Here is a 144,179-nt window from a genome sequence, read left to right as displayed (position 1 = left end):
ATATAAACAGTGAGCCACATCAAAAGGAAGGTTTTCTAGTACTGAGTTAATCTGTATGCATAAAGCAAAGCAATGTTCCTATGCCTCAATGAATCCTCCATCACTATATGACAATTTACAGTTGGATGGAAAGTTCATATTTTGACCTTGCTAATATTCCTACAGTAGGTTAGAAAAATAAAAGAACACATTGTTTAGTGCCCTTCAGTTTTACTTTTTTGTCATTTTTTTCAAATACACTGAATTGAAGCCAACAGAAACTGTAATCTTTTCTCAGTGCCAAATATGAGATTCTATAGTTTCAACCTAGAAAACAGGATTTAGAATGTTAGTGCAAATGGTTAGATCTTTGCCTTTTTCATCAGCAGAAGTCATTAGATATGTTTATCATTATAAATGAATAGAAAACCAAAAATGTGTCAGGTTGTTAAAAAGGAGGCGTATTTCTAAGCTTAGAGGCCTATTTATCAAAATTCATTATCAAAAGGTTGGAGGTTTTTTCTATGCAGACGCTAAAATGCATTATAAAAAAACCTGTGAGTACCTCGAATTGGAATTTTACATAATTGAAATAGCACAAATAGCTCCTACCCAAAATATAAAAAAAAAAAATCAAAAACCTTGCAGTGAAAGGAACACAAAAAAATTGCCTAGGGCAGCTCCCACTGACTTCTACATATGAGCTCCACAACCTTTCAATGTTGTATATTTACATTCTTGTTTTTTGTGGTTTTGGCAGCTTTTTTTTTTTTTTTAGATACAGAGAGGTGTATAAAGCAAGCAAAAAAGCAATCCTACAGGCTAAAATAAAGGGTATTAACTAGAGGGCATTATATGAAGGGTAAAAACATAATTTTGGTTGTGGAATACCCTTCCTAGTGATGTCGCAATGGCAGATTCTGTTAATGCCTTTAAGAGGGGCCTGGATGATTTATTGAACAAGAATAGTATCCAAGGCTATTGTGATACTAAAATCTAAAATTAGTATAGATATTTTTATATACTGTATAGTTTATATATGTAAATTTATAGATAGGTCGGTATAAGTATTTGTATATATGTGTACTGGGGTTCATTTGTAGTGATAGACTTTTGTCTTTTTTCATTTTGATTATTTATTTACTGGTATTTTTATAACACTGACTCATTTATGCAGCTTTTACAGATTATACATCATTCACATCTGTCCCTGCCCCAGCTGGGGTTACAATATATGGACCCTCACATTCACGCACAGTAGTGTCAGTTTTATCAGGAGCCAATTAACCTGTCTGTATGTTTTTGGAGTGTAGGAGGAAACTCACAAAGGCACCAAGAGAACATACAAACTCCTTGCAGAAAGTGCCAAAGCTGGAATTGAACTGAGGACCCCCAGTACTGCAAGACAGAAGTGCTACCCACTCAGTTGTTTTGTTTTTTTAACCCAAATTAACTATGTAAAAATCCTAAAACGTAATTAAACCTTTCTACTTACTTTTACATACTTCTTTTCATCCCATGAAAATGATGATATCATATATGAAGTTCCATAGAAAACCTGGAAAGCTCAGGAGCTGTAAAACCCCTTTGGAAACCTGCAGGCCTCATCTGTGATATACCGCATAAAAATGGTATTATCTTCCTATAACTAAATGCAAGTTTTTGTAAGAACAGATATAAATGGAATGCATGATTTTTATAAAAGCCATGATCAGGTTAAATCAAAGATATACACTTCAAAAATAATACTGTAGGGGCGTGGCTTGAACGCTGTCTAAGATGGACGCCTAAGTGCATAGCTCCTCCGCTCAAACCTTGTTGACTGTTTTACCTTCTTTCTTCTTCTGTTAAAGAGAAAAATCAATAAAAACTTTCAAATTTTAAAAAATAATACTGTATCTCTTTTATAGGGAGAGTCAAGCAAGGAGAAAACATATAAAGATAGAAATATTGGGCATATTAAATGATCATACCATGGCTCACTAAGAATGAGATGACCTGGAATATATACATAATATATATATATATATATATATACACACAAACACAGACACAAATGTGTATATAAAAAACTTTAAACCAATAAATGACCCCCAGCTGCACCCAAACTATTACAAGGTGCAGCTCCATATATATGGTTCAATAAATATTAAAAACAGAGTGCCATAATTATTAACAGGTTGTCAACATCCAAATCATTTAGAACGGAAATTTGTGCTGGACCATGATTCCTTAACCAGGTCAATGAATCGTACAGTCTTACAAGCTACATTTTCTAAAATGCACATTAACATTTTCTAAGACATTAAGTCAAACCATTCCTTTGATTACTAGATGTAATCAAAACCAGACCCGCTGTTATGGACAGGAATTTTCCAGTTTTAGTAAGAACTGATACTGCTCATGCATGCTTGTCCTGGTTTCCGCAAGAAGTTAAAAAAAAAAATCCCAAATAATGTTAAAAATGGATATATTCCATTACTTGGTATTTTTTTCAGGTAATCTGTGATACTTTTGTGATATAAATACACCCCAGGAAAATGCCATCAAATCTATGTTAATCTAATTGTCTTGCACAGGAATGTTGTAAGCAGGATACCTACATGGATGATCACACTCGCAATAGTGTTAACAACACTGGAAAATTCCTTAAACGTTGCACTTTCACAATAAATTCCAAGGTTATATATTTATATACTGTGATAAAATGATGATGTCTCATTTCCCCTTTCCCTTTTCTTCCTGCTTAGATTTTGAATATGTACTGTAAAAATGTAGCCATATGGTTTTAGTGCAATTATTATACATTTTATAAGTGTAGTGGGCATGTGGTGGTATTTAAACTAATGACGCTAATCTCATTACAAAAATGTTGACCAGTTGTTGTATCAGTCAGTGCTGCTAAATGTCCCTAAAGGTCTTTATTTGCAAGTGAAACCCCTGCTCAATAAAAAATGTAATTTCATTTTAAAACAATAGTTTTGTTAAAGAGTAACATAGCTCCTATTAATCAGGCAATGTTGAGTTTATTTCCATTATATCAACTACATGAAAAGAGTCACGCTTTGTGGCAGAGATTTCAGACTGACTGATCAAGTGATTTTCTGTCTGGAAAACCCATTTTGTTGTTCAAAAAGGTTTGCAAGTAGAGAAAGAGGAGAGATAATAAGGATTAACTAAAACCTAGCTGCCAAATCCAATTGAATAGAGTACACAATTGTCAGCCAAATACAATGCAATACTCCAGTTAGGCAAATAACCCCACACATGTACTAGCAGGGGCACTAGTCAACTTTGTATTACCAGAATCAAATGACCAGATTGTTTACAGCATGTAATGCTAGTTATGTAAAGTTTTGAGATCACAGCTCTCTATTTTTAAAAGAGAATAAATGCATTTTAATACAAAAATAAATGAGACTGAGATTATGTAATTAAAAATTTAGGAGCAGATTTACTAAAACTCTAACATTTCTCATTTTCTTTATTTTAAAATTTAAATTCCACGAACATCTGGCATTTACTAAAAAATCTGAAATGAAAAAGCGCATATGGTAAAAGTTGCAAAAATTCAGAATTTTTTGACCTGTTGCATAAAAATTGTGACTTTTTCGAGTTGTCGCAGAAAAAACGTGCTATCCTAAATGCTTGGGATCTGGGATTTTCTGGATAAGGGATAACTCTGCAATTTGGATCACCATACTTTGTTAACTAAACACTAAGGTTTTCCAGATAAGGGATCTTTTTGTAATTTGGATCACCATACATTGTCTACTAACAATCATTACACTTGAAATAAACCCATTAGGATTGTTTTGCCACCAATAAGAATTCATGCAGTTTAGTTTGAATTAAGTACAAGCCGCTATTTTATTATTATAGAGATAAAGGAAATAGTTTTTGGAAATGTGAATTATTTGCTTAAAATGGAGTCTATAGACATTCTGAAATTCAGAGTTTTTTGGATAATTGGTTTCCAGATAACAGACCTCAAATCTGTACAGTGTATGTTTCCTTACAGGTGTCCAAAAGCATGAAAAAAAAAAACAAAACTTTTTTTAATTCATAAGACACTGGTGTAGAAGTTGTGACTTTGACCCCTTATCCGGAAACCCGTTATCCAGAAAGCTCCAAATTATGGAAAGCCCGTCTCCCATAGACTCCATTTTAATCAAGTAATTCAGAATTTTAAAACTGATTTCCTTTTTCTCTGTAGAAATAAAACAGTACCTTGTAACTGATCCCAACTAAGATATAAATAATTCTTATTGGATGCAAAACAATCCTGTTGGGTTTAATTAATGTTTTATTGATATTTTAGTAGACTTAAGGTATGGAGTTCCAAATTACGGAAAGACCCCTTATCCGGAATACCCTTGGTCCCGAGCATTCTGGTTAATGGGTCCTATACCTGTATATATACACACTAATAAAGCTCAAAATCCAGGGACTTTCTTAATATTTCAGCAACTTTATCAAGACTGTCATAATATGAAGACTTTTTTGATTTTGTACTTGATGAGTGTAAATATGCAGTTGTTCAGCTAAATACCTGGGCAGTGATAAATATCTGAGACGTTAAGCAAGTTTATTTTAAAGAATATATATTTGTATAGTCCGTGTGCAGAACTCCAGCCTGATTCGGTATAAAAATACCCAAATATTATGGCTATACACTAGATCAAGTACATTTTTATTATGCTTTAATTACATTTTCAATATTTATGAATGATTGAATATAGATATATTTGTGTGCATATAGTTATATAGTTTACACACTATGGGGCTGATTTACTAACCCACGAATCCGACCCGAATTGGAAAAGTTCCGACTTGAAAACGAACATTTTGCGACTTTTTCGTATGTTTTGCGATTTTTTCGGATTCTGTACGAATTTTTCGGATCCAATACGATTTTTGCGTAAAAACGCAAGTTTTTCGTATCCATTACGAAAGTTGCGTAAAAAGTTGCGCATTTTTCGTAGCGTTAAAACTTACGCGAAAAGTTGCGCATTTTTCGTAGCGTTAAAACTTAACGCTACGAAAAATGCGCAACTTTTCGCGTAAGTTTTAACGCTACGCAAAATGCGCAACTTTTTACGCAACTTTCGTAATGGATAGGAAAACTCGCGTTTTTACGCAAAAATCGTATTGGATCCGAAAAATTCGTACAGAATCCGAAAAAATCGCAAAACATACGAAAAAATCGCAAAGTACCGATCATTACGAAAAAAACGCACTCGGACTCCATTCGACCCGTTCGTGGGTAAGTAAATCAGCCCCTATGTATTGAATAATTTTGCAGCATTTTGTAATTTTAAAAATGTACACTTTACTGTCATTACTGCCAATTTGGTAAGAGATTATTAGCATCATCAGAACTACTTGCCAGGATAATAAGAGTATAGCATCACTTCCTCTGAAACAATCCTGCAATGATTCAAAGACTGGGTTTTTTTTGTTGTTGTATGGAACTTCCTATTGCTCAAGTTTCTGGTTTCCTCTTCTAACATCTGCTTACCTTGAAATTTAAGAGGATGCCTCAAGGCCTTGCTGTTCCATATTAGAAGTTTCTTTTCCTTTCTGAAACTTAAAGCAATTTGGTGGCATTGTACACCACTGTAAACCATAAGGTAGCAATGAAAAAGATATATATGTATGTATATATATATTTATTTATTTATTTATTTTTTCTTCTATCAATATTATTTTAGCTTATGTATTTGTAGACCATTGTGTATAATTTCAAGAAAGAAAATTAAATGTGCAACAATCCCTGTTTTGTTTAAAGGGGAAGACATGTTTTAGTAGCTTTATGCACAGAATGCCTTAACGTCCTATATATATGAAAAATGGCTAAGCACAGAAAACCTCTTGTCTTTTTGTCACAGCCTCGTTGACCCCTGCCTAATGGTTTAAAATTGTTAAGTGGTGAGCACAACTTCTCTTTTTTGTTATAGTTTAAGCAAATTTACAGTGTTCTTAGATGTATTTGCTATTATAGAAGGAAATAGATGAAAAAAAGAAGTAACTATGACTTGAGAAAGCTGGCCCTAGGTCAGGTACTCTACATGCAAATACTAATAATGGCTTTCCTCTTGAATTAAAGCATTGTATATACAGTAACTAGTATTTATGATAATGTTACATTTAGGGATGTGAAAATATTGTATTGTGCAAGTTTATTTTCATCAGGTAAATGATCTGTTCATATTGTCATAGCAGCTGCATGGGTCAGGAATTACATCTACAAGTACTGACACATACTGACAGGCTTGAAGAATTTCTAATTCTCATTTTACATGCTTTCCCTTGATCCACCATTTAGTAATGGGCTGTGTGCTCCCTCAGAGATCACATGACCAGAAATAATGGAGCGTTAACTGTAACAGGAAGTAGTGTGGAAGCAAAAGGCAGAACTCTGTCCATTAATTGGCTGATGGGGCCTAGCAAGTATGTGTGCCTTGGCTTGTTTGTGCTCACTGTGAATTCTATGATACCAGGGGGCGGCCCTTAATTCTTAAAATGGCAATTTACTATTTAGGATTACCCAATACCACATACTACTAAAAAAGTATATTTTTATGAAAATGGTTTATTTAGATGAAGCAGGGGTTTACATATGAGCTTGTTTATGCAATATATTTTTTATAGAGACCTACATTGTTATTCTTGATAATACCCAAGAATACCCCAACATAAAGGATTCTTGCCTGAGAACAATAAAAACTATTTTTTACAATTCTGATATACATTAGATGTCTGCAACAGAAGTCATGAGAACTGTATAGTATATAATGAGACTAGGGGGCACATTTATTAATGTACGAATGCTCCGAATGCGACTTTTTCGTACTGAGCGTATTTTCTGCGACTTTTTCATACCTTTGCGAGACTTTTTCGTACTTTGTGACAAAATTTGTGCTACAAAATCGTATTGTTGCGCCGAGTACAAAAGTTTTGGATTCATTCAAGCTTCAGTATTGTGACTTTCCTTGGGCCAGGTTGGAGCTGCAGAGTGCCATTGATTCCTATGGGAGGCTTCCAAAATCATACACAGAAGGTTTTCCTGCCGTTTACGATCGTTCAGATACGAAAATTTTGTGACTTTCGGATTGCCAATATGATATTATCGTGACTGTTCCGATTTTTTTCGTAAGCATTTTCGTGATATTTGAGATCATCAGAAATTATTGTATCCAATCCGAATATTTCCCATTTCGGAATTCAAACTTGTACTTTGATGAATGTGCCCCTAAGCATCTCATAAATATGAATCTCTCTTTACTTTATTGCACCCTTTATTCTTATTAAATAGTCTAGGTAACAATTATCTTTCTATCTTATATAGAAAATATATTTTACTGCAATTATGCTTAGTTTATGATTGGGAGAATGTACCTAACAGAGGTCTGTAACCTCAAAGCTGCAGTTTAACTGTTACTGTAGCTTTGAATGTATTTGTAAAGAAGTCAGATTATTTCTATGTAAAATGAAAAAAAAAATGAAACATTAATTAAACACAATACATATCATACATACATAATGTGGAACTCCTGCTTCCGAACCAAAATTTGTTAAAGACGGGGGCGGCCAAGCCGACCGGGCGCCCTAGGCAACACGGTCGGCCACCTCGCCCCTGCACCTGCGCATCACTTCGTATCGCACCACCGCCTACGATATTCTTTTTCTTATTGACGTGTGCAAAACCATATTATTGCATTAAAAATCATGAAAAGGCTGCATATTATTTAATTGATATATAATGCAAAGTTGCTTAAAATTATGTTTACTTTTCAAAAAGCATAAGTTGGGTTTGGGTGGCATTCCCCTTTAAATGAGAGCCATATTTTTCCTGTTTTCATAATGGGATTCTGATTTATTTTTGCACAATATAACAAATATCAAACTTCCAAGATCATTTCCTTATAAGTGTAAGGAAAATAAAACCTATATACATCACAACCTTTGAATAATATCTTTTTGCAATCTCAATACTACCTTGGACAGAAAACATGGGAAGTCAGTTACAAGTCATGCATGCATATAATCTAATAAACATGAGCTGGTTTGGATGAGGTCCAGACCCCTCTCGTTAGCTCAGCAGGTGAAACTGCTTTTTCTTCCTACGGAAACAAAGTCAGCATGTGTTCTTTTCTCTATTCTGCCTACATCTGTCAGCACAATTGTTATAGCTACGATGGCAGATTATACTAAGGTTTGCACTCAAACACTCCACACACCCAATAATGGGCTCACTGATATCTTTGTAAGGTCAGTTTTTTGCACAGGTTTAAGCTGATGGTGGATGCAACTGCTAACCCTAGAATCACTCAGCTTTCAGCATGACAGGATGAAAGGCAGGGAGCTATTGATGGATAAGTCATGCAGAGCAATGTAGCACACATACAAAACAGCTGCACTGCATTGGTGGTAGGCCCCACAGAATAAAAGGCATGCAGAATACATAGAAAGTCATTTAAAAGGAAAGCATTCCTTTTTTGTTTACAATATTTGATTAAGCAGCCTAGTTCTTTCTGTATTACTGTAGCAAGGGGTAGTTAAAATGCATGCTTTCTATCCTGCAGATTGTATTTATTCTGTAATGTATTCACTAATATTTTTATTAAGACAATTATTTACAATTGTTTGAAAAGGTGGTGAAGGTAAAAAAATGTGTGTATTTCTAGACAAGTATAGAAGTGGCACTAGACCTGTTACCAGAAGCTGTTGTCCATATTACAAAACATCTCTGCAACAGTTAAAAGGGTTGATTCACTTAAGTGTGATAAGCGTTATCACATGCTTTTTTGCGTTAAAATTGACGCAAAAAAAAACATGTGATTCGCTAAAGTATTATCGCATGCGCTAAGACGCATATTGCATGAGCTAAATAACGCATGATCGCAAGGCATTAATTTTAACACATTGCGTTAATTCTCGCATAGAAATAATACTAACGCATGATTCACAAACACATAAGAAGCGTTAGATGCGCTAAATATCGCATTAGTCTGTGCGAAAATTAACACCTACTTGGGGCAGGTGGTAATTATAGAAAATTACAGTTCATGAGCTTTTGGCAACACAATATGGACTTAGCAGTGGGATTTTTTCAAGTATGTGTTGGCCCTAGAGTGATGCAGCCTCCAGTTTTCAGGGAAATGGTCATTTGCAGAAAAGTAGTTTTACGAATGTAATGGTTACGTGCGTTAAATTGTGTGGTAATATAGCAAGCGGCGAAATATATCGGGTGCAGCGGGAATTAACGCACACGCGGAAAATAATGAAAGAAAAATGCTCATCGCGACTTAAATAACGCAAGCAACATCACGTCATAATTAGCACAAGTATCCTATAGTGAATCGTGCGTTAAGTTGCAAAAAATAAGAAGCGATACAATTTTTAACGCATGCTATAAATAACGCTCGTTTTAACGCACTTTAGGGAATCAACCCTATAATATTAAATGTCCTGACTCTGGACCTTGTGCCCTTGAAGGTTGGGATACATATATTTTGGTTATGGGCTAGCCTAGTTTACTAGACAGGTCCACAGTAACCCAAATACACAGTCCTAGACTGATGTACTTCCATGAACCACTGAAGATGAATATGGAGGGTAAGACCATAGGTGGAGTAGTTTTTAAAGAGGTAAATAACAAGAAGAAGAATAGAGTTACATGACAGGCAGAGATACTGTATATGACAAAACATTTCCAAACCACTATCCTAAAGAAGTAAAAAGTGCTTTTAACCTAAAAACAATACTTCCTCAGTGAAGACAGTATTACAGATGAAAGAATACGGAGGAGATGAAAATTAATTGTATATTATATTATTATACATTTGTGGCTATCTGGGGAGTGATGTGGATCCATTGTTAATAAGTGTATTTTAAACCTTTGGCCAGCTAGAGAATAAATGGAAGCTACTGTACTTGGGTAAAATTATTTTACACCAAGTGATTCATCTCGTGTGACAAATCCATTAGTCATAACTAAAGCAAAAAAAAAAAAAAAAGGTCACTTGTGTTCTTTCCTATATCATGAGCTTTCCATTTTTCCTACTAGGTATAATGGGAAATGTGTTAGGGGGTCTGGCTTTTTCTTATTGTTGAAACTTATGAGCCCCATTCCACACAGTTACATATGCTACTTCCTACAATTCTAATGTCAAACAGTTGGGTTTACAGCCATAGTTAAATAGGGCATGCCTGAGTTTCTCAATCAGATTTATGTCAGGAAAAGGGACCTTGAGTTAACTGCATAAAGTACGTTTTATTGTCTAGTAAAAATAAATACATAAATGGCATTTTTATATCTTATATGTATAGTGGCACAATGCCGAGGATACCCGCATAACAGAAACTAGTATATCAGAATAGAGATATTAAGCAAACATGATTGCATAACACAATGAAGGAAGCTACATACTTATCAGGCATCATACAGGAAATGTATGTTTGCATTTGTATGTATGCATTTCTGAGAATTCTAAGAAAATCAATCACTAAAGGTGAACTGCAAAGTGCAAAAAATTGCTTCAGGTAAAGTGTCTTAGGTTTTTAAGTACAGATTACACAAGCGAATGAGTACACAATGAGCTGCATCTTGCACTCAATGCACTAACAAATGTACAAGCGGCAGCGAGATTCTGTACCACAGCACAGGAGTAAGTGCTTTAGTGAATGGTGCAGTAATAGTCCAGAATTATCATTACAGCATAACCAGCAGGAAGGGGCAAATGCACTGAATGTCACTTAAACTTAAATGAAGTTGGAGAAGTATAACTGAAACAATAATTCAAACTGCTATATTGTAACAAGTTATGGTAGCCACACATAGGCCGATAAAAGCTGCTGAGTCGGCAGCTTATTGGCCAGTTTTTGGGGGCCCTGAGACAGCCTGCCTAACATCTGGGTGAAAATAGGCAGAAGAAGCACCTCCCTTGGATGCAACAATGCGGGCACTAGAAAGGTGCTTTTTCGGCCTACCCCTAGTCAGGTTCTCTTGCCACCCTCCTACTAGTTTTTTTGTGCTAACCCCCCCTATCATGTCGCTGTGCATGCGTGCACTCATTAGCATTTGTGCACATGTGCTGGGGGGGAAGGGAGTAAGGTGGCCAACTGGGATGCCTAGAGCATCTGCCTCTGTGCATCCCTTCAATGTGATCCAATAATTTGGCCTGAGGGCCTAATGATTGGATCAATCTGATATTGCCCACGTCTTGGGGAAAGATCCGCTTGTTTAACCAAAGGCAGCTTCTATCTTAATGCTTACTTGCTTATTTGAGCAAGATTATCTTCAAGTGAAAGAGAAAGCCCCACCTCAAAAAATAGAGAAGATTGCATATTATATTCAATGTATTTTAATTGTTCATTATACTGTATATATAACTACAATGCATATATATATATTGTATGAGAGGTGGTATGTATTTTTGATTTACATGGATACAGGGATGGATAACCTGCAGTCATCCTGCTGTTGTCAAACTCTCTACTGCAACAAAAGTTAGAAGAGCGCAGGTAAAATATGTCTGAATCTGCTTTGGAACCTTCTAAGTAGGCTTCTGAGCATATGTACAAACTTGCCTGCCTTTCTTTTGCAGTTCTTTGATCTGTCAGTTAGTATATATCTGGACGCTGTCTAGTCATCTGACTTAAAGCAGAGCCTTAAATACTTACTGTAAATGCATTCCTATGACATTTTTCAGAAATTAATGAAAAAATTCCAGTATACAAATAGATGAACCATGAGAAATGGTGGAATGCTTGACTTGTGTTTGATTTTAAAAAGTGATATAATATGGATACTTTGTAGCTGGCCGCCATGTGCACACCCTGGTTTAAATATACTTTCATCAATTCCAGAGCAAACTCTTAATTGTCTATGCATGTGGGTCCCTTAAGATGACCAGTTTGGCCAATCACACATCAAATCTGATTTACTAAAAATGAAAAAAAAATTCTTCATATGTGTTATTTACACAGCTGATGTTTGTTAGAAACTGCATTTAAACTTGGGGGCAGATTTATTAAAATGTGAGTTTAGAGCTGAATAGAAAACTTACCCAGGCTCTAGTCGTTCCTATGTGATTTTTAGAAGCATATTTATTAAATGGTGAGCTCTAACTTTTATCCATTAATAAGTATGCTTCTAAAAATTCCATAGGAATGAATAGAACATAGATGAGTTTTTATGTATTAAGCTCTAAACTCACATTTTGATAAATCTGCCCCTCTCTGACATGGTACATGACCAGTATAAGAGAATATATAAATAGAACAGTTTTGGACAAATTGCCCACCACACTTTTTCTTTGCTAAAAATGCAGCATTAATACTACTGAAAATGCAGCAGCTTCATGCCATATCTCTACTACTGGGATGCATGTGTGAATTGTTGCTATTAAAATGTAAAACCCAAAGGTCCAGGGCCTTACTGTATTGTCTTGATGCTGTTAATAAATAAATAAATAAATAAAATGTATTAATAATACAAAGGTTTTGGATTCCGGTTCCGGTTTTACATTTGAGTGCATTATAGACAGAGAGAGAGGGATCTTTTTCTTATAGAAAAGAAAAAGGAACAAGAGGCCACCAAGTTAGAATCAGGGAGCAGTGGTTCTTCACAGTGAGGTTCAACATGCAATGGATTACAAATCTTAACTAAAGTGCCCTCCCTGTACCGGCCCTTATAAAAAGGGGCATAACTACAAAGGAAGTAGTGTAGGGGGCCCAGAAGGTTCCTAAATAAATGAGCAATTTCAATATATCTTGGTAGAACAGGTCAATTTACTAATGTTTACTAATGTATCGGGGGCCCTTAATTGAAGTTGCTGTGGGGCCCATTAACAACTAGTTACGCCACTCATAAATACAGCAATGTCAAGTGCAGACAGTGCTGTGTGGAGTAGTAGGGATGGCTCCCTTTGCTTCCCTGAGATTAGCTGCAACATACTGTACCCTTCTCAAGAGATGTCTGTAATATTTAAGAATACATAAAACAGTCTGTGGCAAACTGAAGTTTTTTAATCTTTGTAGTTTGCCATTAGTCAATCCAACCAATAAAGGATGTGTTGTTGATAACTGATGTGTTGCTTATTTTCTTCCAGATCAGTGAATGAAAATGTGTCTGTGTACCAAGTACCAACAGGTGGAGAGCTGTCAGCAACTGTCATTGGATTTCTATTGCTGCAGCTATCAATCAGCTGAAGATGTGCCTTTACAGCCTCACTGGGATCTGACCTGTGTCTACTTTATCCTACATGTGAGAACAACAACTGAATCTCACATTAAGTGCGTTTAACAAAGGTGGGGTTAGCCTATGGCAAATAGATTTGCAGAAAAAAGTGCACCCAATACACTCATCAATCAGACACAAGGTTAAATGTGATCTTTCATGAGTTTGAGCATAAAAAATCTGAACGTGTTCTAACCAAGAAAAAATAAATGATTAGCATGTCAATTTTTCCCTCGTTAATAATATACAGTTGTCCCATATTGCAAACATGTGAATTTTTAAGGTATGCCCTTGTAGACTCTTAGGGGCTCATTCATTAAAGCACAAATTTTCGCTGGAAAAAATTCAGAGTAACCACAATAATTTCGAAAATTGCACAGAAATTCTTTTCTTTGTCGCACAAAAATATCATGGTTGCGATCCGAAAGTCATGAAATTTTCGGATCAGAATGATTGTAAATGGAGCGAAAACCTTTCTGGCTTTGAAAATTCAATGCATGATTTTGGAAGCCTCCCATAGGACTCAATGGCACTCTACAGCTCCAACCTGGCCAAAAGATAGTCACGATACCAAAGCTTGAATGAATTCTGAAATGGTCGTAGTCTTTTTCACAAAAAACTTCTGCAATTTTAACAATATTATTGTGGTCATTACGAAAAGTTAAAAAAAATAGAAAAATATGATTTTTTTCTGAAAAAATTAAATCGTGGCCCCTTAGATCCTGACCCTGTTGTTTCAGAGCAAAGCAACCTGTTTTAGTAAATTAGTTCTTCTGTTTCCAAAGAAGACATTTTAATTGCATAAAGGAGTAGAAGTCACATAGTTGAAGAACAGCGTAGATAGGATGCAAAATATTAACTTCCTGGAAAATAATACAGAAGTGTGGAGCATTTTTCCAACTTTAAATGCAATTCATTTTTTTTATTCCCATCCTGTACAGTTCTTAGTTCTGTGCAAGGTAGAGCAAGCTCCTGGGTCCCACATTTACAAGGATACCTCAGAAATAAACTCAAACACTACCTGTTGGGGCACTTCCATAACACCTGAACAGGGAACTGGCACTTACTGTATATTGCAGTGTCAACAACTGTAACCAACAGCGCGTATACATCTCATGTCTATAGGTTACCCTTACTTTTAGACTGTAAGCTGTACTGGGCAGGAAACTTCATCCTTTTGCTTTTTTGACACTTAGTTCTTAATCTTTAATGCAGTACAGTGCTGTGTACATAAGTACATAAATAAAAATATTATACTTTATTTGTACTCAATATAATATTCATATTCTTATATGTCTCAATGTAGCCCTTCCGCCCTATATAAGCTTATTGTTTTGTTTTGTGAATTAAAGAAACAGTAACACCAAGAATGAAATCAAAGTAATAAAATGATTATCTACTGTTGGCCTTCAGTGGTAAAACTGGTGTGTTTGCTTCAGAAACTCTATTATAGTTTATATAAATAAGCTGCTGTGAAGCCATTGGGGCCACCACTTAAGCTGGAAAAAAGGAGAAAAAGCACAGGTTGCATAGTGGTTAACAGATAAAACACCATTGTATTTTACAGAGCTTATCTGTTATCTGCTATGTAACCTGTGTCTTTTCTCCTTTTTTCCAGCTTGAATGGCTACCCCCATGGCTACACAGCAGCTTACTTATATAAACTATAGTAGAATTTCTAAAGCAAACTCACCAGTGTCACCAGTGCAGGGAAACAGTACATTATATTTTAATTACTTTAAATCACTTTCATTTATTTGGTGTTAATGTTCCTTTAACTTTTACTGACCCCAGAAGGTTATGATCTGTGGAGGAAGTGGGAGACAAGGAATCTTCTAGAGAGGTGGAGACAACAATAGCCTGGAAGAAAGTGAATGTGGGTGCTTATATAGAAACAGTGGGTGTGGGTGCTTAAATGGAGACAACAGAGCCCCCCTTGCAGTTTTAGAAGCACACTGAAATCTAGCCAGAGGCATTCTAAGCCACCAGCTGGGCAGTAAAGGTTTGAGAGTGAGAGCTGCAACCCCCAAGCAAGGTATCAGACTTTCCTGCATATAAAGCAGCGATCCCCAACCAGTGTCTGTCTATTGACATATTTTTTATTTGTGGCATTTTTTGAACCAACCTTTTCTGTGCAGAATGCATGGGTTTTGTCTTTGTGTTTTTTTGTTTTTATGGGGAAAATTTTCCATCAAATTTTTGAGGGAATTTCACAAAATAAACCACCATGGCAAAATGCAGAATTTGGCCACGAGTCCATAGCTGGTGAAAAATATTTATCATCAATAACTATTTCTCTGTGTACAGAGAACAAAATAGATATATGAATGTACTACTTTTAATTGCAATAACTTTTACAAATAACTTACAAACCACTGAACATTTGACTGGAATATTGTATATTCAAAAGTTGTGGAAAAAGTTGCAGTAGAATTATATTTTTTTCTTTCTGCAAAAACTTTTTGGGGTAGGGCTTCCCTTTAACACTGCACACATCCTTCTTCATTTCTTAATTTCCCTTTGCCATCTATGACTGCCCTCATTATTTCACTATGCAGTATAATCTGCATATTAATGTAGGTTTCTAATGGATTTAGAAAAATCACATCAAATATGTCCTAAAAAGCATAACTATACCTAAGAAGAATCCATTTCCCATTAATATGGGAACCAAATGTTGAATATCCGAGTGCCTAATGTAATAAACTCTTTCTTTGATAAGCGTTTGATAAGTGAATAATGGCTGAATATGGATCCTGTACAACTTATGGAGGATTGTTATGAGCAAGCCAGTTTCATCTGGCACAGATAAACAGTGAGATGGTTGCGTGTACTGGCCATAACAGAGCAAATTCAATTAAGATTTATTTATTTAAAGGTATCGAGCATAAAAGTAAAATTCCACAAAGTTCATAGAACACATAATCCACGTAACTGCATCTGGCATCCAAGCAAGAAGACTTTATATTCAAGGAACAACACATTAAATCCATTAGTACAATGAGTCCAGGTTGGTGGAAGTTTTACCTTGAAGAGCAGCAAAAACATAAAACAGGAGCATATATACAGTGGAGGAAATAATTATTTGACCCCTCACTGATTTTGTAAGTTTGTCCAATGACAAAGAAATGAAAAGTCTCAGAACAGTATCATTTCAATGGTAGGTTTATTTTAACAGTGGCAGATAGCACATCAAAAGGAAAATCGAAAAAATAACTTTAAATAAAAGATAGCAACTGATTTGCATTTCATTGAGTGAAATAAGTTTTTGAACCCCTACCAACCATTAAGAGTTCTGGCTCCCACAGAGTGGTTAGACACTTCTACTCAATTAGTCAACCTCATTAAGGACACCTGTCTTAACTAGTCACCTGTATAAAAGACACCTGTCCACAGAATCAATCAATCAAGCAGACTCCAAACTCTCCAACATGGGAAAGACCAAAGAGCTGTCCAAGGATGTCAGAGACAAAATTGTAGACCTGCACAAGGCTGGAATGGGCTACAAAACCATTAGCAAGAAGCTGGGAGAGAAGGTGACAACTGTTGGTGCGATTGTTCGAAAATGGAAGGAGCACAAAATGACCATCAATCGACCTCGCTCTGGGGCTCCACGCAAGATCTCACCTCGTGGGGTGTCAATAATTCTGAGAAAGGTGAAAAAGCATCCTAGAACTACACGGGAGGAGTTAGTTAATGACCTCAAATTAGCAGGGACCACAGTCACCAAGAAAACCATTGGAAACACATTACACCGCAATGGATTAAAATCCTGCAGGGCTCGCAAGGTCCCCCTGCTCAAGAAGGCACATGTGCAGGCCCGTCTGAAGTTTGCCAATGAACACCTGAATGATTCTGTGAGTGACTGGGAGAAGGTGCTGTGGTCTGATGAGACCAAAATAGAGCTCTTTGGCATTAACTCAACTCGCTGTGTTTGGAGGAAGAAAAATGCTGCCTATGACCCCCAAAACACCGTCCCCACCGTCAAGCATGGGGGTGGAAACATTTTGCTTTGGGGGTGTTTTTCTGCTAAGGGCACAGGACAACTTATTCGCATTAACGGGAAAATGGACGGAGCCATGTATCGTGAAATCCTGAACGACAACCTCCTTCCCTCTGCCAGGAAACTGAAAATGGGTCGTGGATGGGTGTTCCAGCACGACAATGACCCAAAACATACAGCAAAGGCAACAAAGGAGTGCCTCAAGAAGAAGCACATTAAGGTCATGGAGTGGCCTAGTCAGTCTCCGGACCTTAATCCAATAGAAAACCTATGGAGGGAGCTCAAGCTCAGAGTTGCACAGAGACAGCCTCGAAACCTTAGGGATTTAGAGATGATCTGCAAAGAGGAGTGGACCAACATTCCTCCTAAAATGTGCGCAAACTTGGTCATCAATTACAAGAAACGTTTGACCTCTGTGCTTGCAAACAAGGGTTTTTCCACTAAGTATTAAGTCTTTTTTTGTTAGAGGGTTCAAAAACTTATTTCACTCAATGAAATGCAAATCAGTTGCTATCTTTTATTTAAAGTTATTTTTTCGATTTTCCTTTTGATGTGCTATCTGCCACTGTTAAAATAAACCTACCATTGAAATGTTACTGTTCTGAGACTTTTCATTTCTTTGTCATTGGACAAACTTACAAAATCAGTGAGGGGTCAAATAATTATTTCCTCCACTGTACCTCCCTACTGCAGTAAACATAAGGTTAAGGTACTCCCATCTCCCATCTCTTCCACACAATAAATGATGAATACAGTTTCTAGTTCTACCTTTTTATAGGGTCTCATAAAAGGGCTGTATTTATTTATGCTACCAAATTTGCTGGGGTAGTCTGCAATAACAACAGCTTCCATGCTAGATAAATGAGACGTTAATAAAGAAAAGAGAGTTTAAGAGCATTGTGGTCTTTGTTCAGACTTGACTTGGAAAAAGCAATTAAGACATGGCAATTTTAAACTCCGGAACATCTGCACATTCCTTGGGAGTAATGGTTTAGTGGACTTGATTTCCCTGTAATAATTTTTAACATTGCAATGTATATACTCATTTACAGAACACTTGCAACCTGCCCATCACTGCATGACGCAGTGCATGAGATTTTCTCCATAATCACCATATCCCGGTGCTGCCCCGTCGGCTGGATACCAACAAACACAACAGTGCACAGTGATGCAGCCCTCCAGCTATTGCTTGCAACTCACAGCATCCCATGGCAGACAGGTGACTAATGGTAGAAAACACAGTTTGCTTACTCTCGAAACATCCAGAGAATCATTTTCATTCCCATGGCTGTCTTTTTCATTTAGGTCTTTGCTCAGAGCCAAAAACTGACTCTCTAACATTATATTAATCTTAAAATGATCCTTTCTGTCATCTACTAAATCTGCTCTTTGCCCTACAATTAACACCCCTCTCCCAAATTTCCCCTGCCAAACAGTTGACTATCAACACATATGGGACTGCCCTCTAGGGGGCACATTTACTAACCCACGAACGGGCCGAATGCGTCCGATTGCGTTTTTTTCGTAATGATCGGTAATTTTGCGATTTTTTTCGGCGTCTTTACGATTTTTGCGTAAAAACGTGAGTTTTTCGGCGTCTTTACGATTTTTGCGTAAAAACGCGAGTTTTTCGGTGTCTTTACGAAAGTTGGGCAAAGTCGCAATTTTTTCGTAGCGTTAAAACTTGCGCGAAACGTCGCGCCTTTTACGTTTTAACGCTACGAAAAAGGCGCGACTTTGCACGCAAGTGTTAACGCTACGAAAAAATCGCGACTTTGCGCAACTTTCGTAAAGACGCCGAAAAACTCGCGTTTTTACGCAAAAATCGTAAAGACGCCGAAAAAACTCGCGTTTTTACGCAAAAATCGTAAAGACGCCGAAAAAATCACAAAAAATACGAAAAAGTCGCAAAATGTTCGTTTCCAATCGGAATTTTTCCAATTCGGATTCGAAATCGTGTCTTAGTAAATCAGCCCCTAGGTGTTGGCTTAGCCTGAAGGACAGTTAGGAGCAGATTTACTAAACTCTAGAATTTGACTAAACTCATTTCCATGAATGTCTGACATCCGTACTGAAAAAGTCAGCATGGGAAAAGGTAGCAGAAACTATGACTTTTTCGAATAATGGTTCCGAAAACACAAATTTTTCGAACAGTCACACAAAAATCAGTGTCAAAAATCTGAAACCTCTAAAGTTTCAAGGCAAAAGACGGATCTTTTAGAAAGGGAAGGGACATCTGCCATTGACTTCTACATCAACAAGGCAAGTTTTATCTGGTGAATTGTCGAATTAGGATTTTTAGGCATTTGGACACAAAGTAAATCTTGAAAATTGTGTGACCTTTTTTCCCTGTGACTTTTAGCACTAAAAATCCAAATCAGAAAAAAAAAATCAGACAGTTAGTAAATGGCCCCCTTAGAGTAAGATTAGAGGATCATGTCAATTTGATCTCCGATACCCCAGAAAGCCCAGCTAGAATGTCACTTAGGGGCACATTTACAAAGCAATTTTAAGAAAACTGCAATTTTTTTTTTACTTTTAGATATTTTCATGAATTACGAATGGGGTTTGTCAGTACTCAATTTTTCTGATATTGTTTCTTGAAAAATTTAAGTTTTCAAAAATAACTCCCAAAATTCATGATTTATTAATGATCAGTTAACTTTTTTCTGTCAAAAAAAAAAGTTTGGCAGGTTTAATCTGTCGAGTACCGTTGTATCCTATGAAGTAGAGTGACAGAATAGAATAGTAGAGGAGTAGAATAGTCAGTGACAGCCTGTCCTTGACACATTTTTAAGGAGAAGTTAATCCCCTTATTGTTTTCTGTTTTACCCAGTTTAAAGGGGAAGTTAATTCCCTTGCTGTTTTCTATTTCACACATTTTCAAGGGGAAGTTATCCCCATCATTGTTTTCTATTTCACTCAGTTTCAAGGGGTGCACCAATGCTCCTAAAATGGCTGCTGAAGCAATTCCTTTTTGGGAAATATTAAGACGATTCATTGAAACGAACGTCTGTGTAAACTTGAAATTTCGAGTTCAAGGCCAGGAAAAAACGAAGTTTAGTAAATCAGCCTCTTAGTGTCAAAAGCAAATATTTACTATTACATTATAGATATCGAGAACGCTAACAAAATATATGGAATGCACATTTAAAAGATGGTTTTTGTACTATATTATAAGGCATCATGGAGCCAGATCTTATTGAGCACTATTGTTCCAAGAAAGTACCCTGATGCTGGACTGCTGCTGCCAGTATGCTGCAATCTTCATAATATGTCAAAATATATAGGGATTTGTAGTTCAGTGACATTTGTGGTTGAGCAAAGAGTGTTCCCCTATAATACAAATTTCCCCCAAAACCTTGCTAGCACCATACAGCTACACTTACTAGATGCTTTTGCATCACAAAGTTGGAAGAAAATGATATTTAGCTATCGTTAATATTATTATTAACAAATACATTTTCAACGTAACATATCTTCTAAGTTTATATTTCTTAGCTTTAAATATTTATACTCAAACGTGATACTGCACAACCTTCTTAGCTTTGAATAACAAATGCTTTTGCTATAATTAAATCTTTATGAGTGTGAATTGCAAAATGCATCCATTATTAGTAATGTCTTATGTGATAATTAGATGTTTTATTCCAATATAAGGAGGTTTTGCAGGTTTGCTGTGTATTGGAAGTAACCTTTTTGTATCGCTGCTTTGTTTTTGTGGAACTAGCAAATTACTATTTGGTTGACTCCAAAGTTGGCCAGATTTATGACTGCTCAGGCCTTTAGGCTTTAGCAACAGGATCAAACTGGGGGGGTGCAGGGCCCACCGGGGCTGCCTCTCCCAAGGGGCCCACACCCCCCAAGTTGCCTCCTCCGGCCGCATCCCCCACCATGCACACCTAAGCAGGGGCCCCTGTCCGACATCGGAGGCCAGAGGAAGCAGCAATAGGGTCGGGTCTGGGCCGCTGAGGCCCACCAGGGCTGGGTATTTTCCCGGTGGCCCAGTCCGACCCTGTTTAGCAATCATAAAAGAAATCCTGCATTTTGTTTATGCCAAAGTTTTTCTTAGTTAAAAAAGCCTATTCAGGGTTATTTATAAAAAATGCCAAGTTTTTTTCCAATTGAAACCCAACGTGAGTTAGCAAACAAACGTGGCGTTTCCTTTATGATAACTGTGATGTGAGGTTACTGGCAAGGCATGAGTTATTTGGCTTGCATGCACGACAGAGGTTAACAAGCATGGGGGGGGAGTAGCCTATCAGCAGCAAACACAGGTTTTTTAAGCTCTGGGAATGCACATCATCCTTTCCAGTTCAATTTGGCTTTAGTGTGATCAAGCGAAGAGCTCTATGAGTGTTTTTGAATGCTAGTTAGAGTAAATCCCTGCAACCTAATCTTGTGTGTTCTGCTTAGGGTTGCCTCTGAAATCACACTCAATCCCACATAGACTGAATCTCTCACCCTGAATATAGCCACTGCTTGTCCCCCTGTTGGTGCATCTCTGAACTGCAGCGCTTGCAGATCCTTGCATGGATTGGGGCTCCTGGTGTTCCGCTCCAAGCGAACTGGTAGGGCTGAGTGATTCGCCTTGAGATAGTTGCTACAATAACTACTTACAACCCCTAAGGTTGGCAACACTGTTAGTTTGCTACAATAGCTGCCTTCAGACACTGGGATCTGTAACTTAATATCAAGCTGCTGCACAAGTTGTAACAGCCAGTGGGTTGGAGGAGGAATCCCAGGTGATTAATAGGATGTTGCAGCCTTATTATTAACTTTTGAACAACAGGAGTGGCAGGTATGTAAGTGATTTAAAGAGGTTGTTCACTGATTATTTTTTTGTGGGTAGTTTGCATGTCATTTCCACTTTAAATATTTTTCCACTCTAACGAGTAGTTATTATTTCATGTTCAATTTTGAACAAAATAGGAAAAATGTACCTTAACCATTCCATAATAATGTAAAGAATCATTTACACAGCACACCTTCTGTGATATTCATCACAGAAAATGTCTGGAAATACGGTGTCTTCATTTACTGAGTCTCCTCCTGACACTAGCAAAACCAACACAGGACTTGCCGCCTTTCCCACCTAGAAACTAGCACTGATGTAGCTATCCTACATCAAATGGGACAACATTGGGAAACCTAGTTACCCATGGGGTCTCAGCATAAGAGTAGCATTCGATATAGGGCTCTATTATGATCCATGATAAGTAAATAACTTATGATATTTGTCTGATGCAATAAAGAGAACAAAACAGGAAATGGTATAACTAAATCTAAAATTTGTTGTAAGATCTTAGCCACCATTAAATAATATCTGGAGGATTCAACCTGATCAGGTCTGACTAAATGACATTTAACTAATGTCCAAAAACAAGTAGATTTAAGTAAAGTGAATATATTGCATTGTGATATTGTTGTTGTGTATCTGTGTTCAGTTTTGAAATACTTTTTGGAAGAGAAAGCAGAGAACAGTGAAATATTTTACAATCCTAGGGTACAATGTACAATATAAAAGCATATTCTGTTTATTGTATTTTTTGTTATCTTTCAGGATTGCCAGTGAAAACAGGCAATACACCAAGAAAAAACTCTTAATTTTAGTTATGTATATTGTGCTTAGTGCTTCATATAAAAGCAAAAATAAACAAGCAGATTCCAGCTCAAGCATTACATAAAGCAGAAATGGCACATAGCTTGATATATGCTTTCAACACAGGTAATGCAAGAGGCAGTACTACCACTATGAGGAAGTAGCCCCTTTATAAAGAAAGAAAAAAAATAAATTAGCATGCTGACAGATAGCAGGAAATCTTTCACATTTGTCATCATCTGAACTAGGAAGAGAATGAGTATTCATTTTAGTTTTGATATATCCTTATTATAAAAAGAGTACTAAAAAACATAAAATGAAAAAAAAATGTCAGTTATGAGTAACATTTGTTAATCAGTATTACAGGGTTTGCAAGGTTATAATTTGGCTTAATATACCTAATCATATAAAAAGTATTCTATACTACCTAAGATAAACCAACAATGCTTGGCACATTTGATTTAAAATGTTAAACCTAGCAAAACATTTGTTACTGGAAAGTAGTTTGATAAACAACAATTTTTTTGAATTATATTCTATATTTATTTTAAGCATAAATGTGGTGCAGAAAAGGGAAGGGTAGGGAAAATATTATAATGTTATAGAAATGAATATACAAGTGAAAAACAAGTCTTGGCAACAACAGTTAGAGTTGTTGTTACAGTATAGCCATATAATTACATTGTAGTCCTAAACACAATTACATTCTCCAGTCTAAAATGGTTTACCAGAGCATTATGTCAATGGGGGTGGGGGATGTTCATTATTGATATTTTTTTCTCATTTTCAAACTTCCTCAACCAGGTGTACCCATTCTAGGTATGTGGATGGTTGAGTGGACTTAGATGGTCTTGGGAAAAGAGTTCTGGCTGCATTCAAAAGATGTAGGGTAAGTATGATAAACAACAATTTTAGTTTTTAAAAAAGAGCAGGTTAGTCAAGACACTGACTTTTTAGATGGACACAGGCAAGAAAATTGTGAACAATTCAATTGAAAAGACATCTCCATAGGACTCATGGGTATCTGCAGTATGAATACATCTTCTTTTTTGGCATAGCCTTGCAATCTTCCAATGAGGTGCATGTTCATTGATAATGGCACAGACCACAAATAGGAAAATCCCAGGCCAACGTTGACCGTTAAACGTTAAAAGAAGCAACTTGACTATCTGTTATTTCTAAAAATTGCAATTATTGTTTAATGAGTGTATTTAATCACAAGATATTTAGTCATACAAATAGTTGTTGTACTTTCACTCTTTTTGTGAAATATCTATGGTCATGAAATGTTTACAGGATCTTTAAATAATATTTTACATACATATTAAGTAATAACTACTGGTTATTATAAAAACAATATGATTTTTAAGGTATGAATAAACCTTGCCTGAATTAAAAAGCAAAAACAAAGTAGAACTTAAGATTGAATTGGAAGTCCTAAGGTTGACTCATTTCTGCAATTAACTCAAGAAGTGATGGGAAGATAAAAGTGACAGTGTCAGTTCCCATATACTACTTATCTGTCTCCTGTTCTTTATCTGCCAGATTAATGTTTGTAAAATGTTCCTGCTGAGCTTGTTTCACAGCCACCTGTGGTAACGTGAGATCCACTTTTATTTATTATACTCTTCTTAACATTTTTAAAGAACAAAGTAAGTCAGTTTGGAATGCTCCCATGACTCACCAAACCTGTTTCTACTGTAAATGATAGGTATTACCAAAGTGTTGCAAAAGAACACTCCTTGCATGTGCAAATTTCCACTTCAACTTTGATTTATTTTCATGAATATTTTATCCTAATTTACTGGTTATGTATCTTCCAAGGATGTATTGCACCATCAGTGTAATGTTTACTTAAGGGGGTGATAAGTTCCTGTCCACAATTTCCAAATATCTGGTGAAAAGGTGAAGCAAGGGCAGGGGGGTGCCAAAACAAATATGCATTATTTACAGTGAGTGCCCTGCACAACTCCTCTATTGCTGCAATTATAGGGCAAGATAGTAGGAGAGTGCTGGGGACTCATTTTTAGGGAATCATACTCCTGGGTTCCACAAATAAATTGAATAATATTAAAATTGTCCCGGTAATATATGATGATAATTGTTTTCTAGTCTAGTGCAAATATTTATATTTGTGAATATAAACCAGTGTGGTTACCCATAGCAACCTATTCGATCTTTGCTTTCAAGATAAAAACATATATTTGCTAACTGTTTTTTTATTTAGGATAAGTGCATAAGGCCTCATCCCATGGTGAGTTTTTATTGTTGCAGGATTTACACACCAAATCCATACCTGGTGAAAACTTTTGATTGTTTCAATTCCTTTTTCAAAAAAATGCTTTATATCCAATAATGCTCCCTATTTCCATCCATAGACATGTTGTCCCTCTTACAGGAAAACACTAGGGTTTGTAGCCTAGTAGGTCTAGTTATAAGCGAATCTGTCCCGTTTCGCTTCATCGTAAAACTTGTGAATCTTTCAAAAGATTCATGAAACAGCGAAAAATTCGCGAAATGGTGAAAATGGTGAAATTGTCGCCCTGTGACAATTCTTGTGACGTGGGCGACAATTGTTTTGGCACGCAACAATTGTTTTGACGCGCGACTATTGTTTTGACACGCAACTATTCTTTTGACGCGGACGACAATTTTTGGACAAACAGCAAAATTTTCAGCACAAACTTTTTAATCCATTTCGTGAAAAAATCCACCAATGGTGAAACTCGCCCGTCACTATTCAGGTCTCACCGCCAACACAGAACCTGCTTGCACATGCGAGGTTTAAGCTGATTTCCTGCTACCACCAACTGCGCATGCACAAGGAGGGTTTGTATCAGCATAGACTGTCAGTCTAACCCTTCTCCCTGTGCTTGACAAAATGCTGCAAATTTAACATAACATTATGTTATTTGTATACTCTATTTAGCCTTGGAGTGCTCCCACAACCCCTTTTTGTGTATCTATGTATTTTAGCAGAGTTATTCTGCAGGAAGAATGGCCAAACTTCCATGTGGGTTAGCACCCCCACACCCGTCCCTTTAATGGTGGTCTTATGCTTTTAAAAAAATTGGTTTGGTTAATGGTCAGTCTTCTCCTTTACAAGCCGCAAGCGGGGGAGGATTAAGCCTGTAGAACCAAGCTGTGGTCCTGGCAATCTCTCTCTATAAAAGCTGAAGGCATGGGGGTGGACTAAGCCCTCTGACTCAAACCAGCCCCCAGGTCAAGAATGGCAACATTGCATGGGAGTGCCAGCCTTTGAAAAATATGACCAGAGGTAAATAGATAGGACCACCATACGGGGTTTACCTTGACGTGGTATGGTGGCTTACCAATCTTATGATCATAATTTTGTAACTAAAAACCCCTGTTTTTTGTCAATACATGCACTAGCATAGACAATTTACTTATGAAACAGGGGACCAGGGAATGTGCATTGATCAATCCCCCTCTCTTTTTGTATTCTAACATTATGTTATATTTGTGATATGCTGAGTCTGTTTGTGTATGCCATGGCAAGTAAGAAATTTACCAATGACCTTTCAATTTATGCAACTGGTTAGAGTGCACAAGCAACTAATGAACTGGTCCAATAGGAAATAAGTAAGGGCAAAGCCTGGACGTGATGATGTAAGCATATAGGAAGTTCTCGGTGTGTTAGGTTCATAATAAGCCACTCCCATTCCCTCAGAAAAGAAATCAGAGAAACAGAACAAGGACTGATTTAACAGGTATGAAAAGTAGCTTTTACAATGGCCTTTTACTTTTTTATAGAAAAAAGATTTTCTAACTTGCGGAGGACATTGTTGGTGGTTTAATAAGATTTGGGCATTGAAGGTGAACAACCCTTTTAAAACCGATCATGAGAAACATCATATAAGTATTAACCAGCTGTTTTTTATTTTTACATTATGTTGTTCATGGCCTTATAAGTTTAATAAAAAAAAATATTTTCACATCTCAGAGATGGTTGGTTCAAAGTTATTGCTCAATAAAGTCAAACAATCTTTTTTCATGACAACTTGTCAAAAAGAGCATAGCGTTTTTTTGATGAAGAAGATTACAGGAATGTATTTTTCACAAGGGATTTCAAAATTATTTAACCTTTCTGGTATTTATATATAACAATGATCAAAAGCACAAGGCACAGGCAGTAACAATGTGCAAAATCTATCTTTCAGAGTAAATATGCTTCTTACTCCAACTGTGCTCTTAACATGGAACCATTTGTCTGGCTCTTCATATGCTGATCAGATAGCTATACAATTGTGGATTCTGGCAAATGCCGGAGGGGCTGCTGTAAGATGACATAGATAGTCACATTTAGTGGACTGGTGGGGGGCTGTTTGGGTCTCTGTGTACTTGAAATGCCAGGGCCTTTTCTGAATCCCAGTCAAGGCCTGGTTATGAGCCCCAATAAAGATGAAACTGGTCTACAGTTATACAGATCAGCACCTACCCTGGATTTGCTTTAAGACCTTTAGCCCATAGAGCATTTAAGAAGAAAAAAAGTGTCTTCCTTCTCAGGTTTCAGGTAAGTAGATAGTGAGTAGATAATAATATACAGTATATACTGCGGCAAATAATGGTTTCTATGGTGAAATGATTACAAGTCAAGCAGAGTGGCTTTCTAACATGATCCTATTTTCACTGCCCCTTGCTACCTCCCTGATTTTCATCTTATTCCTATAATTCATTTTGATGTGGACAGTTGCTTTTTAGCATCACATGGCACATGAAAGAGATAGGGAGAAGTTTTAACTGAAAAGTTGTTCTATATATATTTATATTGACTATAGGCATAAAATAGCAGTAGAACAGTTAAACATATACCTTGTTTTTGCAGAAGTTATTAAAAAATAAAATAAATGTTGCCTGGTTTTCATTTATTCTTCACCTTTCACTCATTCACTTAAAACGATCACAAACAGTCATTTTGCTTTTATACTTTTCTAAAAAGCTTAATGCATATTCATGCTATCAGTTGTAGGGTTTGTTTGCCCACAATGCTTTGCTTTATCCTGAGGCATTGTTCTCTCATCTCTTAACCTTTTTATCTCATTAATCCATATGCATATTTCTAAAAAGAACTTCATGTATTCATTATGGATACTGCTTCATCAACAGCTTATTTCGCCCACCTGCCGGTCTCATTCTTGTGGAAACACATATTTTACATGTTTTGAAATCCTGAAGTTGTATCTGCAATATTGTTTTTTTTTTTCAGAAGTGCAAAAATATTATTTAGCACTTTCATTTCAGTTTTTAGTATTGTTTGTGAAAATATGCATTGTATGTGTAAAACAGAAGTCACATTCCTTGTATTTGGTGCATTGGACTAAAAATAATTTTATCCCTGAAGATAAATAACAGAAATACCTAAGGTTGTGTAAATGAATTGTTTCTTATATGATGGTATATTTAAAGGAATACTGCCATGAGAAAACTTTTTTTTTGCCGTGATAGCCTTTATATCATGGCATAATAAATGCTGTCACAGCAATTGGTTGTGCGAGTGCTGGTGTCCCACATTGCATAGATTCTGGATTTACAGACATGGCCATACTTCAGGGAATTGCACCACAATCTAAATACATTCCCAAGTACTGGGAATTCTCTAGTATTATTTTTTACAGAGAGATAGAGATAGCTAGTTCAGCAGCTGAGGTTCCACCAATGAGGAAGGAAGGGGTCAGCACCCTGGCAGCACTTTGCCAGTCTGGGAGACAAAGTATAGGGAACTAGAGATAGTAGGGCCCTGTTGCCACATAGAAGGCAGCCCTAATACAAGCCTTATCCTTATCCTGTACTAGAGTCGTAAGAGCCACCTCATCTGAGGAAGAGTGTTAGGAAAGTAGGCAGAAGGAAAGGGCCAAGTCAATCAGTACAACAAAAAGATTCTGTTCACACTGAGTGGCATCCTCAGTAACATAACAATGCTGTGCCAGCACCCCCTCCCCCGCAGAATAAAAACCTTTCAAGGGGCAAGTTTAAAGGTTATGGTTATTTATGTTGTGTGGGATGGTCAGTCTTAATGTTTGTGTAATGTATGTGTATGAGGCAGTAAGAATCATGGTTTCTGTTTAATATGCTGTATGAAAGTGTCTGACTTAGGCTTCCTGATATGTATGTCCATGGTTCCTGTTATATATATATATATGTTGTATAGGATGACAACCATCACTATTCCTGCTATATAGCATTTAAGAATGGTGTTCATTATATATAATATATGCAAGCTAATAGGGGGAAACAAAAAGCTGCTTCCGGTAACTGAGAGCCAAAACTCCAGTAATTAAACCGGAAACTCTGCTTTTCTAGTGCAGAGACTTGCAGCTTTTCAGGCTTTGGAATGGTTAGGTGCCTCCAGGTACTTACACAATGCTGTGAATTCCTGTGCAGGAACCCACTACATATTGTAAAATACTTCTTATGTAAGAACCCATGTATAATAAGCATAAAGTAAATACATGCATGTTGTAAACTAAAACTTTATGTTAATTAAAAAAAAAAAAGAACACACATTCAAAAAAGCTCAACAAGTTCAAATGCACTTTAAATCCTGAAAAGTTATTTCCAAAATATGACTTTTTGATATGAATTTTTTTAGTGTTTTGTGCTTTTGATATAATGTGCTTGATAGAATTCTGCATCTAGGTGCGCCCAAGAGTTGTAAAGACTTTAAATAATGGGGTAGATTTATCCATGCCTGGCGAAAAAAATTGCTTATCGCTACTTATGTCTCTATTTCATTGCTATCCAGCTTATTCAGTTTGGAAATCGTATCCAATACACACTGGTGTTTAAAATGTTTTGAATGGAATATTTCTCAATTAATATGACCTAAGGCAGGATCTGTTTTTTTACATGTCCTAAAACTAGATAATGAGAACCCAATTGAACCCAGTCAAAAATATATTTCTTGTTCATTTATTGAGGAAAATGATCTAAAGTGCAAAGCTGTGAACCTGGCACAACAGGCACTGAAATGTCACCGAAAGTGACTATTTCCAAACATTTTTGTAGGATTAAGGTCAGCTATTCATCTATCTCTCTCATCTAACTTTTTTCTGCTTTAACCAGTATTTGAGAAATGTACTTTTATGTTTAGGGCCATAATCTTGCTGTATAATCTAACTTTTCTTGAGCTTCAGTTCATGGACAGATACCATAGAACTTTGCCAGTACAATGCAGAATTTATAGTAACATCAATGATGGCAAGCTGTCCTGGTCCACAGAAACCAAAGCAGGCCTGAACCATGATAGTGCTACCACCATGCTTCAGAGATGGGGTAAGGTTCTTATCCTGGCATGTAGTGTTTGCCTTTTACTAACATACTACCAACCCTGTTCAAGTCAAAAAGGTCTATATTGGTCTCATACATCCACAGAAAAAATGGAAAGTTGTGCTCACATAAAGAGAAGCCTTTAGTTCATTAGATGTTAGTCTGGGTTTCTTTCCAGAGGTATTACATGTTCTTTGTTGGTCGACCACTCTGGGGGGTGGTAGAATTGCCTCCATTTGCACATGATCTGCCTGATAGAGACCAGTGGAGTGCAAAATCAGTTTTTTAACCTTTTCCAGCCTGGCGAGCATCCATAACTGTTTTTCAGAGATCCTCAGAAATCTCCTTTGATTAAACTATGACACACTTGGGGTCTGATTTACTAATCCACGAATCCAAATCCGAATGGGAAAAATTTGGATTGCAAACGAACATTTTGTGTCTTTTTTGTATTTTTTGCAATTTTTTCGTCGCCGTTACGACTTTTTCATAAATTGTCGCGACTTTTTCGTAGCTGTTACGACTTGCGTGAATTGTCGCAACTTTTTCGTAGCCGTTACGATTTGCTCGTATATTGTCGCGACTTTTTCGTATTGAACGCTCGTAAACTGCGGGCAAAACTTTCAGACTTTGCATGATTTTGGAAGCCTCCCATAGGACTCAATGGCACTCTGCAGCTCCAACCTGGCCCAAGGAAAGTCACGATACTGAAGCATGAATGAATCCGAAACTTTCGTACTCGGTGCGACGGCTACGAAAAAGTAGCGACAATTCGCACAAGTCATAACGCTACAAAAAAGTTGCGTCAATTTACGAAAAAGTCGTAACGGCTACGAAAAAAAATACCGATCATTATGAAAAAAACGCATTCGGGCGCTTTTCGGACGTTCGTGGATTAGTAAATGTGCCCCTTGGTGTGACAATCCTGTGTTGCTAAAATAGTTTAAGACACTTAAATAGATTTATGTTTAAATAACAAAGGACCTCCCACGCTCACACTTATCCAATGAAATGAACACCTGTCTCTAATATCCCCTTCAAATGAACTGAGAATCTTACAGGTTCACATACTTTACAGATATGTAACTTTGGATTATTTTGTTTTATAAATAAATGAACAAGCATTATGTTTTTGACTCGTATGTTTGATTGGATTTATTATCTAGTTTTAGGACTTGCCTGAAAAGAGATCATATTTTAGGTCATTTGTATGCAAAAAAATATTGAAAATTGAAAAGTCAAAGTTTTATATAATTTTGGCCACCACCGTAGAGCTCCTATAAAGAATGAATTATCACAAAGTGATATTAAAGTTATTGTCAAAGAAAGATATTTGATAAGCTTTTGAGCAGGCTGTGGAAAAACTAGTACAGTCATGGGACCATTATCCAGAAACTCGTTATTGAGAAAGCTCCAAAATACGGAAAGGCCATCTCCCATAGACCCCATTTTAATCACACAATTCACCTTTTATAAAATGATTTCCCAGTACCTTGTACTTGATCACAACTACGATATTATTAATCCTTATTGGAGACAAAGCAGTCTTATTGGGTTTATTGAATGTTTAAATTATTTTTTAGTAGAAAATGCTCAATATTTTTAGTATAGGTTGCAAATTTTCCCCAGTACTATACTGAATTCTTTTAACAAATGTTAAATGAGATAAATTCATATTACAAAAGTTTTTAATTTACAAAAAAGTGCATTTAAAGACCTTGAATGATTTCTAGGACAAGCCAGCTTACACTTTAGTGAATTACATGTGATTAGGTATGGCAAACCTGAAAATTGGTTATATTAGGTATATTCTAGAAATTATAGTGTTATATATATATATATATATATATATATATAATTATATAGTTTATATTGCATTTTAAAACATAAAGACATGATTTTTTGTGATACTATAGCTAGATTTTCTGTATTTGCCTGGTAATTCAAAGAAGCCTAGAATCATGTCATAGCTGTCGATTTAAACTTGAATTTTTCTATGACTGAAACACAGTTAAGGATTCTATGGTTAAAGCCACCTTAACAAAACTGCATTTTAAACCTTGGGAAGAGAGAATTGGTTCCAACAGATTAGGTTAATAGTTTCCTGTGTAATGATTTAACTGTGTGTTCTATCTTGATTTTCCTCAATGTTCTGTTCTGCATTATTGTCAGTTGAATGGTTTTGGCTAATAAATTGTGTGCTCTCAATGCTTATATTACAGAAGTGTGTCAACTATAACTTCCATCTTACATTTATTAGATGCTTTGCACACCATTTTACCTATTATTATTATTATTATTATTATTATTATTATTATTAACAAGCATATATATAAGGTACCAACATATTATACTGTATATTATGCAGCATACAAGCATATATGCATTAAACACTCAAATAACAGTTGCAAGAGGTAAATGGGCCTGCTTGCATACATACAGTAAATACATTCATTCTTATCTGTTGTACAGTGCTTTGTTAATTTAATGAGAATGTGTCAAGAAAGAATGAAAGATTTGTTTCTAATATGATTTTCTCTATGTACAAAAGGAAATTGAAGGAGAAGGGGTAGGTGGCATTAGAGACAATACCTGCACATTTTGGGAACTGTAACTTTTCAACCAGTAGTATTGGAGGTCATTGGTGTGATGAGCCCAGGGACATTAAGTTCTGCCTCTGATAAGCCTGTCTGTACTGATGCATGTAAGAGGAAGCTCAATGTTTTTACTTTATCTTAAATTATGCATCTATGACTAGCCAATGCACATTACACATTTTTTGCTAAGTTTGTGATATTTGAATATGTTTTACCAGTCTGATTCCAGGCCCCATGCTTGTTGAGTTGATGCCTACAAGTGGGCAGATATAAATTTACATCCTAAGCAACCCTAGGATCAAGAAGGTTTGGGCAACCTTACCACTAAAAACCATGTGTATCAGACATGTTATAAGTGGGTTTTACTGAGCTTACCTGGCCCAAAGGTCTTTTAGGGACTCTGAAAAACCCCATCCACATAGCAGAGGGAAATGGGCTGGTGAATATTTAGGGCCTCATAAACTGAACCTGGATTCCATTGTTTCCCAGTAGATTGGCACACTGTACAAATAGCTTATAAATAGAAATAGCTTATATTTATGGTTTAGCCCTAAATATATAATATTAATTTTCTTTACACAGAATAAAATGTGATATGTGGATAAAAAATGCATTTTCAAGCAACAGAACAATCATGACAGAATATGGCTATTTGAACTGTTATCTATGCCAAAACACATCCTTAGATCATGACAAGCAACTCTGAACCTGTTTGGGCAAAATCGAACCTGAATCTTATTACAACATTGCAATGAGAAAATATGTATCTTTTTGGACTTCTCACATGTAGCAGCTGCTCCCACATGCTTTGGGACTGCCTGATTTAATAAAGCTGTATCCAATTTTCCAGGGTGTGGACCAAAACAGACTGTTTGAGGTAAAAGATTTTGTAAGGGAGCAGCACTGTGGTTGTTTGGGTGAGACTTTTCTCATGACTGAGAAGAAAGTATAAGTAATTAGTAATTTTTACCTTGTCTGAAAATATAGCTCTGTTAATGTTTAAAGAACACTAGGAAAGTAAAAGTGTACAATCATTGTAAAGGATGTATGTAGCATTTTAATTTACAATTCTTATTACCTATTATATTGTTATATACACATAATGATTGTTCTGTAAAATAAGGTGCAAATCTTAATCTATCAATTACTTCAACATCTACCATACTGTATGATATTTTGCTATAAGTTGTCTATAAGTTATATTTTTCAGTACATGTATGTTGACCAAATGTATGTTGGGCAGAGGATTATATATTATATATCTGTCCATTCAATCAATAGGCCGATTGGTCGTCAGATCTGCCAGCTTATGCCCACCTTAAGGAGGAAGTATAGTGGTAACACAACTGATCCTCTCTGCATCTTGTAGCACTAAGCAGCTTGGTTGGAGTAAATGGTATCCACTCTGATCCAAGTTCTTCTGTTCTGCAGTGTACTAGAGATTTTTTTACGTGGTGGGTAACTGTACTTATACAATAGGGCTGCAGCTGCACTTTAAATTCCACCTGGCTACATAATGCAGTTATAGAGGTATATAGCCATATATTTCAAAGGATTTCAACACCTTAGTTAGATCTTTAGTGTACCATTCATTCATTTTATCTCTCGTATAGGTACAAAGCTTTGAAAATATTATTGCCCAGGTTGTATATGATGATTCATATATCCCTGTACAAAAATATAGTGGGTGAAGCAAACAAAACTCATTTAACTCTTGCGATTTACTCCTCTTTAGGGGACTGACACGCCAATCATAACCGGATGAAAAGAAATGTGTTTGACAAATGTTATAATTATTTTTAATAACAACACTAAAATATAAAAAGCTAAAAATAATGTATTTGAAAAGACTGTAAGGTTTTGCTATAAATAAAGAATCTCCTGGTTACCTCTATGAAGTGTTCTTCTCATTGACAGGCAGTATAAACTGTGTAACTGAATCAAAAGTGTCATGCTGACAGTAGATATCTATTACCCATATCTATTGCTCTTTTCCTTAACACCACAGGAACAAATATTCATTCTCCATTATTTACATTTATATGGGTATTTCCAACTGACTCAATTTACATTATGTTTTAATTAACTCAAAATAACATGTCACAGATTTTTGTTTGCAAATTTCTCCTAGCGATGTTTAGAGTAAAGGAAAGTCTTTAATTCTTGTTAGTAACACTCTAACCAATATGTGTACAGGTATGGGATCTGTTATCCAGAATGCTCTGCACCAGGGGTATTCTGGATAAGGGATCTTTCTAAAATTTGGATCTCCATACCTTACGTCTACTAAACAATGTTTTAAACATTAACTAAACCCAGTTGGATTGTTTTGCCTCCAATAAGGATTAATTATATCTCAGTTGGGATTAAGTACAAGGTCCTGTTATTATTACAAAGAAAAAGGAAATCATTTTTATGAATTAATTAGAATTATTTGTTTATAATGAAGTCTATGGGAAATGGCTTTCCCATAATTTGGAGGTGGATAACGGGTTTTCGGATAATGAATCCCATTCCTGTAATTAAAAAAATGTCCTTTGGTTAATTATCATAAGCCTTCCAAAAACGTAGAGACAATGTAGATGCAAAACATAATAAATGTAAAAATAAATACAGGTATAGGACCCGTTATCCAGAATGCTCGGGACAAAGGGTATTCCGTAATTTGGATCTCTATACCTTAAGTCTACTAAAAAAAATCAATAAAACATTAATTAAACCCAATAGGATTGTTTTGCCTCCAATAAGGATTAACTATATCTTAGTTGGGAAGAGTTACAAGGTACTGTTTTATTACTACAGAGAAAAATGAAATCAGTTTTAAAATTCTGAATTATGTGATTAAAATGGAGTCTATGGGAGATGGGCTTTCTGTAATTCGGAGCTTTCTGGATAACGGGTTTCCGGATAAGGGATCCCATACCTGTAATAGGCAATTCTAAAATGTATCCAGGTGATAGTTTTGTTAACTAGAAACACAAGATTTGTTTTGATGCTTGCAACACTGGACTAATTTTATCCTAATGTGAAAATACCAGCAAGCTTCAGGATAATATATTTTAGGAATAAGCAGTTAACTAGATCAGCCATTGTTTACATGTATAAGCAGCATATTCATTTACGACAAACAGTGGCAGCACAGAGAAGCTGAATGAACCTTTTTGCACAAGTAAGTTGAATTAACTATTTTTATCCATATTTAATTTTTTTAGAATTGCGCTAAATATGCGTCTATTGTTGATAAGCCACAATGAATTGTTATTTGTCAGTACTGAAAGAATTTTAAAAAAAATCAATATTATTTTCAGCATGAAGATATTGCTATTCACAAATTATTCAAATAATGCTATATACTGCTCGGGTAATTTAATGTGAGAATTCTAAAAGTAAAAGCTTATATACATTCCCCAGTGCCTTCTTAGTTTGAATCTGAAGGCTCATTTCACTGAGAGTGCTGCTGTATTATATTTTCATATATTTCCTGCAAAATAGACAATGACAGCATAGATGGAGATAAATGAATGTTTGCCACAGAAATGTTGATTTGTGGTTTAAAGCTGATAAAAAACAATTAGATAACACCTTAATACACAGTGGTATATTTATTAAAGAGTAAATAGAAAATTCAAAAAACACTGAATTGGTTTTGTTGTAGTTGGGGGATTTAATGAATATTTTTTTTCTACTGCTTCTGATAAACATATTTTCAATTGAAAATATGTTTTATGTATGCTATTTACAATAAGGCTAGATGTGCATAAATGGCAACAAAGCAGGAAGCAGTAAGTACAAGCGCATTAAACAGAAGGAAAACTGTAAAAAGTATTAGGAATGCATTGGAATAGACTGTGGTATTGTGGTCTGATTTGTAAAATTGCTGAAGCATGTCTCAAGCTAAACAGATAGTATGGCAACTATAAATTCTTCAAGCAATGAGCTCATATGCTATTGCCTCTGCATTAATAAGTGCATAAAAAACTGAATAATTTGCAAGATGTATTTTTAGTAGCTATAGATTGATATTGAAATATGCTGTAATAGGCAATATGCTGTAATGGGCATTTTTGTGTTAATACAGGTATGGGACCTGTTATCCAGAATGCTCAGGACCTGGGGTTTTCCGGATAAGGGATCTTTCTGTAATTTGGATCTCCTACCTTAAGTCTGCTAAAAAATCATTTAAATAATGAATAAACCAAATAGAATTTCTTTGCCTCCAATAAAGATTGATTCTATCTTAGTTGGGATCAAGTACAAGGTACTGTTTTATTAATACAGAGAAAAAGGAAATCATTTTTAGAAATTAGAATTATTTGCTCATAATGGAGTCTATGGGAGATGGGCTTTCTGTAATTAGGAGCTTTCTGGATAACAGGTTTCCAGATAAGGGATCCCATACCTGTAATAAAAGATAGCATAAGTTGATTTTATGATCATTAATGTGCAGCTTTTCACCAACAAGGACCACTAAATATCTCTAAATACAAAATTTTGAAATTACAGAATTCAATAATAAGTCTCTGGTTTTAAAACATTTTGCTTCATTAGGTTCTAGGCACCATGCTGGTTTCATGCAAGCTAATTCATACTCATTGAGAGAACACATGTTATTGTATCAGTGAGGGTACATATATAGTATTTTAAACGAGTGTTTATTTGTTTATTGGTTGGTCAAAGCAGAATAATCATTTTGAATGAAACCACAAGTATAAAAATACAGACGAATATCTATAAACATGAACAGCAAATGTCACTGACAATGCATTTCTTGCGCATTCTGGGGCAAATTACATTTAAATTCAAAGGTATTCCCTTAATGAAATGAGTAGAAACTGGCGTATTTTCCAATGTGCATAAATGTTTAAAAAAAATATTTAAAAGATAACTAACCACTATTATTAACTGTTTATATCAACAGTTTTGAAACTGTACTTATATATACAGATAACTAAATTAGACTTGATATAGAACTTGGTGTAGATTAAAAGATCGTATTACTTTTGTACTAATATGAAATCAAATTTTGAAAATAAATAGAAAAAATGAAATATTTCAATGTGCTCTGGAGGTGAGATGACAAAGAATTGATTTATTTCAAAATGTTGAGAACAATGCCCATAGAGAATTAAAATATGGAAGCCCAGGTTCCTGTATAATCTCATAATATTCCTTTTTCAATACCCAATAACAATATAGCAGTTTTGAAAAAAAAAACATGTTGCAATACATTTGCACTTCCTAAACCTACGATATAGCTAACAGAATTTGAACTGGCCCATTAGCGATGGCATTATCTGTTTAATCTATTTAAATGCTGCAATTTGGGTCCTGGATAATTGAGAACAAATGTATATTTAAGGTTTCCACACTACCCTAGTATGTACAATACATCTGCATTTTAGTAATTAGGCAGGCATTTACTGGACAAATCTGTATCTGGAGGCCATAACTTGGAAGTCTTTTAATCTGTTAAGAATCTTAAATTTCATGCCATTTTTTTCATCAAGTCAGTCAGTTAATCAAAGTCCAAGTATGGTCAAGCCAGAGTCATAAGACATTTAATGTTTGCCACTGGGCTTATCTGGGAAAACGACTTTCTTTATTTAGATTAGGATTGCAATGTAATTAAAAATCATGTTTTGAACTAAGTCAGCACATATAATTGTAAGTGATTCAAATCAGCTTCAGGGTGTTCCTTGAATGACTTGCATTTCATTTTCATTTAGTGTTCTTTGTAAACAGTACTGTACTGCACATTTCAATAAACTGAATGTGGAATTTCCCTTTCTTTAAAGAAAATCCGTGTTGTTAATTGCCTTGTGAGGTTCATACTGTTTTATAGGTCCAAACTGGTTGCCTTGATCTCCAAAGTGTTCTGTTACTTCTGTGTTTATCTGGATGCAGTATATTTATTTCATACATTATTATCCGACTCAGCCTTTATTTCTGGCTGGGGATGGTGGGAGTTGTCAATATCAACAATGGAGTGTACTGCAAGTAGGAAACCATGTTTTAACTTTTGTCTACTAATTTAAAGGAACACAAATACCTTTGTCATTCCTGTTATATTTTGGTTAAACCAACCCCTTGCCTAGGACAAACTACTAGAACAGATACTGTGGAATTATACCCCCCCCAAAAAATTTAAACTTCAACTGGAAACAAGAAACGTAAACAATTGAAAATTCTGTACCATTTCTGAAATAATCACCATTTCATAATAAACACCTTTCACTATTCCCCTTGCAGCAATATGTCTTTCTACAGTGTGTTTGCAGGAGTCAGATTTTGATTTTGTTCTAATCCATCATTGGTGTGTACTCCCTTTGCTTCAAAAATGTATTGGTGTTAACATTCTTTTAAAATAACTGACTCTGACACAAATGTAGAGAGACAGATTCCAGAAAGGGATGTAGCTTATATTGATTTAGTGAAATATTTCCCCTTTAAGAGGATTAATATTTTTTTCCCTAGTGAGGCATTTGTCTATATTATAAGGAAGTGGATAAATGGATACCTGTACTTAGATATTTTCTATTTTAGATGCATGTAGACTATGGAGCAGATTTATCAAAGTGTGAAATTAGAACTCACCACAGTAAAATTCACCCACTCTGTATTCATTCCTTCAGGATTTCTAAAGGCGCAGTTATCAATTGGTTGGCATAGGAATGAAGAGTGGGGGGATTTTACTGTGGTGAGTTCTCATTTCATGCTTTGATAAATCTCCTCCCATATGTGGACCTAGCCAAGGCTGGAACTAGGGGCAGCCAAGGCTGCCTAGGGTGCAATCACTGGGGGGCGCACGTTAAAGGGAAAATAAATTTTTTTTTTAGTAGTAGTATTTTATTAGTTATCTTTGCCTTTAATAAACTGGCGCCCCCAACCCGCCTCTGGCACGATGTATGACTTGTATGACCCAGAAGCACTCCCCACCCCTCTCCTTACCGGCGCTCACCTCTGAGTTGATGTTGGCGCTGTGCGCAGAAGCAGTGGCGTGTCCTTACGCATGCGCGTCATTTAAACAAGGGGACAGAAGCGCTGAGGGACAGAAGCTCTGGGGTGCTATGGTGTGTGCCACACTGTGCGGGGAAAACCTGAGGCCTGAGCAGGACCTGGCTGGGAGTTCTCTGACGCTGCAGGCTGCTGGTACAGGAAGGGGGCACTTCTTGATTGCTGCTGCTGGCACAATTTGGGGGCAAAATATACAGATTTTGGACACAATTTGGATTGGCTGCTGCTGGCACAGGTACAGATGGGGGCAATATGAGGGATTGGCTGCTGCTGGCACAGGTACAGATGGGGCAATATGAGGGATTGGCTGCTGCTGGCACAGGTACAGATGGGGGCAATATGAGGGATTGGCTGCTGCTGGCACAGGTACAGATGGGGGCAATATGAGGGATTGGCTGCTGCTGGCACAGGTACAGATTGGGAGCAATATAAGGGTTGGCTGCTGCTGGCAATAAAAATGTGAAGATACACATAACCTTTTGAGGCTATTTTAGAAAGCAAATAGCCTGTGGGTAAATTCAGTAAATGGTTCAGGTGTCTACCACTAAAAAGGCTTAGTAGTGACTGACAATTGCATATAGAGTATCACCTTGCAATTCAGATGAAAAGAAAAGTAAATGGAAGTAGTATTGGAGATAACTGTAATGGCAGCAAGTAGGTTATTAATCTGGCGCCTATGAGAGGGCATTCATGATTTTTGATGATGGCCCTGTAAATGCATCAGCTATGTCTGTCTTCCTTATCTACATTCACCATAATCTCCTTTGGGGTCGTGCTGCGACTTTAACAAGTCTACAGAGGCAGCCTGCTGCAAGTTATTGTTGCTTATTGAAGGTCAGGAGAAGTGAGAAGAATGCTGGCAAATTCATAAAGCTTAATTTTGTTTTTTTGTTTTTTTTTTCAGAATTGGTTAATGAATTATTGGCTGGCCTGAAACTATATGAATGAATAAAAATAACTTAACAGCATAAAGCACTCTGTCAGAGGAAACGATAGTTTACATTTCATGACACACAACTGTTATGAACAGTCATGTTGTAAACATCCCCATTATCACTGGAAATGCCATTTGTCAGTGCTGATTGAATCCATTTCTTTGTCCAAACTAAAAAAGATAAACTGTTCCACTTCATATGTGTACAAGAAGCCTATAAAGTATAAATACTTGTGTATTTTTTCTTTAAGTAAGACGTATACAGTTATGGGATAAAGGCAGGTGTACAGCAGTAATGACCATATGGACACGAACAAATCTACACTTTATCATGGGATTAATTTATGGAACCATCTCCACAGCAGTCCAACACATTTCTATAATTCACCAGTGTGTGCTCAATAAATTTACATGAGCAACAACTCCAAAACCATTTCTTCTTCCAACACAATCTGTATGTGCAACCCACTGCCATTGTAATGCAATGACAATAACAATGCACCAGTCAAGGATAATTTAACATCCCCACAATTAAAATATGTCTCCCTACTTAATATGAGTTCACCCTTACCTTACCTAACTATCTGCCCCCACCATAACCCCACTAACCTGTCCATTATAATAAGACAAAAGCTTTTCTTCAAAAATTAAACTGTGGCATATTTATAGGAAAAACTTCAAATAAAATCACTTTTGCAACTAGGAAAAATACTGTATATACTCGAGTATAAGCCGATCCGAATATAAGCCGAGGTACCTAATTTTACCTAAGAAAACTGGAAAAACGTATTGACTCGAGTATAAGCCTAGCGTGGGAAATGCAGCCACTACTGCTAAGTTTCAATAATCAAAATAAATACCAATAAAATTACATTAATTGAGGCATCAGTGGGGTATATGTTTTTAAATATTTATTTCAAAGAAAAACAGTAAACTAGCTCTGTAAGTGGAGAAGAGGGTCAACAAAAACAACAGGCACTGGAGGGTCTGGTTATGGGTGGCCTAATTTGCACACAAAGGAAAGAGGGTGCTAGTCTGGAGAGACCCTTGGCACCCGACTCGAGTATAAGCCGAGGGTGTTTTCAACATTTTAGGTGCTGAAAAACTAGGCTTATACTCGAGTATATACAGTATGTCAAATTTTTTTCAACTCACAAAAACATCTTCACACACGCCTGACGACTTCATACTGTACAGTGCCAACAATTCTATATGACATTCTTCTAATTTTAAAGATAGATATTTTTATAAGTTTACATTCTCATTAAATTTCAAAAAATATTATTGTATATATATTGAAAGGAGGTAATACTGAAGTACCTATTACACTCAGCGCCAGCTTATTAAGTGTCAGTATGTTGGCATTTTTTCTTCTTTGTTCTTAATACAATACAACTAAATAAATTCTAAATATATTTAGAGTTTCCTATCAGGGTTTCTCATTCTATAACAGATAATGATGAGCGAATTTTTTCAAAAGACATGGATTCGCAGAAAAATCCACCTTTGGCCATGAGTGAGGAAAAAGTTGAGTGCGTCAAAAAAGTCACTGTCAAAAAAGCCACTGTTCATGCGTGGTGTAAACAAACATTTTATTCCAATTTAATGCCATTTTCAATTTTGTAAAAAAGTTGTCAGAGGTATATAAGGCGTTGCAGAAAGTGGTTCAGAATTATAATTTCCATTGCCAGTTCCTATACGGCAAAGCTATAAAGCAGCATGTTGTTCAAAGAAACAAACAATGTTAGTAAGACTGCATAAGGTAATTGCAAATTTTATTTTTACTATGCTGGCTTTTCTGCAAGGCTTTAAACTCAAGACTTGTCTTATTTATGTCAGTGGACTTTGCAGAATCTAGGGATGTGTAAATAACTGTGTCAATTCAACTTTGGCACATTAGATTAAAAAAAGAAAGAAAATGAAGCAGAAGCTGGAAATCCAGGCACTCAAGGTATACCAGATAACAAAGAGGTACTAATTCTAATTATTTATTAGTGCAAAATCCTCAACCTAAAAGTCCCTCATTGGCTTGATTCTGCTGGGCCATATAAGGTGCTGCTCATAGACTGCTGTGCAATAATCATTTACTCCTATCATTTACCTAGATCTCCATATTGCATCCACAGATGCTATATTTCACAAACCACTCAGTCAACTTAATGCACACTGTTATAGCTTCACCCCTCAATCTTTAACCCACAGCTAGAATCACTTCTAAGTACTCCGATACCTCAGCTGCTTATTTTTCAGCCCAGGAATACGACATTCCCCCATTCTTGCTTAGACCTGTTGCCTTTTTCATTGCATCTTTAGCCATGATACTTAGCAAATGTAAAGATATAGGGTCATACTTATCAAAAATGGGTGAACATTAGAACTCACCATTTGAAAAATACGCTTCTAAAAATCCCATAGGAATGAATAGAATTTGGGTGAGTTTTATGTACTAAGCTCTAAACTGACATTTTGGTAAATCTGCCCCATAGTGTAAAAAATAAAATTATACATAATTCTTTATGACACAAGGCACGCAACATATAATGGCATACCAAAATCCAGATGTACTCACCATCATATTTAGAGGAATAGCTTATAACAAGTCCATTTAGGCTATTAGGGGTTAATCATCCCATAATGTAGATCTACCAAAAGTCCTACAACATGAACTAATGCCAGTTACTTCCTACTTAATCATAGCTTCCCCCTTAAGTACATATCAGGTTCAAAAACACAGTGTGTTAATGAATCAATTAAGTAACGTTCACTTTTAGTATGATATAGAGAGTAATATTCTAACATTTGCAATTTTTATATGCTTTTTTTTTAATCATTTCACTTTTTATTCAGTTACTGTGCAGTTTAAAATTTCAGCAGCCATCTGGTTGCTAGGGTTCAAACCAGCTCAGCAACCTGGGAGTGGTTCAAATATAAATAGGAAAAGGGCTGAACAGAATAATAGGTAATAAAAAGTAACAACTTCAATAATATTGTAGCCTCACAGAGCAATACTGTGCTGGCTGCTGTAGTCAGTGTTTCATTTGAAAGTTGGAAAAAGTCAGAAGAAGAAGGTGAATACTTAAAAAACTATAAGAAATTGATAATGAAGACCAATTAAAAAGTTTCTTAAAATTGGCCATTCTATAACATGCTAAATAATAATTCACATAATAATCAATGCCTCACAGTCACAGCTTCCCCTTAATGGTTCCAAATTCAACCAAGATTTAATAGTTGTTGGTTCCGACCTTAATTCACTCATAACCAACTAATTGCTTAAGTTAGGGACTAGCATTGCTACTACATTGGATTCTTTATTGAGTTAAATCTTGATCTGTGCATATAATGCTCCAGTGGCTTTAATTTCAATACAGGTATAAGATCCATTATCCAGAAAGCTCTGACATATGGAAAGGCTATCTCCCTTAGAGTCAAAAAATATTTCAAATTTTTTAAAATAATTTATCTTTTCTCTGTAATAATAAACAGTACCTTGTACTTGATCCCAACTAAGATTTAATTAATCCTTATTGGAGGCAAAACAATCCTATTTGGTTTATTTTTTGTTTAAATTATTTTTTAGTAGTAGCATATGGAGATCCAAATTGCAAAAAGACCCTGGAATACCCCAGGTCCCAAGCATTTTTGATAAGAGGTCTGATACCTGTATAATATTTCTTACTCCAATTTCATGTTTCTCAAGTTTTGTGAATCCCCCTAAAACTAAGTGGTTGGTAATAGATAACACCATGGGGCAGATTTATTATGCTGTGTAAAATGCGGCAACAACATTTGGCAGGCTTCACTACATAAAAAAACAGTGTAAAATCGGTGCAATTTTTTTACACGTTTTTTCTTCCATTGGAAATTACATAAAATAACAGCGCAAAATATGGTGTTCAAATGCCAAACAAATTTCATTTTACACAGCATAATAAATAGGCCCCATGTGTACTATTTGACCACACACAGAGATATCATTAAACTTTTTCAGGCGAATTCAGCATGACAATATTAGGGTACAGTCGCTCTTTAAATTAAATTGTTTAATGTGTTTAAGGTTAAGATAAGATTTTCTCTGGTACTTTCCAAATTAGAGGATTTATATGTATGCTAACTTAAAAAAATGTGATTATTATTCTGATGTTATCATTTCATAGCTTGTCAACTATGTTTGATTCTAATACATTTAATTTCCTGAGTTGTACGTCAGATTGTCACTACAGCTGCTACAGAGCCAATCTGTGCTGTTAACTCCCAATGCAAGTTCTGAAGTTTGAGCAAGGAGGCAGCATTTACCTGAAAAGTTAAGGACAAAAAATGTATTTTTCTGTCTTCTAAAATGTATTTAGCTTCAAGTAAACTGACGACACTTCCCCTCTAGAGACTGAGTCATAACATTAAGAGAGGGGCTGCAGTTCTTATCCAAACAAAGTTAAAAGATTTGGATGCTGTTATAAGCCACGGCTTAAGCATTTAAGCTGCACGGTAGAAAAGTGGAAACATAAATATAAAATGAAAAGAGGGGGGAAAATGTGTAATCAAAGTGTTAAATGTGCTGTGCTTTTATGGCTCGGGACATATTAAGGTCACAGTACTGTTTTAATAGAGAGAAAACCTTTTCAGACAATTTACAGTGTTAGAATGTTCTTAGACAATTTATTTCACTGCAAAATGTAATTGCACATTTTTAAAACCAGCTTAATGTTGGATCCTTTTTTTGTGTAGAACAACTGCTTTTCAGTAAGATGATTTATTTCATACCCTGTACACTGGTGCAAATGAAAAAAATGGGAATATTTTTTGAATTGGCTGTTGGGTTACTATATTTTTGTATGCACAACTGGTTATTATGTGCCCACATATAAGGGCTAATTTACTAAAATAATTTATTGTAGCAGACTGATCAAAACTAATTACTGGTTGGTTCCTATGCAATGTGCCTGAGTCTGAGCTTTCAGAAAGAGTCAGGATTGTACATTAGAACTGCTTTCAGGTAACCTATTGTTTATCCTACTCCCATGTAACTGGAGGAGTCCCAAGCTGGACTTGGATATCTTACTATTAAGTGCTATTCTGATCTACTGGGAGCTGGTATCTTGCTATATTACCAGTGTTCTGTTGATTGGCTGCTGGGGGGTGATATCACTCCAACTTGCAGCTCAGCAGTGAAGTGTGAAGTTTATCAGAGTCACATGGTTGTGTCACCCTGAGAAAAGAAGAATATGACTAGCCCCATGTGAAATTTCAAAATTAAATATAAAAAAACCTGTTTGCATTTTTTAAAAAAACAATTTCAATGCAGGATTCTGCTGAAGAAGCCTTTGAAAAAAAACATGTTTTCTTATGACAATATTCCTTTAAAGCTTTTATAATATGAAAGCTTGTCCTTGTTTATTAGCATTATTTGAGGTGTATTCTTGAAGTCAAAAGTGTATAACCTTAAACACCAAAGGGTCCCACTAAAGCAGCCACTGGAGAGCATTTTTGATCATTTTCAGTAAGCAATTTAGCGCTGCTCCATATTTAGGGCTGCATTAAAAATAGAAGACAGTGGTGTCTATCTTGTAATCTTTCATTTAAACCCAGCATCATTTTTTGACAAATTTGAACAGATCCTTCTATGTTTCTTTTATGTTATGGCAACTTTTCCCACTTACTCATATAATCCATTGGGTTTAGAAAACGAGAATCATTTGAGAAGAACAGTATGAATTTCCACTAATTCTTGTAGTAATCTTGGTTTTAAAATATTGTACAGGATTGTAAACAGTAATTTGTATAACAAAGGTAATATATAGGGTCTGGTACCCTCGATGAATAAATGGAGTGCAGAGACCCTTGAGAAAACATTGTATAAAATATTTTAATATAACAATGCATTAGTCCCTTATTTTCCACTGGGGATAGCTAACAAGATCTGTTGGTCCTATATGATTTATATAAAATCTATATGATTTATGTAAAGGAGTAAATTCTGCAAACATTTTAGTCATCCATAGCAAACAATCAGGTGGCATATACTGGGTGCTTTTCTAAAAGCAAACATCTTATAGGTTGCCGTGAGTTACTGCACCTCAAACTTTGTGCTTTGTATTACCTAAAGTAGTGACTGTCTTCATCCATGATTCCTGAAAAAGGGACTTTTTCTCATTTAAAATATATTTAATTGAATATTTTTTAAGCAATAGTGATGAGCAAATCTGTCCCGTTTCACTCAAAAATGATGCATGCGGCAATTTTTTTGTTTTTTTGCCAAGGCAAATTTTTGCACCCGTTTCGCAAAAAAAATCTGCCAATGGTGAAACGCAGAGATTTGCCACAAATCCATGCCTATTAAGCTGGTGTCAATGATAAACAAAATATCTTAACCTACCTAGCTCTTCAAAACCATTCTTTTCCACCCCCAGTTAATTTTGCCTAACAACAAAATTATCCTTTACCTTTTAATATTTCTCCTGCATATTCATGAGTCCCTGAGCACCAATCAGAAATGTGGGGCTTTCTTTACAATTATATATTATTTGTAAACTCTAGCGCAAAAACAGACAGATATAATATTACAAAACTGCAATAATCATTTATGTTATTCATTTATAATTTTTTTCAAATTTTCAATCCATTTTTTCTCTTCTTGCTGTACCGCAAATCCAAGAATTGTCTAAGCAGTATGATACAACAAGCAGGCACAAAAGCTCTAAAAAATTCAAATCACTAAAGAAAGGCATGTTGCCAAATGCCATATGCCCTGAAAAAGCTAGCAACAGCAGTAAAGAGCCCAGGGAGATGTTTGTCATTAGCCCCTCAGTCAGCAGAGGTGGAAATTCATTTAGCCCCATGCTGGACTTTCATTATGGCAGATTTCTATCAGATGGTCTGTTCCATTCTGGAGTAGGCTTGTGTTGCTGAGGATTCTGCAATCGTTCAGTCTTAACAGTCAAAGCAGCTTTCAGCCTGGAAAATTCCAACTTGATGCAATGAAATGCTTTGTTCTGCCAGTTCTTATAACACTGTTAAAAAGTTTAATTTCAATATATAAGCTTATAAATAAAAATTAATGTGGTCAACAATTCAAGAAAGTCAAAAGGTGAGCTCATATGAATATTAAAAACAATAAATGCTTATCTGTTTAAGGGAAGCTTAAATAATAGTTAGAAGTCATAGCATTCTAACTTAAAAACATTTTTATTTTTTTGTTTGCAAGCTCTTTATAAGGCTATACTATGACCCTTATTTGTCTTTTGTCTTGGTTTTGATCCCATACTATTGCTACACTGGCTTATATCAGTAGTGACTAGTGAGTCTAGCTAGTGCAGCAATAGTATGAGATCAAAACCAAGACAAAAGACAAATAAGGGGCACAGTTCTTGTCCCCCTTATCCACCTGTGTTCACTGACAGTTCTGCTTATTCACAATCCTACTTTCTTCAATCAGCTCAACAACAATATAGTCTGCAGTAGGGTGGGGGGGGCAAGCAAGATATTGACATGAATTCCAAATATAATAAACTAATCGGCTACCAATTAAGTTATTAAGAATGCCCAATGCATACCTGCTCAGCTGTATGCAGGTATCTTTTATACCCCACAAAAAAGAGCAACACTAGTGATGAGCAAATCTTTCCCATTTTGCTTTACTGGAAAATTCGCAAAATTGCTGAAATATTCACAAAATGCGAAAAATTCACAAAATGCGACTACTGCACAACTTTTTTGATGCGCATGACTTTTTTGATGCGACTGGGACGCGACTTTTTCCTCACTTGGCAAATTTTTGTTGTTTTTTTGCCACCCCTTTAGACCAGAAGAACAGAACTTTTATTTGAAACAGTGTACGTGAGGGCAGTGAGGTTGGGGAATGCCCTTTATAGTGATGTTGTGATAGCAGATTCTATTAATGCCTATAAGAGGGGCTTGGATGAGTTTTTGAAAAAGAATAATATCCATGGCTTCTTATACTATACATATTGGTATATATGGTTTAAATATATGAGAGTATAGAAGCAGTAGGTCATATGTATAAATGGGAACTGGGGTTCATTTTGAGGGGTTGAGCTTGATGGACTTTGGTCTTTTTTTAACCAAAATTAATTTTGTAACTAGGTAAATTTTTCACCTTATGTATTTAAGATCTAAAGAGTGCACATCTATGCTATACAAAGGCATTGATTTTATTACACCACATATCTTGGCTCATGTTTACAAAATTATAACACACTTACAGGTCTTTCCAGTTTGCAGTAAGTATATAAAGGTTGATGTGTCCCAGCTGAAACTTCGGTATCAGTTTCAGAACCAATAACAACTTCCTGCTGGTAATTCTTGTGACTTCATACTTTTCATATTTTTGAAAGTCATAACCCAACATACAGTTACCATATACATTGCACAATATAGGATCACACAATGCAAGGCAGATATTCACAAGAAATAACTTGCTAGTTTTGTGATTCTTTATGGTGGAGGTCACATGAGTATTATTTCCCTAAGGGCATCTTAAGCACTGTCTGCAACAAAAGCAACCAAAGATTAGCTTTTTGAAATGTTAGGTTTTTTTTGTGTTAGTTGTGGCTATGCTGCAGTTTAGCGCTACTGTCCTCCTCCTCATGTTACTGTGAGGCACTTTAAGAATATTATTAAGAATATCTCAAGATAACAGTTATCTGAATAAAGTGATAACTAGCAATTTGTCCTTCCTTTGTCCAAACTGCCCATGTGATTGGCCCTTTGACCCAGTAATAGCCTGACTCCATGTACATGAATGTACAGAATTTATATAAATTTTTTTCAGCATATAGCAATTTATGGTTTCATTAAGCACAACTCGTTTCTCTGGATCATGTAGAAGTTATGAAAGATTCACTTGGACAAAACGTTCACATTAACAGACCTGTGTCTTTCTTGAACACATCTAACATGTAAGTATACATTATTATACATTTATACTCACCTTCTTTAATTTTCCTAAATCTTAAATCAGTTCTGCTAAATATTCTGTGAATAATCTGGATAAAATTGTCTCTAAGCTTTATTTGTCACTTGTTTTTCATCATACCAGAATCGCCCACAAGTGATGTGGGCTGTGTAAAGGCGCCATCTACTGAAAATTTATTTTATTACAAATCCCAGAAGTGAAGCCTTTATCAGACCAGGGAAATAAATCAAATATGTTTTACATTTTCAAGTTCACAAGGAGATCATTAAAAGAATCAAAGTTGTCTTTTCTAAAAGCAATGCTAAGCAATTCAGATTGTTCCTATGCTAATTTATTGTTTAAATTGCTTCCCTTTGGCTAATCACCTGATTTAGATAAGATGCCATTTCAGGGGAATGTGGTGCTTTGAAAAGTAATGGGATAAGTACCTTATTTCAATTTCAACTTTGACCATTTTATAACATACGGAGAAATAAAAAGCAATGGAACAGAATAGCTTTATATTAGACTACAAAGAGAAACAGAATGTTAGTGATAGAGATAGATAGATGATAGATAGATAGATAGATAGATAGATAGATAGATAGATAGATAGATGATAGATAGATAGATAGATAGATGATAGATAGATAGATAGATAGATGATAGATAGATAGATAGACAGATAGATAAATATATAATTATATAAATATATAGATAGTAGAAAGCAAGTCAAAGGAATTTTATACACACAAACACACACACACACATATATATATATGCTGTGTATATATATATATATATATATATATATATATATATATATATATATATATATATATATATATACATTTGAAGAATTTTGCTTAGTCCCTGTGATAAGTATATTGTCTTTTCTTTGAATCTAGCATTGCTTCCTTGCAATGCTAGGGTCTTGGAACTGATTTACAGGGCACTCTCTGTGGAGTTTGTATACTCCTTAGGGTTCATTTGCTAACAGTGGACAAATTTGCTCCAGGGCAGTAACCCATGGCAACCAATCACATTTTTGCTTTCATTATTTTTCCTGCAGCTGACTGAACAAAGCTAATTACTGATTGTTTGCTGCGGGTTACCATCCAGGCACAAATTTGCCCAGTGTTGTAAATGAACCTGAACTTATCTATGTGGCTTTCCTCTGGGTGCTTTTTTCCTTCCACATCCCAAAAACTCACTGGTAGGTTAATTGGCTACTGATTAAACTGGTCCTTCTGTAGTTGTCATAAGTACATTTGAAGCGATGTGAGTGATTGATTATGTTTTGTGAAGCACTGTATAAATAAAAATAATAAATAACCCTTTTTTTCTGCAAGATAAATATGCCATTAGTGAGAAAATCCAGTCCAGATTTTGCCATTTTTTTACAAATTGCATGTTAACTTTTGATTAATTAAGATTTATTCTTGTTTTTGCATTGGTTTATCAATTTTAAGATGATCCTTTAAAACCCTACTGAATAAATGGGAATTGGATTTATCAAGAAAAACTTTTTAACATGGATGATTATGAATAATGTAGTGTGTTGGGCTATGTTGGAATCTACTATATGCAGTCAAGCATAAAATATACCTAGTGTTTAGTTTATTTCAACTCAGCCCTGAACAGCACATGTTCGTGTGAGTCTCGGATTAACAGTAACTGTGTCAGTGTTGGAGTTCATGGACCAATTGTGACAGCAGCTGGGTTTGTACCAGCTGAGAGAGGTGCAGACTTCAAGCACAGAGGGTGCAGATGGCTTATTCTTACCTACAGCACATGCTGACTTTCTCAACTAAAGATGAGCAAACCATTTATTTTTCAGTTCACCAAAGAATTTCTGGCTTCACTGAAACAGCAAACAACAAACAAAAGGTTTTGGTCTAAAGGTCCACCTCCTTTACTTACAGAATAAATGTTTTATGGGCAAACTGGTTGATATTATAGGTGTAAGGAGGTGAATGTTGCTTTGTCAATTAACAAAAAATGTAGGTGAAGTTGGAAATAAAAAGGGAAATGAAAGGAAGGGGGTGGCCCTTTTGGCAGTGTTATAGACAGGGATAGCAGCATTTTGCAAAGGAAAGGAAGGCTATGGGGCAGAAGTGAGGGTCCCTAAAAAGTAGAGACTGCAAAGTAAATTGTCTGATCATCTACAAGTTGTGTCGCTGAATAAAGATTAAGTTGGTTCAGTGATCGAGTCTTCCAAATATTGTTATTGTATTTTACATAGGGCTGGTGTGATAACCTTTCTGGATCCATATCTTATTCCACAAAATCTTTAAAAACAAGAACTGATGGCCCAACAGGTTGCTTCACATGTTTTGAGAACTTGAAATTCTTTGAATTTCTACACCATTGGTTCTTCTCTTCTATCACATCACAAAGTGCCTATATGTAGGTGCTTTAAGAAGCTGCAATGTGCAATTTAAATTTTTGGTTAGAAAAAGAGCTTAATTATCCATAAATTCCCATTCAAGCGTTAATATTATTATTAGTATTATTACTAAAGCCTTACTTTCTCACAACATTGCAGTATGCAAATGTTTCAGTAATTGCCATAAACATTCTTCAATTTGCATTATCTAACTATGAATGCTGTGGTCTGGATACATTTCCATGGGTTTCATTTATGCCTATATTACTTATGGTTGTTCATTGCTCAATCCTTTGATTATTTTAATCTGACTCAGCTCTGCTGTACCCTTCGGGCATGCATGCAAGCCTGTAATTCACACAGTTTAAAAAACATTCACATTCTCAACTGCCACACTTATTGGATATTTCCGTGAAACTGGCTTTAAATGTATAATCTTAACATTCTATAAAGTAAAGCTTGAAAGATTTCTCATCTACTAAAGGTTTTTAAAATGTAATTGGCCAGACTTCAGTTAGATCATTAACTAGGGATGCAAAAATCTATGTAGCATTGTATTGATACTTGTGTGTCATACCCATGAGTCTGAAATAGAGTTTATGAATGTAAGTGTTAAAACTGAAGATAAACTATTGTTTATTGTATTGTTTAATAAGGTAATCGCTGTCTGGAAGGAGAGACATGTAATAGGCCACTGTTTCTTTAACTGTGAGATTACTTGTGAGGGATGTTTGCATGCCTGGTGAGTTCTGGGGTGAGTTCCTTGCTCTTCAGACATCGCAAAGCTGTTCCTACTTATTTACAGGGTTTTGCATAGCAACCAGGCAGAACTCTGAAAGATGAATCTGTGAGGGCAAGAATAAGATTAAAATTGAATCTTTAAAATCAATCTGTTTTCTTTGTGGGGGTCAGTGGAAATAGGCAGAAACTGCAAATAGTTCCAAAATTCATACACAATAATACAAAAAACAAATGAAAAGGGCTTAATGTACATTCATCTAGGTGCTAAAAGTTAATTGAAAGGTTATCTGAGTACAGCAGGGCTGTCCAACTGGAGACCCACAGGCCAGATGTGGCCACCCAAAGAATGTTTTTGGCCCTCGGTCTGCTCAGAGGCTCCATAGACTTCACAATATGAAATCAACATTTTAATTGAGTCTAGCCCTCCAACATGCTGTATGAGGTATAATGGGCCTTCTACATGTAATAAGTTGGACATAATAAGTACTTTACTTATAAACCATAGTGTAAGGAATTAATGGCTTTCCTTAAAAAATGCAAAAGGTAAAATTGCTTTCTAGTTTTAATGACTTATTAAAAAATTATTTTCCCATAGAGTTTCACTAACACACAGTTGCCATGACTAATGCAGCGTCGAGCCTGTTGTGCCCCTTTTCCCTCCCCCTGATACCGCAATAAAACAAGGGACAACTTATTTTGGGGATAGAAGGCTGCAGTTGTTTATTGTAAATTATTTATTATAAATTAGCAATTATATATGTAAACAACCATAACTTGTATTAAACCGTTTGTAAATCCAAACCTTAAAAGAGAATGCAAGTCAAAATTTAAAAAGCATACTGCCCAATAGTCCTCCTATTGTTTAGTAAAAACGCCACCCTTTTGGCTCATCTAAGCAAATATTTACTCAGTCACACTTACTTCACATTTTCTAGAACAGGCAGCCATCTCTAAAAAGGTATTCTCCCTTCCTTTCCCTCCTTGCTTCATACTGCACATGTGTTTCATTCCCTCCCCCCCCTCTGCCAGATCCGCTTTTGATTGGCTGGTGGGCATTTGTAGCTCAGAATAGGAGACAGGATCAAGTTACACACATGCTCAGAGAATAGGAAGGCTGCCACTGGCACCTACAGGAAGGGGAGAGAGATTTCAGTGATGTCACTGTAGTCTTCACACTGCTGTAGGCTGCCAGCACCATATCTCAGAGAAGCAAGCAGGGATCTGGGAATTTAGATATGCAGTTAGTACTTAAAAAGAATGCCTTTAGCCTTACTTTTAATTTATATTAACCTTTCATTGTCCTTTAAACAGCAGTCAAATTACTTATACCTCTTAAGAGGTCTGACCCTGAGCCCAGGCCCGGAGCCTGTGTCCTGTCTATTATAAGTCCCATTCTAGGATTATCCATCTCCCTGAGGACCCCAGGCCTACCCAGTTACCCACTCACTTTTCCAATTGCACCTTTTTAATTTCCTCTGGGGTTCAAATTCGACCCCACCCCCCGCACTATTGGAGGAGGGGAGGGAGGGATGCTGTTGTTCCTGCTCCTTCTCCCGCCGGAATCTGGTGAGTTCACATCCGGGGAGGGTTCTGCTTTTATCCCTGCCCTGAGCCTGTAACAGCTAGAATATCCTGTGGGGGGGTTGTCCTAAATTTTATTCAGGTCATTGGGCTCCCTTATATTTATTAATATGAGTGCAGTCGATAATGGTTAGCATGCTAATGACAAGCCTGTTTAATAGCATGAATATCATTTAGTAGATTTAAATAACTAAATGAAGCAGCTCTTTATGCTATGTTTATTGCAGTTATGGAGTTGTTCCCTACCATGTGGTCATTTCTTGATAGGATGGATACAATAAGAAATGTATATACACGGTTTTGGGTGCTTGGATTCCATGTTAACTTATATATGGTTTTACCTGATTAGATTTCACTTTCTATGTTTGAGTGCCCTGTTTTATTTCTACTACTATAGGTTAATAAATAAAAATTACTTTTTGGTAAAGTTGACCTTGATGAACTTTGCATGTATTTGTATTTGTACGTATTGGTCATTAACCTTACTTGCTCTATAAAGTAACTTATTAATTATTAAAAGTTCTGGTGCTTTTAGCTCATTAACATACATATTCCCAAAATACATATCCTGTGTTTTCACTTAATTAATACCCTTTCTGGCAAGTAACAGCTTAAGGTCCCCATACACGGGCCGACTATAGCTGCCGATATCGGTCTCTTGGACCAATTCGGCAGCTAATCGGCCCGTGTATGGGCAGAACAGAGCTGCCTGGCTGACCGATATCTGGCCTGAAATTGGCCAGATCTCGATCGGCCAGGTTAGAAAATCCGGTCGGATCGGGGACCACATCGGCTCGTTGATGCGGTCCCCGAACCGACTGCCCCATAAGCTCAAATGTAATCCGATCGTTTGGCCCCAGGGACAAAAAATCGGATTATTTTTTTTTTAAGCTAGTTGCTACCCGATATCACCCACCCGTAGGTGGGGATATCGGGTGAAGATCCGCTTGCTTGGCGACATCGCCAAGCGAGGGGATCTTATAGTGTATGGGCACCTTTAGAGTCTGTTGAAGTTTAGTTCAGAGTTAAAATTCCAAACAAAGTGAGAACCTACAGTATATGATATTAACAGGATTCTAGCTGTCGTTGAAAATACCCCATTTTGGATTTTTAGCCATGTCTCCATGTGTGGACCTCCAGAATAATCACTGTAAACTGTTGTCCAATTAAATGCATCACATGTCATAGGCAAAAAAAAAAAGAAAGTCAAATCAGCTGAAAAACCACTTAGGAAAGCAAATTGTTCACCATTTTTTATGGCTGTTTACCAAAACTAAGTTTGCCCAGCTGCAGTGACCCACATCAACCAATAATATGTTTGCTTTTAAACAGGTGATCAGTATATATTATCTGCTGATTGGTTGCTATGGGTTACTGCACATCGACAAACCTAGACAAACATTTTGATGCCAAAATACATTTTAGTTGCAGAAAAAAAAGTCAATGGCACATTTCCCTTTTAAAAATCTCTCTTTGCTTTTTGGTGGGTTTTTTTATGCTGGCTTTTGTACCACAATACGAAAAAAGTCATGTTTTTCATTCAACTAAAAAGTTGCAGTTTCCTCGTTTTTTTCTATGTCTTATTTTTTTTTCGTTTGTGCTTTTTCAAATCGGATCTTTTAATAAATGACTAACATTGTACATTACTGCTGTTGCTGGACTAGAGTTCCCAACAAGCTCATAGGAGCAGGGCATATTAGGGGATCCTGGGAGTCATAATTTAGTGTTAGTTGCTGGTTTGACATACCTGACATGAAGTCAAACTCTCTTATTAAAGTAACAGTAATAATGATATTAAGTCTAGTTTTTTGTTGTTGATGCTGATTTACATGTATCTATTAAAACAGCAGCACCTTTTAATATAAATGAATTACAATTACTATTTATCTCACATCTCATTTTAGATATGAGTATATTGCTATATTACTTCAGTGGGAATCCTTTCAGCGGAAGGGTAGGAACCACTGTTTTCTAAATGCAATGATATCTCAGATGTCTACCACTTTGCAGAGGTCACAGCAAATTGTTTTCAATAAAGCAGTGTGAACAATGTCAGAGGGTTGTTGGCAATTTTCTCTATGCTGAATTTTTTTGTCCTTTATGTCCTTATGGGCTATAATTGTTTCATTATCACATTAACACAAACTGTTCTATTGGAAAAGCCATAACAAGTTAATGCGTAACTTTGACCAGGAATTTAAACCAAACTAAAAATAAAAGATTACGAATAATAACACTACTATCCATGCATAGCAAATTGGACTGTATAAAGTTCAACATAATCTGTGTTCGTGCTTTTGATTCAAATACCACCACAGGAAAAATTGTAATTAAAGATATTTACGGTAAACATGTATTGCATTCTATTGATCCAGAGTCCAAATGTTGCATACAAAGCATAGCTGAGAAAAAAAAGCTGATATTGCAGGTATGCGAAAATGGTGAATGACTTCTTGCAAACCATTATAACAGACCAGAAATGTTTATTAACCCAGAACTCAATTTTCTTATCAGCATACCCAGGCTTCATTCAGTTACAATGTCACCTGGTGGTCAGACAGAAAACGAAGCAGACAAAATAGAACCTATGATATAAAACTACTTGTTATTTGAGAAGTAAACAAGGGCATTTAACCCTTCTTAAGTAAACTATAGCTAAAAGTTGTATGTACATATGTGTATATACATACATATGTACAATAATAGTTGCTTAATTTTTAACCTACTTACAATTCGCACATCATATCCCTTTTTCACTTTTTGTATTTCAGATACAGTTTTCATTTAAGGGTCCATTGTACATTCATTTTTATGTCCCTTTGTACTATTTATGACAAAAATTGGCCTGAATACTTTATTAATTTAATCTTGCTCTGTTTTCTGTATCATCTAGGTAGCCTTTACTGGCTTAGTGCTCAGTTTCCGATTAGGGCTGCAGGAGAGACAAAATATAAACAGGTAAAAGAACAAGAGGGAGAAAGAATAGGCGATATAAAGGAAGACGAGCACACAAACTGGTTTCCATTAGCGGTCCTCCATTATGTATGCTAGAGAAATTCCGGCTTTCGGCACCACAAATGTTGGATAGCACTGCCCTAAAGTATGGTAAAACATCAGCCCTTGCAGACTCATGTTGCCTGAGCATTCTGTAAGGGAAAGGAAGGGGGCACTAAAGAGGAGAAGGAAAAGGAAAGTTTTCAGGCACTGGTACTGTGCAGGCAAGGAAAGGGGGCAAGGGCTGGATGGAGCAGACCAGGAACTGTACAGAGCAGGAACAGGACTGGCACGAGAGCAGGAACAGGACTGGAGCAAGAACACGACAGAGCAAGTTTTGACTAAAAAAACTACTAAAAATGTTTTGTTTTTTTGTGAGACAATTAGAAAAATTTGAGTTTTCAGGGTGACAATTCGAAAAAGTCACAGTTTCTGTGACTTTTTTACGTGTAGACTTTTTCAGATTATTATAAAACTATATAAATCAGCAAAACATAAGTAAATTATATACAGTATCAAAGTATGAAAAGTATTTAACATTCTGACAATAAATAAAATGGCAATGTTTGTGGGGTATGTGGGGTAATTACAGTAATACATTTGTATTGGCAGCATTTTGCAGAATGAAGATGTATTTGATATTACTTAAGTTTTCACTTTATGTATATTTATGTGTCTGTTATCTGGATAGAAATTTCTGCTGTACAAAACAATAAACACCAGCTTTGAGTTATCTGTACCTGCAATGCAGATGCAGTAGGTCACTAACATAAATAACTTGAAGGAGAACTAAAGCTTAATTTAAGAAGTAGGGCAGAGATGTTGTACATTATGTTTTGGGTTTCTGTACCAGCCCAAGGCAACCACAGCCCTTTAGCGGGGAAGATTTGTGCCTCCAAAGATTCCCCAGTAGCTCCCCATCTTCTTTTCTGCTGATTCACTGCACAATACTCACAATACTCAGTCCCATATAAGGTATAATTGGAGGCAAAATAATTCTATTGGGTTCATTTTTAAATGGAATAAGAAATCATCATAACGAGCTTCTTACTCCCCTCTGTGCTACCTAAGCTCTCAGTAATAATTATATAGGGAGATGATTGGTTGGTTCTCCAACCAAAAACAATGTTTTGCACAGGGAAAAAAAAATGTTCTAAGCAACTTTCAAGTATACATTAATAACATTTTTGGAAACAATATTATGAGACATGGAATTCATAAAATGTAATGCTTGTTTGACTATGGAATGGTTAAAACCAGGCTAGTAGTGATATGAGAGCATGGGTTACATGCAACTCTCGGTGGTGTACACCGTTTTATCCCACCTCTTGGTAGAGTCTGGGCAGGGGAAATACACCTTTTAGCTCAATATCCTTGGGAGGTAGCCTGGGTAGATATCTGATCCTTCAGGTTGATAACCACTAGTATATGAGTCCTCCGGGTGAGTAGGGGTCAGGGTTTATTCTAACCTGTCACTATCTTTACTCAGTGGCCCTACACTGAGGCAACATTGCCGGATAGGAGAAATACTCTCAGAACTAACTCTCCTTTGGTGGGGCTATTAACTGCCCTTTCTTACTAGGTGCTAACTTTCCTAGAAAGTGCTATAACAGACCTGCTGTGCTTACTAGACCTCCTTCAAGGGGCCCTGTCCCCGACTTCTCCAGAGGGATGGTGTCCTCTGGGGTAAAATGGCTTCTGGGGCCTATGTTCTGCTTCAAGGCTCAATGGGGCTTTGCACTGGAAGACAGACTGCAGCCAAAGAGGAAGTCACACCTTCTTGCCAGACACTATATTAGTCTGCAAGGGTGTGAACAACCAGACTAACTAATAAGGGATAGTTACATAACTGAAACCTGAGTACAAAGGCTTTGCCCAATAACAGTAAAGATGTGAAGAGGTAGGGTTGTAAAGCCATAGGGAGCTTAACCCTATAGGTACCTACAGTATAGTGCATCCAGGCATTTTAAAGAGGCACATGGACAGAACCCATAAGGTTTTGGGGAGTGTAAAAAGTAAAGAACAGCTGGAGAGGGGGTGATTAGGTAAAAAAGACACTACAGAAAAGAGCAAACCGATTTATGAAATGCAGATGTTTACACCATTGGAATTGAATATTGATATAAATCTAAGATAACTTTTAAAGTAAAGTATGTGTTTAGGTATTTTTTTATAACATCCACGAGTAATGGAAAACACACGTGGATACCCATTTCCTATAATGCAAGCAAATTTTTTTATATTTTTTTTATCATGTATACTTCCCCTTTAAATTAAATAACTATGTATACTTCCCCTTTAAAATAAAATAGTGCAATGACTCTAGACATTAGTTTTTAAGTAGAACATTTGCGAATTGCTTCATGTATATTTTTACATTTTATGTATTTTTAAGTTTGAATTTTATATATGCACATTTGAACTAATGTGTATGAATTTTGTAAAAAATATGTAAACATGGTTTGTATTCATGTGCTGTTTAATTGCTTTTATATAAGAGGACTTTTGACACCTGCTGGTTGGGATTGATCTGATACACTTTCCCCTTTGCTAGGGGTCTGTAATTAGGCATCTCTGCTATACAATCAAGAATCAGGAGATTCCACCTAAATCCCTAAAGGTGGCCATACACGGGCCAATTCTAGCTGCCGATATCAGCCCCTTAGACCGATTCGGCAGCTAATTGGCCCATGTATGGGCACTACCGACGGGCCTGCCCGACCGATATCTGGCCTGAAATCGGCTAGATATCGATCGGGAAGGTTAAAAAATCTAGTTGGATCGGGGACTGCATCGGCTCGTTGATGCAGTCTCCGAACCGACTTTGCCTTTACCCTTCGTTATAATTCGATTGTTTGGCCCCCAGGGCCAAACGATCAAATTAGCCTACACATTCCCCGATATCGCCCACCCATAGGTGGGGATATCGGGTGAAGATCCACTCACTTGGCGACCTCGCCAAGCGAGCGACTCTTCAAGTGTATAGGGACCTTTACACTACTTGTGTGCTGGGACTTTCAAAACTTTCAATCTTTTTCTCAAAAGATTGCTAGGTGAGGTATGTTTTTTCCCGCTCTCTGTAGCATTTGGCGCTGATCATTGTTCTCTGAAACTAAAAAATACATTTCCCCCCCCCCGCGCGCATGCGATGGGGAGAGGTCCCCATTGCTCCATATGGGAGTAAAATTTCGGTGTGGCTGGGCGGCATACCGCCCCTAAATTTGTGCCACCCAAGGCCAGGGCCTTTGTGGCCTCACCGCAAATCCGGGCCTGGGCTTGGCGACCCGCCAAGCAAGCGAATCTTCACGTGTATGGGGACCTTTACACTACTTGTGGGCTGGGACTTTCAAAACTTTCTATCTTTTTCTCAAAATCTGACATATTGTGCTAGGTGTGGTATGTGTTTTCCCGCTCTCTGTAGCATTTGGCGCTGATCATTTTACCGCCCCTAAATTTGTGCCGCCCAAGGCTTGGCCTCTTTAAAAACAAATTCTTGTATTATGTTGGTATTTCATAATATGAAAAATTATCAATATATATTTTTGTTTTTCCTGACAGCACTGAAAAGTATAAATCTTTATTTAGAATATAGGTATATAAAACTGTTAGAAATTAGAACACTGTTGAGAAGTCTGGATCAGCTTCATTGCTTTGTTACTAACAAGTTAACTTGATAAAAAAAGGTAATTTCTGGTTTCTGTACTTTTAGATAATTGAACAAAGCATGAATAAGGGCACATCAATGAATAGGCCAGCGGCGTCAAGGAATGGCTTCAAAGAGGTCACACAAATTAATTTTTAAAAAGGACTATAAAATTACATCAATGATATATGGCACGCAAAAGCAATATTTAAATGAAATTGTTATGGATTTAAATTTTTTTCCAGGCACTTTAACCATTTCCCATAAAATATGTTTTTGTGTCATTTTTAAAACAGTGTTATTATTCACATTCATTGCAGTGCTCATATATTAAAACTTAAATGTTTAATGCATATTTTAGGCATATATGTCCTTAGGATAGCTGCTAAACTCCCTGGAAAATGAAATGTCCCGTGGTAAGATAGATATGTTCTTATTTTGAACTAAATATAATACAATTTCTGCTAAAAAATAATGAGGATCAAATCAAACTTCCAGAAGCATTTTGGTTTGCAGGAAGCCTAATTCCATTTGTTTAGTAAATTACATTTCTTGGGTTTTTTTTTAAAAACACAAATCAGATGCCCATTTTTAATGGAAATTGACAAACTACGTTGAGAAATGCTTTGCATTGGTTTACTGTGCACAGTGTCGATTAGATGAAATGTTTGTTAACATATTATGTTTCATTTAAAACAGAATACAATTTTTTTTCACAATGTAAGAAGTTGATTAAATGCCAACCCTGGTACTGACGCTGCCATGTCAAGCGACTGGCCATTTGTGCATTGGCTAAGAAAAAGATTCAGTGTGATTTAATGATGCAGATACAAATTGTTGCCCAAATGGGTAAATTGGCTGTATTTGAAGGGACCAACTACTACCCTGAAATCCTGACTAAAAATACTACGCTATTGTTGTAAACATTGTGATTTGTATGTGTTTGGGCCTAGGTGATGAAAGAATTTTTTTCTGGCATGGATTCCTGGTGAAATTCCACATTTCCCCATCAATTAAATTTTTCATGAAACCAAGGAAAAAAATTGCTGTGAAAAAAAATCGCCCAAAAAAGGTGAAAAAAGTTACAAAAATGCCCATTCATTTTAATGCATTTGGAGTGGAAAAAATTTTTTAGAAAAAACACCCATTGACTTTAATTCATTTGGCATGAGAAAAAACAATACATTATGGGGCGTATTTATTATGCTGTGTAAAATTAATTTGCCGAAAAAACGGAGTAAAAAGCTGTGTAAAATAAATGGAAAAGATCGCCATCTGAATGCCGGATATTACGCTGTTATTTTTCCTAAGTTCCGGTGAAAGAAAAAATGCGTAAAACAATTACACCGATTTTACGCCGTTTTTACGCCATTTTTACACGGCGAAGCCTGGCGATGTGTGGCGAATTTTCTCCTTTCCTCACCCAACCTCTTAATTCTCCTAGTCTCATTTATTGACATGCTAGCATCTATTTCTACTCTTCCCTCCCATTCAGAAATAGGGAATGGCCATGAAACAGGCAAAATCATCAGGAGCAGTAGGGCCCACTTACACTTGGGCCCACCGGGAGTTTTCCTGGCATCCTGGTGGGCCAGTCCGACATTGCCTGTCTTTATTACTGTGATACACATTTATAATATACCCAGGAAATATGGACTCTAGGACAAGAATTGCAGAGCTATCAACAACAATATATATTTTGTTCTACTAAGATAAACCCATTTGAATACAGGTATGGGATCTCTTATCTGAAACCAGTTATTCAGAAAGTTCTGAATTATGGAAATGCCATTGCAAAGTCCAGTTTAAGCAAATAATTCTAATTTTTAAAAATTCTTTTTTCTGTATGATAATAAAACAGCCCTTTGTAATTGCTTCCAAGTATAATCCAAGATATAATTAGTCCTTATTGGACGCAAAACAATTTTATTGGGTTTATTTTATCATTATAATCACTTACCTGATAGCCCAGCCGTGATCATGTTAGCAGGAAACTGCACCAGCCCAAGGTAATTCTGAGTGATCAACATGGAGTTTTCATCTTTGTCTGCTTCTTCGCTCTTCAGTGGCCCTGGGCCAACACAGTTGGTTTTTCACCCAACTTTCCATGGGCTTGAAGAATGTAGAAACAGTAAAAAGTACAGACTGGTGCACCAATTACCGGGGGTCACCGGGGCTACATTTTGTAACCCTGATGATATAATCTTTCCTTCTCTTTTAAATGATTTTTAGAAGATTTAAGGTATGTTGATCCAAATTACAGAAAAATCCTTTATTCAGGAACCCGCCCCCCCCAGTCTTCAGCATTCTGGATAAATGATCCTGTACCTGCGATAAGCTTCTACTGTGCATATGCAACAGAAAGGCCTTATATATAGACCATGCATGTTTGGGCTGCCCTTCTGCAAAATAATTTTTTGGGGTTTTTTTAAGCTACAAAAGTATCAGCGTAAGAAGTAGAGATCCACTGAATCCAGAACTTGTCACAAATATAAATATTTTATCAAAAAAAAATTTTCAGCAACAAAAAATTTCAAAAAGACAAACGTCCCTTTATTTGGTACACTTGTATCATATATTTAACGGTAAGTAAATGTTTAATGTTAATTGAATAATAGATTGAGGCAAACATGCAACAAATAGATTTCTAACAGCTTAAGATTTCTAACAGAACCCAAGTTCTTCCTCCTGCTCTTTCTGACTAAAACTTGGTTCATTGTCTGAACAGATGGTATTTTAATAAAGTCCAGTAGGAATATTGCAGTGACTAAACAATTAATGCATGCCAATTTCATAATTGCTATGTACTGATACAGTCTCTTACCTGCTGCATCCAAATTGGAGGAACCCAACTGTTCCTGTACACCTAATGGCATCTGCCAGTCTCACAGCTGAAGACTGCCTGGGCAACTACAGTAAATTCACAATGGAAGGCAAACCACAATTCAAGTCCTGTTCCTTGGCATCCAAATGTGCGTAAGTCTGCCAGCTGGCATTATTTAGATTCCTGTGAGTAGATACTATGGCATTTGTTTTTTAGTCTGACAGTCAGGAAGGTTGCATTTATACAAAAACAATAAACAATTTTAGCAATGAGAATAAAACATGTCCTTATCTTTTATCAAAGCTTCTCTTTCTAATGATCATTTGAGTAGCAGTTTGCAATTCATAATAAAATGAAGCATAGGGAATAGTATATTTTTTATATCAGCTGGCAGCCTGGGCTTTGTCTTTCACAAATGTTTAGTGAAGAAATAGCTTTGATGTGATTGTCATTCTGGAGTTTCCATTATTTGTCATTATGGAGTGATATAGACAGCCCCTGTTTAAAGGAGAGGGCATTTTGTGTAGCTATATGCCCAAAAGCTGTAATGACTTAAATATATTGATATGATTGAGTGCAGAGGATTTCTTGACTTTGTCTTTCTCTCTCTCTTTCATATATATATCTTTTTATTTGCAAATTGTGGACTAAACATATAGTGAGTGTGGTGCTTAAAATATAGTGAGAATCTGACCAGAAAAATGCCATCCTTTTTGCAGTGGAGAATGACAGTGGTGCAGTCAAATTAAGTTTTCCACCTGTCCGGTTTTGACCCGGACAGACTGGTTTTCGTATGGGCTGTCTGGGTCAAAATTGCCTGTCCAAATTAGGAAAAATGGACAGGCCTCTCCTTGATTGATGCAGCGATCATCCAATCGCTGATTGCTGTGTCATAGTCCTGGCCTGTGATGTCCCAGTCCCACCTCCAACAACATACAGCCACATACACTTTCGTGGGCAGTACATTCCCTAAGTTGCAGGTCTCCTGAAATATTATTTAAAAAAAATAGGGACAGAGCTTTTCTTTTTCTAAGCATCATTTGCACCTTTAGGTTCTGGGCTGCTGTAGCAAATGTGTCACTGTTGCTTGCACCAACATATCTTAAGGTGACTTTTCAGAGTATTATCCAATTGTTTCTTGGACACTTTTTACTGTGTGATTGTCCAAATGCATATAATAGAGTAGTATAATAGATTTTAAGTAGATCGTTTTTATTAAGGTATAATTTGTAGACTGCAAACAAATGCATTACTTAACACAAATAATGTAATATACTGACATTAAAAATGATTTAGGTCAAGAAAGCCAATGCTGACAGGGCACAAATGAGTCTGATATGCTGTAACATGAACGGATGAGAATACTGTCTAGAGCAATTATCAGTGTAATGATGGTGACATTGCTTAATACATTTGAGGATGTTTTAGATAATTGGATAGAAGTGTGAACTTGATTACGCTGGTTAAAATTTTCACAAGGATCAAAGTGATAACAGGCTGTTTTGTCATCAAATGGTAAAGAAATGTGACAATCTGGGAACAGGTTTTAGAACCCCATCTGCTATACCAGAGAGAAATCAAGATTTTACAGTTCCATAAATATTTTAGTATATGCCATCATTTATGAACTGTGGCAGCAATCATAAAATCTCTCTGACTTTTGTTACTACTACATGTTAGGCCAGAAAATTGCATCTTGTGGTAAACCATAAAAAGCTAAGTAAAAGACACATTCCTTTCAGTATTGTCTAAAAATATATGTCCTTCTCCACGGTTCTTGACAGAGGCTTACCATTCAGGATCTTCACACTGCTTTTTCAATTGTTTTTACCTAGATATAGCTCCCTATCATTTTAGATTATACGAAGGAGACGTCTTAATGTTGGGAATTCATTGCTACCATGAAAAGAGTTAAACCACGCAATGCCAGAACTGAACCCTTGCTCAGCAATCAACATATGGCTCATTCCAATAAACTTGGCATAACAAATATAGAATATATAAGGTCATTTAAAGAACAGTTTCATTTTGACGTTAAATATGTGCTTCTTATTAAGCCTAAAGCAAGTGCAGACTTAGTCCTCAAGCATATGATACTTCTAGTTTTATGATATGTATTATGGAGCACTAATGATAGACAGATACAGGCTATATTTACAAACAGTAGATAGAGAGCCTCATATGTTATTTGTTAATGTATGTTAGGCACAAAGTCACAGTTGTACTCACATTAATGTGGCACAGAGAAAGTGCTTGCACTTATTCCTTTGTATTCTTCCATGGTTTGCTCCTAGAGTAAACAATTATTTGGTGACTGAATTGAAATGGGTATATAGATGCTAGGATGTTGAAAATGCAGTTCTTGTGAAAAAAAATCTTGGTAAATTGTACTCATGTTTTGCACATACACAATTCAAAACGGACATTCAAGAAAAGTGTTTTTGCCCATTTCTTGGCTGAAATGAGGCATACATGAAGATTGCAGCATTTACAGTGGCTGAAGAGAAATTTGCAGTGTTACAATATGCATTTTATCTCTCCGAATGGGATCAGAACTGTTAACAATAAGCATTAAATAGCTAAATGGGTAAATGTTTCCATTTGTTGCTGTTTTGTTTTACATTATTGATGCATAATGCATAAAAATATAATTAATAAGCATTCTTAAAGTTTTTGGCAGATATTACTGCAAACGTTATTAGTTTTTCTGATTTCAGTTTTTTAAATGACTGTTAGAAATCTGGGGCAAGGAGCAGACTGCAGTCAGAAAAGGGCAGAAAGTGCTTGCTAAAATGATCATAAATTATTCTCTTGCACGCCTTAGTGTCCTGCACTTCTTTCACAGTCTTTTATAAATAACCCCAATTATCACCACTAGAATTTCTCCTGAAACCTAAAAACTAACTAACTTTAATCTGCAATTAGTAAATAGTTATGAATAGCCTAATTAATAAAAAAAAACGTCACATGCTCTTTGTGTTGACAGTAAGAAACCATTATGTACATAATACAGGTAAACATAATCGTATTTCTTATTTATCTATTACATTTTAAACTCATGAGCATATTTTCAGATCCTAAATTATTTTAATGAATCCATAAAGAACATTATGAATAAGAGTAGTAAGAGGTATGATAAATACATTTATTGTAAAGATTCCGTATACACAACAGTACCAAGCTGCGGTAATACATTTCCTTTCTACAATGATCAGTCGTATTGGATTCCAGGTCAAATGTCCCTGGATATTCTGCTTTGGTAACTTTCTTATTTAGACAGAATAAAACATAATAGATCCTTCTTTCAGTTTGGGACTTCAACTATGAAGGCTGTGTCTAGCTGTTGTAATATATCTTAATCTTGTCTGGGCAAGCTGTCTTTTTCCTAATTATGTTACATAATCTCCCCATAAACCACAGCATTTTCCTTGCCCCTCCTTTTTATTTGCACTAAGTAGCAGCTCATGGATTACAAGAATCTGGACAAAGAGACCAAAGGATGGGTCAGTTTTAATGTGAGCCACCCCCCTCTGAGTTCTACCATGTAGTACTTAGCGTTTAAAACAAAAGACCAAAGCATCCCAGTGCTGTGAGGGTATTATATATAGAATGGACCATGTGCTTAGTTGTTCTGTGTTTTGGAAAAAAATGTATTGGACCAAATGGCAGTGAGCAGAAGGAGCTCTTCAGAGAAGAATAGAGCCCAGGAAAATATATGGACTCCCCTGGAAGAAAGTGATTACAGATCATTATCCAGTTGAAGCAGATTGATGGGTTTGGGTCAAAGTAATATAGCACAATTCACTAAAGGTACAATGACTATTTGTCCCAGCAAAAAGGAGAGGGAGGAAAAGCACCAGCGACTAGGGAATTGCATATTTACAATGCAATAAAGCTCAAGTTAAAATGTGTGACTATGCTTCATTTTCAGACCTTAAAGTTTATAAGGATTTTATTATTATTTTGGTACTTAACGCAGTTGCATTCTTTAAAAGAACATCTAGTTCTGTTGTAAGAATGAGTTGGCTTTTTCAGTTTATAGCCTAAGGGCAAAAACCTCAGATAATCCATTTACATACACAGCCGAAGTATAGTAAGGTATATAGACAGATAATGAGATAAAAGATTAAAATATAGTAAGTAATGCTAATCTACATAACAACTTAAACTGTGGATGTCAGAATATTGTATATAATAATAATAATAATAATAATAATAATAATAATAATAATAATAAATACAAATGCAATGACTAGTTCAGGATGAATTTATATTTGAAGTATAGATAAATAGATACTATCTGTACTCTACAAAAATGTAACATGTGACTGCTGTGTATGTGAGGAATGATTTACTTATGAGTAGGTAGTGGTACAAATGCAGAAGTACTTTTAAGCAAAATAGCAAAAACTGCATTCTGTGCAGTTTTGGTCTCCAGTGCTCAAACGGGACATTATTAAATTAGAGAGGGTCCAGAAAAGGGCAACTAAGCTGTTAAAGAGTATGGAAAGTCTCAGTTGTGAAGAAAGACTGGCCAAGTTAGGTTTGTTAACACTGGAGAAGAGGTGATATGATAACTATGTTACCTCCAGCAATCATAATGGGTTTATCCATTAGGGATGCACCAAATCCACAATTTTAGGATCCGGACGAACCCCAAATCCTTTGCCAAAGATTTGGCTGAATACCGAATCAAATCCGAATAAGGATGGGTTAAAGAGAACCCTTGCTTTCAGTGAAAAATTTTCAACTTCCGTTTTTATTTGACAAAAAAATCACATGGTTTTAAAGATTCGGATTCGGGAGTCTTGGCTGAATCCCGAACTAGGATTAGGGTTTTTTACAGTAAGAGCTGTAAAGTTGTGGATTTTCTCTCCCTGAATCAGTCGTACTGACTTATATTATATAGCTTCAAGAAGGGGCTGGATGGCTTTTTAGCAAGTGAGGAAATACAGGGTTATTGAAGACTGCTCATAGTACAAGTTTTTCCCCCTCTGAGGCAAACTAGAGAGGCTTCAGATGGTTATCCCTGCACTCCAAGGGCTGTGGCACATGGGGAGATTAGTCACCCGCGACTAATCTCCCTGACATGACACCCCACCGGCGAGAATGTAAATCACCGGTGGGATGGCATACGCGACGTCGCAATCGCGGAAGTTGCCTCTCGAGGCAACCGATGGGATGTCATATCGGGGAGATATTTTTCGCGGGCGACTAATCTCCCCATGTGCCACAGCCCTAAGCCTTGTTGTGACACATAGATAATCTACAGCAGGCATAAAGCACAGTGCTCACTAGTGCAAGAGAGTCCTGTACTTAATGCCTGCCATGAGAAGACAGCAAGTGAATGGCTCTTGCTACCCAATTCCCGGTACCCCTTCTTTGTGCCTGGCAAATAACATGCAAGGAAAGGTGTGCATAGGGATCACCCATATGTTGCCCCTTCCATGTTGGAGTCAAAAAGTTGTGCCTGACAAGAAGTAGAAAGAAGCAAAAAATGCATTTATTGCACTTTGTCCCCTTCATAATTAAACCCTTAAAATTTAGTTATTTCAGGCCAGTCAGCTAGGATTTGCAGTTTCAGCATCTAGCCTATCTCTCTTGCTTTTATTTTAGCTCCATGATCCACAAATTATTTGGCAGTAACTGTTCATGCCTAGCTATAATGACTAATAACACTAAATCAACAGCATTAACAGTACTGTATATCGCCTTTACCAACAAGTAATAATTATATTTATGGCCAATTCAGTCATTAAGACATGGCAGAAGATGTAGGCCACAGCAGGCTCCTGTTCTTACCTCCTGCACCAAATAGCTTATGGTAAGGACAGGACTGGTCTGTGTCCCTGACACAGCACAGAACCTAATGCTAGATTTTTAAGTCCAGCATGAGGTGCAAAGTGCAGAATTCACCAGCAAAAGTGCTTGTTAAATGAACAAAGGGGCCAAGCTCTTGTGGGATTTAGTGCTCTAGCACTTGCACCCAGGTGAAAAGACCCCTAAATTGTTTCTACAAGCACACTGCAATAAAACATAATTAAATAATATCCATTAGGATAATATGCATTATTGCACGTAATCCATAGAAATATTTTTTAGCATATTTATGCAAGTTTACTGAAAAATAAGTGAAAAAGTATTTAGGGAAAGACCTTGAATTCCAATAAAACCCATTGTTGTAGTGCTCATATTTGTTTATTGTGCTCGACAAGTGTGCCTGTTTTGCAGTCAAGAGAGTGACAAATCATCCCATTAATAATAATCGGTCATGAATTGAGACATTGATGGAGAGGATTGGTCACGCTACTTTAAGTGAAACTGTCTGACAAAGGTGTACCAAAATAAAAGGACAATACATATATAGAAAATAGCAACTCTTAAGCCATATCATTTATTTTTGTTAGCCTGGAGCATAGTAAAGTCTCCAAAGTTTGACCTAGGCTAATTACATCACATTTCCTGTAACAGTGAGTAGCAGCTTCCACGCTTAGATACTAGCTCAAAATGATGGCCGGGCATTCCTTTATCTTACTTCTAACTTCTGCCTTAATGTATCATTTATCATTTGGTCCATGCATGTCAACATCTTATGTTCCTATAGTTGCTGGTAATTCTAGAATTAATTTTTAAAGAAATTTAGAGAAATAAAATAATTCTAAAGGTAAATCATTCTGAGTAGCTGCATGTATTCTGCTACACTGCACCTAAAGTACCAAAAACAAATAACACCAGTTGCTGGTAATTCTAGAATTAATTTTTAAAGAAATTTAGAAAAATAAAATAATTCTAAAGGTAAATCATTCTGAGTAGCTGCATGTATTCTGTTACACAGCACCTAAAGTACCAAAAACAAATAACATATATTACCAGCTTACTTCTAAGCAGAATAATACACAAGAAAATGCTTAGGATTTTACTTTAGTTTGGATTTTACTTTAATTTGGATCAATGCACCTTAAGAATACATTTAAACATTAAATAAACCCAATAGGATTTTTTTGCCACCAATATAGATTCATGGAGCTTAATCACCATAAAGTATAAGGTACTGTTTTTTTACTACACAAGGAATTTTGCTTACAATGGATTCTATAGGAGATAGCCTTCCTGTAATTAAAAGCTTTCCGGATATCGGGTTTCTGGATAAGAGATTCCATACCGATATATATGTATATATATATTTTTTTTTTAATTATTTAATTTTTTTAATGTATAGAAATTACAGCTTCAGTCTGATAATGCATTGAAAAAAGGAAGCTAAAAGTACCAAAAACATTGGAAACCTTATTTATTTGGTCTGTGCCTTGGAACGTCATTTCATTAGATTGTATCAGTTAAGTTAAAACACATGACCTTTCCTCTTCTGACATAAAAGAAACCACTTAGTGGAAGTTGATTCGTTTTTGCACTCTTGTGAACTAAAAAATGTCCTTAATGGACTTTTCTTTGCCAGGTACATGACAAGTGCATCATGTGCATGTTAAGGAAAGAAACAGTCCATATTAAGGAATTTATTTCATTGGTGGCCAGAAGAATAACTTGTTCTTTACAGGAAAATATGAAAAGCCCTGTTAATACTTGCCAAGTACCCAATTGGAGTTTTTTCTAACATGATATATGATTTAAAAGAAACAAAAAAAAGGGAAAATAGGGGGTTATAAAATATACTTTGCCAAAAAAGGGTACATCAATCATAATGGTTGTGACAGTGGTAGTCTCACCTTAGAGATATCTTTTTATTAAGTGCTATGACATCACGGTCAGACTGGCCCTGTAGGGCCTCAGCCCACTCCCCTGCCCTTGGCAACCCCCTCAAAGTTAAGGAGAAGGAAGGAGGTAAACAGTTAGCAGTACATGACGATGGGGGGGGATGGATGCCAGGAAGACGGTCCTAGATGGAGAGGAGGGTCTTTGAAGTCGCAGCCTCGGTATGTCCCCAGTCCCTTGGTCTAATGCTGTATAACATAACATAAAACCTCTTTGTTTTTGTCTTTTTTCCATCATACTGGCCAATGTAAATTATGTTTGGGTGTTATAAAGTGTTGCAGTAAGGGGCAGCATTTTGTCACTGAAAAGCCTGAATCTTTATATATTTGTATTATAAACGTAAATGTTACTCCTGCCTCAAAAAAATGTATGTTTGCCATCCAGTCTGTGGTGGCTGTCCCTAGTGTGTACTACTACAGGAAGCCCTGAAGCTATAAACGCAGGGGCTGCATGACAAGGGATCCGAATGACCAGCAGCCAGATTACACTGGTTTATGTTTAAAGATTGGAAAAATCAGATGCAGCTGTGATTGGGTGAGAAGCAATGAGTTAAGGAGGGGGAAAGCTGGGCTGGGGGTGGAGAAGGATAGGGATGTGATGTCACAAGAGAAGGAGTTCACTTCCTATCTTCTGAACAGGTAGAAACATGAGGCAGAGCTCTCTCTGTAATGTAATGTTATTAGCTGCAGTATATACACACTAACTCCTCACTATACTGCTGGCTTTGGGGGTAGAACTATTTGGGCAGGCTGTTTGTTTGTCTCTTGCTGTTTGTGTGCAGTTTTACAGCAGTTAATCTCACCGTAGTCACTCAGGCAGCATGGTAATCAGCCTGGGCCCAAAAATGTACCCTCTCTATTATATAGGAATCCAGGCTGTGACATTGAGCTGCAGCTACTGCAACTCATTACAGTATACAGAGAGCTATAGTTGGAGTATACACAGAGCTGTAGTTGAAGTATACAGAGAGAGCTGTAGTTGGAGTATACAGAGAGCTGTAGTGGGAGTATACAGAGAGAGCTATAGTTGGAGTATACAGAGAGCTATAGTTGGAGTATTCAGAGAGCTGTAGTTGAAGTATACAGAGAGAGCTGTAGTTGGAGTATACAGAGAGCTGTAGTGGGAGTATACAGAGAGAGCTATAGTTGGAGTATACAGAGAGCTGTAGTTGGAGTATACAGAGAGCTGTAGTTGGAGTATACAGAGAGCTATAGTTGGAGTATACAGAGAGCTATAGTTGGAGTATACAGAGAGCTGTAGTTGGAGTATACAGAGAGCTATAGTTGGAGTATACAGAGAGCTATAGTTGGAGTATACAAAGAGCTGTAGTTGGAGTATACAGAGAACTATAGTTGGAATATACAGAGAGCTATAGTTGGAGTATACAAAGAGCTGTAGTTGGAGTATACAGAGAACTATAGTTGGAATATACAGAGAGCTACAGTTGGAGTATACAGAGAGCTATAGTTGGAGTATACAGAGAGCTGTAGCTGGAGGTGGGGCTCAGTTGATAATAAGGCAAAGCCCGAATTCAGTAACTTTCCTGGGCTTTGCTTTACGAACACTATGTATTATACCGTAGTGCTATAGATATAGTCATCTGATTCAGCAGCCTGCTGTCAGAGTTTGACCTCTAATTTTACTGGGCCTTATCCAGTTGCGGATGTCATCTATCTATATATTATTAACCCATGCAGAATGTGCCAGATAGCCATCTTGCACAGCCATTCCTGTAGAGGCTACACTTTGTCACTCAGGCTGTGTACCTAGGGCAGAAGTAATTCTACTGTGTTTCGACACACACACATATATATATATATATATATATATATAGAGAGAGAGAGAGAGTGAGGGAGGAGGGGATTACAGTACAATTTCCCCTGTGAGTGTATCATGGACCATGTACAGACCTCTCTCTTTTACATAATGTTATTAGTTGCACTATATACAAATTTACTCTTCACTATACTGCTAGCATTGGGGGTAGAACTATTTGGGCAGGCTGCTCAATAGTCGTTTCCTTGTGTTTGTTACAGCAGTTAATTGCACTGTAGTCACTTGGGCAGCAGGGGAGTCAGCCTGGGTCCAAAAAGGCATCCTCTCTATTAAATATAGAAATCCAGGCTGTGACACTGAGCTGCTGCTACTGCAACTCATCAAAGTACACAGAGAGCAGTAGTTTGTGTTTACAGAGAGGAGCTTAGTCAGGAATAGGGCAAAGCCTGAATACAGTAACTTTCCCTGGCTTTGGTTTAATAAGTCTGTACATTGCATGGTATTTCTATAGATATAGTTCTTGATTTAGCAGCCTTTAGTAGGATCCTTACCTCTAATTTATTGAGTCACAGATTTCAGGTAATGCTCAGAGGACAATCTGCTGCTACTGCAGACAGAACCTACATATAGTATAATCCTCTATTAGTAAGTCTAGTAGGAGTCCAGATACCGATGGGTAAGTATAAAAAACAGAGCCTGCCTATTGTAGCTTAGCTGGGATGCAGCCGACTGTTAGCGAGGCAGGTGCTTGATGGGCATGGGTCCCGCAGGAGTTATGACAATTGGCTGCCTGGTTACACTTGCCCACCCAATCCCTAGCGGTTGGGTGGCTGGCATGCCAGGTAGTCCATGAAGGCGGATGGTGGTTGATTACTGGCAAGCATTCCCTCTGAAAAAAGGTTTGTATAAGAAAGCCACAGCACCTGTGAAAATACCATACGCTTAGCACAATGTCGCTTGCAGTTTCAGGGCACTCAGCTTGCAATTGAGGGGTAGATACAATTTCACCATATCTGTGCAATTATATAGAATTAGCAACCCCAAAGTTATATCATAGAGGCCTGCTTACTGTAGCTTCCATTTGCGCAGGGGGGTAGACATAGGTTTATTGTGTGTATATGTATATATATATATATATATATATATATATATATATATATATATATATATATATATATATATATATATATATATATATATATATATGTAGGTATATATATATGTATATATTTAAGCTGATCACTTAGCTCCCTGGCACAATGCTAGCCTTTAATTCATAGAACTTATTTTTAAATTTTCTGGGCAGAAAGCAGTTCCCCATTGTCAGTATATGATTTTATCACCTGGGGGGGAGGGCGATCAAGGAGTAAGCGTACAAGCAGGCAAGAAACTAATAGCCCCCATGCTTGACGTGGTTATTATTTATTTCTTTCTGTGGCTAGTTGTCACTACAGTGACTTTAATATCAAAGCCTAAGAAAAAGTGGTTGGCTGGCCTTTTCCCTAAGCTGGGCCCTTATGAGCTAGGCTTGCAACGCTGGATGGAAGTCTCTACACAAAGGGATGGGCTGTGGCAAAAAGCACAGTAGTGTGTACGGGAGCAGCGACAGGAGCAGTTTGGCCTTACCCTCAAAGCTGGGCATCCACAACGTGGAAGGGCTGCTACGGAAGCAGCATGGTGGAGTGGTTGGTTGGCCTTACCCTCAGAGCTGCGGTAGTGTGTACAGGAGCAGCGAGTGTATGGGAGCAGCGACAGGAGCAGTGACAGGAGCAGTTCGGCCTTACCCTCGGAGCTGGGGTCTCTGAGCTGGGTCTCCATATGTGTGGAAGGGCTGCTACGGAATCAGCGTGGTGGAGTGGTTGGTTGGCCTAACCCTTAGAGCTGGGGTCTCTGAGCTGGGTCTCCACATGTGTGGAAGGGCTGCTATGGAAGCAGCATGGTGGAGTGGTGGTTGACCTTATCCTCAGAGCTGGGGTCTCTGAGCTGGGTCTCCACAGGTGTGGAAGGGCTGCTATGGAAGCAGCATGGTGGAGTGGTGGTTGGCCTTACCCTCAGAGCTGGGGTCTCTGAGCTGGGTCTTCACAGTATGGATGGGCAGCTACTGGACCAGTATGGCAAAGTGGTTGGATGACCTTACCCTCTGAGCGAGGCAAGTACAGCCGGAGGGAGGTCTCCACAGAGAGGACAGGCAGCTATGAGAGCAGCTGGGTAAGTGGTTGGTTGATCTTACCCTCTGAGCTAGGCGTGTACAGCTGGAGGGCATGGTAAGTGGTTGGTTGACTTGTGCTCCATTGTTACTAATAGAAGTGAAAGTTTGGTATCCAGGATGGAATCAGATTACCTTTGAAAAGCCGTGTTTGCATCCTAGTCTACCACATGGGCAGACTACATTGTAATTTGCAGCAAAATAATGCTACAAATTTTTAGTCTCTTGGCCAATAGAATGCTCCAGTGGTTTTGTTTTTTGTGCTCATCAAGTCTTCTAGCTGAGAACTATTTGGGCTGATATGCCAGGCATCCTAATGGGAAGTTTTGCCTTGCTGTAACGTGTCCAAAAAATATACATCCATAGCTGGCCATGTTGGTAATTGCACATGGTCATGGATTTAAAGGTATTTCAATAAAGGAAAGTATTTATTTATGTTTTGCATACATATAATATTTAAAAAAAAAAAAAAATTATATATATTTATACCATAGAGCTAATGGTCAATTTTATTCTATCCTGTGGTACAGTATGTGTGATACAAAAAGAAATGTTTTATAACATAGTTATAAATTTATGGCGGGGACGAACCCAACTGAAGGTTTTCAGTTGGGCTCGTTGTGGCGGTAGGACCTTGCCAGAGTACTGCACAGGAAATTTTAGAAGAGGGAGAAAGGAGCTTCTCTCCTTTTACTGCACGGTGGGTTGATTATACAGACGCTACTACTGCTTGTGCTAGGTGACAGCTTGCTTGGATTTCCTATCATCGAGGCACTGCAGATTCAGGAACTTCTCTCATGGTGGGAGATGCAGCTCCTGCTGGTAGCAGAGTTTGGGGCCATCCTCTCTGTAGGTAGAGGCAGCCTAATACTCAGTGGTGGATATAATGACATAGTGCTGATCTCAAGGAACAGCAGATCATAGTAGCGATCTCTTATGGAATTCTGGCTTTGAATATTGCCTTGGGGTGAGGCTGGCAAGGTCCTATTTATTTGATAAAATGTGAATAAATGCTGTGGCCTCTTTTTAACCCATTTCCGGCTCCTGGTGTTTTATTAATGTATGTAACAATGGGGTTCAGAGGGATGGCTGAAGGCGAAGGGCAATTGAGGAGTCCCCTTGTCAAGGAAGCCCTGAAGCTATAAACGCAGGGGCTGCATGACAAGGGATCCGAATGACCAGCAGCCAGATTACACTGGTTTATGTTTAAAGATTGAAAAAATCAGATGCAGCTGTGATTGGGTGAGAAGCAATAAGTTAAGGAGGGGGAAAGCTGGGCTGGGGGTGGAGAAGGATAGGGATGTGATGTCACAAGAGAAGGAGTTCACTTCCTATCTTCTGAACAGGTAGAAACATCCCACCCACCCTCCCCTTATTTTTGCACATTTTGTAAAATGCCAGGATATTTTCTTCTTTATGCTCTCATATCATCTGTTAATAACAGAATGTGAAAGTTTTCCTATAGGCACTGTTATATTGTGGTTTCGGTAACACTATACAGTATGAATGTGAGAGTCTGCATGGTATTATTTATGTTAAATGAAAGTCAAATCCTTGATCCAGGGAATTTTCCGATCGCCAGGTGGGGTCAGGAAGGAATTTTTTCCCTCTTGAGGCATAATTGGCACAGGCTTCAGGCTGGGTTTTTTGCCTTCCTCTGGATCAAAACAGTTTATATATGTTAATGTATTTTAAGTTGTATCTGTCACAGCAGCGGTAGGACCTTGCCAGAATACTGCACAGGAAATTTTAGAAGAGGGAGAAAGGAGCTTCTCTCCTTTGACTGCACGGTGGGTTGATTATACAGACGCTACTACTGCTTGTGCTAGGTGACAGCTTGCTTGGATTTCCTATCATCGAGGCACTGCAGATTCAGGACCGGCAGCAGGGCTGCTGAACTTCTCTCATGGTGGGAGATGCAGCTCCTGCTGGTAGCAGAGTTTGGGGCCATCCTCTGTAGGTAGAGGCAGCCTAATACTCAGTGGTGGATATAATGACATAGTGCTGATCTCAAGTCTTCAGTAAGGAACAGCAGATCATAGTAGCGATCTCTTATGGAATTCTGGCTTTGAATATTGCCTTGGGGTGAGGCTGGCAAGATCCTATTTATTTGATAAAATGTGAATAAATGCTGTGGCCTCTTTTTAACCCATTTCCGGCTCCTGGTGTTTTATTAATGTATGTAACAATGGGGTTCAGAGGGATGGCTGAAGGCGAAGGGCAATTGAGGAGTCCCCTTGTCATGTAGCATGCAGTCAATCCAACATTGCAGCTCCCCTTTAATATTTAAAAAACTGTTAAGTGCACAAATTTCCCTTTTTGGGAGTAACCAGAACCTTGTTGGGCTGCTATTTGGGAGCAGTAAAAAGTATCTATACCAAGTATGACTTTCATTCTGCATATATTGCAATATGGATAAACAATCCCTGTTTAAAGAGAAAGGCATTTTCTTAGTAGCGACAAAATGTCTTAGGGTCCTTTTATATATTGATTTGTCTGAGTATGGAGGATCTCTTTCTCTGTTTAAATTGGTCTCAGCCTCACTGCAAATGTTTACTGCTGAGCACAAATTTCAACAAACATATCGAAGCTTATTTACACTTGCAACGTTGCCCCAGGGCTGTAACCCATGGCAACCAATACCTTGTTAGCTTTTATCAGTCTTGTACAGACTTATTAGTCAAAGCAAATCCCTCACTGGTTGCTATGGACTACTCCACCAGGTCTAATTTGCCCCTAAAAATGAGTGCCACTGTATTTACATATGTTTAATATGAAAGCAGTCTACTGTAAGACAATAATATATCTCACCTGCTGTTCTTTTCTAAGCTGTGATAAAATCCAACTCTTAAAATTATGCATTTTAGGATTAGACCTGATTGCTTATTTGTTTTCCCAGGCTATAATATGCATTGTGCAACCAAAGACAGGGGAAGACTCTGCATGAGATCTATAATATATTAGTATGCATTTATAATTAAACATACATTACCATGTTGGAATATTTTAAACTGAATAAGTATGAATGATTTCATCAGTGCCAAATCGAACAGTACAGAAAAGACATGCAAAAACTCAGCTCAAATAATGTAGAAATCAAAACAAAGAACATATGTGTATAAATACAGAAGGTTATTTCCCATGACTTTAAACATTAGATTTTTTTAAGATTTAATTACATATTTTAATCTGCTTTTTTATTGTTTATGGGATTTGACATTCCCATGAATAATGGGAAATGGCATGTGACAAACCTGGCTGAAATGCATTTATTGTATAAAAACGAACTATTTTGCCTTCAGCATATTTCACTTCATAAACTATCTTTGTTTTAAAATAGGATGACCTTGTACATGGATTCTAAAAGAGTTAATTACACTGTAGTATGGGAATTCAATAAAATGCCATTTGCACTGTTTCAACAAGTCCTTAAGCTGGTTGATTTGAAGAGCTGTGATAGGAGGAAATGGAAACTCTGTGCTTGGTGTTTATGCACCTTTGCTTTATATATTTGACAGAGCTGTGGTTCTAGCTGTATATGATATAACGGAACAAACCAACACTTTAATAAGAAGGTAGATATTCACCATATAATGACTTGTTCATTAACTTTCTAGTTTTTAACATTTTTAAAAGTGTTCTTAACTATTTCAGTTTGATACTAGTGATGAGAGAATCTGTGATGTGCGAATCTTGCAAAAGATTTGTGAAACGGCGAAAATGTCATACGGCAAAAAAAAATTGTCGAACAAACTACATGAGCGCCAATTTTTTTTGACACGTATAAAATTTTTTACTTTTTTTTTTGTAACTTTTTTATTGAGCATACATAATAATGACAGTTTAAATACTTCCTTTTTAAAAAAAAAAAAAAAGAGCATGTGATATTGCTATATTTTTACCATTTACTTTTTGACACATTAGTTGATACATTTGTCAGCAGCAGCTGCATCAACCTATATTGAGCATATCCCTTGGCTTCAAGGTTTGCCAGCAACTAAAAGCCACAAATAGCTGCTCTGCAACAAAATAAAGCAAACCTTGGGAGATATGACAGCAAGTATATGGTTTGCTTAGCTGCTACTGAGAATCATGAATAGTTATGAGCGAATCTATCCCGTTTTGCGACGCCATAAAATTTGTGAAACGGCAAGAAGACTCGCGAAACAGTGAAAAATTAGCAAAACGCAATTGCTGCGCAATTTTTTTTTTGTTGCCTGCGTCTTTTTTGGTCAACCACGGTTTTTGATGTAACCGCAGTTTTTTTGACACGACCGCGTCCAATTTTGACGCAACCGCCCCCTTTTTGATGTGACCATGCCCAATTTGACATGCAGCAAAATTCATTTTATGCACACCGAATTTTTCTGCACCTAATTTTCACTGAAGTTTCGAGAAACAATTCTCCAATGGTGAAATGCGGAAATTCGCTGTGAATCCATGCCTGCCGAACAAATTCACTCATCACTAATCAAGAACCCATTTCTTTTTAAAACTTAGGCTTTGAGGTGGTGGCAGGTTCTTCCAGATCTTAATAGTGAACAATGGGAAGAGGCCCAAGGATCAACTTATCAGTTGCTAACCTCCACTAGGGACTGACTGATTAATTTTAAAATCCTGCATCAATATTATATTACTTCCACGCACCTTAGTAGAACAGATCCCAAGAGATCCTCTGTCTATCCTCTCTGCAACCATTTTTTACATTACCTGGCTTTGCCCTTGGGCTAAGTGCATTTGCTGCAACATCATAAGATATCTAAAAAAAAAACCTGACTTTACCTTTCGGCACATGTACTTCCACAAGTGCAGTTACTGCAATCTCAAGTGCAATTGCCATTTCCACACAATGCAGTATTTTTCCCAGAATTCTGCGAATGCTCTTGACGCAGTTGCATCAGATTCAGCCAAAATACCACAACCATGCATGCATTTTTTCACAAATCAGATGTAATTGTCCATCCTGTGTCATTTCTGGTATGCAAAGGGAACCCTGGGGATACTGCCTAGCCAGGAGGTGACAGTAGTGCCAAGCCAGGGTCGGACTGGGCCACCTGACTTTTGCTGGACTGGGCAGACCCGACACTTGCTTGAGGACGTTGGGTGAGGGAACCTGTGGGGGGTTACGGGGGCCCCTGAGGGGGGGTTAGGGAGGCTCAGCGGTTGCCCCTGCGGCGGGTTAGGGGATGCGGCCAGCAGGGGCACCTGCAGGGTGCCAAGCTTCCCCTGTATCAATATGTGCAAAAGCACATATTGAAGGAAGGGAAGGCAGGACAGACTGAGTGGCATTTTGATGAAAGTACCTTTAATGTAAGTAATGTTTTATGCAACTCACTGTGGGGCCACAACTGCACTTGCTTCTTCTCCAGTGGCAAGCTACATGCACTATTCCATGTCTTAAAGGGATATAGTATTGTATAAGTAACTTTCCAAAATACAGTGCCTTGCTTAGATTGCCTTTTTATCCACATTTTGTCATGTTACTACAAACAACGATTTTCCACCTTCAAAAGTTAAGTATGGTTTATAAAATGGTAAAGAATCACCATGAAATTCATTTTATTTCCTGGTTGTAACATAAACATTGGATAAATCCAAGGGAATGAATACTAATGCAAGGCACTGTGCTTCATGTTTCAGTGGTTGTAAAATAATCTGTAGATGCAATTGCTTGTTCTGACTATTGAAACAATATAGTAGAAGCCAGTTGGTTAACAGACCTGTAAAGAAACCAGCAAAGAATTATGGAATCCTGGCTGGAGGAGAGCTGACTTTTACTAAACAAATATTGCTTTTAATTGCATTTACATCCACAAATAACTTTACATCCCCTTTAAATAATGAGTAATGTGCAGGAAGAATTTGCTTATTTTGTATCTTAAATGATTTCTTCTTCCAGGATCAAAGGTTAATTTCAACAGGGACATACAGAGCTGCTGACCTAAGCTCATGCTTTAACAGACATTTATTATGCCAGTCAGGTTATACTACCACATTGGTATTAAATATATGTTTGCTACAGAATGCACTAATATATCACTATTATTTTTGTACTGTACATACTGATGCATACTGAAATGTTCTTGCTGAATTTTACACGGAAGCACCAAAATTAGAAATAGTTTTATATTTAATATAAAGCAAACTAACATCTGCTTTTGGCTAGCCACACCCCGGTGACATTATGTAAGGAGAAGGCAAAAGTATGTACTGACCGGAACAGAACTAGGCAGGAAAGGATTGAGCAGGCAAAGGTCTGGATAGAAAGGAATACAACTTAACATTCTTTTTTACCAAAGAGGAAAGGTACATGTAGGGAGGGGTTGCAAATGACTAAACTGTATAAGCCCACGAGGTTGCTGGGATTTGTGACACACCGATAAGCAAACATTTCCAAGGAACCTCTTAGCTGCCTTCTTGGACAAGTGGTAAGTGAAAGACAGCTGGATGTTCTCTGGGTCAAACCCCAGAAGATCCTTATATAGATAAACCAGCAATATTGCTGAACACTTAAGTTCATATAGAGGTTAAAGGTGGCCACACACGTGGCGATTTTAGATCTTTCGGTCGACCATCGGTTGCACGAAAGATTGTACAATCTGCCACTAACCGTTCAGGACTGAAACAGGCAGATAAGGAGGTAGAAACAATAGGATTTCAACCTCCTTCTGCCAATTCAGCCCTGAAGACAGATTTTGCTCAGGCGCCTTCTATGGCGCCCGATCAAAATCTCTTAACCCGCCAGATCGGCGAGTTGACCGATATCAGCAGCCTCCTGCGATATCGGTCGACTTACCGACTTGCCATATATATATATATAATAATTGATAAAGGTCCCAGGTGAGGACCAAAACTTTGATTCAATAAAAATATCTTGAGTTTTGTTTAAAGTCCTGGGGGCACATTTACTAATCCACGAACGTCCGAAAAGCGTCCGAATGTGTTTTTTTCGTAATGATCGGTATTTAGCGATTTTTTCATAAATTATCGCGACTTTTTCGTAGCCATTACGACTTGCTCGTAAATTGTCGCGACTTTTTCGTAGCCATTGCTCGTAAATTGTCGCGACTTTTTCGTAGCCATTACGACTTGCTCGTAAATTGTCGCGACTTTTTCGTAGCCGTCGCGCCGAGTACGAAAGTTTCGGATTCATTCAAGTTTCAGTGTCGTGACTTTCCTTGGGCCAGGTTGGAGCTGCAGAGTGCCATTGAGTCCTATGGGAGGCTTCCAAAATCATGCAAAGTCGCAAAGTTTTGCCTGCCGTTTACGAGCGATCAATATGAAAAAGTCACGACAATATACGAGCAAGTCGTAATGGCTACGAAAAAGTCGCAAAATGTTCGTTTCCAATCCGATTTTTTCCCATTCGGGATTCGGATTCGTGGATTAGTAAATCAGCCCCCTGGTGTGCATTAGCCTTTTTTGTATTTTTGTATGTATCTTCTATTTGCACCCAGGGATGTGGCTGAATAAGAATGTGCCTAAATATATAAATAAAACAAATTGGAAAAAATGCCACACTCACAGGACTTAATGAAAAGGAAAAGAAAATTTATTGGTACATGTCCATCTAACGTTTCGGCTGCTTAGACAGCCTTTCTCAAAGTGATCAAACATACAAAGAAACCCTCTGATAAACCCAATCTGGCGCCAAAAGCAAGCTGATGATGTCACTAAAGTGTTGGGCAGTAGATTCCCACACAGGTGTACAAATATCAAAAGTAAAAAAGACATTACAAAACCAAAAGTGATTAAAGCAAACAGAAATAAGATAAATTAAAGAAAGAAGGGGAGAGATAAAAGAACAGAAGAACAAATGAAAGTATGGGTAGAGTAAACCCGACCTGTATAGCTGAACTGTAACTCCCTATGCAGAGCGTCGACAGGAGTGTATGGACCGTGAAATAAGTCTATAGAAATATACCCAGTATAGGCACGTCTGTATTCAGTCCCAGCCTCATTGTGACCTTTTTCTCCACGTTCTGCCCATATATATATCGACTGATCACAAAGATTCCCTAACCATCAGATGGTTGGTAATGATGTTGCAAATAGGTAAAACAGGAAAAGCCTCAACAATAAACAGTCCTGCTGACAATCTCTCTTTAATCTAAAATTTAAAATGCTGTATGGTTACCAGGTAAAAATATGCCTTGCAACCACAAAAGAGATTTACTAGAGGCCAGATTGTATTGTCTTTATTACTTTTCCTTAATTATGTCCCTATTCCTATTCTTCTTTCAGCCTGCCATTTAAACTACTATCAAATTGTTAGGTAAAGCAAAAACCTAACAACCAAACTTGGTTGTTAGATAATTGATGAATAAAAACATTCCAGTATAAAATTATTTTAAACTATCAATGTGTATAATATACTAAACGTTAATTTTAAGGCAAGTCAATTAAAGTATATCTGTAAAGTAAATGCTTAAATGTTATTGTGGGTTTTGCATTGTATTGTGTTTGTATTCTAGTAGCTTTCTGCCTTTTTCTACCTTGTTCCTGCATTGCTTATACTGTATGTTTAAATGCTAAGGCTCCATATTCTGATTTAATGTACGCTATCAGTTAACAGCATTGCCTGTCTATATCCATTAGTTTAAATTACAAACTTTGTACCAATAAAATGCATAAAAATAGTATCCATAAAGCCAACCACAAAAACCACAATGGCTGTTAAGTTTATTTCCCTGCCTTCTATGCAGCAATACCTCAAACAGCAATAACCAACGTATTTAGATGCAGTGTAAAACTGAAGTTAGTATTCCTATGATTCAAGTAAAGATTGCAGCTCTCTAGGTGAAAAGGCAAATTTATTTGCATAAACAGTATATTGTAATTGTTTGTGGTAAAGCATTATGTGTAAATTATGTTAAGCATAAATGGTTACAAAAGCATTCAACATCAAATGTGGTAAATGATAAGAAAAGCAGAGAATTTTAACTCAGGTGAGCAGTCCATGTAGGGCTAGCAATTCCGAAACAGAATGAATAAAATGCAGATTAATGTAAAATTATGTTTTCGTAAATCCCACCTGTGCTCCCCTCTAGTATTTGCCTAGGAAACAGAGGCTACTGGCAAAAAAAGTTTAGTTTCATGACTTGCAATTACAAGTTGCATCTGGTAAGGTAAAATGCATAGAGCACATACTTACGGAAAGCCTACAGAAAACTAATGTCAATGATGCATAGACGCTTTCCGAATCTGCCACCGAAACCCATTTTGATTTGCATTTGAGTAAAAAGCACACACTTTTTCCTCAGCTGAACTGGTTTAACTGCTAATTAAAACTAGTCACTTGCACAGTGGAAAATTAATTAAACTGTGTTGTTCAGAGATGTATATAAAGAGCAAAGTAATTTGTGGAAAATTATTGGAGAAGAGGATTCCTGACAGAAGGCACAGAGAGAAGAATAAGGAGCAGGTAAGGCTTGGGTTTTTATGTCTGGGTAATGCAAGGGGAAGCTAAAGATTGCCTTTGGCCAGGGACTCTGCTTACTTCCACTCTTGCCTATATCATCAGTGTAAAAAAGAAGAACCCATCCCCCTACAGTTCTACTTACTGCGTTTCTCCATGTTTGTGGTCACTTATTGAAGCTCTTGCTTTTCCATATGTTGCTATTCAGATACCCATAAATAGCAGCAAAATTAAAACTTGAAGCTATTAAATTGCAACCCTTTGATTGGGTGGAACGCACAATGGGGCCGATTCACTAAAGGTCGATAGCGCTTATCTCATACTGTTGCTTTTATCTCTTTAATACCCTATGCACCTATTGCCTGATGTTTTTCACTGTGATTTTTTTTTTTATAGTTAAAGTATAAACAATGCAACCTAGGTATTTATTATTTGTAGGTTGCCAAATAGATCACATTGTTATTTACTATTAATAATACTAACACATGGGCTTAATTCAGTCCTGTACATAACTTGTGTTGAAACTGATGTATGAATGAATTAAATAATCATAAATTGCATTTATGATCTTTAATCCCTTGGTTTATAACAAATAAAGAACACTTTGTATACAGATATTAACACTGAATTTTTTCTTTTTCTTTCTTTTTTTAAGTTGCATCCCATCATATAATAAGCAGGTTTACAGGAATACCATTGTAACGTTGTCACTGTATGGAGAAACAGTGATGTTGTCTGTTAGCGAGCTACAGTTGTTACATAAAAGGTCAAACAGGAGAGAATAGTCAGTCACAGCACGAGGACAAATCACAAGGATAGTCAAATGAAGGCTCAGGTTCTATAGAAATAATAGGGAAATCAGCAAAAAAAACAAGACAGGTTAAGCAGAAGCACACAACCATTCCAAGGACATAAGGAGAACCATGATGGTGACATCAGCATAAATTATTAACAGAAATATGTGTAGGTATAGCTGGCAAACTGAAAATAGTCCTACAGATTCTACAGCCCCAAACCTGTTGAATTAGGGCATATGGACTCAAGTGGTAGGCCATCAGTACCCTATCACAAGGTTACTGTACGGAGTACCGCTAGCTCAGAAAAAATCTAAACAAGCATGGGTTAACCATTCAGTAAACATGGATACATGTGAGTTGCTAAATAAAAGAGAGGTAAAATGCTACATAACATATGTGCTACTGCTGCAATGGATATCATTTATATAACAATAACTGCAAGAAACTGGCTGTAATAAATGGTTCAGAACAAAAAGCTACACATTCAGCAAAATCAGTAAAAGATACTATTGGGTTGGCGAAGCGAGGATGCAAATTGAACTTTGACTTACAGGTCACTTATCAAATGTAACGATCTAAGAGACAGCATACTTTATTTTATGCTGAGTTGGGCTTCATCACATTCTAACTTTAGAATCAAAGGGAAACTGTTTACAATATTTTCCACAGACTGCACACAGTTGGAGTTCACACAAATTCTATAGCATATAATCAGAAGATCTCCATAGACAAGCATTTTGACAGACACCTACTAAATGCATTTCAAAAACAATTCTCAGCTCATGTACAACCTCAACATCAATTTATTTAGCCCCCCAAAATAGCCTTTTGCTGTATTTTACTAATAAAATATCCACACATCACAAGATTAGGGGCTGATTTATTAATTATCATTCCGGAACAATTAATTCGGATCAATCCATACCCATCATTAGGATTTATTTAAAATGATCTAAATGTTATTAATCTTTCAAACATTCATGCTTCTGAGAAAGAATAATATTGGTATTGTATCAATATTGATTGAATCCACAGGGAAAAATGTTTTAAAAAATTAACGTTTCTCATAGCCTACTGTAGGACTCAATAGCTGTCGTCAGTCATTCATTTGGGGATCTAAGTTATAAAATCTCTGGAAGGCACAGGCAATATTAAATATTGATTTTAATAGATATTCTAAATTAATCAAATGTATCAAAGCTTAAGGGTCAAGGGTGGAATGGGAGAAACTATCCATGGGGCAAATATAACAAGTTTGCTCCACAAAGCTGGGTTTTATGCAAGATAGACATTGCTGAAAAAAACAATATTAGCGACATTTAGTTTCCAAAAATCTGGTCCAATGAAACCAAAACTGAGACATACATCTACAGGATATTCCCACATTCTAAAGGAAAATCAGTTTTAGATGGTAGTGGCCACCAAATTGTGTTCAATTGCTCCTTCCACACATACCCATACTTTGCGTGGAAACTAATACATGGAAATTCACATATTTAATTAGTTCTAGGGAGCTTTTTTTTAATATTCCATTTAAATGGTAACATTATTTAAAAGGCAAGAAAAAGAAGACAACTCAAATGTTAAATGTCAACTAATGGTTGTGATACATTTTCCTCAGTTTAAGATAGTCCTGGATTAATTTGAAACCTAATTCCTACATACTCTAAATGGTAACATTAAGCAAGGTTACAGAAGGGCCCTGGAGTGGCTCATTATCACTCTCATGACATGGGGTTAGTTGAGATCTCAAAACACATTTACTATACAACTGCAGGTTAATTATAAAATATTCAGTTAACAAGGCTTTTACATCAATTTCCTCTACAGGACACAGGAATTCAAGGAAGGAGACTCTCCAGATCCATTATATTTTCAGCATGAATTAAATCTCTGCAGAGGTTTTGGTTTGGTAAAAAGGTTAGCTATCACTTTTGTTTAAATAGATACAATGGTGTTTTAGCATCTCTTGTGAAATATGTCTGCGCTATAACAGGGAACATGTAAAAAGGATTGGATCAAAATACATATCATTGTTTCGTGAAACGGATGAAAAAAATTGCTGCGTAAAAATTTGCCCAAAAGTTGTCGGCCGCATCGAAAGAATAGGCGCGCGTGAAAAAAGAATAGTGGCGTGCGTCAAAAGAATAGTTGTGTGACAAAAGAATAGCTGCGGGTGACAAAAGCAAAGCCACGTGAAAAAGAATAGCCGCGGGTGACAAAAGCAAAGCCGCGTGACAAAAGAATAGCCGCGGGGCACAATTTTGCGAATCTTTTGAAACATTCGCAAATTTTTCAGCGAAACAGGACAGATTCTCTCATCACTAATTGCGAGTCAGTTCATCGTGGGTTTTAAACTTCAGTTGCCCTGGCTAAGACCTGACTGCTAGAATTTCTGGGTTATACTTTGACCTGTGCTTTACACTGTATTTATAGTCAGCAAGTTGCAAAATAAAAGAGCCCATGGCAACGAAAGGGCTAAAAATATGCATTGGGCAGAATGCTTATTTAAATAATATCAAGAGCAATAATAATTATTGTTGTTATTACATTTACATTGCCAAGCCAGTTATGCCAACAAAGTAATAATATGGTGGTAAAATCTAACTAGATTTTCACCCACACGGAAGGGAGAGATTAAAGGACATTGCAGACAAGAAATGCAACGGAACTTTTCCCGTGGCAATTTTTCATGCATTTTGCTAACCATCAGAGATGATTACTTGGGTAATAAAAGTCATACACTGACAATATACTTCCAATTTCAGCACTGAATAAACCCTTTTCTAGTGTCAATAGTAATAATAATATTTTGTGGCTGGAGGTGACACCAAGCCATTTGTTGCTGGACCTCAAATAACAAAATAAATATTACTAACAGTATTAAGTGTACTTACATAAAAATATACTCACAATATTTAACATGTCACTATAGTTAAAACAGTAAAATCTTTATTTGACATTGAAATCGGTTATTGCAAATTAATCTGTCATTCAGATAAAAGAAGAGTTTTCAGATAAAAATTCCAATAATAGTTTTCTACAATAATTATATATAGTCCTTTGATTGCCATTTTTAACAGTCCATTTGAAAGATTATGCATTGGTGACATTGCCCCTGACCAACAATGAGATGAATAATTATGTTATTTAGTTTTGTATAAAACTACTTGTAATGTATAAACAAGCTTTCCCAATTCCCTGTGGAATAAATTGGTATTAGGGGGGTAATTGGTAAGAAAATTATATCTATGTAACACAGTCATTTGAAATCTCCCTGTAGTCACAGCTCAATCTTTATTAGATGTTAATTGATCTCAATGTTTAAGATTTAATAGCCATTTAACAATACACATTAAGGATGTCAGTCCATTAAAATTATTATTAAAGACCAGAATACCACTTGCAAATAGCTGATAATAAATATCATTCATAGTGCTAGTTTAATTGTTTGCTTTGGATAATACAAAATATTCATCTTTACATATCAAGGCACTAGACCATATATGTCAAACACAAGGCCCGGGGGCCAAATCCGGCCTACCTGGCTGTTTTATGTGGCCCTTGGTGAGTGTGTCTGACCATCCAGCCTGATCAATTTCCATTTTCCTCACATAGTAACTAAGACTAAGGGGTATATTTATCATGCAGTGTAAAAAGTGGAGTGAAGCATTACCAGTAATGTTGCCCAAGGCATCCAATCAGTAATCAGATTTCAACAGTAGCAAAGCATCTATTGGCTGCTATGAGCAACATCACCGGTAATGTCCACTTTTTACACATTGTGATAAATATACCCCTTACTAAGTATATTAATAAAAAATTTGGCCCGCGACTTAGCCTGTGTTTTAAATTTCGGCCCCCTTGTGATTGAGTTTGACACCCCTGCACTAGACTATAATAAACAGGTTAACAGTTTGCCCCTTTGTGCCTCTTGATACACTATGATCTAATAACCTTATCTTATTACAAATTTAGGTGCTCCAGGTTCCTGCTAATTTGGCTGCACTCTAATAGCTGCCTTTTTCATAGATAAGACATAGTTCCAATGCTGGCCTATGATAGTAAAATACAGCTTTGGGTCAAAAATGAAAGAGACCCTACTAAATTCTATTTTTCATTATTTTGTTCTGCAATTACTTTTGAACTGAAAATCTCCCACAAATGGCCCATTAATTATCAATAATTTTAAAACATATATAATGTGACTGATGCATAATCTCTGTAAAGTGCTGCTGAATATTTGTATACAGTATATATATACTACTACTAAATTCTATTTTTCATTATTTTTTTCTGCAATTACTTTTGAACTGAGAATCTCCCACAAATGGCCCATTAATTTTCAATAATACATATACAATAAAACATATATATTGTGACTGATGTATAATCTCTGTTAAGTGCTGCTGAATATATATATTGCAGGAGTAATGCCAGCACACTGCTGGCATTACTCCTGCAATATTTTAGTTTATATGGCTCTTGCACCCAGGTTGTATTTTTTGTTAGTGGTGTGCACCATTATGATCTCTCTCTCTCTCTCTCTCTCTATATATATATATATATATATATATATATATATATATATATATATAAAAAAGACCAGCAACACCGAGTTATATTCCAAAAACAATCAATTGTGTAGCCAACGTTACGTTTTGGTCCCCATCGGGCCTTGAGAAAGATCCAGATGGGTAAACGGCCGTTTTATTAGCATGATACAATAAAAATAATGTTTTATCTTTAAAAGTTCCTGCTGTGCACCTTATATTTTTGGATTTTTTGGATAATCGGATACATGGAGGTAGCACCCAAGCGTTTTGGACTGTGTATATATATATACCCTGTTTCCCCGAAAATAGGACATCCTCCGAAATAAGGCACCCCCCCGATTTTTCACCCCCCTCGGAAAATAAGGCACCCCCCCGAAAATAAGACACCCACCTAGGGCTGGGCGATAAATCTCACCCAAACGATGGAATAAATGTGTACTGTATTCTTCTTCATGGAAAAATAAGACATCCCCTGAAAATAAAACATAGTGCATATTTTGGAGCTTAAAAAAATATAAGACAGTGTCTTATTTTCGGGGAAACACGGTATATATATATACAAAGCAAACTTCAAATAGCACACCAAAGCAAAGCTTTATTTTAATGGCACTGGATGGAGGGACATAGTAAGTCACCTGAGCCAAATGTGTAGATTTTGGTTTGCTCTGCAGTAATGTTTTGTAGGAGTTTAATGTCACAAAATATAAGCAAGTTGTCCAACCCAATCACACCCTTGTTTGTTAGGCAATAGTTGTGAAATAAATTGCGTAACTAAATACCTGAATTTATTTTGAGCTATATCGTTATGGTTTAATGCTCAAAAATGTTTTTAAAGGAAATATTTCATTTGACTAGCTGAAGAGATTTTTTTTTAAGGACCTATGTATAGCTTTCTTACAAACTTTTATATACATTCTAACTGGTGTAATTTACACATATGTTTCTGATATTCATCCCAGCAGTGCAAGGGAAGTAAGATGTCAAGCTGTTTATTTCATCACTATTAGGTTATCTTTCAGTAAATAGTATTATCAAATTTGTCATACATAAAGGTCTGCAGGAATGTTATTTCTGGAAACTCTCCTTTTAATGGTATCCTCTTGACTATTTCTAAAAACTAAAGTAACAAGAGGGTTGATTCACTAAAGTGCAATAACGCTTATCGCATGCTTTTTTGCGTTAAAATAGACGCAAAAAAATGCGCAATTCACTAAAGTATTATCGCATGCATTAAGACACATAATCGCGCACGTTAATTAGCGCACAACCGCATGCGTTAATTTTACCGCATTGCGTTAATTAGCACGCAGAAATAATAATAACGCATGATTCACAAACACTTAGACGCGCTAAATATAGCATTAATCTATGTGAAAATTAACACCTACTTGGGGCAGGGGGTAATTATAGAAAAGTACGGTTCATGAGCTTTTGGCAACACAATATGGACTTTGCAGTGTGATTTATTCAAGTATGTGTTGGCCCTAGAGTGATGTAGCCTCCAGTTTGCAGGGAAATGGTCATTTTATAAAAAACTAGTTTTACGAACGTAATGGTGTGTATGGCTAATATGGCGTGCACGTGAAAAGTAGCGCACGTGCGTTAATTAGTGCGTCCGACAAGTAGCACACTGCGTTAATTAGCGTGCGTTGCGTCAAATACCGCACGAAAATAGTCTTCGTGACTTAAATAACGCAAACAGCATCGCGTCTAAATTAACGCAAATATCCTTTTAGTAAATCGAGCGTTAAGACGTGAAAAATAAGAGGCGATAACATTTTTAACGCATGCTATAAATAGCACTCGTTTTAATGCACCTTAGTGAATCAGCAGGTCTGTGTAAGTTTTGTCTAAAAAAACAGCAAAAGTGACTTTTAGTTCCAAGGCATTCTTTTTGTCAACTGCTTAAGTAACAGATATTCTAGCTACAAGTGAAACACAATGAATAGGATTATAAGATGCAAGTCCCTATACATAATAAAAGGCACTAAGTTTGCCCAGGTTTAGTAACCTAAAGCAACCAATCAGCAGGTGGCAGTTACTGGTCACCCGTTTAAAAGGAAACATGTTATTGGTTGCTATTTGTTATGGCACTGGGGCAAAAGTAGTGCTATTTGTTACATATGGGGCTAATGGGATGTTAAAATTTTACCTACAGTATGACACTATGAAAATCTGCCTTTCTACCTATTTTGAATGTTGTCAGGTATGTAGCTTTAAGAATGGCAGGTACTGCAACCAAGGTGGTTGCTATTTCTCTCCAGAGGAAAAACATATTTAAACTAGAAAGGGAAGTTTGGTTGAAAAACGGGAAGGCACTGAATGAAATCTGATCTATTGTTGGCTCCGCCCACTTTTTCTAACCTTGGACCACAGTTATATAGTAAAAACCACTGTGCAAAATTTGGGGACCCTGGTTTTAATAGTGTCTGAATGGCAGCAATTTAGATTTCCCCACTGAAAGTCAACAAGTGACATCTGATTGGCGGTTGGTGGCTCCACCCACGTTTTTTAACCTGGAACTGCAGTTACCCAGTGACTAACTCTACAAAGTTTAGGGACCATAGGATTAATAGTTAAAGAACGGCAGCAGTTTAAAGTTAAACCAATAAAAGTCAAATGGTAAATTGTGATTGGTGGGTGTGCCCACTTTTTCTAACCTCGAGTTGAAGTCACCCAGAGACAAACAGTGGGCACCCTGGTATAAATAGTGTGCGAATGGCAGCATTTTAAATTTAAACCAATAAAATTCAATGGATGAAATCTGATTGGCTGTTAGTGGCCCAACCCACTTTTCCTATTTTTTAACTGGACTACCCCAGTGACCAACTTTGCAAAGTTTGGGGACTCAGGCATAAAAATTGTGAGAGCATTTTACACTTTAGCATTTAAAGTAAATAGGTGAAATGTGATTGGCTGTTGGTGGCTCCGCCTACTTTTTCAAAACTAAAACCGCAGTTACCTGTTGCCTTACTGCAAAGTTTTGGGAATCTGGTGTTATTACTGTGAGAATGGCAGCAGGCTGGAGCAGGCCAAGTTAATAGGTAAAACCTGATTGGTTGTTCACTGCTCCGCCCACTTTTGGGCATCCAAGAGTCATCATATTTTTATTCAGGCTGACCCCATGACTATGTGATTCAAGTTTGGGGAGTGTAGCCTCAAAGCTGTAAGATTGGCAGCAGTTTCAATTTCCCCATAAATGTCAATGGATGAAATTTGATTGGCTGTTGTTGGCCCCTCCCACTTTGGGGTCATCCAACAAATGTCGCTGTTTCATTCGGGGTGACCCCACTATTATGTTATTGAAGTTTGGGGGATGTAGCTACAAAGCTGTAAGTGTGGCACCAGTTTGAAAATCTTCCCTGTCAAAGTCAATGAGAAAATTGGGGTGTTCGGAGCGGCGCCACAAAAAGACGAGGGGCGAGATCACTTAGAAAAGCAAAAGCAACCTGCTTCGCTATAGGGCGAAGAAGTGTGGAGAGTTTGGGTGTTGTACCCCTAAAACTGTAGGAGGAGTAGCGTTTAGAAAATGGGGGCCGCTAAGAAGAAGAAAAAGTGGAAGAATAAGCTGAAGTCGAAAAACAGTAGGTTGGGTTGTAGGTTTCAACCCAACATAATGATACGGTTTCATGACAGCCCCTGTAACTAAAGATCAGACCATACAATTTTGTTGGCAGGGGGGTTGGACTGTACCATTTTGTTGGGGGGGGGTCAGGACGTACTATTTTTTTGGAGGGGGGGTTGGACCGTACCATTTTAATGGAGGGGGGGGTCAGGACGTACCATTTTGTTGGAGGAGGGGTCGGACCATACCATTCTGGTGGAGGGGGGGTTTGGATCGTACCATTTTATCGGAGGAGGGGGGGGTCGGACCGTACCATTTTGTTGGCAGGGGGGTTGGACTGTACCATTTTAATGGAGGGGGGGGTCAGGACGTACCAATTTTTTGGACCATACCATTTTATTGGAGGGGGATCGGACCATACCATTTTTGGGAGGGGGGTCGGACTGTACCATTTTTTTTGCGGGGGAGGGGTTGGACTGTACCATTTTGTTTGAAGAGGGTCAGACCGTACCACTTTAGGGGGACGAGGGGATGATAATTGGGAACCCTGGCAACAAACCAATAAAAATCAATAGGTGAAATCTGATTGGTTGTTAATGGCTCTGCCCACTTTTCAAAACTAAAACTGCAGTCCCCTAGTGACCAACTGTGAAAAGTTTGGGGACCCTGGTGTTAATTCTGTGAGAATGGCAGCAGGTTGAATTTCCCCATTGAAAGTCAAGGTAAACACTTTTTCTTACCTTGAATTAGAGTTACCTGGTGCCTAACTCTGCAAAGTTTGTGGACCCTGGTGTTATTACTGTGAGAACGGCAGCAGGTTGGATTTCTGCCAAGTCAATAGGTAAAATCTGATTGGCTGTTCACAGCTCCGCCCACTTTTGGGCATCCAACAATCATCATATTTTCATTCAGGCTGACCCCATGACTATGTGATTCAAGTTTGGGGAGTGAAGCCTCAAAGCTGTAAGATTGGCAGCAGTTTTAATTTTCCCATAAAAGTCAATGGGTAAAATTGGATTGGCTTTTGTTGGCCCCTCCCACATTGCTGTTTAAAAAAAAACAAAACAAAAAAAACTTGAATGCGTAGTCACCCAGTGACTGACTGTGCAAAGTTTGGGAACTCTGGCATCAAACCAATAAAAATCAATAGGTGAAATTTGATTGGCTGTTGGTGGCTCCACCCACTTTTCAAAACTAAAACTGCAGTCTCCTAGTGACCAAGTGTAAAAAGTTTGGGGTCCCTGGTGTTAATACTGTGAGAATGGCAGCAGGTTGAATTTCCGCCAAATCAATAGGTAAAATCCCACTTTTGGGCATCCAGCAATCATCATATTTTCATTCAGGCTGACCCCATGACTATGTGATTCAAGTTTGGGGAGTGTAGCCTCAAAGCTGTAACATTGGCAGCAGTTTTAATTTCCCCATTAAAGTCAATGGGTAAAATATGATTGGCTGTTGTTGGCCCCTCCCACTTTGGGGTCATCCAAAAAATGTCACTGTTTCATTCGGGTTGACCCCATTATTATGTTATTCAAGTTTGGGGGGTGTAGCTTCAAAGCTGTAAGAGTGGCAGCAGTTTGAAAATCTTCCCTGTCAAAGTCAATGAGAAAATTGGGGTATTCGGAGCGGCGCCACAAAAAGATGGGGGGCTGGATCGCTTAGAAAAGCACAAGCAACCTGCTCCACTATAGGGTGAAGAAGTGTGGGGAGTTTGGGTGTTGTACCCCAAAAACTGTAGGAGGAGTAGCGTTTAGAAAATGGGGGGCGCTAAGAATAAGAATAAGCGGAAAAATAAGCCAAAGTCGAAGAACAGTATGTTGGGTAGCAAATCAAACATGCAGAACTTAATTATAGAGGGGTAGGATTAAAGTAGGATTAAAGGGACTATACCTAGTGATGAGCTAATTTTCGTCAGGCATGGATTCGCAGCGAACTTCTGCATTTCGCCATTGGCAAATTATTTCACAAAACTTCTGTGAAAATTCGGCGCAAAACAATTTGTTGCACTACAAATTGGGCGCGGCAAAAAAGGCACAGTTGCGTCGAAACGGGTGCAGTCGCATCAAAAAACCTGTGGGCGACAAAAAAATAGCCGTGGCGACAAAAAATAGCCGCAGGCGACAAAATAATCGTGCAACAAATGCGTTTTGCGAATTTTTTGCCATTTTCCGGATTTTCTTGCCGTTTTGCGAATTTTATGGCGAAACGGGACAGATTCACTCATCACTAACTATACCCTTTGACATGACATCATTCAGTTGGGCTTATGTAGAAAAGGTGCATAAACACTACCTTTCAGAAATAAAAATAAATGTATTTTTTACACAGACATATATGATTCTAATCATTTATAGAAAACCATGATAGTTTGAGAAACCAGGTCCTAATATCCTTTAAGTTTACATTGTAATGTAATCCCTCTCTCACCTTGTTCCATTATGAAGTGAGAGATTCCAGGACTTGAATTTCCTTCCGCTTTTCATAGTGTTGGAGCACAGATTCTCCAGAAAGCAGAAAGTTCCAGAATCCATTACTTCACAATGGAACCAAGTGAGGAAGGGGTTTCATTCAGCAATAACAGACATTTGCATTTCCCTTTCAGTCTGTGGAATCAGGAATATCTGTGTAAAAATGTATTTTAATGTATTTTTGGTAAGGCATAGTCCTTAAAAAGTATATTAATGAACTGGAGAGAGTGCAGAGATGTATAATTTAACTGGTAAAATGGATGGAAAATTTAAACTTTGAAGGGTAAAATGCCAAGGTTAGGGTTACTTGCAAGGGGACATGAATATACTTATCTCTCTTATCTTCTAGACTAGAGACAGAGGCAACCCCTTTAGACTTGAGGAACGGAGCTTCCATTTGAAGCAGCGTAGGTGGTTTTTGTACAGTGAGGGCAGTGAGGTTGGGGAATACCCTTCCTAGTGATGTGGTAATGGCAGATTCTGTTAATGCCTTTAAAGGACAAGGAAAGGCTAAGTCACTTGGGGGTGCCAAAATGTTAGGGTAAAAGGTAGGCGACTGAAGTCATTTGGGGGTGCCTAACATTTTGTTTTGACTTTACCTTTCCATCTCCTTTAAGAAGGGGATGGATGATTTCTTGAATGAGCATAATATCCAAGACTATTAGCATCTAAAGATCTACAGTTAGTTAGTATGGGTATATGTATATGCACATACCTATACTAACTGTAACTAGATATTTTATATTTATATAAATATGGGAGTGGATAGATAGATAGATACAATATATATTGGAGGATGAACATTTCCCTTTCACTCCCGTTGAAAGGTAATGAATGGTATGAAGAGTATTTATTAAACGGGTCCTTGTGGTAATCTGTATGCTTGAACTTCAGGAACAGTTGGTGCAAAGTGGACTAAGAAAATAAACAGTAAGCATGGCCCAATATGTGATGTGTTCTAGGGGCATATCAATGAACGCTCGAGCCTTTGGGCTTGAGCATTCATTTCCCAAAACCACGCAGTTCCTAAACTCTTGCATGGTTTTTTCATCCGAATAGCCCGTGCGATTTTAGTTTTTCTTTTCCCCAACCAAAAAATAAAAAGCTCAGCACCTAAAACCTGCTGAGTTTTTTATTTTTTGGGAACTCTCGCGTGGTTTTGGGATAAATGTGCCCCTAAGTGGTACTATGCACTGCTAGAGATAGTTGTTATGCTTTACAATGGGAAGCATACAATTTTTATGAATATAATTGTATTTTATGTTATTAATATATTGGCACCATATTTACACAGGGCTTTACAGAGAATGTTTATAATTTACAGTCAGTCCCTACCCCAGTGGAGCTTACAGTCTAATGTCCATATCATATTCGCACATATTAATGTTGTTTTAATCAGAAGCCAATTAACCTGTCTGTAGGTTCTTGGGGTATGATGGTAAACCGGAGTACCTGTAGGAAGCTCACACAGACATGGGGTGAACATACAAACTCCTTGCAGATAGTGCCCTTTATGAGCAAAATCAGTCCAAACAAACTGCCTGACTACTAAGGGTCACCAATTCTAGCAGACCACAGGGTTTCCGTTCCAACAGCTACATAAGTAAATGTTGCGTTCTAATAAATGATCAGCTTAGTGAACTGCCTATTTAATCCCTGGTACTATGAAATGATTTTTTTAAGTGAAAGCAGTTAACATACCTGCTCCACTGAAAGAAATATAAACAAAGCATATTAACAGCACATTTTTATTAATATTAATAGTATTTATGGGAAATGCTCCAGCACTAACAATAATAATAGAGAATTGTCTAAAGTCCAAAAGTAATAAAGCATGGAGCCTATACTTAATATGTATGTTGAGAACTTGCCAAAAATGTGTGCTTGTAGAAACCTGATCTAATTTGTGTCTATTTCTAGTTGCATCAACAGTTTGATCACTGGCTTTAAAGAAACCAACTTAATAAATTATAGTTATCCTAATATAATTCTAGTAATTATATGTAATGCTAAACACAGAATGCATTAGGCACAAAGTGTTCCCTGTATAGCTTCAAATCTAACTTTGATGTGCGAATAATGCAGAGATTGCAACTCTAAACTACGGATAGAGGCTTGTCTGATTTGATCAGATTAGTTAAAATTAGTATAAGGATCAAACAAAAAACAAACAACTTCATAATTTTGCTCATTTTGAAGTAAAACTGAGATTTACCTGACATGTAATCACACATGAAACAGGGTGTATTTATCAAATGAAGCTCTACCAAACAACCCTGGCACAATTCTTTGTGGGTTAAAAAATTGCATGTGGCTAAAGCTATTCCACAGCTTTAGTGCTAGTATTTTATTACTTCACACAAGCTTTTCCAATGGGGCATCTGAGATCTTTTAAGTTCTGGACAAGACAACGGAAAGGCCATGGAATGACGGAATGATTATTAATACAGGTAAGGCATCATACTAAAGCATTATCAATTGTGTCATCACATGTTGTTACTCCACAAACAATTCCTAATAGATCAAAGCCACGGAAAGCACACAAGAAAGGAAGGATTATACATAAATACAGCCAGAATTAAAGGTGATGTTAAATAGTAAGGAACATTGCAATGTAATTTAAATTACAGGTATATGATCTATTATTGGAATGCTTGGGAACTGGGTTTTTTGCATTTAATAATTCTAATAGGATTGTTTTTCCACTGTCAAATACAAAGTCCTGTTTAATCATTACAGAGAAAAAGGGAATCCTTTCAAAAAAATTAGAGGAATTTGCTTAAAATAGATTCTATAGGAGATGGCCTTCCCCTAATTTAGAGCTCCCTGGATTTTGGGTTTCCTTGTAATACAAGGAATATATATCCAAAATGCTGCAGATTGCATTTCTCAACTCTGAGCAATTTCCTGTATATTAAAGGAACAGTAACACCAAAAAATGAAAGTGTATAAAAATAATTCATATATTATATACTATTGCTCTGCACTGGTAAAAGTTGTGTGTTTTCTTCCTAAACACTACTGCAGTTTATATAAATACCCTGCTGTGTAGCCATGGGGGCAGCCATTTAAATTGAAAAAAGGAGAAAAGGCACAGGTTACTAAGCAGATAACAGATAAGTAGCAGATTCCCATTGTATTCTACACAGTTTATCTGTTATCTTCTTATGTAACCTGTGCCTTTTCTCCTTTTTTCAATTTAAATGGCTGCCCCCATGGCCTCACAGCAGCTATTTCTATTAACTACAGTAGTCTTTCTGAAGCAAACACACAACTTTTACCAGTGCAGGGCAACGGTACATTATATTTTAATTATTTTAAAACATTTTTATTTTTTAGTGTTACTGTTCCTTTAAGGTAAGATGACACATTTGCCTTTAGCAACCTTTGTGTATATGCCTCCTTAGCATTAAAACAGGACTCCTGCTTTTAAAATTATTAGAAGTGCCAAAGAGTATTCTGTGCAGTTTTTCGATTCCTCCTTTATTTATATAGTGCTAATTTTTTTTTACATAATTACTGTAAGAAACTACCACACATGTATTATTAGAGCTAATGTACAGAAATAATAAAATTCCTACGTTCACATTAGCGCTCCATAGCCTGGATAAAGGAATTTGGCCTGCTTGTTATAGAAGTTCTCAGTTGTAAACACTATTTGGGCCAGCCTTTGCAACTCTGCCAAAGTTACATAGAACTCTACCCTTACCCCTCAGAATTGCTCCTAGAGGAACTACACCCCCCTTTAACTAATAATCATTTGTAGGATCCCTTCTCCCCAGCTTACCTATACCCTAGACCAGTGATCCCCAACCAGTGACTCGGGGGCAACATGTTGCTCACCAACCCCTTGATGTTGCTCTGTGCCCCCAAACCAGGTAGTTAATTTTGAATTCCTGGCAATCTTAGCCCTTAGTTGGCATCTCCATGAACTTTTATGATGCTTGTGTTGCTCTCCATGTCTTTTTACATTTGACTGTGGCTCACGAATAAGAAAGGTTAGGGACCCCTGCCCTAGACTTTGCAAAACATAGTTACACTACATTTCTAGATCAATCGTATGATAATCCCGCACCAATGGGACCTACCCACAGTTCATAACCTAACTTGATAGGCTTCACTAATCCCCACCCTTATTTATACAACCAGCCCTCTTACTTAAGGAGCACTGTACTGCTTAGAACTAAGGAATGTTTAACCACTGTTTATCTGCAGTCTTTAATATCCTTATAGTAAGATTGACATTATTGTTATTTATTTGTTTTTTGAATATTTCTCTTGTTGGCTCTCCATTTATATATCTGATTATTAAATGTTCTGATGGCCCCACAGACACATATCTTACAATTTTAGAAGACAATAAAAAGGTCAACTAAGATTTTTAAATGGAAGGTTTTTTTTTTCCTGATGACAATCTATTAAAATATGTGTATTATGTAATGAATGCCTCCCTTAACCACATATTACTTGATTTCCTCTTTATATCCTATCCATCTTGGAATACAGTGTGTGCCTTGTTCTTAATTGCTATTATTAAACAACACACAGGAAGAACAAATAAAAGGATTATAATGAAAATGAGATGCACACGTCTATAAATAATGATAAACTTTATTGGCAAACATTGTATAATATTGGCAGAAATACTACTGCAGTATCAATGCTGCCTTTGTTTGAAGAAGCATTTATTTTATGGAGTTGGCAGTGAAAGTCAGAATTTCCCAGGGATTGTATTCAATGTAGTCAGTTGAATAATAAATTTAGAATTCTAGCAAATTCTCATGACTAGTTTTTCTCACTTTGATGGTGAAGATCAATAAAAGGCAGCACATTAGAAGCACTAAACATACTACAGATGGAGCTGGCTTTATTAATTATCTGGTACACACAATGTACAAGGCATACCATTAATTTCAAGAGGGAAATGTTGTGACTGTGTACACCAAATGCTAAAAATATGCCTGATTCCTCTGTATCTGCATATGATAAATGTATCTACACATTCTCCACATTGTGTTCATAACTGTCATGTTCACCACTGTACACCCAGAGACAGGGCAGTGTATTGTAAGCAAAAACATGATTGTTGTGTTGACGTTAGATTTTTATTCACTTGATTTTAATGAGTTTAATGAAGCACCTTGCTGAAAAGGCTTTGATCTTGTTTGACATTTGTTATACTGGCAGCCTCATATTTATGTGTTTTATTTAAAAATAAACTTTGAAAAAATCAATAGTAACAGTTACAACATACAAAAGGCTCGGTGGTTTACTTACAGAATCATACTCAGGAACCCTGAGTTCAGTTTCCAATAATTAAAATAACAACTCCAAACGACAGCAAGGGACAGATTTGACTTGATTCAAGAAAAAGCACAACAAAAAGCACTAGGATTTATTAAAAAAAGAACTCTTTCGCTATTATATTCATTTATTTATTTCCCCAGGTCTAAGTTTTTAAACTGCATTGAAAATGAATGGAACAATGTTATTCTTGCTAGTGTGTCAATATTTTTCCGCCAAAAAACACAAATTCAGCAGTCCCATAACTTTTTTTTTAAATAAGATAGTGTTCAAGGAATAAAAAACAGTAAATATTTGTCAGCGGCCGTTTTTCCCCCCCTCAAATTTGCATTTTAATAAATGGGCCTCCTGGCATATAGATCAATATCTATGCAGATTTTCTTGCGTCGTTCCACAACAGTATCTTTGGTGCAGGACCCCACAGAGTTCCCAACTGTGGTAGTAATTCTATTCATAAAGTCAGGAAGCCAGGGCTGGAACTAGAGGTAAGGAGAAGAGGGACATGCCTGGAGCGCAATGGTGGGGGGGCCTAGGCACATACCTCTTCTGTAGCCTTCCCCTAGTCCAGGAGCTTGTCTGCTTACCAGCTGCAAGTAGTTTACTTCCCCTACCCTGCGGGAGGGGGGGGGGGGTTGGCCAGGTGGACTGCCAGGTTGTGTAAAGCACCAGGCTGGCTCAGCCTGGCGCTGCTGAAAGCATTGCCAAGGTTTCAATTAAATTAATAAAGGTGTGGAATTTTAAACTGCAGCAATGCCAACAATCCCTTCTGAATAAAATTCTTGGAAAAAGCACTTAATATATCTGTTCCTACTCCACCAAGATTGCTGCACTGCAAGTCCTCATTTTGTCTAAACAACTATGTGTGCAGCTCTGTGTCTAATATGTAGCACTGTATAAGAGTAAAAGTAATAGCAGTTTCCCCGTGGGGCTCATCTAAGATCATTGTAACCTGTTCTCTGAAGGTATACAAAGTTATTCTCAAGTAACTATAACAGTATCTGGAATAGGCCTTTATAATTCTTGAAAACCTGAATCGAAACCAGGAATACAGTTTTAAAATTAGTTCTCTCCTGTATAGAAGATATTTTAAACAATTCTGGGCATGATGACAACAAAAACATGGCGCCACTGATGTGAAAATAGGAAGGGTGTCTTGGTTTATAGCAACTTCAGTAGGTATCTGATCTTTTTGAAGGCTATTTAGTGGATGAAAATGTTTGATATTACACACTTAAATCAATTTTATTGTAATGTAAATCACTTCAATAAATAAGAAAGATATGTGAATGGTACCCTGTCTGCACAACCAAGATGAGTGTATTTGTATAAAATGTATGAGGACTGTGCTTAAATGATATTTCTATTTTATTATATAGCCTTCATCATTGGTATGTATATTTCATGGTTTCGTGTGTAAGTTCCCACTGTCAAGTATTGTTTGATCATTAGTCATAAGCAAATTTTTTCACCAGACATGGATTTGCTGTTAAATTCCGCATTTCGCCATTGGCAAATTTTTTCATGAAATTCGTCTAGGCTTATGTGGTAGCCGCATTTCTAAAATTTTTCGCCATTTCACGGATTTTTCAACAGTTTTGCAAATTTTCTGGAAAAAGAGGACAGAGTCGCTCATCACTATTGATCATAATTTAACAAGTATAAGCTGTATCTATATTAGAGAATACACGAGCAAAGCAATATTGCACAGAACTTGCCCGATAAACTTCTATCTTTAATCAAAACTCAAAAATGTACAAATATAGAAATATATATATATATATTTGTAAATGTACAAATATAGAAAGATGCATAATCCAAGGGGCAGCTGGGAACATAGATGCAAATCACTCTCAACTATTTCCAATGTACTTAAAGGACTAGATTTCCAAATGCAAAGGAAAATCCAGACAGAATGTATATTATTCTCTGTGTTTAAGGAAACATGCCTGGGCCATTAGAAAGAATAATTTATACTGCAGGGATTCATAAACCAGCACTGACAGTGAAAAATGCTAGCTTAAAACTAATCTGTTTTTTTAAGTGATAGAATGAAGTACTGTAAGGACCTCCATGCAAGATGTACATAGGCCCTGTCATTTATTTGTTTTTCCAGATAAAATAAACCAGCCTTTTTTTCTGCTGGATTGCCAATGCATCATCTGAGCACTAATCTACATTTATTTACTGAGAAATACATAAGAGCGCAAGTGCCAAGAAATCTGGTTAGTAAAAATGCCAGAAACGTTGATTTGATGCTATTTGATTTTGTTAAGGACCCTTAGCTTAGCTATTTAAGTGCACCACTACTGTTTGCATTTAAACATTCATTAAGGAATCCCTGGTGGCTGCATTTATTTCACTGAAGTTCAATTACACTATCACAAAGGCAGTTTTCTTTCTAGCAATTAACTGATTTTTCCTGTTTATGTTTTCTGTGCTTAGGCAGAGAAGAGACTTGTTGAAGTCACCAGATTCATTAAATCCTAATTTAGAGCTGTAAGCATTTTGCTGACTTTTTTTTAGAGAATATTTAAATATTACATAAATGCAGCTATACAACCTTACTTAACCCTTGTACATATTGATATCATTATAGAGGACATGCCCTCTTCAGCTTGGTGTACCCCTATGGGAGCAGTCCTAATAATTAATCAGCCCCTCAATGTGTAGCTCAGCTGCTGTGTATGGGGGGAGGGCAGTAGATGCTGATCTCCTTTGCTTTCCAGCTGCCTCACTCATTCAGGTTACTCCACAGAACACTTTACACCTCAATTCAGAGCAAGGTAATGCAGATACATAATTAACACCCTGTGGGCAGTGAAATAGTTCAGTCTATATCTTCTAAGCCAATAATTGTTCTGTATGTATATTTGTGTTTAGCGCGAGGTAGAAAATTCATTTGTTACAGTATAGTTACTATGACTTAATTTAAGATCTCTGCCAATTAGGCAGAGATTAAAAAAGAGCAAAATAATCTGGTTTAAGTGGTACTGCAACCCATTGGACCTTACATTTGTATCAATATAAAGCAATGCACTGGTGCTTGTGACCCTGCCTCATTAACAACAGAAGAAAGAAAGGAGAATTATTTATCCTGTAGTTTACAGGGTTTTTACAGTAATCAAGGTAGCCATAATACACACCAAATATGCTGGCACACCAGGGGGGGGGATTACTATTTGGATTTTTGTGGTTTTATATGTTTTTTTTAAAACCAAAATGTAATTTATCAAGAAATCCAAATTGAAGCCCTAGAAAAAAAGCCACTGAAAAATGTGAAAACCACTACTTTTTTGATTTGTCGCACAAAAGCCAGCATAAAAAAAACCTGAAAATCGCTAAAACCACAAAGCAAAGAAAGATCTTTCAGTTGTAAAAGGTACATCTACCATTGACTTCTACATGATCTCGACAGGTTTTAGGTGGCCTATTTTTGCCGACCAGCAACCCAAACTGAAAAAATCAAGCAATAGTAAGTGACCCCTCAGGAGGCTACAGGGCAGATTTAAGAAATAATGATCAATGAATTCTGAGTTTACCACAGAAAAATACCATCACTCTCTATTCATTTTTAAGGCCATATTTATCATATGATGACCTGGCACCAATACTCCTCTAAAAACCCATAGCCATGAATGGAGAGCTCTAATTTCACACTTTGATTAATCTGCCCTATAGTGTCCTTGTCCAGGGTCAAAAGGAATTGTCACGGGCGTTTAAAAAAGGGTCTCTAGCATGATATTCCACAAACTGAGTGGGCAAACTGAGTGTTGAGTCTGTCAAATCATCATTTATATTGCATCACCAAAGGTGGCCATGAATATGCCGATAAAAGCTGCCAACTCAATCCTTCTGGAAAGAGTCAGCAGCTTGTTAGTTTGTGTATGGGGCCCTCTGACAAGCCTCTCTGATTAATATCTGGGCAAAAATCAAGCCACACTGGCCTGTTGAGACAGCCCTAATCCCAATGGCCTACATTTGCCATCATTGTGAAACGATCATTTGGCCTCAAGGTGGACATATCTAAAAAAGATCTGCTCATTTTCTGACCTTGCTAAATGAGTGGATCTTTAAAGTGGACCTGTCACCCAGGCATAAAAAGCTGTATAATAAAAGCCCTTTTCAAATTAAACAAGAAATCAAAAATATTTTTTTATTACCACATCCTTACCCATTATAAAAGCATTTAAAAATCCCAGCTGTCAATCATATATTGCCTGCCCCTCCGCATCATGTAATTTTGTAACCAGTGCATTTTTTCCTGTGCTCTCCTGCAGTGGCATTCTCCTGCGTTCCACTGTATGGGGCTGTATTAACACAGGCCAGGGGCGGGCCAAGCCGACCAGGCACCCTAGGCAACCCAATCGGCCGGCATGCATGCGCGTGCGTGTGAGGGGGGGTGCGATGCGATAGGTCATTGGGTCATTTCCCCCGCCACTAATGACAAGCGGCAGGGGCAATGGCAAAGAAGGAGGACTAAGGGTAGGCAGGAGAGGCTCCTGCCTAGCGGCCCCTAATCGTTGCGCCCTAGGCAGCTGCCTCTTCTGCCTACCCCTAGTTCCGGCCCTGACACAGGCGCATGCAAGTGTTGAACACAGGTGGAACACTGCAAGTATAGTGAGCAAAGTGCAATTTAAGCACAATTGGCATGTTTTTTTCCCACAATGCAGCATATTCCATGAGAATTTTAGCATCATTGAAGGTTGCAAGGGGGCAATGCAATAGGCGTGATTGCATGCACCCAATGCAATGGGTCAGAAGTCTGCCTGCTGTCATTTTTGGTGTTCGCCATGCAAGTGATGTCTGTGCCCGATTGATGCTCAATATATAAAGGAATATGAAGCAACCTGTAGAAAATAAAGGTGCTTAAATACAGTGTCAGTCCTCTGCTTCAGTGTTATAAATTGCATTTGTTCAGGGATTTTATGTAGGGACCCCGAATAAATGTAGGACAGTCAGCACTATGCATTCAACTGATCAGAGTTGTAGCAGGAAGGTTCAATATCTCTTCTTCTCTAAATATCCAGCACAGTTATCCATAAGAGTTATCCATAAGAACCGTAGCGTTATGTTGACAGTAATATTCTGAGACAACTTGGTTGGTCTTTATTTTTTATCATTTTTATTTGTTCATTAATTTATTTATTTTAGATTTTTGTTGAGCAGCTCTCCACTGTGGAATTTCCGCAGCTATCTTGTTGCTAGGGTCCAATTTACCTTAGCAACCAGACAGCGGTTTTAATAAGAAACTGGAATATGAAGTGGAGAAGCCTGAATAGAAACATTCAAAACATACAAAGATTATAACCTTGCAAAACAATAGTTTTTTGGCTGCCAGGGACAGTGAGTGCCTTTTAAAAGCTGGAAAGAGGCAAAAGAGAAAGGCTAATTCACTTTTAAAGGCAAACTAATCTAAAAAAACTGATTTTAGGGGTATATTTGGAGTAACAGAATTTTGCTATTAAAGAGCTGTGGTCACTTAGGGCTGGTGCAGAACCCTAAAACAAATGTCCAGCATTTCTAACCTACTTCTTTGTTAAGCTCCTTTAAAGGAACAGTAACACCAAAAAATGAAAGTGTATAAAAGTAATTACAATATAATGTACTGTTGCCCTGCATTGCTACAACTGGTGTGTTTGCCTCAGAAAGACTACTATAGTTTATATAAATAAGCTGCTGTGTAGCCATGGGGGCAGCCATTCAAAGGAGAAAAGGCACAGGTTACTTAGCAGATAACAGATAAACCCCCATTATATGGGGCTTATCTACTAGTTATCTGCTATGTAACCTGTGCCTTTTCTCCTTTTTTCCAGCTTGAATGGCTGCCCCCATGGCTACACAGCAGCTTATTTATATAGTAGCTTTTCTGTAGCAAAAACACGAGTTTTTTGCAGAGCAACAGCACATTATATTTTAATTACTTTAAAACACTTACATTTTTTGATGTTACTGTTCCTTTAATGTTTTTTGCACCTTTTTCTTGAGATTGTATGATCATTGGCAGAGCAGCAATTGTATATATGTAGGTATCATTTTATTATGTTTGGTTGAAATACCCAACATACTGTCCTTCCACTTCAGCTTATTCTTCCGCTTTTTCTCTTTCTTCTTCTTCTTAGCGCCCCCATTTTCTAAACGCTACTCCTCCTACAGTTTTAGGGGTACAATACCCACACTACTTCGCTCTATAGCAGAGCAGGTTGCTTGTGCTTTTCTAAGCAATCCCGCCCCCGAACACCCCAATTTTTCCATTGACTTTGACAGGGAAGTTACACCCCCCCAAACTTGAATAACATAATAATGAGGTCACCCCGAATGAAACAGCGACATTTGTTGGATGACCTCAAAGTGGGAGAGGCCAACAACAGCCAATCAAATCCTATTGACTTTTATGAGGAAATTGAAACTTCTGCCAATCTTACAGCTTTGAGGCTACACTCCCCAAACTTGAATCATGGGGTCAGCCTGAATGAAAATATGATGATTGTTGGATGCAAAAAAGTGAGCGGGTCCCTTTAGGGTCCCTAAACTTTGCAGAGTTAGTCACTGGGTAACTGCAGTTCCAGGTTAGAAAAAGTGGGTGGAACTACCAACTGCCAATCAGATGTCACTCGTTGACATTCAGTGGGAAACTTTAAATTACTGCCATTCAGACACTATTAAAACCAGGGTCCCCAAACTTTGCACAGTGGTTTTTACTATATAACTGTGGTCCAAGGTTAGAAAAAGTGGGCGGAGCCAACAACAAATCAGATTTCATTTTCACGTTTTTCAACCCAACATGAAGTTTGTTCTCAAACTTCCCTTTATAGTTTATATAGTGCTACTTGTGCATGCAGCCCTGTACATTACATTACACAGACATTAATAAAATAAACAGGGATCAATACAATAATAAAATATAAATAAGCACAAAAATACAGGTCTTTGTAGAGCTAAAGGCCCATTGTAAAGGGATGTATGTACGTGCCCTGAACACTCGTTGATTGTCTAAGGCACCTAAAATACTACCAAAATTATTGTTATGGGGAGCTTCTGAGAACACATTTACAGTCATGATCTGTAAGGCCACAGGGCTCCAGTGAGAGAGGACTGCTACAGAGATAGCCCTTTGAACTAGAAACATTGTTCCCAGCCGAATCCTCCTTGGAAATGGGTTGCCTTTTAAGGAAATTCTGTACTGCAGAGACACCAACCTGTTCTCTATTACTTTCTCTACATTCGGCCATTTGATCCAGCAAACAGATTTACTGTGCGACACCCGGCATTTGTTTCTAATGCGGTTGTACTGTTTACATAAACTGCCTGACCTAAACTGTGCTGCAAAGTAACTTCCTCTCTCAGCAAACTTTGGCAAAACAATTTTGACAGAGCAGTTAATTTGCAGTAAATGTTGTTCCGTAAACATCTAAACACACAGAAATCAATCCACTACCAAAATTGGTTTTCAGGGACCAAACTGTTAATTCATCAAATGCAAACACATACCATCAAAAGAAAGCTTGACATGATGGTGCTAAGCGCTCTGGTGCCAGAAGGACATTGAAACCATTACATAGCTATTTACTGTAGTTCCCTTTGGCACTGAAGCATTAAGAAGCATTGCCTGTTAAAATGATGATTGCTCTGAAAGGGAACTGATTGATTATGGCATGTTAATCATTGTTTGTAAACCAATCTATTTAAACACAAATTAAGGCCTCTTAAGATATTAGTGTGAACAAAGTGAACATAACGTTTGTGTCAATCTGTCTAGGCCAGGAAACATGAATAGCGTCTAAATCGTTTGGCTTTTTTGCCTACAGATCACAAGAGAAATAAAATGACTGTCATGGCTGCTTTAAACTAGATACATATTTAAACGTTCCAGTAAATGTACCGAGCAAAAAGTAACTATAATGTGGAAAGAGTGCTCTTTTACAGAAAGGCATTTTGGAATACTCCCAGATTCAATTATGTTAGTGTTTCCTTATGCCAAAGTGAAACGGATATGTCACTATAAACTATGTTTACTACAGTCACTGCCACTTGCTGACCCCAGCTCAGCATAAAAGGGGTTGGAAATCCAAAAAAAAATTACCTATTGAAAGAAAATATAAATCTAAGCCATACAATTTTAATGATTTAAAGTTATTTTAAAAAGTAATTGCTATTAAAAGCAGTGCCTGTCCATGCAGAGATCCCACAATGCCTTGCACGCATAGATAGGAGAAATGCTTTGCCATTCACTCCTTATCCCTACAGGGTGAGGAAGCAAGAGGGCAGTGAGAGGCAAAGTAATATGTTCTAGATTGGCTGTGAGGATTTACATTTTGGTTCCTGATTCCATAAATGGCTTTAACCCATAACTGAGAAAAGAGAGGCTATTTTGGCTCCGGACTCTGGACTATGTTCTATGTTCTGCTTTTATCTAAAGCTAGTTGGTGAGTAGTTACACTCAGAGTGTGACCTGTGAAAGTGATTTCCTTTTACATATTGGGCAATAGCTATGTGTTAACACTAGATTTTTGGATTTTCAGTACACCCAGCACAATGCTGGCACATGTGGGCATATTGCATTTAAACATATTACACTATTTTTTGTTTATCTGCAGTTCCTCATCTATTTATTATCTACCTGCTGATTGGTTGCTATAGGTGACAAGGATTATGGCAAACTTTACACTTTTTATTACATAATGCCCCCCATAATCCTCTGCAAAGTCCATTATGAAGAAAAGAGGAAAAAGGGTACAATATTTTCAATTAATTTGACATCAATAAATAGGAATTCAGTCCAAAGTTATTGCTTTAAAACTATAGTATAGCTGACCCAAACTGCCTCAGGAAAAGACATAGCAACAAAACTTCAAAGGGCTCATTTATAAATGTAGTGTAATAATTACATGTATGAGAAACCCAGAAAGATTCAATTATAAGCAAATAATCATTTTTTTAAAATTGTAATAAAAAAAACAGTACCTTGTACTAGGGTCCCAAGCATTCTGGATAACAATTCCCATACCTGGGACAAATCAGGTACAAACATGTTGTTTTACTTTTTATAACTAGTTATAGGTAAAAAGTAAAAAGCTTCTTTCCATCCATATTAATGTGCAAGTCTGCAGTATCTGCTGGCCACGCTGCACTTTTATTAATTTTGTTTATAAACACAGTTAAGTTATTGGAGGTGGAATCAATACGCAGTTTGGGATGGCATTTCACTTTTGCATACATTTACAATAAATCAAGCTGTGCCAATCTTGCTAACCTTCTACATTAAAAACAAATGTGCAACGGCAAAAAAATCTGAGTTTATAACAACAGGTTTAATGTTGCATTTGCAAAAATAAATATAGTCTAGGAACAGATGAGGAAGGGAAACAAGATGACATGCTTGGGAAAAGCCACCTGAGAACTTAAATGTGAAAATTACCACTCTGAAACTCATCAGATTTACTAGAGTGATTATTGGGGTGACAACATTTGTAGTTGTAAATTAGAGTAGAAAACGATCACACGGATGAATCACAGCTCATTGTCCCTGGAGCTATGCTAAAGCTGATGTCATTTTTAGCAAGTACATTATCGGCTGCAGGACTGCCACTGTATGGAACTGCTATGTTAGTAACCCTTTTTGGATGATATGCACCTCCAGTAGCTACTCTTATACAGTCTTTAATGCATCGTTGATTTATATGGTGGAGTCCAAGAATGGCATTTGAACACCAGCTGTTTGCATGTACATGAACAGTCTATAAGATACTTTTCTCTGCATTCTTCTAACATTCATACTTTATACAGTATAATAGACAAAGTCTTTTGGTTCCTGTCAAGGTATGCTTATCATGGAGCTGGAATGATTGTACACAGTGGACACAGTCACTATATAGGTAGATGCTATCAGAGCTTTTTCAATAACAATGACGAGATACAAACTGTATTTATGGTGCAAGTACATCATTTTGGTTTATCATTACATTGGATAGCTGGAGTGCAGAAGTATGGCAAACTGTGAATACAGAGGGAAAACAATATTTTATATTAGTTTTATTTTTAATAAAATTTATTTTTAATAGAGGTTTAGTACAGTTGCATATATAAGGGTTCTAACTGTGTAGATGGGCCATATTGAAATCTGTCAATATGATAAGAGAAGGAAAATTCTGGGCTGGGCAATGCAAATCCCCTTGAACATCTCTCTGCTTTTGTGTTGTTTAAAAGCACCACAAGCACAAGACGCAGCTGGGCCCCGTACGTTATCGCCTGCCCATATAATAAAGGTTTGTGTTTTGTAGTCTAAGAGCAAAATGCTTGAAATAACACTAAGCAGAATGACAATATGCTGAATATATTGAATCGTGTATACAATGACCTGACAAGCAGGCTATTACCATGCAGGTTAATTGCAAAGCAAAACAGGGGGGCAATTGTGAGCTGTTTTTTTTTTCTGTTCACAGATCTACAAATGACCAAGAGCAACAAAACACTTGGAATTGCCCTATGTGCCATTGCTTTAATTGTTTATTCTAGATGGTTAGTAACTGAAAGGCACAAGCGAAAGCATTTGTCTCTTTATTTCCCTCCATCACAGTATTTATTAAATGGCCCTTAATTATGGATATGGGTTAATAGTTTGCCTTTAAATTGAACATATACACAATAAGGAGAGGTTTTACCTCATACCACAGAGGAAGTAAATATTTTACATGAGTTGGCATCTGACCAGTGATATGTATAAGAAGCCTAAAAAAGTCAGCATTGTCATGGGTTCAATCCATTTACCAATAGCAATCAGTAGGAATTTAGTCTTTATCTAACTGCAAATGTAAAGTACCCTAACACCTCAACACAAGTTGAAGTATTGGGTTTTTCTCTCTCTGCATTGTCAAAGAGCATCTGAATCCAATTGGTGCTTATCTTTTTTCAGTATGAGTTTGCCAAACTACAAATCATTCATGGCCAGTACTACTACTGTACTTTAATGCTAATGTATTACAGATGTTAGGATGACAGCACAAATTATGTCCATTCAATCTTTATGTTATAGTATCTGTTAAACACCCTTTTGAACATATGAAATATACACATCAGGACAGGACTTGGTCTGCTGTATAGCTCTGCATTAATCACAACAGCTAAGCAGGTAGTCATGGGAAAAGTGACCACATACGTCAAAATACAGTTTACTGTACGCAGTATATGGTGTATGTTAATAAATTAGCACACTGCATTGTAAGATTTGTTCATTGTTAGATGATCAAAATAAAAGACTGTTTCTTCAATGGCACTTCAAGCATAAAATATGTGACGCTCAGTACTGTGGCTCCTGGGGTAACCAAAAGCATCAGTCACTTGCTAAAAAAAAAATAAAGCAGGACTTCCGCATTCAGTAGTAGACATCAATATGCATCATTTGTTAAAATTGTACGACCAAATGTGTGGAAGCCATTTATCAAAATTCAAATTTGTGTAATTTTAAAGGTTTATTATTATTTTATTTATTTAAAAAAAAGCAACAAAAAAATGGATGCCAAAATGTGTAAAAATTAAAGAAAAAAATGCAAATACCTCAAATTGTGAACTTTATATCACTTTAATAGCAGGAATTGCTCTGCAAAAAAATGTGAAAAAGTTGAATACCTCAAAGTGTAAAAAAATACCCATGTGCTCCTTTGACAAACATAAAATACATGATGCCATCCTCTTTTGGAGTGATACTGGCCCCAGCTTTATTGATTACCAACAATGTAACAACATACAAAATATAAAAATGTACCATATTATCTTTTAACAATATTAACGTTTCACATTGCAGTTATATAACAAGAAATAGTAACAATGTTTAACACAATAACAAGAGGGAGTGAGGCCCCCTGTCAGTCTGCCCTTCAAAAACAATGGCCCTTGATGTCCTCTAGCCGCAGCATCTTGGCTCAGAGAACCTGCCCCTCCTCACTCTATAGCTCCAGGATCCAAATGCTACTGAGCAACAGTTCCCAAGGGCCCAAACCATATTAGGTTGCCACCAATCCAACCAACTATGGCCACCCACCTCAGGGGTTAAACCATTAACCCAACACATGCCTTCTCATGGCACCCACTCAGACCCCTGGCAGACTGAAAGGGCCCCGCTATTATCTGCAACAAACCCTTTGTTGACTAACAATGGTCCCACTGTTCTTTCCCCACTATTACCTTGTCCCCAACTAACTAATAACTGTTGTACCCACTACACTCCAAGGCCACATGCTTCAACATCAACAGGGAGGGTGGGTTGGACTTTGCTTGTTGCTGACCCACCTAAAATGGTGACCAGCTCCTCCTAACTTGATAATAAGATGGTTTTCCCAACTCCACCCCCCAAGCCTAACCCCCTCCCCATTTGCTGCACTGCCACCCTTGGATATGCCCAGAGACAGAGCAGGGTCATGGCCACCCCTCCTCCAAGGCTGCGCTACTATCCTTGGCTCACATGATAGCTCCCATTGACTTCTACATAACCTTGCAAGCTTGTAGATGGCATATTTTTACATTCAAGTATTATGCGTAATAAATGGCGGAAAAAATTAAAATCAGAAAAAAACTTGATTTCTAGCACAAAAATATAAAAATTTGGAAATGAAAATAGTAGTTTGATTACTCATTTCCAGACATTGTACTGTACAGCATAAGTAACAAATGTGAAGAATACTATAGGCTTCAGCTTATGGGTAGTAACACTTATGGAGGCTGCCTGCATTCTAGAAAACTGAACCTGGGCACGGCCTAATGCTCACTATTTAAAGTGCAGAGCATTCTTTATTATTTTATGTGAACTTCTAAGACATACACATTCTAAATACATGGCTAATTTCCTCATATTAATCTATTTGGGGAGGTTGCCTCCATTTGAATGCTGTTCAGGATACTAATTAATAATAATCAGCTATTGAAGTTCATTTTATAAATAGTGTGCAACGCTCTGAGTCCCCAAAGAGCTAACACAAACATGTGAACCTCAGAATGAATTTAGCTGCCAGGAAAAAAATCATTACCCAAAGATTTATGTGAGCTATAGTATTGTTTGTAGGCTCTGAGTATATTTTAAAATTTAGTTTACTTCCTTGACCCCAAGGTTACAGGCTGGGGACATTAGGCTCTTTCGCAGCCTGCACCTCAGCTTTTTCTTAATAGCTCCATTAATTATGCAGTATAAGGTAGCATTACGGGAAAGAAATGTATGTATGTATGCTGTTGATTAAGTGCATTTCCCCCACCTTTAAGGAAGGATATTTTATAAGTATATTTATTTAAACCCTATGTGCATTAATATTTATTCCCTATTTCAGAACCTTTCTGTTCATTGTAAAAATAACTTCTTGGCTCATAGATGATTTTTTTCCCCACTTGTACAGGAATGAACTATGAGTTTTATTTATTGAGCACCACATTTACTAAAGGTCAACTAGTCTTGACTGAAACAAAAATATCCAAGTCTTAACTGTTGCTGGCCTTGGCTCCCTAAAAAATGATTCAACTCAAGCATGGTTGTTGCATATGAAGACACTGGAGACAATGGGGACAATGGATGTAAAAAAATTTTTTTATATATAATAATGCCATGTAATATGACATGTAATATGTTGGAAATACAGGGGACTCAGGGCTCACACGTCTTGACGAAAAAAAAAGGCACAGTCATGTCAAACTGGACGAAGTCGTGGCAAAAAACCTGAAGTGACAAAAAATAGATGCAAGCGACAAAACAATTGTGCGACAAATGCGTTTCACCAATTTTTTGCCATTTTGTAAATTTTCTTGCCGTTTCACGAATTTTATGGCGAAGTGAAACGGGACAGATTCACTCATCACTAGTCCTAACAAACCTTTCAGGTTCTTATAGCATTACCTTACTTCTGAATCCCCTTGGCAGAGTATGTTAGAGTAGAGTATGTTTGGTGTACTACTTCAGGATGCAGGTTACCTTATGTGAATGCAAAATACCATAAACCCAGCTGGAATACACTGCTCATACACTAAACCTGGGAAGAAGGAGAGCTGTGCCAAAGAAACATGGAAAATAAATATGGGCACCAAAATGGGCTGTAACTTATACAGCAATACAACAACACAGCACAAAAGGAAACCAAGTGATTACAATATTTAAGGGCAAGGTTACACAGGGCTGATTGTTAGCCTGCAGATAAGCACAGGCTGATAATCTGCCCCTATGCTTAAAAATACTTCTAGTTGTGGCTGCACCCGGAAGCACTGAATCCGACTGGGGGGTACACACAGCCGTTATCTGCCAGCAAATGCAAGATTTGAAGTTTGTTGGTGGATATCGGCTGTGCATGCCTGCACCCAGGCAGATTTAATGCTTCCAGGAGCAAGCACAACTAAAAGTATATTTATGCGTATGGACAGATTGTCAACTTGAACCCCCTTTATTCCACTCTGCCTTTTAATAAGGAGTAGGGAAAAGCCATTATCTGCCTGTCCTTCCAAGTAAATCAGCTGTGTGCCACAACCTTAATTGGGGGTATTAAATAACAATTAGCAGCAGTTTTGCCAAATGAGATCTATTATAAACAGCTGCTCTCTTTAAAGAATAAGTAAACCTTTTTTTAATCTCTAAAATTACTCTGTACAGCCCCCAAAAATACATACCTCTCTCTCTACACGTAGATTTTTTTTGTTTCTTTATTAACAAGCTCTGCTCCCTTTTGCTTTTCTCTCTCTCTCCAACTATGATGCCCTCAGAGAGGTGCCTGCTGCACATGCCTGATTGATTTAAATTGGAACAGAGGCAGTGTGCATGCCGAGTAGTCAACTCTTTCAAGTCTTCATAGGGGGCAAAATTTCATGCTAGACATAAAATAACTAAAATAACTGCTGTTGAGTTGCTTGTAATAGAAAAAACAAACAAATCTGCATGCAGGGAGAAAGGCATATTATTCTGGGGGCTGTACAGGGTAATTTTGGGGGGTTCCAAAAAATGCTTATTTATCCTTTAATGTTTGAGGGGTAATTTTAAACTGCTGGTTTATGTTACCTTCTCCTTCACTGAATTTGGAAATCCTCCTGCCTACTTCTTGTTAATAGCAGAGACAGGGCCGGAACTAGGGATTGGCAGAAGCGGCACCTGCCTAGGGTGCAATGGTGGGGGGGCGCTAGGCTGGCACCTCTTCTTTCACGTACCACTAGTTACGGGCCCTAGGCGGTGCCCGGCAGAGATCGATCACGGCAAGTAAGTGGGTTCTTACATTTACAGTTTCCTGACAATTTGCAGCTTTGCAAGTGACAAACTTTTTTTTACAAATCCATGATATAATTTCCTTATCTGCCTGTTTCAGCAGAAGAAAAAACACTCCCAGCAGACATAATTTTCATCCCTTGCCTTATGCATCAGCCTTGCACAGCTAGAAACTCCTTAAATGAAAATGAAGATGCAATGTAATTTTGCCTTGGAAGTAACTACAATGCATTTCACAAAAACAGGAAAGAAAACAACATTAGTTTGCGCATGATTTCTCATCCATGTACATATAATCTCCTGAATCCTCTATCTATTCACACGTGAACACTCTCACAACTATACCTCGCACTATAATGTAAAATTAGATTTTTATAGAATTGTTTTTATAGTAAATAGTATTATTGTAGAGTCCAGATTCTAGTTTTCCCACTGGCTCAGTTACAGTATGTCCCATTTATGGTATAGGGAAGATATGCAGTAGTTTTATTCTAAATGAGGGAAAAATACGGTGCAGCCGGCTTTATGTAGATTTTCACAGCTTAAATTTCAGTACAAAACTTCCTGCCCCTTGTATATACAAATTCTTTAACATGTATATTAGGGGTTTGAAATGTCACGTAGCACCATTTCATGATGAAAGGATGCAACTGTCTTAATTAGTGCTGATAGAATTAATCAATTAATTCAGACCTGAAACTACTTTTTATTGTACAATAAACCATATAAAATGTATATTTCATAATGTAATATAGTATAGCATACCAGCCTGTCAGATTTATCAAGTGCTATATACTTTTTCAATGGAGCACTGGGAAACCTGCCAAAGGCCAAAATAAATAAACTAAAGTAAGAAATTGTGATGGTATCTTCAGTGATGTAAATCTAATCTAAATGTTGATTCAACAGAATGTCTTCAGGAAGTACCCTGCTTGTCTGATAGTTTTCATCTTTAGATTAGCATTCCATTTACTGAACGTATTTAGAAGAATGTAACAATAATGTTGCATGACAACTAAAAATTTTGCTATTTCTTTTATTGACTCTGAGTTTCTCACACTACATCCCTTACAAACAAAATCTATTGTTTCCTCCTAGGAAATATTTCACTTTTTAGCAGCCCACAAAGACACCATGGGTTACAAGACAGCCTTTAGCACTGCGAGGTCCGGGTAATGCCCCAGTTGTAGGGGTTTATTATTTATAGAGAGGAAGACCATCGAACATAGTGAATAAAACATCCATTTAAGGTATAATTACTGGAGTAAGTCACAAAAATATTTGAGCTGAATATGGATTGGATAAAGTTCAACATTTTTTAAGAACTGTTTTGTGAACTGGTTGACAATTTTCTTTCAAAGAGTATGATAATGGCAATAACATAAATTTTGTGGCAATAACATAAATTTCATTTACTCTTTATGTATGATCTTACATAATGTCAAAGAATATTTTTAATTCCAATATATACATATAATAATACAGAAACAGAAAGGAGCACACCCTTCAGGCAAACAAATGCCCTCGGTGCTGGTCAAAAAAATTTAATAAGCAAACAGAGTACCGCACACATAGGGACTTTATGAAAAAACAAAAAAAGGTTTATTGAAAGAGATCCGACGTTTCGAGCACCCTTAAAAAGCCGCCTCATGAGGTATCGCAATCCCCGTGGACGTCATCATGTGGAGTCAAACAAGGCGCCGTCGTCATGGTAATGGCTGAAGCCGAACATTGTGGGGGGGGGGGGGAAACTGGCGCACCCCAAATGAGGAGAGCCTGCATGCCTTGTTTGACTCCACATGATGACGTCCACGGGGATTGCGATACCTCATGAGGCGGCTTTAACCCCCTAGCACAGCAGTGATCTTCTTTTCCCAAAAATGATCAGTCGTTTTATCGCCTCCTAGCAGCGAGTGACTGGCATATTTCCTTGTGTACTTCTAATGGTAAGCCATACCTGCTTTCTTACTTTACCGATCTGCAATACTGTATCTAAGTTTACTCGACACTTTGAGTGAGAGCATCGGTTACAAGTATCTATTTGTTTCACTTCTTTTATCTCTATTCCTTCATGCACAATAGCAATCCACTATACATGTCTATTCCTTCATGCACAATAGCAATCCACTATACATGTCAAGTGATTTCTCACTTGTGCCTTTTATGTTGTTTATTGCCACATGTTATTTGTGTATAGGGGTTACCATGGTTACGGCCTGTATATTTTGGCGCCGTTTTTTTGCAATAGGGTATTTAAGGGGTTTGTATGCACTTTGTCTTTTGGTTTGTCCCTGAGGAAGAGCACAGTTTGGTGCCCGAAACATCGGATCTCTTTCAATAAACCTTTTTTTGTTTTTTCATAAAGTCCCTATGTGTGCGGTACTCTGTTTGCTTGCTTACATATAATAATATATATGGACAACTCATTTATGACAAACTCTAAATTGTTCAAAGCTTCTGACACTTGTGAAACTACAGCTTTTCCAAGTTGGATAAAAACCAAAGTGGCAGCTAGAGGAATAAAGTGCGTACAGGTACAGTCTCTTGAAATGTTTATTTTCTCTCTTTCTGGCATTAAACATATGCGGCATATCTGTTAAACAAGAAGTAAACTTTGTACTGTTTCATATTACATATGTTCTTCTGGTCAGCACCGAGTCAGACAGTGATCTCTAAATTAAAAATACTATTATTAAACTTACTTGGACAGTCACACACTGGCTGGCTAGTATACGGAACAGTTGCAAAATATGCTGTGGGAGCGGCTTGCACATTCTAAGCTTGCAGGAAATGAGGGTTTTTATAGTTCTGGAGGTTAAAGAATATATTTGAAGAAATGGTTATATATGTGGAGATGGTATCAAACTATGTACACATTAATATTTAGTATAAACAGTGTATTGTCATTATGCAGTAACAGTGCATGGTTAACCCTACATGAAACAAAGTCCCAATAAACTATAGACCCCATTTTGACATCAATGAACAACAGTATAAAGGTTAAATATCATACTCCTGTTGGAGGCCCTTAATTTATGCCAAATAATATGTATAGTATATTCCTGGTATGTGTATTTTTTTATACCATACAAAAAAATGCAGGTCATTTCAAAATGGACATATTCCAACTATGGCATTAACCAACAACCCACTCCTTAGCAGACTAAAAGACTGACTAAACAACACATAAAGAATGTGAAAGTTTCATTGGTGCAGAACTGCAACTGTTTCAGTAAATGAGCTCATTGTGTGGGTTTGGTTAAGATACGCATCTTTTCTAAATTTAAAGGCTAACCCACACTAAGGGGCACATTTACTAATCCACGAATGTCGGAAAAGCGTCCGAATGCGTTTTTTTCGTAATGATCGGTATTTTGCGATTTTTTCGTAAATTGTCGCAACTTTTTCATAGCGTTGCGACTTTTTCGCAAATTGTCGCAACTTTTTCGTACCGTTACAACTTACGCGAATTGTCGCGACTTTTTCGTTGGTGCCGCGCCGAGTACGAAAGTTTCGGATTCATTCAAGCTTCAGTATCGTGACTTTCCTTGGGCCAGGTTGGAGCTGCAGAGTGCCATTGAGTCCTATGGGAGGCTTCCAAAATCATGCAAAGTCTGAAAGTTTTGCCCGCCGTTTACGAGCGCTCATTACGAAAAAGTCGTGACAATATACGAGCAAATCGTAACGGCTACGGAAAAGTCGCGACTTTTCGCACAAATCGTAACGGCTACGAAAAAGTTGCAACAATTTACGAAAAAGTCGTAACAGCAACGAAAAAATCGCTAATAATACGAAAAAGTTGCAAAAGGTTCATTTCCAATCCGAATTTTTACCATTCGGATTCGAATTCATGGATTAGTAAATCAGCCCCTAAGAGAAGTTTAACTGCAGCAACCATGTTATATCCCTAATGTGCTACCCTATTTTGTCTTATCCTTCTTGATTCTGGTACATTACAGCTTTATACTGGGATATTTAATAAGTTTTGCTTGAAAGCAATCCCCACAGGATAATTCAGTTTGTTTTATTCAGATGAAAGGGGAGTGACATTTTAAGGAATGGCCACAGGTTGTTTCTCAGAACAGCACACTGTTGGAATGCCATACTACCTATGGTATTGACTGTTTTTGAAGAGCCAAAACACTTTTTTTTAATGGAAAAGTTTTTTCAGTATTATTAACCAATATTATTCCTATTGATTTGTTTTTACATCATTTATTACTAATCCGTAGTGACAAAAATTATTTTTGACTGCTTTTCAAGCTCAAGCTGGCAATAAGCCATCAAAATATACTGAGGATAATTTCTGTGACATTCAGAGAAGTTTTTATCAATCTGATAAGGATATTAATCTGTTGGTAATCTATTCATTTGTCAGATCTCAGCTCATTTTCAAACATCAAAATCTTTTTCCTCGTGGAGGTTGCTAATGTTCACAAAAAATGTTGCACCCTTGGTCTGGTTAGAACAATGGCTTGTAAAGTCTGGAAGAGAACACCACTGAACTTCTTGCTCAAAGTCTTAGTAGCACTGAATTTCCCAGCTCCTTTTTTCATTATCAGGAACAACAGGATGCTACAGTAGGGAATGTTCTTTTTTCCCATAAAAATGATCAGCGCACCAGAGGCCACCCCTTTAGATTAGAGGGACAGAGTTTCCATTTGAAGTAGCATTGGTAGTTTTTCACCGTAAGGGCAGTGAGGTTGGGGAATGCCCTTCCTAGTGATGTGGTAATGGCAGATTCTGTTAATGCCTTTAAGAGGGGCCTGGATGAGTTTTTGAACAAGCATAGTATCCAAGGCTATTGTGATACTAATATCTACAGTTAGTATTAGTAGTTGTATAAATAGTTTATGAATGTGAGTGTATAGATTGGTAAGTATAGGTTTGTGTGTGCTGGGTTTACTTGGAAGGGTTGAACTTGATGGATTCTGGTCTTTTTTCAACCCTATGTAACTATGTATGTGAACATGCATTCCTAGAAGCAGCACAAGAGGCAGAAATATTCTATACACAAATCAATTATTACCACTGCTGCCTTTCAACACTGGGGTTGTAGGTTTAATCTATCTGAGCACAAGGAGTATGTTCTCCCTGTATCTGTGTGAGTTTTCTCCTACAATCCAAAAACATGCAGGCTGTTTATTTTGCTCTTGATAAAACTGACCATAGGGGCAGATGTACAAAAACTCTAACATTTCTCATTTTTCTTTTTTTTTTTAAATTTGTATAAACTAATTTCTAAACATGTCTGACATTTACTAAACCTGCCTGTATGTTTTTTGGAGTGTGGGAGGAAACCCACACAGACACTGGCATGTCTGCAAGATCCTTGCAGACAGCACCCTGGCTCAGATTGAACTGAGGACCCCAGAGCTGCAAGGCAGAAGTGCTACTCACTGATCCACCTTAATGCCCTAATTTGCATTGGAAACTTCAATGGAGCACTGAATGATGTAGAACAAGGATCCCCAACATTTTCTACCCATGAGCCACATTCAAATGGAGAAGTATTGGAGAGCAACACAAGTATGAAACAGGTTCCTGGGGGTGCCAATGAGAGCTATAATTGGCTATTTGATAGTCCCTATGTTGACTGGAAGCCTACAGAAGGCTCTATTCAGCAATTACACTGGGTTTCTATGCAATCGAAACTTGCCTGCTAACCAAAAATTCAAAAATAAGCACCTACTTTGAGGACACTGGGAGCAACATCCAAGGGGTTGGGGAGAAACATGTTGCTCATGAGCCACTGGTTGGGGATCACTGATGTAAAATATCTACAAAGCACTGTCAAATATGTTGGCAATATAAAGAATAATAATAAATTCTGAACACTCTTGCATAGCCAAAGAGAGGGAAGCTTCTAAAACCAATGATAGGGAATTAGGTCTTTTTAATTTTACGAGATCTACCATTTATATCAGAATAAATATTTAATAATAATGAAACATTTCAAATTCAGTATCCTACTACATTCTGCCATTTGTTTTAATGATACATGGAATGATAAAAAATGAATGCAAATAATGCTGTTTTTAATGGCAATAAAATGGTACGTCTTCTTAGGAGGGTGGCTGTTTTAAAAAAGTGATTACTTTATTCCCCTATTACAGACCTATATCTGTAAATGGCCTATACAGCAGTATGGGTAGGGCAGTTTTATTTCTTCTACTGTTCCAGACAGATGGACATATTACAAAATATGTTAATGTTAGTGGTAAGGAAATGATAATTGGGAAGAAAGATAGAGGAAAGAAAAGAAAAGAGCGTTCATATATTAAAAGTGTCCATTTTTCTATGTGTTGTCGGTGTGGAATAAAATGAAATATGGTCATATGGTATAATTACAACCCAGACTAATTAGTTGCAGTTGTAAAGCAGCTAAATCATTAGCTGATTAAAAATATCAACTTTTAATTATCATTGTCATATTCTAATCATAAAACAAAACTTTTTTTTGTTCAAGTGAGGTGATTTAACACCATGGACATGGTTAGAATGACAGTCTTGTTATATCCTAGAAATAATTTTCAATTAACAAAGTGTAATTTTAGTACACATTAATTGCTGTAGCAATCACATTTTAATCAAAGAGCCTCTTTCTTGCACACACATATATTTTATTGTTCTTTATTTAACTTTGACCCACCCACTTTTTTCACTGGATTCTATCAGTATTGATCAGATACACCTTCTTAGTTGTGCAAATACCCCCTCAGCCAAACAGCCAAGGGGGCATGATGTGATCCAATACATATCAACACCAGAAAAACTCCTTTACAACTCAGTATTCAGCTGTCATACTGACCAAGAAATAGTGGCAGTATATAAGGCAGATGCAAAAGCTCTATCACTTGCATGCCATTACATTAGATTGATCTGTGACCCCCTGAATATCAGTATCTCCATTTAATGGAATAGGGGTCAGTAGAGGGTTGGCTACCACTATATGCTATAGGGCACAGGGTACAAACTGCAAAAAACAGGTACGATGTCCTTCAGCACCTCTGGTTTTGATTACAGGGCCACATGCATTCCATAAGGACCACAGGATGCAGGTACTCATCCCCCTCCCTATAAACTAACTGCCCACTAACTTGCCTGTCATTTAGCTCTACCATTCTAGATTTTAAATCAGCTGCAAGGTGCAGAGTGAAGTGAGACCCTAAGGGCAAATGCACCCCTTAGTGCTCTAGCATTTGCTTCCAGGTCTTCTTAAATGTCCCCTAATGTATCAAAAAGAAAAAAAGTCTATTTAAAAAAAGCACTTTTCCACAGTCATTTTTTGATTTAAAAAAAATGACTGAATTTTCAAAAGAGCACACACACTGTGTATATAAATGCACTTGGGGCATTTAAAGTAAGTGGCTGTTGTGTTGAATATCTTTTGTACATTTTCTATCTTAATAGTAAAATTCTGGACTTTGGTGTTCATTATGTCACAATGGGCTGCAATTATAAAAAGGATAATGTTGAAAATATGGTCAACGTCATTACTGGAAATCTTTTCTCAGGATTTTTCTTTGGCGCCAATATTACTTCAACAAGATTTAATCATTTTCAGTCAGTGAAAATGACTTTCCCACTCAGATCTGGCGAATTTTGATTCACAGAACAGTGGTTGATTGGTTAGCACATGGATTTCTCATGTTCTACCTGTGTCTGTGTGGGTTTCCTCCCACACTTCAAAAACATACAGGTAATTTCATTGACACCAGATGAAACTGAGCTTAGTGTTTGAGTGTGGGCTGTGTGCATATGACAGGGACCTTTAACCATCAGCCCAACTTGGGTAGTGAATGATATGAATAACAATAATTATGATGAGTATCTGTAAAGGCACTGTGGATTCTATTTAAGTAAAGGGATAATAACTTCTTTTTGCAAAATTATAGAAAAACAATAATATTTTACTATGTAGAAATAATCTGGTTACACAATTTCCTTTATTACTATTCCTTTTATCATATATATATAATTTTGTGATATCCAGCAACACTGTGGCTTAATAGCTGTACATCCACAATATCTGTTATTAATGTACAATAATATATTACTGCTACTCAGAAGAGAAAGTGCTTGTCTTAATTTTATAGGATTGGTTTTGTTACCACTCTTTCTCATAATGGTATTTGTCCCTCCAGATAAGTGGAAAGAAATGAGTCTTGACCTGTAACCCATATTTCTACGCAGTTATAAAGCTAGTATCACTTATTTCCCTGTTCTAACTCCCTTAAACGATTCTCTTGCTGAACAATGCAATTCTGTCTCACAAAGCAATGTTACAACCATTTATGGATCCAATACCCTCTGAGCTGATAATATCAATATAGCACCCAGCTAAATAATAAAGAAGCAGATACAGTTACAGCTACTTTTATGGTTTAGGTATTCAAAACTCCTGTACAAAAGTAAATAATTAAAAACAAAGTGGGTTAGAGAAATAGTGGTCCAGCAATTGTTCTGCTACCATTCCATCACCAACAGACAGCTGGAATTTTGGGATTTGTAGCTCACACCAGCTAAAAAGACACCAGGATGCAAGTCAAACAATGATACTGAATAATAATGTGTCAGTATAGATAATGGTGTCTACTATGTCTTTTTGCCTGCTTGCCAGGGCTGAGGTATAGCCTAAAGTCTTCCTAAACATAAATTCCAAGCACTTATTGACAACCACTGTTGCTGATTAAAGGGCATTATATTCATCATGAATATGTTTAAAATTATTATTTTTATTAACATTTATTTATAAAGCGCCAACATATTCCGTAGCGCTGTACAATAAGTGGGTTTCATACATTGGACATACAGAGTAACATATAAGGCAATCAATAACCGATACAAGAGGTGAAGAGAGCCCCCAAAAGAGCTTACAATCTACATTTAAAATAAGCTTAAATACCAGAGAGATTTACTTCCTAAGAGATGCTGCTTTTTCCTAAGAGATGCTGCTACCTCCTCCTACTATTTCATTATCATTCTTCATTTATTAAAATTAAGATCTCTTCATCTGTGATCTATGGGTGTGGGAATTTATCTGAATACTACTAAACATCCCTCTAAATGTCAGTCTAATGTAATAGCAACAGAGACCTTTCTTTTTGCAGTAGGCGGAAAGTCTGTGAACAGTAGAATGTTATATGTAGTTCTGAAAGTGTTCTTGGATCTCATGTTATGCTCATAAATCACTCCTTTATGTGATAAAAAATGTAAACTTACTATTAAAGAGGGCCTGCAATGCCTTTAGATTAGGGACATAATGTACCAGGTTCTTGCTTACAGTATGTGTTTCAGGTAACATTGTGAGAATAAATCAGTTGAAATATGCTTCAGTCTACCTGCTGTGACTTCTTCTGGTATGCCCCAATTCTGATGTTGTTGTTGCAATATCTTCCCTCGAGGGCTGCAGCTGTACTCTGAACTGAACTTTTTCTTCAGTGTGTAAACCAGCAAACTCTGTCATTTTAAATTTAATTTTGTGAGCTGCATTGCCCTATTTGTGTTTTTTTAAGTCAACGCTAGTTGTTTGAAGTCTTTTGGAAGTGAACCTCTAAAGACTATGAATGTGCTTTTCATGGTATTTTCTGTTAAAGGGACATCTTTCTTCCTAATCATTGCTTTTCTTTAAATTTGCTCTTGGCTTGAAGCAATAGGTTCCCTTTAATGCTAGGGAATTGTCTGGAACTGGATCTAACGCGGATCTTTATTGTAGTTGATTAGACGCTGAAAAATAATTTGCCAAACTAATAAAGCTAAACAGGGCAAACAGGGAATTGGAAGCTAATCCATGTTTAACCCTTGCGAGGTCCTTGCCCAGTACACAAAAATCTTATTGCATAACAATCTCCTGCTAACAAAACAGCCACATCAAAGTGGGTCAGGATTAGGGGTGTATAGTTATAATCTAATTATCTGCCTTGCAAGGATCAATCATGGTATGGGATTTGTTATCCAGAATGCTTGGGACCTGGGGCTTTCCTAATATGGGATCTTTCTGTAATTTGGATCTCCATACCTTAAGTCTGCTAAACCCAATAGGATTGTTTTACCTTCAATAAGGATTTATTATATGTTAGTTTAGATCAAGTACAAAGTACTGTTTTATTACTACAGAGAAAGCAAATATTTTTTTAAAAATATGAATTATTTGATTAAAATGAAGTCTATGGGAAATGGCCTTCCCATAATTTGGAGCTTTCTGGATAACAAGTCTTTCTAACTTAATTTTGAGAGGTACTGGTTACTAATACACCTCAGACCAGTCAGAACTGATCTCAAGCCTCAGCCTTATGCTTTGACCTTGTGTAACAGGGTCCTTGCAACTTGATTTAAGAGTATTGCAAGTGAAAGATCTAAACTTCCACTTGCAAGAAATATTCATTAGTATATTAAAGAACTGATACAACATCATTGTTCCAGGGAAACCAAAAATATTTTTTCAAATAAACATAGCCTTAACCTATGTTTTATTTCAAAACTGTGCAATCACTATGTCCTACCAATAGCTTCCTTGCCAAGTCCTTAATTCATTATTTTCTCTTTTTTTTCTCTATAGATGGAACCAAGATTGTTCTGTTAATGGCCAAGACTGTCAGTAGCAGAAAACCAAAAACAAAGCCAGGTCAGCTTAATTCCTCCAATGCAATAAGGGCATCCATGTTGTTCCCATGTTTTAAATGGTAGCTTAGAATACATTCCTACTAGTTAAATTAGCACTACAGTAAATTAATCAATTTTGTGTCCTATTTACATTATACAGACACAAAAAGTAAAAAAAAATAATGTATATATGCATATAGAAAATTCTATACATTATGTGGGGAATAAAAGACCTTTGTACCATTTGCATAAATACGTTTGAATTATAATAAATAAGTATAAAAAATAAAAGAAAGAAACAATGCATTTGTTTCCAACAGCATCTCGTGACCCGATCTCTCCATTGACTTTTTCTTGTTTTCTAAGTTTCTCCTTTATTACTGTAAAACTACAGTTATCTATTACTGCTGTTCCTAGGGTCCCTCGAGAATCTAGTCAATATATTTGGTAATGACTTTTAGAAAAGGAAAGCAAACAAGGACTTTCTACTGTTTTGATAAATGCACATGTGAACTCTCATTTGGATTTGGCTTGAAGAACTATATTGTAGCTGCAATGAAAGCACATTTCCTGGGAGAAAAATATGAAGACAATACTCACACTAGACCAATGTTTTTTAGGAAAAAATTAAAACATCGCAAACAGTTGCAATACTTTCCAGTCATTGCATATAAATGCAAATAATATTGCTGAATAGATTTTTTAAGCTTTTTGCAACCATTTCATCAATTTTTTAAACCCTTTGCAACTGCAAAATATGGGGGAAACACAGACTCAACAGATTTATAATTTTTCTCTCCCCAGTTTAATTTTTGTGAATCTAATCATACATTATTTCCCTACCTTTCCCAGGCCTGTAATAGAATAATCAAATGTATCGTATAATGCACATAATGGCAGCTTTTCACTAACTCAAAGGGGCATATACCTACCATTAAAGTGATGCTTCTTCCAAATGTTGTTGGACACCATCCTCCAGTGTGTTATTAAGTGTGAAAGCATGATGGATGCTACCATAAACATGGATTCTTGAAGCAATACTGTACAATGTAACTTCTTAAAAAGTCCTCCAGTGTTGTAATAGTAGCTTCCATGGATAATCTGGCCTATTCTGTGTACATGTGAATCTCTTTTCTTTGTCTCATACGATTGTTGTCAAAGGCATTTACATTTTGTAGCTCTCAAAACCTAAACAGAATTATGCACCCTTCTGAAGTTTTAATAACTGAGTAATATTGGCAAGTGAAAATTGCATCTTAATTCCACTATGTTGGGTAGCAGCCAGTATATTTAATACCTTGCCTACAGAAGGTGCAGGAACATTGTTCTCACAAATAAAAAGACAGTTTTGATGGATTAAACATAAGAAAATATATAATGACTTAAATATGCATCTGTTAGGTCATTTAATATATAACCAAACAGAACCATGTTGTATATTTAAGTCACAATCTATTTTCTTACATTTAACCAATCAAAATAATTTTTTTTATTCATAAAAAGGATTCATTTGCAGTACCTGCTTTAGGCAATGTCCTAAATCTACTAAACCCTTTCAACTATGCAGTATAAGGCATTTTCATTAAAAATAATTTCGGAAAGGCAAGGTGAAATAAATGGATATAATTGTGTTTAATATCACTTCAAAATAATGTGATAATTAAAAGATGCAGAAAAGGTATCAACTTGGTCAAGTGGTAAATATCTCAACTGTGAAATTTACCCAAGGCATTATATTATTCTAACGACAAACGACAGACAGAAGCGTTAGACATGGCCATTCCGCAGTGTGAATCCCAAGATGTCAGTTGCTAAATACTGATTTATTGAATGTAGTATGTAAGTTCTGTTGAACAGTTTTTGAGCTTCATGACTGTTTAGCAAGTGAGAATGGGGTTTTTTACAAGACCAATGCATTTCTTAAGAGCCAGATTTACAGCACCACCGTTGATATGATGTGAATATTTGCAAAGTGTCTTTTTAACAATTACAAATGTAACTGCTAGTGCAGTCTGAACATTTAAAAAGCAGTTTCTTATTTTCAGGATAATATCCTACAGATAGATAGCTAGTCATCTGCAACAGAGTATTTTTATCAGCATCACTTCTTTTGACTGATCTGACTGATCATTTAAAATTATAGTCCTAATCTTAATCTTTTAATCTAGCAATCAAAATACCCTCTCTTAGCTATAGAAAATGAGATCTCTTCTGAAATCTTTTAAATGGTAAAACAACAATGAAAAATTATTTAGAAAATGTAGACATTTCTATGATACTTGAAGTGCTAGAGTAACTGCAATTCAATTTACCATTTTATTTACTGGGTATTCTAAATTATAATCCAAATATTACTTTGGGTGGGTTGGGTTGCATTCCCAAACATTTTTGTTGGTCAAGTCATTAACAAGTTATTAATAATTTAAAGACATTAGTTCTGTTCTGTTTTTTAATTTGAATGGCACTTTTGGTTTCATTTATTAAGCTATCCATTTTGCAGGCATACTTATTTAATCTATTGGAGAGTTCTATTCCCCATCCCGTCCATGCAGGCAACCACAGCCATGCTTTATCTGTAGCAGAAAATAACTTGTCACATTTCTCTCCCATAAAATCCATATAGAACTTTAGAGTAACATTTCCACATTTACCTACATGAACCTTAGGTAAGGACACTAAATGATCTTTTATTCTGGCTGTGTGGTTTAAAAACATGGGCCCTACACCCATCATGGGTGTGGTGAGTAACCTTATTATCTCTAAATATGTTCCCTAAAACGTTTTGATAATTATGATTTGTGTCTATTGCGACTTCATAGCTGTAATCTGTGAGATTAAAATAAGTCATAGAAATCCTCACTAAACGGATCCCCTTGTGAGGCATGTGAACATATCCAGGAGCCAGTGGTATTTAGCGGCTTTGCTTCCTGCTGGTGTAAGAGCCAAATAGAATTTGTTTGCCAGTTACCCTGCTGGTATAAAGTGGTGCGGCACAAAGATAAGAACCTTTACCCAGAATAGCAACACAGAGTCTTTATTTCAATAAAGTCATTTCTTCCTGTTGGTGATCCTCTTTACCCAGTGTAGGCCCACCCTCTTGGTGTCAAAACCTTAATTTGGAACTGGTGGTTAATAGAATGGTGGCCTTATTCTTTCCACTCTTTCCTGACTTGATTCAGTTATGCTATTCACTCTCTTGAACTGGGTAGGTTTCATTGGTTGTCATCCTGTTAATAACCTCTGGTCTTTACACTTGTCAGAAGGGGTGTAGGTGCAGAAGTAGGTTCAGGCTCAGTCACTGGAGATGGCACTCTTCTCTGGCTTTTAGCAGGGGACACCTTTTTGCAGTGTGAGGTATGAATCCACTTTGGTCTCCCTTCCATGTTGTCTGAAGTAGGGATTGTAAGCAGAATCTACATATCTGTGCTAAAGGTGTTGCCTAAAAAATCTCTTTATCCCCACCCAAGACTTTTTCATGCAGGTTAGTTAGGGTTTTATGCAGCTGTATAGAAAAGTATGCTCTCCCTGTTATTCCTGTGGGAAAAATAATTCTGTGGCTATTTTTGATAGTAAGGGAATTAAGTCTTCCACTACTGACAGAGCTGGTTCCTCTATTTTCCTCATTTGGTCATCATCCTCTGCGTTTTCTTCACTCTGTGTCTTCCTAATCTTACATGAATCCCTACTGTGTGTTTCGACTTCTAATTCCAGCATTCATCTGCCTCATGCTTCCAACTCATTTAAATCACATTATTTTGATTTAAAAGCCACCATGGGTGTATCAAAAGTGCCATCAAATTGAATAGCCATATCAGTCTGCTGTTTTTTTTTTCAATTTTAACCAATTAAACACCCACTAGCCATGCTTTCTCTTCCCTGATCCCAGATCAGAGGTATTGTAAGTCAGGGTATGGTGGCCCCTCAATTTCAGTAAAGTGTTCCCCCTTGGAACTGGGTTAGGAGACGATCATGCTCCTTGCCCCTTTACACAAAAAAAATCTAAATTGTGAGTTTAAGTGGCTACAATTCACAGACTGCATATCCTCTCTTTGATCACTCCAAATGTCCCAAAACCGATAGATGCAAACAAATCCTATAAGGGGTGCTAGAACTAATTTTTATGACTGCACTCATATATCCGAGGTAGGCAATCCTTACTAGTATCATTATACAGTGAAAGGTTATTTATAGAACATTTATGTGACATTAGTACATGCACAGTTACATGAATACAATGTGCAAAGGGTTATGAACAGCGTTCATAATAAACTTACAAAGGTTAGGCACAAACAAAGACAGATACATACAAAACAACTTATGGCTGGCCTATCCAAGCTTCTGAGAGTGATCTACTTTTGTAGATACAGCCAAGAGAAGGAATGAAAGAGATAGTGAGAGCTAAAAGACAAATCTTCGTCTTACCTTTGTTGACCCCAAAGGTCCGATCATCCTAACATCTCCTTCTGTATGGCTGTTCTTCAATTTCCCCACTCATGGGTATTTTCATCACCAAGCTGTTAATGAGAACTGTTGGACGGGCCAGTTTGTTTCTCCTACTGATATCTTAAATGTGTGCCACAAAAGCTAGCCTAAAGAAATTGGGATTAACTTATAATGTACAGAGAGCATAGAGAATTCTGAAAATGAAATACTGTACTTACTCAAAACATGAAATTACACTCAGAGACAGACCCATGGTTCAATATTTTAATGCTCCTTTAGTAGAATGTAGAAATCACTTTTCTAAGTTGGGTTTTCTGGGACATGAGGGATAGGACCTTACATCAGGGGGACAAAACTTTGATAGCATATGTATCTGAAACTTTTTAGTAGGTGTGGGCTTAATGCAAATTATATAAGTTCAGTCTGGATTTACAGTCTATCATTTGCTATTTGTACTTAAAAATGGAAAAAAGACAGACAGTGTCATTTTCAAGTGAAATACCTCACCTCGCACATCATAAGATACAATTATTTGAATTCTTATTTGCACCTTGCTCAAGTTGAGTGCAAGTGTGTAAATCACAATGTTCCTAAGGGCATGTACGGCTGATCACTCTTGTTAAACAGATGGGCTCATTTCTGAATCTCTAAATGCACTATATGTGCTGTGAATATGCTTCAGCTCATTACAAATATTCTTTTTAGGACTAAACATTAGTAAGCCTTATGGGTATATGTAATAAAATAGTAATTTGCATTTTGCAGCACAAATATAACAATTTTATTAGTAGAAAGTTTGGGATAGACTAGAAAATACACAATCTTTATTCTGCTTGTGGATGGGTTGCTAGATACTTACGCAAAAAAATTAATGTAATTGGTGCAATGAAAAAAGGTTTACATTACGCATTATTTTCCACCAGCACTTGTTTTTACAATCCTCCATTAGCGTTTGAGATATCAGATCTCTAATGTGGGCTGCCTCTTACACATATAGCCTGGTAAAAGAAGTCTATTGTGTCACTGGCAGGCTTACCACAAACTTTTTATCCCTTCTCATAAAACCCCTATTCTGTGCCAAGAAGCCATGAAGGTCCAGGCAATGACTGCAGAACAGGGATGTAAACTTTTCCAAGCAGAAAGAATGCCCTATTTTTTTCTTTTTAAAAACTTTTAATGTAAATTACCATAAATCTATCCCATTTTAAACATGACATTTTGAGAGTATAGGAAATTTGATGATAATTTGATTAAATAATGTTGTAAATGGTAAAAGATAATAGGGGTTATTTAAAACCCTAGGGGTACATTACAAGAGCATTATATTACAAGAGCATTAAGGGGTGCAAAATGTGTAGTGACCCTCCTGCTGCTGTGTACCTTGAGCGTCTGAATGACATGGGTAAGTGGCAGGATCTGACTGGCGGGGTGCTGGGCCCACCGTGGATTCTGCCCTAGGGACCCCTGCACCCCCCAATGCCCCCTCCCTGCAGCCTTCACACACCTTCCTGCAGAAGCCCCCACCTGTTCGACCCCATCCCCCGAGTGCAAGTAAATGAAACTTACCTGCAGCGCATCAGGGGAGGATGACTGGGGGATCAGATCAGGTTTTCCCCAGTGCCCCAGTATGACCCTGGTAAGTGGGTAAGAAGGATGCCTACCTGCCCCCTCCCCCCCCCCCAGCTGCATAACATAGCCAGCAACTCATTCAAAGCGCAGCCTTTAGGTCTCTGTGCTCCATAACGGAAGCTAATTTGTGGCCTTTATTTGCACTTTGCACACAACATGGGACATTGTAAATGATCCTTACTGAGAAGGTAAATGAAGAATAGAAAATTATACCTATCATGTAATTTTACAGGCTCAAAAAATCTAAGAAAAAAAAAGGCTACTAAAGAACACTGATTGCAACAGCATATTTTTTGTACACACTATGAGATTTATAAGCATGGAGAATAGAAATCTGGGTTGGTTATGTATATATAATTTAATTGTATACAAGTCATGGAAATCGAATATACTCATATCTAACAACAGGGTGTCTATTTATATAATACAAAGTCTTAGGGAGTCGTGTGACACAAACAACATTACTAAACTCTATTCAAAAGGGTATCTGTTAAAGGATATTGATGGCCCTTGTGTATTATAACCTGCTAAAATTCTAACTCTATCATTACATTTAAGTGTACATCAAAAACGAATGTAACCCATACACATTTTTTGTCACAAAACTTATTTCAAATTACAACAGATAAAGATAGTGTATATGCTGCAAAACAGTTCTTTAAATAGAATTACCAGTTAAAGGACAGGAATTACTGCGTACAGTTTTTCAACAAACAGACTGAAAAGAGCTCATTCGTGAAATTGCCCTCTAGACTCCTGTGATCTAGCATAGACCATTGGCTTTCTGCACAGTAGAAACTAAATTATTTTCTAGGTCAGTAACTTTCTGCATAGTAGAATGTAAATTATTTCATAGTCCAACAGCCATAGATAGTCCCTGCAGAAGGCATGTAGTAGGAGGTAGTTAGAAATCTTACTCCTATTTTCTTATGCTTTGCAAAAATCTGTTTCTGTTCTTTTTTATTGTAGAGAATTGCATGTAGTTTTGCAAGAGATGTTTATGGCATTCAGGAGATATGAATAGCTACAGAATACTCTGAACCATTCAGGGGGTCAAATTCTCTGCTACAGAAAATATGCTCATTCCATACACGTGGTGCATTCCAAATTTAGAATGAGACAGAACATGCCATCAAACATAGCAGTTACTGTAACAAACGAGATCACCAGATGGGCATTATAGTATTGGAAGATAAAGTGATGCTTTTCTGCATAGTGAAGCAAGACTACACTGTGCTATGGATAAGACATGTGTCCAGTAAGAAGGTGAAATAAAACCGTAATCACTTATACAAATTGAGCCTGCTACATCTGTACACACACATAAAATGTCATGATGTAACAACAGTGATGAAAATGCTGTGCTGCTCTTATGGTAATATAAAGTGATCCATCCATTTCACAATATTAGTCACCAGTTTAAAAAGCAGTTTGCCATCAGTAATCATGGGGCCCCATACAGCTAAGTTAGCAGGGCCCATCCAGGGGTTCCAGTTATTAGCTCATTGGTCCCTGGATATCCTGAGCAGTGTACCCACGATTAATAGAATGAAAAAAATGCCCCTGAACACATGGTCACTCTTCTTATCCACCCAGATCATGCTCCTTTATACAGTCATATAGGTGTAGGGACCCATAGGGTTAAGCTCCCTATGGCTTTACCCCTACCTCTTCACAATCTTTACTGTTATTGGGCAGAGCCCTTATACTCAGGTTTCAGTTATGTAACTGTATTCCTTATAGGTTTATACAGGTTGACCACTCCCCTTGCAGACTGATATAGTGTCTTGCAAGGAGGAGTGTCTTTCTCTTTGGCTGTAGGCTGCTTTCCAAGTAACAGCTCCACTGAGCCTGGAGGCAGACCTTAGGCCCCAGAAGCATTGTACCCTACAGGATACTCTTCCTCTAGTGAAAGTCGGGGACAGGGCCCCGTGAATGCGAACAAGTAAGCACAGCAGATCTATTTAATAGCACCCTCTAGGAGAGGTGAGCATAGTTAGCCTTATCTAGAAAGGGCAGCCATTAGCCCCACATCAGGAGATTTTAAGAGTTTAGCCTACCCCAGGCTCTGTGTGCCTTGCTGTAGGGACCCCAGTTAAGACAAGGGATTCAGGCTAGTACTTACCCCTGAACCAACGTTGGCTGGAGGGATCCGTTCCAGTAAAGGGCATCCATCCTGGGCTCTCAGCTACTACCTCTGCATATCTCCATTTTGGGCTATACTGTTCCTAAAGGTCACAACTGCTATTAACCACTGTGACATTCTATATTAACTGCTTGTGAGTATATAACAACCCTGCTTAACATCTGTGTCTTGGACAATAAATCTGTATTACAGTTCACCATAAGAATCCTCTGGCGTCCATTTATACTATCTGCACCACACAACCTCAGATAGTTGTAGTTCAACTACACCCTCACTCCATAGTAAATCTCCCACTTAGCGGAGGCCCATGCCTAAGTATTAAGGGTTGCATGTAACACGCTCTACGCTACTAGCCAGGATTTGCCTTATTAAAGTCAAAATAGTGTTACATAGGTTTGAAAAAAGTCTAAGTTTAACCCTTCGAAGTAAACCCAGAACACAAAGACCTAAACTGACCTATCTATACACTCACATACATAAACCCTACATACCAACATTAATACTAACTGTAGATTTTAGTATCACAATAGCCTTGGATATTATGCTTATTCAAGAACTCATCCAGGCCCCTCTTAAAGGCATTAACAGAATCTGCCATTAACAGTCTGTTTATTTAATCATCGCATCTATGCGTTTCGACCACCACAGGATTGTCATCAGGATATATATATATATCCACCAAGCTGCAAGAAGGTGCAGAGGAGGAAAGTGCCTCATAGAGCAACATGGCTAGAGAAGGAGAAAAGTAGATTCTCTAGCTGACATTGAACTGTAAACTTTTATGTCATATAAAAGTGTTAGTGTAATATATGGGTAATCTAAAGGCTATAAAAATCAATTTGAGGACAGTACCTGACAGCAGCCTCCATCTGAATAAGCTTACCATGGTTGGTATAGGTTACTAGACCGGTAGAGCCTTTTATTACTTTACCCCGGTGTAATTGAACTTGATGGACACAGGTCTTTTTTCAACCCTATGTAACTATGTAACTATGTAACTATGTAATTACTGAGAAGTGGCCTCCCCTGATGGAAGTGCACCTAAATTGTTATTAGTATATGAATTTGTTTATGGCAATACATTCTAGCAATATCGGTTAAAAGGATAATAAAACATTATTTACGTTTTTCAAGCTTATGATGGCCAAATAATAACATGAGCTATGTAATGGAAATGTACTAGGCCATTACAAAATATTTCAGTACAATAATTAAATATACTACCTAGATAACTTGCTGCAATAAATAAAAAGTCATTGTTCAATTAAATGCAAACGTCTCTCTCTCTGTCTTTGCAACTTCCTCCACATATAATTTATTTCCCACTTGCACAGTGCCTTATTGTTAAAAGACACATAAGTGATGTGCAGAGATTTATCCCAGTGGACGTTTACATGGGAAATTCCCAAGTTCTGTTATATGTTCTTAATCAATTCTTCTCTGTATGTTACTGACTTAATTTGAATTTCAGTGTTAAACGACATTAACACAGCAATAAAGCTTCACATGATATTCAGGATGTTACTTTCTTTACAATGGATACATTATCTGGGTCTAAATTTGAGTAAATATGTTTCATTTAAGTAAAAGGATTTCCTCTTACCGGAATCTGTCAAAACTTGATTCCAACAAGCTTTGAGGTTAACCTCAAAATACTAAAGAAATTTTCTTAGGCTCTACCATACATGCATGAGAATAATATAGTGCTGGAATGTCAGTACTAACAGCTTTAAAGAAGTGCCTTGCCTAGACATTGAATAAGTAATTAAAAGCAGGAACAGGTTATACTTTAGTCATTTTTGTACATTCCATTGTAAGCTGCACAGCCACCCAGTTGGTATTCTGCCTGTTCACCAGTTTTTGGATGCATATGACCACCACAAATGGTATTAAACAAAGTTCCTCAAACTCTAAACACCTACACAGTACTGTATCTTCCTTTTGGAACACTGGTAAATTACCCCCTTAGTATGTTAGATAACAACTAGATGACTGAGTAATTTGCATCTGTAATCATGTCTTTCATATTTGCAGATGACAAAAACGTTTCTTTTACTCAGAATACAAAACTAAAATGCAAAAATAATTGTTCCATGTGTTAAAAGCACAAATTATGCCAAAACATAAAACTGCAACTGATGGCAAATATACAAATGCAACTTGCACATTCAATTACAGAGACTGCCACCATTTTCTATATTAGTCCCAAAATGAAGTGTTTTTTTTTAGTTTAAAAACCTGTTGGTGTTGGTGTACAGCCCCAAACTGCCAATGTCCAAAAGCAGTATCAAAAAGCAGAACACCAATGGCACTATTGATGGTATGAAGCCAGTGTAAAGTGTTTTATAAGCTCATAGAATAGTGGCAACGTTTAGGGTCTATAGAGGGTCCTTTGTCAAGGTAGCTTTAGTCAAGCAACCATAACCGTGGTTTTCCTAAAGCACAATAAAATATTTTTGGAGTTCTGCAGCAACCCAAATGATGCAAGAGTTTCAGAATCATAATAATTATAATCTTTTTGTGGATGGAATCTACATTGTCTCAGAAGAGGCTGAAATCCTGAGGAGACTGTAGAAAGGTGAGTGATTCTGTTTTGAGAGGACAAAATTGAGGCATGACAGGGAAAATTTATTGTGGAAAAAGTGAGCTTTTGCACAGGAAATCCTTCATGTGCAATCTGCAAATCATCTACAGACGTGCAAGAATCCCCTTAGAAAGGCAGATTTATGAGCTCTGCTGCTTTGGGATCAACAGGATAAAATGAAGCTATAGCTATTGACAAGAAAATCAGGATCAGAAAAAACTTGAGAGAATAAGAGACTGGGACCAAGATAGGCTGCTAGTGGTCAGTAATGCAAATTGCATAATACAAACTGTGAACGGGGACAGTGTTAAACAGAAGCGGTACGGTTTTGGTGAAAACCTTTGCAAGAGATTGACCATTCTTGTGGGTGGCCGTATCTATCCATTGCTGGATATCAAAGGCAAGAGGGCAAAGACCAAGAAGGATCATCCTTGTTTGGCAGGGAGTAAGGAGTAGTAGATGTAGATGTAGCAGAGGGAGTTATTAAAATAGCCAGAAGAAGGTATTGGGCTAGATGGAGTAGAATACACAGGGTTATGAACTCAAGGCAGAATGTGTCAAAGAATAGGATTAGTGTGTATGTATAGTTACATAATTACATAATACTTACAATGTATTTACAAAGGTCTACAAGATAAATGGAAAATAATGTAGCTTAATTATCAAAAATATGCAAAAAAAAAGTTCACAGAGCAAGGCTACAGGATGTGTGAGTGCTAAAAAATTCCAAAGGAATCAAACTGGCATGCACAGCATGATGCAAGTATTATCTATTGAGTGTGTGTGGGGTACCAAAACATGGTCTTCACTTGGTGAGATGCAGCATTTATAGGTTTATTAAAGGCAGGTGCCAATGACTAAAAATATATATAGCTGTAAGGAATCTGGCTTGTTAATAAGATAAATATGGAAAAATAACAGCTATAAAATACCTGTATGCTTGTGCCCAAGAAAATTCCTGTTTGTGAGCATTCCCTTAAGATTCCCTTTAACCAGGTATGAACTGTGCAGCAGGTTTCTTGTGGCCCTCTAAGCAATTATATGGAATTTGGCCTATTCTCTCATCCACCTTGTCTCTTCTAGAAGCAAGTAATCTCCATTTAGAAACAGCTAGTCTTTCCAAAAGTACTTTTACTCAATCAATGACCTTGTTGCCATGGAAGGCTAACACAATGTGCCACCGATGATGGCTTGATTTCCTTTCGTATTTGAAGTGGAAAAGAGGAAGACAGACTAAATGAAATCCCATCCATCTTAATGAAATACAATTATATTCTCCTTATTAATCATTTAAAAATCAATACATCTCCTCTTAGTGCACCTCACCAGTATTTGTCATCCAATGCCAGTTTTCAATACATCTTGTCTGGTGGTGATTTTTATAAGATCAGTCACCTGTGTCCCAGGATAAATAACTATGTTTCCTACACACTAAGAAAGGAACAATGATTTCTGTTTTGTGGGAAAAGAAATATTTATTCAGAGGAAAATATAGTTTTCAAATGCAAGTTATTCCAGTGTTTTACGTTTGTTCGTAGATAAACAGCTTCCTTATTGAAGGTTAGTAAGGTTACTAGATCTTGTGAAAAATTGGGGGCATTTCTACAATACCTGCACTGATTACATTAAAATTAAATTATTAGGAACAAACAACTTCAATACTACTTATTATTATGAATAAATATTTATAGGGCTCCAACATATGCTATAGTGTTGTACAACAGAAGGGTGAAAACTTGAAACAATCAAGTGCAGCAACTCCATTAATTATTATGGACTTTTACTTTCAATAGCAAAGTTGCTCAGCCCAAATGTTGTTACCTACTATTCCCAGCATTCTCTACTACATTGTCAAGGATAAAACCATGAAGGGAGACATAATACATAGAACATATCCGGGCATGACTTTGTGTTACTGGGGAGGATCAGGACATTGCCTAAAATGTCTTATTATTTTCAAAATGGAAATGTTGAAATGTATGCCACAAGGCTGTGTAGTTACATACAAAAATCCTAATCTTTGAAATAACTCCAAAATTCTCCATGTGTAGAATTCAATTCATAGCCTAATATAAATAGATTGAGGCCTTCACATAATTGGGTTCCTATTCTGAAAATATACCCAGAGATACCCAGTTTTGTTTAGTTTTACTAGGAAAGGTTGATTTTTATTTTTTTCTCTTCTAAAAATATACAAAGTATTACTTATTACCTCATTTTATGCAACACAGGGGCTGTAAATAGCCCTTTTCATTTTCACCCGGTCCTATTAGCAGCGCCCTGGCATTTGCATCCTACCTAGGATTGCTTCTGTTTCTTCTACAAGTCATTTGTGTAAATCTTAATTGTTATCCCACAACTGAGACAACGGGGGTCATTTATAAAGTTCACGCAGCACATACTTTTTCTGCATGTGGTTGTTTTGTGCATGTTTTCCCCGAAAGGGTTACATTTTGTGCTACTGTGCCTGTCTTTCCTTTGTTTGCAAGTCACTGAATTCTGTGTCCCAAGTAAGTGACGGGCATGGGATCCTTTATCCAGACAACTCTGGAATACAGGAATTTATTGTTGCTTTCCTTTGCTGCCCTTAGCCAAATATGATATTAGCCCCTTATCACAGATTCAGCAAAATAAGCACAAAGATTCTCTGATATCTCTTTTTATAGCCAAATAACAGGATGTCTGGACCTGCTCACTATTTGCTCATATCATTATTTGTTCATATGACCCTAAACATGTTGCTCAGTTAACTTTTAATTTTTCCCTTATTTTGTAGATTTGCTATTAATTAAAAACAATACTACAATAAAAAAAACAGTACTGCATATAATGGATTTATTTTCCATTGTTAAAGTTAAAGTAATATATTGCTTTGATGCCACCTACCATAATACCAATAAAGCCTTGGAAAAAAAGGTTGTATATCCAGGTTTCACTCTGAAACTAAAATTATAACCACTGTTGCTCACTTATGTGGTGCATATGATTTAGCTGTGGAACCCAGTGACTTCCAGTTACTACACTGTGTAGATAGGGTTGCCACCTGGCCAGTAATTTACCAGCCTGGCCAGTAGAAATGATGATTGATGCCAATGTTATTAATGGCTAAAAAAGGCAAAATCATAGGAAGGCCAGTATTTTTTGCCAGAACCCTAGTTCCCGAAATGGGCAAAATTCGATTTTTCTATTCTTTTAGCGCAGAGTTATTACTCTGTATACTAAGATTCGGATTAGATACAATAATTTCTGATGATCGGAAATGTCACGAAAATGTTTACAAAAAAAATCCTAATAGTCAAGATAATATCGTATTGGTGATCCGAAAGTCCCAAAATTTTAGTATTCGAAAACCTTTCTGACTTTGATCCTTCCGTGCATGTTTTTGGAAGCCTCCCATAGGACTCAATGGCACTCTGCAGCTCCAACCTTGCCAAAGAAAAGTCATGATAATGAAGCTTTAATGAATACAAAACTTTCGTACTCGTTGCGACAAATTTTGTTGTGTAAAATTTGTAGCAAAAGTTGCACAAATTACCTAAAAAAAACGCAGAAAATACGCATAGTTATATAAATTAGAAAAAAACATTTTTTGTATTTGGAAGCAATCGTACTTTGATAAATGTGCCCCTATGGCACATTCATCAAAGTATGACTGGTGCGAATACAAAGAATTTGTATTTTTTTAAAGGTTACAACTTTTGCGTATTTTCTGCGATTTTTTTTGTACATTTGCGTGACTTTTTCGTACATTGCAACAAAAAGCGTAACAAAAAATCGTGACAAAATTGTATTGTCGTGCCAAGTATGAAAGTTTCAGATTCATTCAAGCTTCAGTATCGTGACTTGAGTCCTATGGGAGGCTTCCAAAATCATGCACAGAAGGATCAAAGTCAGAAAGGTTTTCCTGCATTTTACGATCGCTCAAATATGAAAAATTGTACTTTTCAGCCATTATACGATCAAATACGATTTTTTGGTATTTTGAAATGTGAATTTTTCAAAGCATGATACAAAAAAAAACGTACTTGATAAGATTTTTTTAGAATTGTGCTTTTTAAACGTACGAAAATCGTACTTTGATAAATCTGCCCCTATGTGTAGAAGACACAATTGTAATCCTAAATAGCATTAACCCAGATGCAATACTACAGAATAAGGGCTAAACTGGATACCTCATACTCTAAATGGACACAATTTATGATTCTTAAACTGAAAATTTACCTTCCTTGTGTTTTTATGCAAATACAGCTTGAGACAATAAACACCACCCCACAAATTTGAATACAGTTCATAAATGGATACAGTTATTTAATTGAAGGACCAGTTATTCATCGATCCAAATGAATAGCATATGTGTTCGCTTATATCCAAATACAATGCCCTTTTGCTCCCCTTTAGGTTTGATATCTCCCTCATGCTAGAATCCAGGACCACAAACAAGTTCAGATCAGCTGGCAGTAAGCCTACTACAGATGAAAGCTATATAGTCATATGGAAAGCACATTGCACAAAAGAGAGTTGGTCTAGTGGTAAGTAAAAGTCTTACCATAACTACAGTATGTGTTCAGATCTGGACAGATTTTGTGAGTTTTTTCCTTGTAGGTGGTGATTTTGGAGAATGTGTTTCATTTATTCAATATATTATCATATTTAATTTAGTACAGGAAAACTGCACAAGTGCTCCACAGTTGATGAACACATGTAACAATAACGAATACTATAAACTGTATTAGGTATAGATCAAGAGCCCAAATAGCTCAACATTTCAGTCTTAGATAAAGCCTTGTGGATAACAGAACAAACTCGACTGCATTTTCTCCTTTCATTTGAAATGCAATGCAGATTGCCTGGGAAATAATAGTAAGCTTGAATTCATAGCAACCTCTGGTATTGTTTTGCATGAACAACACATGTATGTAAATAATACTGCAAGACATTTGAAAGGGATTTATACAAAGCACATAAGAAATAGACAAACTGACAGACGGTGCATAGAAAAATCAACTGCTGTCCCAAAGCTCCCCCTAGTTCTCTAGAGAAGTTGGGGAAACCTTATTACATATGCAAGATGATTCACTTATGAGATAATTACATATGCAATATGATTCAATTATGACATTTTTACTAACTAAAAACTTTAGTATAGCATTACTGTTATCTTTAGGAAATGAATGTGTCGTTTTTGGATTCACTGCATTACACTGTAATCAAACAAGGAGATACAAGGAGGTCAGACTTGTTTGATGCTATGAAAACAATGATTGAAAAATATATAGATAAGTTATAAAGGCTGGTTTATGCAGACTTCCTGTCCTTTACATCCTTCTTACATTCAGGGTATACCCTCTGCCCCCTTGGGAACTCCTTGGTGGGGCTATTGCAGAGATTACCCATCTTCATAGCCTTCATCCTTATTGCGTACTGAAATCACGTGCTCTGTAATAGCCCCATAAGAAGATTGCCTCAGCTATTATAGAAATATTCAGCAGCTAAATGAAATCTACTAATTAGATATGTGAATTCTTTAATGTTTTGGGGCTTTGTTCAACAGATGCAAGCTCACATGTTTTTCTTACTTTGTACCCTGCCCCACTGCCTGCATTTGGCAGCACTGTATTCATAAAGGGAAAATTGAGGAGGTATGCAGGTATCGTATCCCCCCTCCCACCCACTGTCAGACACACAACTTAGGGGGGCCCAGCAGGCACAATGTGCTAAGAATCCCTATGTACTGCCAATGGCAAGTAGTTAGGACAGGGTAGTCCTGTGCACTTCACATTAGGGTGCGGTTTTGCCCCATTATTTCTCGTGCATTTGCAACTGAGGTGATCATAAATTATCCTTAAATATATTACATTATTAAATGGCAAGCCTTTGTGTCATATAATTGCAATAGGTTACATTTTTTTTGTTTAGCTAGTATGAAGGAGATAAAATATGAATGGTTATA

Source organism: Xenopus tropicalis, chromosome 6 (assembly GCF_000004195.4).
Source record: "Xenopus tropicalis strain Nigerian chromosome 6, UCB_Xtro_10.0, whole genome shotgun sequence".
NCBI classification, from domain to species: domain Eukaryota; kingdom Metazoa; phylum Chordata; class Amphibia; order Anura; family Pipidae; genus Xenopus; species Xenopus tropicalis.
Note: the sequence above shows the minus strand (reverse complement) of the source record.